General features: G+C 43.1%; 4 protein-coding genes and 1 long non-coding RNA gene across 10 annotated transcripts in view; 3 read left to right on the top strand and 2 right to left on the bottom strand.

The window, feature by feature from the left end:
* PSTPIP2 (proline-serine-threonine phosphatase interacting protein 2) overlaps positions 1-14,325 on the bottom strand; it is a 45,779-nt gene extending 31,454 nt beyond the window's left edge. For all 3 annotated transcript variants that reach the window (XR_012084586.2, XM_020806547.3, XM_078384162.1), the window contains exon 1: positions 14,166-14,325. Coding sequence is in view for 2 of the 3 variants with exons in the window: in XM_020806547.3 (XP_020662206.3) it covers positions 14,166-14,198 (33 nt within the window). In the remaining variant the exon portion in view is untranslated. The remainder of the gene's footprint in view (positions 1-14,165) is intronic.
* An 8,867-nt stretch (positions 14,326-23,192) lies between these two features.
* On the bottom strand, positions 23,193-37,207 carry ATP5F1A (ATP synthase F1 subunit alpha). The gene is made up of 12 exons (XM_072992978.2): positions 37,025-37,207; positions 34,852-34,930; positions 33,576-33,745; positions 31,202-31,375; positions 30,945-31,111; positions 30,077-30,225; positions 27,962-28,113; positions 27,625-27,849; positions 27,386-27,493; positions 26,496-26,640; positions 24,015-24,165; positions 23,193-23,502 (listed from the first exon to the last, which is right to left on the bottom strand). Exons 1-12 carry the CDS (start codon positions 37,082-37,084, stop codon positions 23,421-23,423), a joined length of 1,662 nt encoding a protein of 553 aa, XP_072849079.1. The 5' UTR covers positions 37,085-37,207; the 3' UTR covers positions 23,193-23,420.
* A 1,483-nt stretch (positions 37,208-38,690) lies between these two features.
* On the top strand, positions 38,691-56,061 carry HAUS1 (HAUS augmin like complex subunit 1). 2 transcript variants are annotated; one of them, XM_020806554.3, is made up of 9 exons: positions 38,691-38,827; positions 40,862-41,036; positions 43,358-43,493; positions 45,197-45,331; positions 47,149-47,272; positions 49,160-49,225; positions 51,938-52,009; positions 53,479-53,526; positions 55,829-56,061. In XM_020806554.3, exons 1-9 carry the CDS (start codon positions 38,807-38,809, stop codon positions 55,910-55,912), a joined length of 861 nt encoding a protein of 286 aa, XP_020662213.2. In that variant the 5' UTR covers positions 38,691-38,806; the 3' UTR covers positions 55,913-56,061. The 2 variants fall into 2 exon arrangements, with proteins under 2 accessions (XP_020662213.2, XP_072849078.1); XM_072992977.2 differs by lacking the exon at positions 45,197-45,331.
* A 2,861-nt stretch (positions 56,062-58,922) lies between these two features.
* Positions 58,923-119,840, top strand: ARK2N (arkadia (RNF111) N-terminal like PKA signaling regulator 2N). Of its 3 annotated transcripts, XM_078384161.1 has the most exons (7): positions 58,944-59,244; positions 81,688-81,784; positions 84,315-85,131; positions 109,448-109,630; positions 110,585-110,711; positions 112,603-112,694; positions 114,717-114,820. In XM_078384161.1, the coding sequence occupies exons 3-7, from the start codon at positions 84,408-84,410 to the stop codon at positions 114,740-114,742; spliced, it is 1,152 nt and encodes a 383-aa protein (XP_078240287.1). In that variant the 5' UTR covers positions 58,944-59,244; positions 81,688-81,784; positions 84,315-84,407; the 3' UTR covers positions 114,743-114,820. The 3 variants fall into 3 exon arrangements, with proteins under 3 accessions (XP_020662210.3, XP_078240287.1, XP_020662209.3); XM_020806550.3 differs by lacking the exon at positions 112,603-112,694 and having other exon boundaries at positions 58,960-59,244; positions 114,717-119,840; XM_020806551.3 differs by lacking the exons at positions 109,448-109,630; positions 110,585-110,711; positions 112,603-112,694; positions 114,717-114,820 and adding an exon at positions 90,121-97,645 and having other exon boundaries at positions 58,923-59,244.
* A 17,438-nt stretch (positions 119,841-137,278) lies between these two features.
* Positions 137,279-139,369, top strand: LOC140705015 (uncharacterized). Its single transcript, XR_013540984.1, has 2 exons — positions 137,279-137,365; positions 137,450-139,369. It is a non-coding gene; the product is annotated as an uncharacterized LOC140705015 (long non-coding RNA).
* Positions 139,370-143,631: the final 4,262 nt, after the last annotated feature.

Here is a 143,631-nt window from a genome sequence, read left to right as displayed (position 1 = left end):
TTTTTCTTCTCCAAAACGGCACCTTTCAGATCTTATGTAGAGTGTCCAGGTAAATTTGAAAACAGATTCTTTGTCTGATTTATGTCCCTTATCTGTTTTGCATACTGATTCTCCTGTGCAGAGAGGCACTGGCAAAGAACAGGATAGATAACATTGGCAGTGGAACAGGTAAAAGTACCTTTTATGTTGTGTGTGACATTGTTAGATCCTGTAATCGTGTTGCCAGAATAAATGTAGGGAAGAGCTGGCATCTGGATTTGTAGCAGGGTCTAGTCCACATGTTTGCGCCAGTGTTATGTGGTCCATTGTGTGTCAGTAATTTTAAAGCTGTTATCCTTATACAGGAGCTTCAAGGACTCAATAAGGAGATATGTTAAAACAAGAGAAAATTCCACTACCTTGCAATTCTATTGCAAAATACCTTTATGTTTTTGCAACAGAAGAGAATTTATCTCTTTCTTTTAAACCCATATTTACATGGGCTGCTCCAGCAAATGAAAAAACTTGACTAAGTAGTCCTGGTCATACCCATTACTAATGCAAGTAATATGGGGGCATCTGCAGCAGAGTGTTCCTGCTCAGGTTTATAGCCAATCATGCCTTCTTTTAAGTCACTCCATTCAATTCTCTCTCCCTTATGGTTTTCCTTTAATTTTATTTTACAGTAGGACCCCCTTATCAACAGGATCAATATCCACTTATTCACTTATCCACAGTCTGAAAATATTAAAAGAAAAATCCTAGAAATATATATTTCTAAAGGTGATGTTGCCCAAACAGACCACTAGACCCCCATTTCCGATGTGACTTGGGGGGTTTGCTTGCTTTTTGCTTTGCATTTTTTTGCATTTCCGGTATTGCAGTGGTTTTTTGTTTGTTTGTTTGTTTGTCTGTTTTGGTGATTTTCTTCTTCAGTCAGAACGGATTAATTGCATTTCAATGCATTCCTATGGGAAATGGCGCTTTGACTTACGACCATTTTGAGTTACGACCGGAGTTCCGGAACCAATTAAGTTTGTAAGTCGAGGCACCGCTGTATTTGTTATAATCTGCATTCTTCAGTCTTCCACGGACGTAGTGGTCCTATTTGTATTTCCAGTTGACACTACGCATGCTGTATCTTTCTTGGGTTGTGTTTTCCCCCAAAGCTTAGGAGAAATTCCCACTACCCCTAAAGAGTGCATATACTTTTTAAATCTTGAGAGTTTCCCCCAAAGTCTGGTGACACCTTTTTTTTTTTTTTTTTAGCTACACCAGGATCCCTAATCAGACAGAGATTCTAGTTCCCATCTGAGAACAAAACCCAAAACCTCCTCAAAAGGAAACCACAGAAGAAAGAGAAGAAGCCAATGACAGTTCACATTGAGACACCCCAACGGGGGTGATGTAAATCTCCCTGGCTGGAGGAAGTGAAAGTTGCAAGAGGCTGAGAACAGAAGGACCTCCAGCACTCCACTAGCATTTCCAGTGGCGCGCTGAGTACTTGGAGACTGACATTCCTTGTCTTTGGACTACAGCTGCCAGAATCTCTCCGTGAGCCTGAGTACAAGATAGCAGAGGCTCATGGTGCCCACACCTAAGCTAGACCAAAAGTGGCTGGGCAACAACGCATGCAATGTTCATCTGCACAGCCCTGGTGCACCACCAGAACTCTGGATGCTAGCACACTATTGTTGAAGAGGTTATGAGGCCAGTGCAACAAAGTCACAAGCACCGATTTGACAGTGTTTATGCCATCATGGATAACCCCTGACAGATCTCTTCTGTGATTTGTCAGAGTAAAGGTTTTAGCCATAGAGATGAACTCACAGAAGCGGCAAGGCTCTCTTGTCCTGCTAGAATCCCAAATTAAAAAAAAAAAAAAGGATGAGCAACTGACCAAAAGTAGGAACCAAGAGTTCTGAAAGCTCTCATGATAAGACTTCTTCCTCTTGGGTACATGACCCAACACCAGTCATGTCTGGGGTAGGGCTGGCTCTGCTATTAAACAAAACAGAGGAGAGGTCTCAGCTATATGGTCTGGAGTGCGAGAAAAGCATAGTCAATAATCAGTTATTCAATATACAGTGGTGCCCCGCATAGCGAGGTTAATCCGTTCCGGATTAACCTTCGCTATGGGAAAACATCATTAAGCGGAACGGGGAAACCCATTGGTTTAAACTTTGTTTAATGCGTTCCAAATGGGCCCAAAACTCACCGTTCTCCGATGTTTTCCCATGTTCTGGCGGCCATTTTGGGTGTCCCCGCGGCCATTTTGGTGTTCCGGTGGCCATTTTTGGTGTTCCGGCGGCCATTTTGGGTGTCCCAGTGGCCATTTTTGGTGTTCCGGTGGCCATTTTGGGTGTCTGGGGGCCATTTTGGAACCGCCAAACACCTGTTCCCCCATCTTAATGCGAGCATGCCCTCGCATTAGCGATGGGGAAATCCGCATCGCAATGCGGATTCATCGTTCAACGGTGCGCTCGTTATGCGAGGCACCACTGTATTATTGTGGTTTTTTTCCCTTAACATCCAGGAAACAAAAAGAGGCTTATGGGATTCTTCTCAAAAGAACTGAGCTGGCATCACAGCACAAAGCACTTTGGCTGGTAGGATGTGCCAATGACTGTGCCTCGGGCAGCCACATGTGTTGGGCCAAACCTAACCATCAAGAAGTCATGACTACTCCAACAAGTTCCTTTTTTAAAAAAAGAACAGTCCGAGCTCTGGTGTGACACATGGGCATGAACTTCCAACCTCCTTTGACTTCAACTCAGGGACGCCAACTTATATTACCTTGTTCACTGGGTTTTATCTAGAATTTCCCACCAGTTATCGCCCACCCGACTTCTCTGGCGTCAGAAAGGCCTACTCTCACCTCTCAGCGTTTGGCGCTGAATCCCACCCAGAGCATGAGATGCTGCTGATAGGAGAACCCTGGCTGGGGAGGATGGGAATTGCAGTCTCTCACATCTCAAGCTCAGGAAAGCCCACCTTAAAGGCTAGCACATCTATTGCTGGCTTTTCCCAAGTTACAGTGGCTTTCCTTGGCAGTACACTGAGCTGCCTGATCATGTGGTAAATGTATCTCGCTGAGGAATTCTCTCAAAAATTGCCCGGTTTCTTCAAACACTTAGGTAAGGTTATGGTGGCAACTTCATCCACAGTGCATTTAAAGCCACTCTTCGTTCCGGTTGAAGCGCCAACCGTCACACCCACAGTGAGAACCGGAGATATCTCTGCAGCGTTATCACCGACTTTAAAAGAGACAGAAAGTTTAACTGGAACTAGTTGAGTGTCCATTGGTTTTTCCAGTAGCCATGTAGGGAAGTGAGAGCTGGACCATAAAGAAGGCTGACTACCGCAGAATTGATGGTTTTGAATTGTGGTGCTGGAGGAGGCTCTTGAGAGTCCCCTGGACTGCAAGGAGATCCAACCTATCCATTCTGAAGGAAATCAAGCCTGAGTGCTCCCTGGAAGGACAGATCCTGAAGCTGAGGCTCCAATACTTTGGCCATCTCATGAGAAGAGAAGACTCCCTGGAAAAGACCCTGATGTTGGGAAAGTATGAAGGCAAGAGGAGAAGGGGATGACAGAGGATGAGATGGATGGACAGTGTCATCGAAGTGACCAACATGAATTTGACCCAACTCCGGGAGGCAGTGGAAGACAGGAGGACCTGGTGTGCTCTGGTCCATGGGGTCACGAAGGGTCGGACACGATTTAACGACTAAACAACAACAACAAAAGTTGAGTGTCAGGCATTTCCAACATCCACAAAAAAAGTTTCAAATGTATTTCACGGGCAGCAACATCAGTTGTTCCAAAGCGGACATTATTGAAATGAGCAAGATAAAGAACAGGTGAGAACTCCCATGGATTCCTGCAGAAGGTGAAAACCTCGAACATCCTTGGATCCAACTCCAAGAAGCTCTAGCTTGGACCGCCAGAGGTCAAGGCTGCCAGGAGTTTTAATCCAAAGGGTATCTGCCCCCCCCCTATGTTTGGCAGCATTTGGAAGGGTTGAATTAAAACAGAAGATGTCCATAGCTAATTGGGAACAGCCTAACTCAGTGGCAGAACACACCCCAAAGATGCTACAACAACCAGTTTTGAAGAGAACACCTTGGAGTTAACAAAGGAAGCCGGATGTTGGGAGTTCGATTCCCCACAGTGCCCCTCTGGAGAAAAGCCAGCCTGTGTGGCCTTGGGCAAGTTGCACAGTCCCAGGATGCTCCCAGCAGAAGGGCACGGTCAACTCCTTCTGAATCCTCTATACGTATCTAGAAAATCCTGAAAAGGGTTGTCATAATTCAGAACTAATTCAACGGCATGTGTGCCCACACACAAATGATGGACTAAGCAGATGAATGCCTTGACTCAACAAAAGTTGCTTCATGGCATTCATGATACATATATTACCTAGAGATGGGCCTTTTGTGTTTTATGGCAAGATAAAAACCAATTTTGGTTTCTCTGTTTTCCCTTTGATGCCCAAAAGACAGCCAAGAAAAATTAATGATTTGTTCTAACATGCTTAGGGGGCACAAAAGCGTCCCGCTTGAGGAGCCGATTAGTTCTCCGTTGCTCCGCCTCTGCTCTTGAATGGTAAACCCAACAACAATTGTAAACCGCCCGGAGAGTGCTTGTAGCACTATGGGGCGGTATATAAGTCCAATAAATAAATAAATAAATAAACAAAAGAACTTGAAAGAGTTGTCTTTCCCTCTCGTGTCAAATGAAACAACCAGTGAATGACATATAAGAAAATGCAACTGGCATTCCTCCCGAAAGAAGCCAAAATTAAAGGAATTTTTAAAAATTGTGGTGCAGATTCCTTTATATCCATCTCAGTCTTTGTGTAGTGCAAGGTTAGGGGAAAGGAGGCTCTCGGTCCCCATACAACCTCCTCCCAGTATTTCTGTGGCACCCATCTCAGAGCAACTTAAAAGAAAAAGAAATGGGTAACCCATTCCCAAAAGTACAGTTTTCTCCTCAATCCTATTTGCTCCTCCAGCAACCCTTGAAAACTTGCCATTTCAGGACAACAGCTCAATCTGACACCTCTACGGACCTGTGCAAAAATCGGTCCCACCACCTCTCAAACTCTGAGTCTGCCTCCCCCCAAAAAATGCTCACCCTCTCCCAGGTGAACCTTTGTGCTTTGTTATCGGATGTGAAAGAAGGATTTACCTCCACTTCTGAGCAAGGCAAGAAAGGAAAGATGCAGTGAAGAAGTGGAGGAATACAAGAGGACCGCATTGCCTCTGCTAATCCGAAAGTCCCAAAGCTTTGACCTTGGGAGCCCATTGCTGGAACGTCCTTGCTCTTCATAGTGAGTTGTTGACTCCATTCAACAGGAAGGGCAATGAAAACTTCCAGACTTTTGCCTGGCTGTCTTCTTCTAACTCTGGGCTTACTTTCCTCTCCCTCTTCCGTGGCTCACTTTTTCTGCCCGTTGGCCAGAAATGCTGTGGTTTGACCACCTCAGGAATGATGCTCATGCTTTGAGCAAGGGGGCAAGGTGGTGACGCAATGGAAGGAGCATGGGAAGAGCCATTTTTTGGGAGAGCCCCTCAACTTGGCTTGACCTTAATGGCCCTGGACAGGCAACTGAGTTTCAGACGGGTCCTGTAAATCAGTTTTCACAACACATGTCATCCACACCGGCATTGTGGCCAGGAGAAGCCACAATGCCGGTGTGGATGACATGTGTTGTGAAAACTGACCAAGAGGCCAGACCAAGAGGCCAGGAAGACCGGCACCAACATTTTCATTTGGGAAGATGTCCAGGTCACCATCTATGGCATAGCTATGAACGGAAATAACCCCAGAAAAGCACTCTACAAGATGATCAGTGGAAAATGAAGACCAGCAACGTCAAGAGTACAAGTCATCCACTCATGAGTCCTGAATGTGGCAGCAGGACACAGCAAGAGAAGCTGGAGGAAATGGAAAGAAACTCAAATTACAGATATATTTTTGAGAACCCAAAGCCCTCTGGCCCCTTCAATTCAGAGATGGGGAAGCTACTTTTTATTTTTGGATGGTACCTCCTAGAATGCAAGATCATGGGACATCAAAGTACTTTTCCTAGCTCTAGTTAGTGCAAGATTAAATAGATTCTCCTCAAAGACTAAAAAAATACATTTTAAAAAAATCTTGCCATCTCAGAGAAAGGAAGTTCCATTTTTTGGTTTGATTTTACATTTCTCATTTAGCTCATGAGAACAAGAGGAGGGAATATTTACATCCTTCTGAAATGGTTTCAGGGTAGCAAAGGAAAACTTCTGCCATATTCTGAACAGTTAATCTTGTCCCTCTTTCCACCAGCTTTCCAGTACTTGAAACAGAGCAGAATGGATGGATTATCTGTATCTTTTTTTTTTTTTTTTTTTGCAATCAACCCACCGTTCTCTATTTCCTATAACAGGACTAGCCTTACAAATTTTGTTTTGCATAAAATATGGAAAACCCAACCCGTCCAAAAGCACTTGTTGTCTCTTTGCACCAGAGGTGAGAATTTCCTAAGTGTAAAAAATCTTCCACTGGCTGGATAGCTCGGTAGTTTAGGTACAGTATCTGGCTTCAGAACCAGAGGCTGGGAGTTCAGTTCCCCACCGTTCATTCCAGAAGAGCCAGCCTAGGTAGCCTTGGGCAAGCTGCACAGTCCCAGGGCTCCCCCTAGAGGAAGGGGAGGGGAAAGCACTTCAGAGTACTCTCGACCTAGAAAACTCTGGAAAGGGTTGGAATCGACTCGACAGCAGACACAGACACATCATCAAATCCCTTACAGTGTGCAGAAATAGTTCGTCTCTTCCATCCCGAAACAAGAGCTTAGCAGGACTTCTGTACATCTTTACTATTTAGCTGGACATCATCCCTCTGAAACTCTTTTTAGAATTTCTGAATAGACTTGTAAGGAATTGCACCACGTGAGAGAAACCTTTGGCTCTTGGGCCTTTTTCTCTGTTTTTCACAGTGGCCTTTGAAAACCACAAGACCCCAAATGTAAGGCATTTTCAAGATTCATTATTAAAAATGCTCTTTTTTGCATCTGGCCTTCTGAGGCACAGCTGGGAGGCCTCGTCAACCTGTCTGTCAGAGTGTTTTCCCCCCATGTCAACCAAATCAAAGACTAGGGATCTACCAGGAGTTGTGGCCCAAGTCAATAACTTCTACGAGGTTCAACTGATCTACTGCTGGGGTACAGGGCAGGCCTTTCCAACGCTTAAATCTTTTCATTCTGTAGCCATTTCATCCTGCCAAACCCTCCATCTCATTTAAAAAAAAAAAACACTTCTCATCCCGTTCTTCCACTAAAAAGAGCAAGGTTTTGTGTCCAGAATCACGAACAGGCCTATAGGAACTTCCATGTGCAGCATTTATACAGTGGTGCCTCGCTTAGCGAGTGCTTCGCTATGCGATGAATTCGCATAGCGAGGGGGTCCGGGCCATCGCTGGAGCGTTCGCTCAGCGATGGCCCCTATGGCGATTTTTCGCTTTGCGATGATTGCTAAGCGATTCGCTTAGCGATCTTCGCAAAACGAAGCGGGGGAGAACAGCTGATCGGCGGTTCCAAAATGGCCGCCGGAAGGTCCGCGCCGCATTTTCGCGCCCTGCCCTCGCTTACCGAGGGCGCGAAAATGGCGGCGCTATGGAAGAAACATCGCTTAATGGTGAGTTTTCAAGCCATAGGAACACATTGAACGAAGTTCAATGCGTTTCTATGGCTTTTTTAGTCCCGTTTAGCGATGTTTTCGCATAGCGAAGGTTAATCCGGAACAGATTAACCTCGCTATGCGAGGCACCACTGTATTCTGTTTCAGAACCTCAAGGGCAGTCATTTCTATATATTAATGGTCTCCCTGTGTGGATAATAGACAAACGTTGGCCTATTCCTGATTCTACCTGTTCTGTGCCATCAAACCACCTCTGGCTTATTGGGGACCTTATGAATGAGCCACCTCCAGAAGGTCCCGTTCTCAACAGCCCTATCAGGTATTGCAAACTCAACCCTGCGGCTTCCTTTACGGAGCTGGTCCATCTCATATTTAGTGTTCCTCTTTTCCTGCTGCTGTCAACTTTCCCCGGCATTATTGTCTTTTCCAGAAGTCTTGTCTTCTCAAGGTGATAGATACACATCTCATCCCTGCCAAATACAATACAGGTCTTCTTTAAGCTTCTATCAGCCTTCTCTTCTTATTAAGCTGGCTGGATAGCTCAGGGGTTTAGGTCTCTGGCTGCAGTGCCAGAGGTCAAGTGTTCGATTCCCCCACTGTGCCTCCAGGGAGAAAGAGCCAGCCTGTGTCGCCTTGGGCAAGCTGCACAGCCCCAGGAGAGAATGTATAGAAGAGAAACGCATACTGTAGAAAGGAAACGGTAAGCCACTTCTGAGACTTCCCCATCGTGGAAAGGGTCACCATCAGTCACAACTGACTTGACAACGAATGATTCTTATTAACAGACCAGGAGGAAGTGGTGTGTTCCAAAGAAGAGCAAGTTAAAAAAGGGGGCGGGCTGCAAGTCTAAAAGGTGAAAGAGAGCTTCCTTCCAGCAAAGTTTTAACCAAAGAATGGGCATCGTTAGAGAAGAGGAAGGAAAAGAGAAGGAAGGAAACAGAAGAGCCAAAGAGCTCAGAAGTTTCAGAACAAAAGATAACACTGTGTTTCCCTGAAAATAAGACAGGGTGTTCTATTAATTTTTGCCCCAAAAAATCAATTAGGGGTTATTTTCAGGGGATGTTTTATTTTTATTTTTTTATGTACAACAATCTACGTTTATTCAAATACAGTCATGTCATTTTCTTCTGGTTGCTGCACAAGGGTGGAGGGCAGGGTTTCACTTAACTGGGGCTTATTTTTGGGGTAGGGCTTATATGACGAGCATCCTGAAAAATCAAACTAGGGCTTATTTTCAGGGTAGATTTCATTTTCAGAGAAACTGGGTAGCTCAGCATCAAATGGAACAGGATAGCTGTGATTGATTTTGCTGGAAGGCTTTGAGTAAAGGCAGCGACCCAGGGCCTTCTTTTCGATCTGAGCTGTAGTGCAAAGGAAGTCTTAGCTATTCCCCTTCCAAATACCAATTCCCCGACTTAAATATCACCCCCAACAATTTCTGATCAAATAATAACTTTAGCCAGAGCAAAGCAATTTAAGTAAGAAAACTAGCTAAGAAGGCAGAATGAATCTTTTCTTCTCTCTCTTTCTCTCTCTCTGTCACACACACACACACACACACACACACACACACACACACACACAGGAAGAAAATTCAAAACAGCCTTGATGGGCTTAACCACTTCTTAAGTGTTAGAGCAGTACGACAATGGAACCAATGACCTCAGGAGGTAGGGAGCTCTCCAATGCTGGAGGCCTTCAAGAGAAAATGGGAACACACTCCGTCCGATCTGCTTGGGTTTGGATTTCTGCTTGAGCAGGAGGTTGGATTGGATGGCCTTAGAGGCCCCTTCCAACTCAACTCAACTAAATCCAATCATGACTTCTCTGACCTTTACCGTAGGTCCATGCAAAGAAAGGGGAGCGAATGTAAGATTGTGCCTGAGGAAACAACTGCACAATAGATCACGCACTCATCCACTTTACCACACTCCCCAACTTCAAGAATACAAACTTCTTTTGCATATATCATCTCAGAAAACAGTACAAAAATCCTGCCAGATAAATGCCAGGGAGAGAAAGGATGTGTGAAAGCTAAGCGGCAAGTCCAATCTAAAGTAACATTTCACTCCTAGAAATAAATCTTAGCCTGAAAGGTACCACCTCAAGTGTCTGTTTTGCTTTGATAAGATACCTGAGTCAAGGACATTCCCTGTTCAAAGCGTCTGAAAAGTAGGTTCCACGCTATACAAAAACTTGTGTTTCAGAAATCTTTATTTTATATTTGTGCTGCCAGTGGCGGTCCGGATCGCTGGCTGAGCTGTTTGCAAAGAAGCTGCCCTGTTCGTCTCTCTCAGCACGTTGACAAAAGGGAAGGAAAATAAAGGCAGAACATAATAGCACTTCAAAGTCTTCCAGATTTATTTCAGGGCAAACCTTTTGTGATTTGAGTCCGCTGAGCTTACCGCCTTGACTAGGATCTGCTAATTAACCGTGGATCGTCCCACATTCAGATCAATGAACCATTATCTCTTAGCCTATTCCATAAATCTTCACTCGGACATGAATCTCGCCACTATGGAATAAATATAGAGGGGCACGGATCTATACCCCTGTAGATTTTGATTCACAAAAACTCTCATACTTCAATCTATAATTTGACTTTTTTCTTTCTTTCTTTTCTTTTCTTTGCCAATACAGTCCTTCAAACTGGAGCACGTCACTGCAGGGCCAGGAGATGGGAGTTCGATTCCTCACCACGCCTAAGCCACTTCTGAGTACTCAATACCTAGAAAACTCTGGAAAGGGTTTCTGTAAATCAGAAACTATTTGATAGCACACACACTGTTATTGATTGTTCTTACAATGCAAGAGGCATTTGGAAATCAAGGAGCCCAGGAAAAAGATAAGATTCAAAAAGCTGAAGGACAAAACCAACACCACCTTCTATATTTATAAAGGAGACAGACAACAGATCCATTCTCCTGGGTTTATCCTTTGAGGAACCAGCAGTAGAGTTTCCTGGTATATAAGAAAGAGCCACTGCATTCAAAAACAAACCACGTCAACAACAGCGGAAGGAAGAAAATCATAAAAGCAGCCAAAGCAGAAGTTATGGAAAAGCCCAGTTTGGTTACTTGAATATCTGCCTTATTCAATTTTAAAACTGGAGGGGTAGCCGTCATCCAATTTTGAGACACAAAGGAAAGACAAATCAATCAACCCTCTTCTTCCTTTGCAGGCGAGGGAAGGCAGGGTGTGAATCAAACATTTAATATTTTCCTACCCTTTGCAATCGTGCTATAACTCACATGTCCCTGCTCTTACACAAACCTAGATTTCTCAACCGCCAAAATTTCAATGGGTTATGAAATCCTAGATGCTTTGCCAGTATTTCACATTTTAGTCACTGTTTCAAGTTTTCTAACCTGTGATGTAGAGGGTCATCGCTGTGTTACAGACAGAGGAGGCAGAAGTGGAAAGAACAAAGCTTTGTATCACCTAAATCTATCCAGCTAGTTCAGACACAGAAGATGCGCGCTGGGAAATTCTCAGTGGCTCTCACTCCGTAAACACACACGAGGAAGTCCCACCAAGTACAACAAGAGTGGACAGGTATATATTGGAACCACAAAATGAAGCATCCACACCAGAATCAAAGAACATAAGAGACACTGCAGACTAAAACAACCAGATAAATCAGCAGTAGCTGAACGTGCCCTAAAACAAGCTGGACATGAAATTCTATTTCAAAATACTGAAATACTGGACAATACCAGCAACCATTACATTAGACTGCAGAGGGAAGCCACTGAAATCTACAAGCACCAGCAGAACTTCAAAAAAAAAAAAAAGAGAAAAGTTTGAAACTCAACAGAACTCGGCTTCCAGCTCTGAAAAATACAGTGTGCAAAAGGTCAACGAACTCTACCCAGCTCAAGGACAGGGGATCACGACACACAAAAGACCAGCTAATGACACCCATCAATCACAGTGACAGATAATCTCTCCTCCTTATCACAACAATACACCCACAACAAGACACACTAATCACCCACCTCCTGAAAAGGACAATAGCTGATCTCACAGCCATAAATACTGAGCTCCCAAACAAACTGCACCTGAGCACAGAGTGCTGTCTTCTGAAGATGCCGGCCGCAGAGACTGGCCAAACGTTAGGAAGAACAACCTTCAAAACACGGCCAAAGAGCCCAAAAAAACCCACAACGACCATTAGATCCCAGCCATGAAAGCCTTCGCAGATACATACAACAAGAGTGCCTTCTGAATAAAAGCATGTCGGATAGTCTTCTTGGCTGCTAGGATCAACCCCCTCAAAGGGTGCACAAGAAAGTCTTAAAAGCAGACATACAGTTTTGGCCAAGTTGCGATCTCTACACAAAAAACCCTCACATTTTATTAACAGAATGTGGAGCGCGTCTAGGACGGCCAAACCAGACGGGACTTAGGGCAACCCTCCAGGTATGAGAACCACAGAAATGTGATGTTTTAACCCAATCCATGTCAGTTCTATAGGATAGCTTGAACAGGATCCTTCAGATCCCTGCTAAACTCCAAATTTCTGTGGTTCGTGCACAGCCCATTCTAAGTGGTCTGGCTGATTTAAATAACAATTTAAAGTTTAAAAAAAAATTTAATTTAAATCATCCCCCCCAAAAAAATCCAGTGTTTAAATTTAAATCATGGTTTAAGTCCAATGCACCCTGTATATACAAAATAAATAAATAAGATGCTGAAAAGGGTGGGTTTTTAAAACTGAGCGATTAATAGCCGTTTTCGGAGCATGGAGTGGGGGTGGAGTAATGCTATTTTCCCCAATTAGGGAAAAAAACAGAGGTTCAGTTTGACTGAGAGCTATTTTCGCCCGTTTTAAGTCTAAAAACATTTGGCTTATTTTAGTTGTGGCTGGAAAGAACTGTGTGCATGCTTTGGAGAAGGGGTGGGGAATCACGAAGTCCTTTAGAGGCTTGTTGGTCTGCACAGCCCAAGGAGGCAACAGTTGGGGATGATGGGATTGGCAGTCAGATAGCACGTGCTCTGAAGCCCAGGTCTCAGGCCACCAATAAGCTGGGAAGATGTTCTAACATTCAGAACGAAGCTCAGAGGTCCAGATTGACAGCCAGGCTCATCAAGTACAGATGCTGGAAGGGGTAAACCAAACATCTGGCGAGCAAGTTGCGGTTGCTCACCAGGGCCAGAGTCGGCCACCCATCATGTCCTACGGGGGAGGGGATACCTCCAGCTTCATTCAACCTTTTCGAATGGCCCCTCTCCAATTTCGCCCGGATGATGGCTCTTGGGGAGAGCTGGAGTAAGGATCCCTAGAGCTACGGAAGTACAGTGGTGCCTCGCTAGACGGTTAAGCTGCATGAGTTTTTTCGCTAGACATTGACTTTTTGCGATCCCTATAGTGGTTCGCAAAACAGTGATTCCTATGGGGGAATTTCACTGGACAATGTTTGGTCCCTGCTTCGCAAACCGATTTTCGCTAGACGACGATTTTGACAGCTCCCTCCGCGCTCGCAAAACGGGTGTTTTCGGGACCTAAGCTTCGCAAGACAGCAATTTAAACAGCTGATGGGCGGTTCGCAAAGCGGCTTTCCTATGGCCGATCTTGGCTAGACAAGGACGATTCTTCCCCATTGGAACACATTAAACAGGTTTCAGTGCATTCCAATGGGGAATTGCTTTTCGCTAGACAATGATTCCGCTAAACAGCTATTTTAGTGGAACGGATTAACATCGTCTAGCAAGCAAGCCCTGCTCTCCGTCCACCACCAGGAGGGGAAGAGAAACGGGGAAGCCAAAAGAGTCCCAGGCAAGGCGGAAAGTTTGCCAAAGTTCAGCAGCGTCCAGACCGCAGCTTGGAAAAAAAATATTTCCTGGCTTGGACTACAACATCCAGAATCCCTCACCTGGAGGAAAGCCCTGCTCCAGGTGCCACCGCGCACAAACAGCAAGCTGGTCCTCTCAGGAAGCCTTTCGCGGCGGCACAGAAAAGATCTGGGGAGACTCCGCTTGCACAGAACAGACCCGCGTGAAAGGCACTGATTTCCCCCCCCCAAGCGCACCCCTACCCCGAGCGGTGGCCGTCGCCGCGTCGCCGGCTCCTGAGCTGGGGAGCTTGGGCTTTCCCGGCGCTTCCGCGCGCATCCTTCGAGCGACCGGAGCGCAGAGGGGGATCTCTAATCGACCTTCCCCGCCAGGAAGCAAGAGACGACTATCTAACTAACCCATCCTCCCCCTCCGCGCCGCAGGGCTTTGGGAAAGGGGCGGGGGGGCGTGCAGGTGTCGGGGGGGGGGCTCCCGATCCGGTTTAAGAGCTCACTCCTCTTCCCCACCGGGTTCCCTCCTCTTTTAACACCGGCGGGGAGGAATCGCTTTTCTCCAACTTCGCTTCGCTTCCACCTTCGTTCCTCCTTTCGTACCCCCCGCGGGTCCGCGCGTCTCGGGGCTCCCCGCCACCCCTTCCCTCCCTCCCTACTCCGGATTCTTCCCAGGCAGGGTTCAAATCCGGAGCCCACTCCTCTTCTCCCTTCTCACCCAGAAGTTGTCCTTGAAGAGGGTCTCCCGCATGGCGACGGTCGCTCTAGGAGGAGCACCCCCCACCTCCCCACCCCCGGGTGCCCGGGCGCGAAGTAAAAGACCGCGGAGGCGCCGCCGATCCGCTTCGCTTGGCTCGGCGGCGCCGCTCCGGTTCCTCAATTCTGCCCCGGCGGTCCTCCTGGGTCCTAAAGCCCGCCGAGCCAGAGCCAACCCCGGGACGCCAAAGCGGTGTTTTGTGCGTGCGTGTGTGTGTGTGCAACTAACAACCCGTTTGCAGTGAGATGCTTCATGTCTGTAGAAGAAACTCTTGGGAAGCCTGGATTTGGGGGCGGCAGCTCCTGGAAGCCGCCCCCCCGCCCCCGGACAGGGGAGGGTGGGACTTGTAGTCCCAAAGTGACGGACCGACGGAGAGACTCGCCCTTTTCCAAAAACGGCTCCAGCCCTTTTATGTCGGCCAAGGCATTGATTTTAAAGTCTTTGTTTTAAAACAGAATCAGGACAGAATGTAGAGGGAAACCGCCATCCATAAAATTGCTAAGCATGAGGGGCACCCCAGAGTAAGGGACTGAATAGAAGAAGCCTAGGTTTTTTTAAGCCATTACACCAAAGGTGACACGTTTGGTGTTGTGCACTGGCGTTTTCTTCACTACTACCAAGCCCATCTGCCACCACAAGGCTCCCAGGTGAAAACCACCTGTAGTTCATGTGCTCACTCCTTTCCCCTTTTGGGACTGACTGCCTTTTCAACCTGACCCTTCTCTTCTCCCTCCCCCCCCCATCTCTGCCCAGCCCTGGTGTCTGTTTTCTGTCTTCCAGAAGCATTTTTACAACAGGACTGTAAAAAAAAAACCCAAAAAAACATAGGCCTAATTACAGCACGTAACCCATAAACAGGTAAAATGGGACACTGGTAGAGTATTTCTCCTACATTTCATTCCATGTTTGCGTGTTTCAAGTTGTCTCTTAGTGTCTGACAAAGTGGATGTATCCCAGAATCATAGAAATTGGAAGGGGCCCCTGTAAGGCCATCCAGTCCAACCCCCTGTTCGAGGCAGGAATACCAATCGCAGGATTATCAGCCAGGTGGGTTGTCTAAGTTTCCCTTGAACCCCTCCAGGGTCAATGAACACTTACATTAAAATGGAATTGTTAGTCTTTAAAGTACCATTCTTTTCTTCTTTTCTTTTTCTATTTTTTGGTATTGTTTTGTTTCTTTGGATTTTGCTGGATACCCTTTTCCCAGGTTCTGCGGCCTCTGCTGCAGGGCTGCAAGGAAAGACTCAGCCCAGAGAGCAGAGCTGTAAACAGCGAGGGGCATCATCCTCTCTGATCCACTCTGCCCTGTGACATGGGCAGGAGACACACACACCCCACCAAGGAAGCAGGAGGGCCAGAATGCAGTCAACTCCCCCCACCAAAAAAAGAAAGGGAAAGTTTATACAACTTGCAAGGAAGGTTTGGGGCGAGGCCAGGATGTATGGCTGTTTTCTATCGAGTGTGTCCGCCCACCCACCCAAATTTCAGCATCCTTAAATTTTGGTGCCCTGGGGCAACGCTCCACTTGCTCCACCCCAGTTACAGCCCTGAAGGAGGGATGTTTAATAAATAAAAACAAGTAGGGAATTCTACCCCCGCACACACATTGGCAAAGACCCCCCCATCGGCTGCTACTTTGCTTGTAACACAGAAGCACCTGAGAGCTTTTTTGAGAACTCCACCATGACTCTTAAAAGTCTAAAACAGAAAATAAAAAAAAAGAGCAATTCTGGATGCCTAAGGAGTGCCAGGTTTTGTTTTGGCTTTTTTCTTTTCTCTTCTTTTCTTTTCTTTTTTGCATAGGTCTCAGACACTCCCAAATTCGAAACCAAAACTGGAACAGGACTCCTATCCATTTCCTTGTTTGTTTTATTCCAACTGCTAGCCATTTCCAAGCCCAGTTTGGTGGCCGGGGTGGGGGCGGCTAAGGGGCCAAATTCCCCCCCCCCGAGTTGTTCATACTTGTTCTAGCAATTAAAAAAGCAACAGGCAATAGGCTTCCAGAAAGAAAGTGGAAATAAAACTAATTAATCGTCACCTTTGTTGATAGATTTTTACTTCCAGCACTTTCTGCTGCAGCTCAGGTTTTTGGATTAAAAAAAAAAAACAGGAACTTCCCGTTGGAAACAGAAAAATCTTTGTGAGTCAGCAGGCTTAGGCCCATTTGTTGGGGCAGCAATTTTGTACCTCATTCATTTGGGAGCAAGCTCATGGGGCTGCATTGAATTTACTTTGAAATACAGTAACCAGGCACAGAAGCAGGTTTGAAACTATATGTCCTTGGGAAAATATTTCCTGCAAGTCTGTGTGGCAAGGAGCAAAAAGTGGTTAGGATTAGCATAAAGGATTGTGGTCTCTCTCTCTCTCTCTCTCTCTCTCTCTCTCTCTCTCTCTCTCGTGTGAAAGTTGCATGGCAGAAAGCTAACAGAAGATATTCTTCTGTGCTCAAAAGTCTATAAGACGTTTGCCTGCTTGCACAGCTGCAATTTTGCCTGACCCAAAAACGGTGGCAATTCTATACATTTCAGTACGTGTGTGGATGCCATCAAGCAGAGCCTTGCTGACATCAGAAAAGACTCCCAATTTTCAAGTTGTTTGCGTGTTTTTTCAAGAGCTCCCTCTAATCTAATGCATAAATTAATTTCCCCCTCACAGCAAGGAAATGTTGGAGGAAGGGCTGCTGGCTCCTGAATGAAAAGATATTTCTGGCAAGGAGGATTTAAAAAAGCAAATAATGGACTGTTCTTGTTATTTACGGTCCTGACCCACTTCCCAGGAGGAAGTATCACTCAGATCAGATTAAATAACAAAACAATAAAAGCAAGCAAATAGGAAACAGATTCAACCATAAAAAGGATTAGAATCTCTTTGGTCTTTAATGAAGATCAAGAATATCATCACAGTAAATGTTAAAACCGTTTTAACGTTGAAAAACATCGATGGTCACACTGTTCCTAAAAGAAACATAAACAGCAGCAAGTTGCAACTAAACAAAGGGAAATATATCCTGGAAAGAAAGGAGGAGCATTCGAGTTTCTGTTCTGTGTCCCAATCAAATGGGCCTCCACAGGTAATGATATTCTTTTAGATAGCCTGCCCACAAGTAAATATGTTGCCAAGTTTCGCAACATATTTACTTCTAAGGCTCACATCCTGTGTCCCGCATGAAAGCCAAATTTTCTGCTTTTCCAAAGCAGCGTCTTGTCTTCAGATAATGTCCTCCCTACCTGGAGAAGCGTCACTGTTTCCTGATGGCTCTGGGCCATCACCCTCAGACCAGATAACTGTACAGTATTGAATGGGGCCATGCATTGCTTTCTGGGTCCAGTTGAAGGTGAGTTCTTGAGATCGTAAATGCCAGTTAATGAGAGAAAAGGGGTGGACTACTCTGAGGAACTTGGAGCTAATTCTGCTCCATGAGTCCTTGAGTTTTTGCTGCTCGGCCAGAGGAATTTAAGCAAAATGTCAAAGTTCTGCAACAGAAAAAGCCAGGCGGGAGCTTGGACTATACCTCTTTTTTTGAACATGTAACTTGTTCCAAAGCAACATTCCTCATATGGGAAGCCTGAAGGTGCCCATTTCCCCTCCTCATGACAACATTCTCATGACAACATGCTTTCCTCTACCCCGTGAGTCCAGGATCAACCCTGAGTGCTCACTGGAAGGACAGATCCTGAAGCTGAGGCTCCAATACTTTGGCCATCTCATGAGAAGAGGAGACTCCCTGGAAGAGATCCAGATGTTGGGAAAGTGTGAAGGCAAGAGGAGAAGGGGACAACAGAGGATGAGATGGATGGACAGTGTCATCGAAGCGACCAGCATGAATCTGACCCAACTCCAGGAGGCAGTGGAAGACAGGAGGGCCTGGCATGCTCTGGTCCATGGGGTCACGAAGAGTCAGACACGACTTAATGACTAAACAACTGGTCCAGGAAGCTCAGATTATTAAGCATCCATCTCCTCCGTTGCCCTGAGAAAGTCCCAGCAGGTGTTCCCTCATGTCAGTTAGTGACTGCCAACACTCAATGGTGATTTGTTGGAATGAACTCTGCATGCTACGGGATGGGAAAGGATGAGCCATTCCACAGCAGCATCCATAGAAGCCAAGCTCGAAGGAAGCCGAGACATTGGCAAGGTTTTAAACAGCCCTTTTGAGAGATTTTAGTTTTCAGAATTCTCCAGTGAATGTGGCCATGGCCGGGGTGCCTGGAGAATTCTGGGAATTGTAGTGCTGTGTTTTGTTTGTGGAAATGGAAACTCCCCTCCCGACCCATCTCAGAGTAAACGGTCTCCTTCTCTACTTTGGATAAGGTGGCCCTAGCCAGCCCGGTGTATTTGGAACGAAGCAACAAGCAACGGGGAAGCCTCTTGATCGCGCTTTTTCTTCTGCAACTTCCTTGAGAAAAAAAAAAGGGGGGGGAGGAAGGAAGTGACAAGCTAATCTAATGTCTTGCTTTGTCACAACTAACTCTTGGTGTGGCTTGAAAACACAAATGGACACACACACACACACACACCCAAAAAACTTTTAATTCCAAAAGGGAATTTCCTTTTTAAAATGCCAGCTGTCACTGGTCCATGGCATTCTGCATCTGCTGGGGGGGGGGAACGACTTCATGAAAGGGGATGGGGGCTCAGCCCCACTGACTGCAAGGGATCTGGGGTAACGCACAACCTCCCTTCTTCTCCACAACATCACACTCTTTAGCAAGAACAGAGATTCCGCCTGCTCTCTTCCTCCTCCCTGGGCTGTGACAGGCTTACTAAAAATATAGTGGAACAATGAGGAAGGTCAACTGGAACAGTTTCCTGGGTTTGTTTCCATGTCAGAAGAAGAAGAAATAGGAGAAGTCTCTAATTTTCTCTCCCTCTCCGGCTTCTGAGAAAAGGTCAATGAACTGGAGAAGAAGGAACTAAAAGGGGGCTTGGCAGCTAGAAGCCCTTGAGAGTAATCTACCCTCTCCCCAGGAAAGCTTGGTGCCTCCCCAGGAGCACCCCACCAAAAGTCAAGCAAAGGGATGGCTTCTGCCTCTATAGCAAAAGAATGGATAGAATGGATCAGCCGATTATGGGAAAGGAAGGACGTTTGGGAATTGACTCATACGGAATTGCTCCCAGAGCTTGCAAAAGTTACTTTCTTGGACTAGCACTCCCACAATGCCCCAGCAGACGTGACCAGCCAGCACTGGTTCTTCAGGAAGGACTGCTATGGACTTCCAGTGGTGGGTTGAACCCTCTGCCTTGGGAGATTCTGATGTGTTTTGAGGAGATGATCTGGAATGGGGGCTCCGTAATTGGAGCCAGAGGTACTGGTCCCCCTGCACCCCCTGTTCCTTTTCCAGCTCCAGATCCTCAAACATTACCCTTTTTTGGACTATGACTCCCAGAACCCACCCTCTAGCAGTCCAAATATATATATAAACATTTCCTGGTTGTGCTTCCTCTCCAGATTTCTTACCTCCCTGGCCAGAGTTGTTTCCTTGAGCACTCTTTTCTCCACAGCAGTAAAAGTATTCCATATTAACGCCATCTGTTTTTCTGAGGCCCTGTTACAAAAATAAACCTCTTCTTTTGCCTTCTTGTGCACCGAAGGGTGAGGGCATGCTGTGTCAATGATGGAAGCAGATATAAGGACCAAACTGGAGTGAATTTGGGTGTCCCAGAGGGATTTGAAGTGGAAGGGAAGCAGTACTACAAGGAAGCACTGGAGCAAGACTGGAGGTGGGGAAAAGACTATTGTGAAGTATCAGGAAGTATCCTCTAGATATGGCAGATGTACTTTTCCCTAGTAGGTATCTCCTGAAATCCACAGATCTGCACAATACAGGATGTCAAAGAGCCACCAGAAACCTACAAGGAACGTGTACAACAATCTGCAAAAATAATGTCAAAGTAACGGCATCCTGGCCAGTGGCTTTCGGTCCATCCACGCGGACCACACTCCGTGTCACCAGTGGCTGGACAGTAACACCGCTTTCTGAAGGAGATCCCTGGTCACTCCTTCAGCGACCGGACAACCAGTGCCCATTAACAAGTACTTTCCACGATCACCTTCTACAGAATGGAGATGGCATCCGGTGATGTTGAAGGACTGTGAGACTCCTCCTGCATGTATGCAGGATAGTGGCCATTATTGCTACCTAAACCAGATAAGGGAAACGTGCAGTCCTCCAGATGCTCGTTGGATTACAGCTCCCATGTTCCACCACCATAGGCTATGGTGGGAGTTGTGGTTCATCTGCATTAAGAGGACCATGCGTTCCCCATCATTTCTCTAAATCATGTGATCTCAGGAGGATAGAAATTGTTCCACCCAGAGCAGACCGTAAGATGATTCTGTGCTCAGCTGCATTTTGGAATCCACACCTGGCTTATATGACATATATTGGCAAACATGGAGCAAAGGCAAAGCTATGGCACAAACGCCAATGTGCTAACGTTCTAAATGCACGAGCATGTTTAGGGAGTTCTTTACCCTGAAGTGGCATTGGAAAGCTTTTGTGACAGTGCCTTTGGGCCAGCAGGTGGCCCACAGTCCACGGATCAGCATAGTACGTAAATCTGATCTACGATTGTTGCATCTCAAACTTCGGCTGGCCAGCTCTGGCGTCTGCTGGTGCCACCTCACCGTGGACTTCAGGTCAGAGCAGGTTCTTCCAGGTAGTTATGCAAAGGGCCCTCTTCTTGTTGAAAGGCAGCCAAGAAATGTCTGGTTACGTAAGCCACAGCCCAAAGACGAAATGGTCACGTCCCTGGCTTGTCATGGAAAAGCAGAGTGCTACGGCTGGGAAGGAAACGTTGAGAGCTGGAAATCGAAACGTGTATTTTGGTTTCCTTGTAGAGTGAATGAACTCCGGGAGATTTCCATCTGATTCCTCTGATCTTGTGGCTCGTGATGCATCACTCGCCTGCAAGGTTCTTCAGACCGCCAGTCTTTAGAATGTCGTTTTGTGCGGATACAAAAAGACACCCCAAAAATGGCGTGGCTGCCTCCTCCTGGCAGATCCTTCTTGATTCTGACTTGCGACGGGAGGGAGAAGGGGCTGAGCGACCAGGATACACTTTTTCCCAGCTCCATCTGGACACAGATACCTTGACTCCAGAAATTCCTGTCCTGGTTAAGTCCCCATATTCCAGACCCCATGGCCATTTCCTACTCCTGGGATCCTCGGGGATCACATCGACTCCAGCAGCTCCCCAAATTAGGTCCACAGTCCACTACCAGTTTCAAGATGGGGGAAAAGATGTGTTAAATGGTGTTTGGTTGCCTGTGAATCACATATTTTGTTCAGGTGGCCAGGGGCCACAAAAACTACCTTGGGGTAGCCATGTGCAGCTGGAAAGTTACACTCCACCCAGTCCTGGGACACACACATACACACAGGGTGCTATGTACGTCAGGCAACCCGAGACGAAAGGTGTTAAGAAATGCATTAATCACGTGCAATATATTTCTGTTCCCCTGCTTCAGGCACTGCCCTCTTCTGGTCCACTGATGCCAGGGTTCTCCCTGAAACCTTATGCACATCACAAGATGCTTTGGAAGTCACACAACACTGATGTTCACTTCATATACAGAATTTAGCATCTTGCATACAATCCTGTGAAGCAATATCTTCTATATGAACCATTACTTGAACAACATTTTGAGTGTGTAAATAACCTTCACTTCCCATGCCAGCAGTCAAACTACACACCACTATTCACGTTAGACACACTTGACTCCACTTTGTGAAGAAAAAGCTTTCTTCACTGCCTGATAGGGGATGGGCACAAATAAGTTTTTTAAAAAATGAATTGGGAAGTTCGTAAAAAAAAATCAGTTTTGTTGGTTCGTCCAAACCAACAAATCAAAACGAATGGAATCAACCGGCTTTTGTAGTATTCAATAGACTTCCATGTGGTTAATTTCTTCCCACCCCTACCAGGCTGCCCCCTTTGCACAGACCCCCCTCCCTGGCCCTGCTTCCTCCTCCATGGTTGTTCTGGTGCCACACAGTGCTGGATCGCCAGCTTGCAGCCAGAACTATGATGGAGGCAGCAGCGCAGAACCAGAGAGGGAAGCGACAGGGGTGGTGGGAAGGGGGGGGGGAAGTCAGACAGGGGCAGGCTTGTGAGGCTGAAAAGTTTATCCATCCCTACCACAGTGTACAAACAACAATGGAGGATGCAGCAGCAGGACCAGGGAGGGTGTCGACTGGGGGGCTTCGTTTCTCTTCCATCCAGGCATGAACTTAAAACAAATGGGTTTATGGGTTCTTTTTCTTTTTGAAGTTTGAAAAGATGGTGGTTCATACCCATCTCCACTCCTGATCCAGGACATGTTTCTGATCTGAATTGGGGCCTAGGATGGCTGATTTTGCCTTGCCAACCCTTTCCCCTCCTTCCTGATTGCACACTAGTATGTGAACCATCTGAAAGCATGTCAGATATTCTTGCACAGACTAACATGGCTGCTTCCTTGAAAATTACGAAGACTGTTAAGAGTTTAAATTTAAGGGGAAATTTCAGAGGATTTCCTCAGACGATGCAAGAGAGAAATTCCACATATACACCCTTCCTCCCACCTGCCCTTCCTTAAAATCTAGGCTGTTGTGGAGAGTTAATACCTGGAAAAATCACTCTTCCTTCATATCAAGGACTCTTTCTTCATTATAAGAACACTGCACAATTTTAAGTGATGGATGTATATGACAATCTGTGATGGCAATCACAGATTGTCCCAGGTGTTCAAATGCCTATTTTTTCCCCCTCAGTATGGTACAAAGGCTTTTAGGGTACTGGTTTGTATAGCAAACTGGCAAAAACCCACACAAAGAAGCAAAATGTTTTAGGGCGACTTAGAGGCAACCCGTCTCTGCACAAGCCACTCACACTGTACTTCAGGATAAACAAGCTGGAGGTGTAGAATTAGAAAGCAAATCGCTCCCAGTCCTCTGTCATGGATTGTTGAAACATTACCAGAAAAGAAGGCACACTGAAGCCGCCTGGGTCTGAAGACTTTATTCATCATGTCGTTATACACACATCGATATTGTTGGTCAATTGGGCTCCATCACAGTGAGGACTACATCCACAAGACTTCTTTACCTGACATGGCTTATTCTCACTGTGAGAGCTGCACATCTTTCAAGTCTCTGGAAAAAACAAACCAGAGTACTACCAGCTGTCAGCGATAAAAAAAAAATACTCTGGTATATGGAACTGTTACAGAGTTTATCCTCCAAACGTGGACAGGAATTCTGTGACTATTTCTTTCAGCTTGGCTTCTGTTTGTTCAGAGATCTTCCCCTCAGTCCTGTCAAGGCAAAACCAACATGAATTTCATCCTCTACTTGCAGCAACCCGTAAAACACCGAGCCCCTCAACTCCACTCTTTTCGCTGCCTCTTCTTCCCTCATGTCAAAACTGGCACAAACTAATTGAATTTAATAATGGCATTTATAATCTTCACTGCAAAACCATATGCTTAACAAAGGCAACCTTTTGTAAAACTTCTCCAGCAAAACTAAGGATTTTTTTTTCTTCTTTAAAGAAACTACTTTAAAGAAACTACTTAAAAACTACACCAGGTTGTGCCAGCTGCCACACACCTGAGACCCACTCTTGTTTTTTTGGGAAGAAGGCTATTTTGGGCCTTAAGAAAGTCCAGGACCCTGAAAGAGGACTGAGTCTTCCCAGAGGCTTCAAGGTTCTCCATTCTAGATTGGGTCACAATCATTCAGAAATGCAACAGCCAAATGTGAGGCTGAACTTGGTTAAGATAGTCTCAGCTTCTTCCAAGCTGCTGTGAAGCAAATACATTTTTACCTGATTGTGGAGAGGAGGGCCTGGTGCTGGCTCAGAACGTGAGCAAGGAAAGTACTCTCAAATTTGGTGATCTTGCTGGGCTCCAACTTGTCCAGGTGGCCTCTGACCCCAGCATAGATGACAGCTACTTGCTCCTCAATAGCCATAGGAACTATGCAGGGAAGAAACAAGTCTGTGTCAGATCACTCAGCCTTCAATTTCCTGGTATGTCACAAGTGTCAAGAAACCTATTGTTACTCAAGTCCTATCCTGAAGACACAGCCTGTATAGGAGAGGGCATAAAAGGGGAACAAGCTAGAAGAAGCGGCAAGAAGATAAATCAGATGCAAGTCTGACTGCCATATAAAGCAGGAAATGCTAGCTGCCTAGAAAATGGGATGTTGGGAACAACTTCATGGCACTGACACAGCTTCTTTGAGCCCAAAACAATGGGCCAGTATGGAGATGGATACATGATGCATAGGCCACTGGAAAGTTGATAGCCTGTGAGCCTGCAATGTTCATTATACAGAGATATATGGTACCTAGAGTTATGTCACCCCTCTGAAAAGAATAGAGAACCCTTTCCACAGGTTTTGGCCACACTGTGTTATTGATTAATGAAGACTCATCCTGTGTTTAGCAACTGGGGAAGGTAAAGTAACAACACAGAAAGCAGGGAACTTTAGTATTGTCAATGAAACAAAAAAGCCACTGCACCCTGAGAGAAGAGGCTTTTCTCCCCTCAACCTTTTCCCTAAACCCTTGATTCCTGAATCTTTTTTTTTCTTTCCAAGGAAAAAAGACTTTCCATCTCCCTAAACCAACCTTCTCGTGGACCTAGTTATCTGAATCTATGGGACCAAGCTCTTCACACCTCTATGCTGGATTAAGTAGAGATAGTACTTTAATTACTGTTCTAATCATATTTTGATTTGCCAACTTTGCTGCCAAATAGTTGGGAACTTTTAGGTCTGCTTCTAAGAGTCAAGGCTGGAGGGAGTTTTAGGTGGTGCTAGAGAATATACTCCAAGTGGTTACTAATTTCACAGGCCCTTATTGTGTGTATGCCACAGAATTCTTTTAAAGAGTTTACTTAGTTTGTTCAGGATTACGTTATCCAAATGGCTGTAGCAGAATCACAGTCTCTGTGTGTGAAAATGCCTGTATGTAACAACTGGTTTGATTTTTGTGAATGTTATCATTCTCTTCACAAAATGTTGCTTTTCTGATCTGTACTTGAAAATGTTTCATCCTTACTGAACTAACCAAGTTCATTTCTCTTTGTTCCCTCTGCTAAACTTAAATAAATCTTCCCATTAATTATATCTGCTCTCCTACCCCATGTGATCAAAAGGACCCCATTTCCACTTATATCTATGTTAATTACAGTTAGAGCAGCGAAAACAAGAACGCTTTAGAACACAAGAGGATAAAGTTGTAATTTAACATAACTCTGCTCAGAAATCTCTGGGAGAGTAAGAGACTACCAGTATTTTAAAAATAGAAAAACCACATTTTCCTCACCACCATTACTACAGTATGTGCAGGCGGCGTACATACACTACACTTTTATGGCCATTCTTACTGAAGATATCCGCTTAGTGTACAAACCATCCAAGGCTATTCCACGGCCAGTTTGAACTTCCTTCTCTGAGAGGAGCTCAATCCCTTTGGTTATCAACGGTAAGACAGTTGCTTTGGCTTCAGGTGTATAATAAAAGGCAAGACCAAGTCCTACAGCCATGCAGGGAGGCCTAAGAAGCAATTTCTGAAGGGTGCTTTGGTGGCTTATACTAACGAACTGATACACTGATTTTTGTTACCAAACAATGTTGAAGTCACTCCAGGGGAAGAATACAGTGGTGCCTCGCTTAACAACATTAATTCGTTCCAGCGAAATCGCTGTAGAGCGAAAATGTTGTAAAGTGAAAATAAAAAACCCACTGAAACGCATTAAAACCTGGTTAATGCGTTCCAATGGGCTAAAAACTCACTGTCCAGCGAGCATACTCCATACAGTGGCCATTTTCGGTGCCTGTATAGCAAGGAATCCGTCCCTAAGCACAGTGGGGATTCATTTTGAGCACCCAGCGGCCATTTTGAAAACCCAGCGATCAGCTGTTTTGATCGTCATAATACAAAAAATCGGTTCCTGAAGCAGGGAACCAATCTTCACAAAGCAAAAAAACCCCATTTAAAACATCGTTTTGCGATCGCAAAAACATCGCTGTACAGCAGATTCGTCGTAATGCAGGGCAATCGTTAAGCGGGGCACGACTGTACTTACAAAAGCAAATCATTACTAAACGCCTTGTTTGCAAAGGCACAAGCTGTTTGGAACCAGCCAGAAGCAAGAATGACTGGAGGCAATGCTTCCTAAATTCTAGCTCCCAAAGTTCAGAAGGAAAGAAACAGACTGACTAGGTTCCCCTAGGGAACGTTGCAAAGGGAGTCACATTCTGAATGGCTAGTAATACATACTATGACAAAGATACTTACCATACTGCCCTTGTTTCAGCAGCTCAGTCAAACGCACACCACGATTCAGCAGCTGCTGAGTCGCAGCATCGAGATCTGACCCAAACTGGGCAAAAGCAGCCACTTCACGGTACTGAGCCAATTCCAGCTTCATGGTGCCAGCCACCTACAGAATGTGGAAGATAGGCTTACTGGCCTCTAAGCAAGTCACTCCATGTATTACATGCTGCTACTTTGAGTGCAGGTTACTACCTCCTGGATTATTAGGGCCATTTTTTCACATAACACTTGTTGCCAAGGGTGACAGTTGCAGACTACGCTGTCAAAGGTTGTTGTCGGAGTTATTAGCTTTCAAAATAAAAGTCTCACTTTGTCCAGAATGGGCAGCTTTATGGCCAGGATGCTCAAGCCTGAGTGCTACCGTGTGGAGCCAGAGATAAAACAGCACCTCAACTGGCCAAGAACATGCACATCAGGTAGTACCTGTAATACATACTCATTTCAGTAATTTGTTTCAGCACCAAAGTGATATTCCATTGTTCCACTCCTTGCTGCCTGGCTGCCTACTCACCCATCTACCCATTTTCCAGCAACCTCATTTGGTAACAATATGACTTGTTTTGGTTTTGTCAAGGTAAAACAAATGATCCCTACATCTATCCCCTCCAGTTTTGCAAGTTATAAAAAGCAAGAAAGCTTAGAAGCCTGTCAGAAATTAACAAAACTGTATGATACATAGATTAATGCTTTTACACTTCTAACTACCTAATTTATCTGAAGAACCAAGTTGCCTGAAATACATGGGGGTAGCAAAAGCAACAGCAGAATTCAAGGAACGATGACAACTGAACCTAATTTAAGCAAGTGCTAGGTGTGTGGAAAATCCTGATGAACTGTCATTTTCCATTTACCTGCTTCATGGCTCTTGTCTGGGCAGCAGAACCGACACGAGACACAGACAACCCGACATTGATGGCCGGGCGGATACCCTTGTAGAACAATTCCGTTTCCAAGAAAATCTACAAGGAAAAGATTGGAATGTTAAACATCTGTCTAACGTCTCTTTAGTTCCGTTATGCTCAATATCCTTTCTAGATTATACGAAAGCAATTCTTGCAGAGGTTCTCACTGATGTTCTCTGGAATCTTACCTGCCCATCAGTAATAGAGATGACATTAGTTGGAATATAGGCTGACACATCCCCAGCTTGAGTCTCAATGACAGGAAGGGCAGTCAGAGAGCCACCTCCAAAAGCATCATTCATTTTGGCTGCTCTTTCCAAAAGACGGGAGTGGAGGTAGAACACATCCCCTGGGTAGGCTTCTCTGCCAGGGGGGCGACGTAGCAGGAGAGACATCTGGCGGTAGGCGACAGCCTGTTACAGACAAAAGAGCCAGAGTATTACAATCTAGCCACTCATTCTTATGCATGCCCCCAAAATCGGTATTTGCGTCCCCAAAATTAAGATGCCAACAGTATGGTCAAACCTGCTTGGATAAGTCATCATAAATAATTAAGGCGTGTTTGCCATTGTCTCTGAAGTACTCTCCCATGGAACAGCCGGAATATGGAGCCAAATACTGAAGAGGGGCAGCATCTGAGGCTGTAGCAGAGACCACAATGGTGTACTTCATGGCATCTGGAAGGAAGAAACGTAGCATGTTGGCTTCGATTGCTTTTTTGTTCAGTGGAAATAGGACATATTCTAACTAACCGCATCACTATTACACTACTCCCCAACCCTCTTTTCTACCCCTCTGAACTTCTCAAAATACTAAAGCAAATGACTTTTTGGTGACTAGCAGGTAGTTCTCAAAAGTGTACAATTTACTTCATAGTTGCTTGGCCATCTTGTCTCTTAACACTAGATTCTCCCCATGTTTACAATGAAATTTCATTCAGAGGCACAACAGTACCAATACACTGCTTACTAGTCATGATATTTCTGGACTACAGATCCCATAATTCTGACTGTTCCATCTGACAGACTCACACCCACAGACTCCTAAATGGGTCTCACCTGGATCAAAGGCCTGCCTGCCTGCCTGCCAAGGTTTCAAGGCTTAGCCTGGCCCTAGCTTCCTATGCAGAACGGAAGCTTTCAGGTAACAGTGGGGCAGCTCTCTTCCTACAGAAACATAGGGTGCAAGCCAGCCTTATGCTAATTACAAAGCCTTTTCAACTAAGCCTTTTCTCCACATGAGCCTCATTTAGGTATCTGCACTTGTGGGTCTGCCAGGTGCAATTCCTAGAATGGAGAATTATGGGTTCTATAATCCAAAATCCCCATGCCTACTGCCTACATTAGCTATGCTCAGGGTTCTACTCTGATCTAGAAAGCAACACATTTGTAATCACTGGAAAATAAGGAATGCTTTCCCTAGGGTCACATCTGCTTCCACATCCTGCCTGCCTAACTCTTCCTACAAAAAGCATGCATTTTTTCAAACTAACTTACATTTTTGGGTATGTGTGTAGTAAACTGGCTCACACAGCCCCTAGAGTGCATAAAGGGCTGCTGCAGCAACAATTTGGGGGCATGTGTAGAGTACTGAGCCCCACAGGGCTACTGGAGGCCATATGTGGGCGCTGTGGTTAAGGGATGTGGGGGCACGGCAGGTTAAACTGCCGACGCCTGTGGGCTGCAAGGTCAGAAGACCAGCCGTCGTAATATCAAATCCACGCGATGGAGTGAGCTCCTGTCACTTGTCCCAACTCCTGCTAATCTAGCCATTCGAAAGCATATTTTTAAAAAATGTGAGTCGATAAATAGGTACCCCTCAGTGGGAAGGTCACAGCATTCCGTGTCTAGTCACGCTGGCCAAGAGACCACGGAACGGGCTTCGGACAAACATTGGCTCTATGGCTTGGAGACAGGGATGAGCACCGTGTCCTAGAGTTGGACATCACTGGACTAAATGTCAAGGGGAACCTTTACCTACAGGCTGCCCTTTGCCCACCCATGCTGTGGTCCCACACACTGAAAGCTGTGTAAATCTGGAAATTGGGCAATTTTTTAAAAAGTTTCTAATTTTCAGAAGACAAACTCATGAACATGAGATCTTAAGACTTAGTATGAAAGCAATGAAGGGGAAATGGGATTGGGGTGGTAGCATTTGAAATGACACAACAATTTGTGCCTGGACCCACCCAGCATAGCATAACAATAGCCATGTTTCCTAACGTACGTTTGTCAGTTATGAGATTCTCAGAAGTAACTAAAGAAACCAGAATTACCATTAAGCAATAGATTTTTTTAACTAGCCTTTCAGGGAAAGAGTGTGTTTCTCTTCATCATTCACAACTTAATATTTTATCTTTTTTAAAATTTGTATATCAATTCAGTTGAGTGGAACAATTATTTCACCTTCATTTACAATAGTTTCAAACATGTATCCTCAGCAAAAATGAATCCAATGGCTTTATAGGAAGATACACTGAATAAAAGGAATCCTTGCTCCAAATTAACATTACATCACTTGGAAGCGTTTCTCTTAAAAACCCACTTTTGAGTGCTGTAACAGGGACTTCTTTATGCTCTACATTTCCACAGGCAACACCGCCATGTAGGCAAGTTTAAGTGAACTCCATGCCGATGATACCTGCATCGGTAAGCCTCTTAACCAACTGCGCAACCGTGGATCTCTTCTGACCAATTGCAACATAAATACAGTAGAGTTTTTTCTTCTCATCAGTCCCATCATTAAATCGTTTCTGGTTGATGATTGTATCAATAGCAATTGAAGTTTTCCTGCAAAAAGAACAGAGGTGTAGTCAAAAATCCTTGAAGTTCAAACAGTTCATTTCAAACTGTGTTTTGCAGAAAACTCAAGAGATTAATCAGGGAAGAAATTTACATATGCCTTCTCCCAACTTCTACGGAGTACAAGAACTTTAAGTTAGATGCATAACAATTGTGAATAAACAGCTCAATGCGGAAGCGTTCTCTGCAGGAGGACATTGGAACATGACCCTCTAACATTAGAGCCAGGTGAATGTGTCAATTTTGTTGTCTTCCACGGTTAAATATTTTAAATCTAATCAAGAAGAAACAGTGAAATTCTCAATCGTCTGTGCGGTTCAAACATACTGATGAAAGCTATGTCCTATATGGGAAAAATCATGTTGAACCTATCTGCTATACATAGAAAAGTTAACAAGGGGCTTGTCAGAAAAAAAAACAGGTATCAATCCTAATTAAGGAACACAAACAAGGTTAACTACAGTGATTAAAAACCAAAGTTCAGAGCCTATAAGCTCAAAGTGTTGTTGTTAGACAGACCTCCCCCCCACATTCCCAATTGGCTGAATTTCTGAAGAAATTTTCAAACTCTGAACATTCCCAACAAAACACCTGCCAAGTCAAATTCTAATCCACCCCATGTTACTCTTGCATGTATTATCCACCTTAACAAGAAAACAATGGCAGTCAGAAGCAAGTCATTTGAGTAAATGGCACCAGTTCCTTACCCAGTCTGCCTGTCACCAATGATCAATTCACGCTGGCCACGGCCAATGGGTACCAAGCTATCTACAGCCTTGATGCCGGTCTGCATGGGCTCACGCACAGAGATTCTAGGAATGATCCCAGGGGCTTTCAGGCCAACCCTCCTGCGCAACTTGGAAGTGATGGGGCCCTTTAAAGCAAGACAATGTTGTCACTCTTCTTTGTTTACTCACCACAATTAAAGCACACACAAAGCAATAGGTATGATTTCTGCATCTACCTTTCCATCAATAGGATTGCCCAGCGCATCGACGACACGCCCCAGCAGCTCTTCACCCACTGGCACATCCACAATGGCACCAGTTCTCTTCACAATGTCCCCTTCCTTAATCAATCTGTCATTGCCGAATACGACGACACCAACGTTGTCAGGCTCCAAGTTCAGGGACATACCCTTAAAAATACAGAAAAAGTATTTGTAAAGGTTATGGCAACAAACACTCCAGTCAAGCAACATTCAAGGTAAATTCTACCCAAACAAAGTGATGCAAACAAGGTTTGCTGTGAAAATCTAGTTCCCTTAAATACCTTTTCTACGTTTTGATTAACAGTTCTTTGGAACATGCTGCCAGTTAGTTATGACAGTCTGGGACTGATAAAACAATGGTTCATTTCATTAGGACTGTGTCCAATATGAAAAATAAACTATAGGCTTTCAATGAGCAAATATCATTCAGAAAAGCTGATTTTAAACATTTCCAATCCAGAGTTTACTAACAAACCTGACAGAAAGAGGTTTTCAAATCAACAAGGATGTTTGGTATCAGTACTTAACAAAAACTGCTGTTGTTGTTTACTTGTTAAGTCATGTTTGACTCTTTGTGAGCCCATGGACCAGAGCATGCCAGGCCCTCCTGTCTTCCACAGCCTCCTTGAGTTGGGTCAAATTCATGTTGGTAACTTCGGTGACACTGTCCATCCATCTCGTCCTCTGTCGTCCCCTTCTCCTCTTGCCCTCACACTTTCCCAACATCAGGGTCTTTTCCAGGGAGTCTTCTCATGAGATGGCCAAAGTATTGGAGCCTCAGCTTCAGGATCTGTCCTTCCAGTGAGCACTCAGGATTGATTTCCTTCAAAATGGATAGGTTTGTTCTCCTTGCAGTCCAGAGGACTCTCAAGAGTCTCCTCCAACATCACAATTCAAAAGCATCACTTCTCCAGCGGTCAGCCTTCTTTATGGTCCAGCTCTCACTTCCATACATCGCTAATGGAAAAACCATAGCTTTGACTGTGCAGACCTTTTGTCGGCAAGGTGATGTCCCTGCTTTTTAAGATGCTGTCGAGGTTTGTCATCACTTTCCTCCCAAGAAGCAGGTATCTTATAATTTCATGGCTGCTGTCACCACCTGCAGTGCCCATGGAGTCCAAGAAAGTAAAATCTCTCACTGCCTCCATATCTTCCCTTTCTACTTGCCAGGAGGTGATGGGACCAGTGGCCATGATCTTAGGTTTTTTTCCCTTGATGTTGAGCTTGACCATTTTTTGCTCTCTCCTCTTTCACCCTCATTAAGAAGGTATTTAACTCCTCTTCACTTTCTGCCATCAGAGTGGTACCATCTGCATATCTGAGGTTGTTGATATTTCTTCAGGCAATCTGGAGATTCCTCCAGTACAGCCTTTCGCACAATGTATTCTGCATATAAGTTAAATAAGCAGGGGGACAATATACAGCCTTGTCGTACTCTTTTTCCAATTTTGAACCAATCAGTTGTTCCACATCCAGTTCTAACTCTTGCTTTCTGTCCCACATATAGATTTCTCAGAAGATACATAAGGTGGTCAGACACTCCCATTTCTTTAAGAACTTGCCATAGTTTGCTGTGGTCCACACAGTCAAAGGCTTTTACGTAGTAAATGACGCAGCAGTAGATGTTTTTCTGGAACTCTCTGGCTTTCTCCATAATCCAGCACAAGTTAGCAATTTGGTCTCTAGTTCCTTTGCCACTTCGGAATCCAGCTTGTACTTCTGGAAGTTCTCGGTCCACATATTGCTGAAGCCTGCCTTGTCGGATTTTGAGCGTAACCTTGCTAGCGTGTGAAATGAGTGCAATTGCACAGTCGTTGGAGCATTCTTTGGCACTGCCCTTCTTTGGGACTGGGATATCTTCCCATCTCCTGTTTGACCACATCCAGCTTACCAAGTTTCATAGATCTTACATTCCAGGTTCCTATGCCGTAATTTTCTTTGCAGCATCGGACTTTCCTTTCACTTCCAGGCACGTCCACAGCTGAGCGTCGTTTTGGCTTTGGCCCAACCACTTCATTAGCTCTGGAGCTACTTGTCCTCTGCTCTTCCTCAGTAGCATGTTGGACGCCTTCTAACCTGAGGATCCCATCTTCCAGCATATCTTTTAGCCTTTTATTTCTGTTCATGGGGTATTCTTGGCAAAGATACTGGAGTGGCTTGCCAGTTCCTGTTCCAGGTGGATTGCGTTTAGTCAGAACTCTCCACTGTGACCTGTCCATCTTGGGTGTCCCTGCACGGCATAGCCTATAGCTTCTCTGAATTACTAAAGCCCCTTTGCCACGAGAAGGCAGCAATCTGTGAAGGGGCTTAACACAAATACAGATGGCAAAAAAGGTGAGGAACTTACCTTGAGCCCAGAGGAGAACTCAACCATTTCCTCTGCCTGAACATTTCTCAGGCCATACACACGGGCAATACCATCGCCAATTGAGAGGACGCGGCCAGTTTCTTCTAGTTCAGCAGAGGTGTCAGCACCCAGAATACGTTCCTCAAGAATAGAAGATACTTCAGCTGTACCTGGAATTATATAAATCAGGCTAATAATGTTTCCCTTTGCCATCTAAATGAGGGCGGCACATCCAGGTTACATGGCAGTTCCCTCCCAGATCCATTCCAGCAGCCCTCTTTCCTTCCTGGGACAGAGTTCAGAGATTACACTGTTGAAAAGTGATATGCATGAGCATCTCCTGGAGAGGGAAAGAAGACAATGTTCTCCAGAGGTACACATAAATATCACTCTTTCCTCTCTATTAAGAGTAATCTATACAAGATTCTCTACAGAAGAGAACAGAAAGCCTTCCCCCCATCAATCTTAATATTGCTTTTTTGAATACAGTAAAACACGGATTCAGAGCACTTCCTTAAGGACTTATGGAGCTGCAGATTATATACTCAGATCTAAAGTTCTGCCATGTTGCTCACTGTACTACAAAATTCATCTGTCTTTCCTATAAGTAACAGGTGGTAGCAACCAAAAACACTAGAGAATGATTACAGACCTAACAAAAATGACAAAGACGAAAAGAGATAAATTCCAGTCTCAAAAGAGAGGTCCACAATAACAAATGCATCTGTTGCTGAATTTGCTGCTGTAGCATTCAAAGAACCACTGGTTCTCATTTGAAACAAAGCATGCACTCCTAAAATGCACATTTGTATTTCAAAAAAGGTTCTTTCATCTATGTGTTAGTTTTTAAAACTTACTCAGAATTCAAAGGCATTTTTTTTGAAACAACAAATATTTCATAATTTAACATTTTAAAAAGTGATGTACTCAAGTAGTGGCTAAACTACTGAAAAGCTGACTTTGATTTGATCCTGAAAGCTTTAAGACATTATATCAAGTTTCACTGCTACCAGAGACAAGAATCAGAAAAACAGATACCTGCTACTAATTGTTATCTGCCCAGAGTAGACTTGTGTCTAGATGGGTGGGGTATAAATTTAATAAATAAATAAATACATGAATGAATGGGTGGAAATATTTGAAAGACAAAAGGCCAAATAAGAATTCACACAAGAGGTCAGCAGAACAGCTGTAAAGCAAGCCCAATGAACATTGTTCTTTACGGCTACTATGGCTTCACTGTGGAAGAGAGGAGTTTCAATGACTTACAACCTACCCGTTTTCTGTAGGCTTGTTTTGGAGGCATGAAGATTCCTTGTTGCAACAAACGTTGCGCCCAAAGCATTCCTAGACACCTAACAGGAAGAAAAACATTCAGAGTTTACGCTCAACAGCCTCTCCCTCTGACAGAGATTAAATGTACTCCCTGATTGTGGTTATGAATTAAGAGTCAACTTCATTCATAATTAACAAATGGTTTCCCCTTATTTCAGCACAGCATTGTCGGTAAGCAGAATTTCATAGCAAATTCTGAACAGATGCTATTCCCCATCTTCCCACTGCATAATTTATTATGTGTGATGTTTCAACTAGGTGGCTCTCTGAAAGCAAAAATGACAAAACTGATTCATTCATATTTCTGGCACATCCTGAGAGGACAAGGCTCACTGGGAAAGATAAGAATGCTTAGAAAAGGTGAACTCATGAGGAAGAGGAGGGCTGAATACAAGATGGACTGACTCAATACAGTTTTCAAGAGCTGAGCAGGACTGTCAATGACGGGATCTTTGAAGGTCATTAATTCATAGGGTTGCCATATGTCAGAAATGACTTGACAGCATTTAACACAACTAGTAGACACAACTTTATATCACGTTCTGGGCATATTAAGTTGAATAAAAATTCCAATGGGATATGTAAAATTGTAGATTTAGAGTCATTGGCTAAAATCCTGTACCTAGACTAGCACAGCCAGAATGATGTCATTAGAATTGGCAGATTGGTGCTAATTAAGTTCTGCTATGATTTCGGACAACAAGCAATTTCAGTGAACTTCATGCAAATTGCACACGACTTCAAATCAAAACAGGAACTATTTAATTAGCAGCAATCGGCCATCACTACTGTCATTTATTCCAAGTCCACTGGCATGGCTGTGCAACCCAATACCAGCCAATAATGCATTGCTTAAATGTGGCTTTAATAATTATAGGATTTGTACTATTAAATTCTTTCTACAGAAGATTCAAGGACCAGAAGATGGTAAAAAAAAATCAACCACCCACTTCCCTCACTCTTTTAGGAGCACATTCCTGCAAAATCCTACGTGTATAAAGATTTACATTTCCTATCATTCAGAAGCCTTTGCTAAAAGACCGCTGTTGAATAAGTCATGTTCTGCACCAAGACTGCAGAAGTAGAACCTGCATCATCACTGCAACAGCTTTTTTTAAACAATTATGTTGCCCACTATTTTAAAGGGCATCTTGACAAAATTCTGCAAGTCCTGCCAAGTCTGTAGCAGGAGAAGGACAGTTGCCTCTTAGACGACTAACATACAGGACTCCATATCAAGCAGCCTATTTTATATTCTCAGCATTCCCATCAGAGCAATACTGCCCTATCAACACCTCTGAAAAGCGGCTATATTGAACACTAGACCTGACTTTTGACCGTGAAAACAGGCCAACCAAGCTGTGCGACAGGCTTTTCCCTCCATGCAAACTAAAAATGCGCCTAAACGTAGTTGAGAGGCAAAGCTTACAAAAGAGGAATAAATAAGAGCAAGGGAGAATGCCCTAGGGTTCCTCACGACCCGCTTTCAAGGTCACAAATTCTTACGTCTCCCACAATGGTCCTGGTCAGACAAGCCTCTTCTGGCCTTTTCTCCTCCTCCTCCTGCACGCTTTTGCAGATTTTACCATTCTCTGATGGCCAGGAGACGTTCAAGAGACGCGCACAGATCGACTGAACGAATGCCACGAAGGGAAGGCCTGTGCGTTATGCCTTCGACTAAAGCTATTCTGCAAGAGGGGTTTTTGGATAGAGGACGCTTTCTTTCTCCCCCCCCCCGAAAAACACGGGGTTGGCCGGGACGCTCTCCACAGCCCCACAGGCCCCCTTCCAAGGGACGCCGCCAGCCTCCTTTTCCCTGTCCAAAAAGAGGAAGGGGAGAGAATAACCAAACGCCTTCCTCGGGCATGACCTTGCCCGGCCAGGCCTGTCCCTCGAGGGGAAGGGGGCGAAGGAGACTTCGCCGCGGGCAAAGGACAAGGGCGCCGAGAAAGGGAGAAAGCCGCGAGGCAGGAGGAGGAGGAAGAGAGGGGCTGGGCTACAGGGCCCGCTCCCCGCAGCCCGGCCAGCCGTTGGCCCCAATGTCACCCTCCCGGCCCCAGCACCAAGATGGCGGCGCCGAGGAAAGTCTGCCCCCCCCGCTCGCCCCCGCTCACCAAGCCGGCCTGCCGGGGCAGGGAACGGGCGAGGGCGGCGGCTACGCGCACGGACAGCATGGCGGCGAGGCGCTGGAGGAGCCCGCAAGAAACGAGAGCCCGACGTCCCTTCTTGGCTTCCCGGCTTTCACTACCGCCGCCTCACGCCGAGACCGCATAGAAAATGGCCGACTCTGCTCCGCCCCTTTGGGGGCCGGAAGAGGCCAAAGCCACGCCCCCTTCTCCTCCCGCCGTCCTGAAGAGAGAAGGTCACGTCCGCCACGACCCGGAAGTACTTTCCGAAGCTTTTCTCCCCCCTCCTGCCTCAGAATAATTGGGTTTAGAATTATTATTATTATTTAATGTCGTCTGGTCTTTATCTTTTTGGTCAGGGACGTCCCTTTGTCCCTTCTTCCGCTTTTTTCTTAAAAAATCAGTTCGTTTTTGAATGTCGGTTGGCGACCTTGGAAATGGGCGGGGCACTCCACACTCCTAGGCCACGCCTCCCCCCAAGTTCGGAGATTTGGCCATTGAGGCGGAAGGAGGAAAAGGGGGCGTGGCTGGCATCTGGGCCCCGCCTCTGTCGTGGGCGGAGCCTGGGAGGGATCCACGTGGCCGGCGGCGCTGACAGCTGGCGGATCATTCATTCCACGAAGGCTTCGTCCGAAGGGGAAGCCGCTTGTTCTTGTTATCAAGGCGCTTGTTTCTAGCCGTAGGAACCGGTGACCCTCCAAAAAGAGCCCTCTTACAAATAGCTCTTGTCAGGTCTTGGAAAGTCAAGGCCGTGGGTTCGAGTGAATCCATCTCATGTTCTCTTTTCCTCGCTACCTTGCTACTTTCAACTCTTCCTATCCTTATTAACTTTTTTTCCCATCGTCATCTTGTTTTCTAACGAGAAGCCCAAAGAGCCATGGCCTGCCTCAGTTCAACCATTTGAGCTGGGTCTGATATTTATCTGGTGGTCCTCCAAGAACACAACAGGTCCTATGAATGGATCTCCCCTCTCCTTCCCTCCCCCCCAACCCGGTCAGCTGTATGTATATTCATTCCAGATAATACTCCTTGGGTCTAAGAAAGTGATTCGTAGGCCACGAAAGCCGACTATAGTAACACTGCTAACTCTTTCAGACGCTCCAGGACTTTCTGAGTTACCAGCGGGTATCCAGACCTTGCAAGATAGTGGCTCCAAGCGACCGGGAGGCTTGAATTTCTCCACTGTAGATAAATCTCGAATATTTAGTTATTTTTTTTAATTATACTTACTAAATGATATTATTCTTTATATGTGAGACAAGAGAGTGAAAGGAGGGTGCTTCGCCCGCCCGCCTGGATGACAGGATGCTCTGTGTGAGTGGCCCTGGCGCCACCTGCGATTCCTCTTGGGGTTTGTTATGGGAGGACAAAACCGGTATCATCTCGAGCTTTTCTCCGGGTCCCTTCCCCCGCCGGGGCTCCCTGCTGCAGATGGCGGGTAGGTCAGACTCGAGGACCTCGAGGGACCCCTCTCTCTCTGATTCCTTTCAGGAGTATCCCGTGGGGTTCCAAGGCAGGGCAAATTTTCCCCCCACACACACACACTATCCCCCTGCCTTCCCGAAGCAAACCCTGCCCTTGGGAGTCTCCTCCTCCTCCTTCCAGGGAGCGGAGGCTTTGACTCCTTGTGGAAGAAAGGACACCCCCTCCCCAGGACTACCCCTCCCAGGACCCCTTGCGCCGCCGTGACGCCATCGGCCCGCGCCCGAGGCGAGGACGGAGGAAGGGAGCGGGAAGTTTGCAAGAGAACAGCCCAGGACGGTCGCCGGGATGGAGGAGAAGCTGAACAAGGTGAGGCCGGTCGGAAGCCCTTCCTCGGCTCGTGCCGGCTGCTCTCGGCTAGAAAAAAGGGCTGGGTTTTTTTCTTTCTTCCTTTCTAATTTTTCCCGCTCCTCACTTTTCTTGTTCCCTCTTATTCCGTTTCCAAAGATAACCGTTGCATGGTTTCCCCCGAAAAACCTTTTCCCCCCACCCCCACCCCATCAGTAGCTTCAACCTGCCCCGAAGGTTACTGTGCTGGCGTTTTGCTTGCAAGAATAAGGACAGCCACAGCTTTGGTCAAGATCAGGGGTACAATAATAACAACAACAATAAAAGTACGTAATAAAGTTTTGGGATAGGATGATGATGATAAAGATGATAAAAGCAACAACAACAAGTGCTGGGGAATAATAATAATGATAATGATAATGATAATGATAGTAGTAGTAGTAGTAGTAGTAGTACTTGTGGGTTTTTCGGGCTCTTTGGCCGTGTTCTGAAGGTTGTTCTTCCTAACGTTTTGCCAGTCTCTGTGGCTGGCATCTTCAGAGGACAGGAGTAGCACTCTGTGATCTGGTTATTATTATAACAACAACAGCAACAACAATAATAAAGAGTAACAACAAGAACATCATCATCATCTTGGAACTGCCACAGCTGGAAGGGATCCTCTGGATCATCCAGTCCAGCCCCTCTCAAGGAAGCCCAGTGGGGAATCGAACTCCCAACCTCTGGCTCCGCAGCCTGTATTATCAGGAGATAGTATAGTATCTATTGCTTGCCCCCAGGGAAGGCCCTTAGCCGTTTAACGAGGCAGGCCCCTCTCTCTCCCCCCCCCCCCCCCGCAGCAGCTGAAAACATTTTTATTCCAACTAGCTTTCGGTCTTTCATTTTAATGTTTGTGCATGAGTCCGGTCTCTGGGTGTCTGTGAATTTCGTTGTATGGGTATACTGTGTATATACTTACAATGACAATAAATTATTATTATTATTATTATTATTATTATTATTATTATTATTATTATTATTATATAGTGCAAGTTTTAACATAGCGTGTTGCTCTATGCTTGTTGCCGATATCTCCTTTTCAATGGGTTTTTATAGGTCTTCATTTGTTTTTAAGGTCATGATGTTTGTATTTCCATGTTTAAAAAATTGTAATTACTTTTTTGTGTTGTTTTAAGTCCTGCCACTTTTAATGATCAGTTCCACTACTGGAAGACAGTATAAAGGGGAATAAATAAAGGCAAAGCGGGGACATTTTTTTTAATGCCTAAAGTCCCAAGTCCCTGACCATCTAAAACTCTGAACAGCCACTACAGTATTGTGAAGTAAGTTAAACACCTCCATTATTTGTCTCTCTGCAAGGCTGCTTTGAATCGTAAGACAGTTTCTGGTTGCAATTAATATGAGCTTTGCTTTAATCATAATTTGGAAATTTTATTTTTTGGACTAATGTCCAAAAAAAACACCTAACATTTCCAAGCTCTGATTTTATTTACAACCACAAAGCATAACTAAATGTTGAAACGTGCAGTGCTATAGCATATCTACTTATTATTCTTCACTAATTGCACTAATCCTGATCCAGTAACTAAGAGAGATAAGAGGTGATTATGTGCTGCCTAATTGCCTATTTTGTAATGTGCCTAAGAAAATGACTGTCATTTACTATCCAAATTAATTAATTTTATTTGCACCCTAACTCTCTCAATGGAGGGATGTAAGGCAGCTTTCAAAAATGTCCTTTCTTATTTAAGTTGTCAGATTAATATGCCATTAAATATATAATCAAATCGTTAAAGAGTCTTTTCTGATTAAATCACATTTACAGCAGTCATGCATAGGTTAACAGGTAGACATTTCTGGGTCATACTGGTTATTCTGGAGCATATACAAAGGGTATGGGTTTTGTCACCTTTTTTACTCTTGTTCTGTTCAGAATCCCACAATGCAAATTGCTGTAGTTGTATTATTTGATTTGTGGGAGCATTCATAGCATGGGAGGCAGAAATAAGTTGGGAGAAGTGTCATTCATATTTCCCCCCCACACCTCTGTGACAGGTTGCGCCATGGCTGAAAAAAACCTTTGGGGATCAGCCCATCCCCCCATATGAAGTGGATCCCCGTACCGTTGATATTTTGTATGAGCTGGCAGAATGCAACGAATGCAGAGATGGAGACGCCAGCCTCTTAATCGAGGACATGAAACAGAAAGCAGCAGAGTATGGATCAGATGGTGAGACTGGATTCATGGAGTCATATATCCCCCCCCCCGCATGAACGGTCCAACCACTCATGCACGCGCACCCTGTCCCACCCATCTGTGAGTGCCACCTGCAAGCGCTCCCTGCCCATCAGCGTGTGCGCATGAGTGCACATTGCCTACCCACAAGTGTGCCCTGCCCACCCGTGAGCATGGGGGGGTGCCACCCTGTGCATGGACCCCCACAACCGGTCTGCGGTTTGGAAAAGGTTGAGGACCACTGCTGTAGAGAATCAGTTCCAAGTCTTGACTGGTGGATGCCAAGATGTATCAAAGGCCATGGTCCCTGCCTCCTTGGGTAGTTCTAGTAAATACTGTACATTGTGGAAATACATAGATCTGAGGTATTTAATGTTTTTTAAAAAGCAACAGCTAAATTAATCATTTCACACGCTAGCAAGGTTACTCTCAAAATCCTACAAGGTAGGCTTCAGCAGTATGTGGACCAAGAACTCCCAGAAGTAAAAGTTGGATTTTGAAGGGGAAGAGGAACTAGAGACCAAATTGCTAACATGTGCTGGATTATGGAGAAAGCCAAAGAGTTCCCGAAAAACATCTACAGTGGTGCCTCACTTAACGAGTGCACCATTTAACGATGAATCCGCATAGCGACGCGTTTTTTGCGATCGCTAATGGGATCGCATTGCGATATTTAGATAGGCTAAACATCGAATTGTGGCCATCAGTAAGCGTTTCGCTTACCGATCTTCGCATTGCGATGTTTAGAAAACAGCTGATCGGCAGTTCCAAAATGGCCGCCGGGTGCATAAAATGGCCGCCTGCAGCGTTTTCGTGCCCTGCCCATGCGTACCGGGCAGCGAAAATGGCGGCCAGATGGGGGAATCTGCTTACCGGTGAGTTTTTCCCCAATAGGAACGCATTAAACAGAGTTTAATGTGTTCCTATGGGTTCTCCCCCCCCCCCCGCATAGCGATGAATCCAGATAGCGATGTTAATCCTGGAACAGATTAACGTCGCTATGCGGGGCACCACTGTATTTCTGTTTCACTGACTACGCAGAAGCCTTTAACTGTGTGGACAACAGCAAACTATTGCAAGTTCTTAAAGAAACGGGAGTGCCTGACCACCTTATCTATCTCCTGAGAAATCTATATGTAGGACAGGAAGCAACAGTTAGAACTGGATATGGAACAACTGATTATTACAAAATTGGGAAAGGAGTGCGACAAGGCTGTATATTCCCCTCCTGCTTATTTAACATATGCAGAATACATCATGTGAAAGGCCGGACTGGAGGAATCCCAAGCTGGAATTAAGATGGTTGGAAGAAATATCAATAACCTCAGATATGCAGATGATACCACTCTGATGGCAGAAAGTGAGGAGGAATTAAAGAACCTCGTAATGAGTGTGAAAGAGGAGAGTCCAAAAAATGGTCTGAAGCTCAACATCAAAAAAGCTAAGATCACGGCCACAGGTCCCATCACCTCCTGGCAAATATAAGGGGAACATATGGAGGCCGTGACAGATTTTACCTTCTTGGGCTCCATGATCACTGCAGATGGTGACAGCAACCATGAAATTAAAAGACGCCTGCTTCTTGGGAGGAAAGTGATGACAAACCTTGACAGCATCTTAAAAAGCAGAAACATCACCTTGCCGACAAATGTCCGCATAGTCAAAGCTATGGTTTTTCCATTAGCGATGTATGGAAGTGAGAGCTGGACGATAAAGAAGGCTGCCCGCTGAAGAAATGATGCTTTTGAATTGTGGTGCTGGAGGAGACTCTTGAGAGTCCCCTAGACTGCAAGGAGAACAAACCTATCCATTTTAAAGGAAATCAACCCTGAGTGCTCACTGGAAGGACAGATCTTGAAGCTGAGACACCAATACTTTGGCCATCTCATGAGAAGAGAAGACTCCTTGGAAAAGCCCCCAATGTTGGGAAAGTTTGAAGGCAAGAGGAGAAGGGGACGACAGAGGAGAAAATGGTTGAACAGTGTCACTGACGCTACCAAGATGAATTTGACCAAACTCCAGGAGGCAGTGGAAGACAGGAGGGCCTGGCATGCTCTGGTCCACGGGGTCATGAAGAGTCGGACACAACTTAACGACTAAACAACAACAACAAAATGAATCAGCAGATACTGATCCAGCAGATTGGATCATCCTGCTGTAAATGCATTGAATTTTAAATCTAAGTAACAAAAGCAAGAAATACTTTCCCTTCCAAAAATCTTTCATCTGTTTTTTCACTTGTTACAATCATTTTTCATCCCTGATTTGCTTATTCACTGTTGTGATCAATGTGAGTTTTTTGGTCTATTTTGCAGGTAGTTATCTGCAGGATCTGTTGACGGAGAGCCTGAATCTTTCTTTTAGCAGCCTGTCCAAAGTGAGCGTCACCTATCTGAATAACTTGGTGGACACAGCCATTGCCCTCGAAACAAAAGACACTTCTCTGGCAAGGTAAAGGCCCTGCCTTCTGTTTTCCATCTTATTGAGTGCTCTAGTTTTAATTTTCTGCCCCTTGCCTTGGAAAAAATGTACACTTCTAGAGAATGTGACATACAGCAACTCTCAGCCATCCCAACTATGGCCAGTGATAAAGGATTGTGAGGAGATGCTGTCTCACCACTTCTAGGGATTCCTGCTTATTCCAGATTTGTGTAAAGCAGTGGTTCCCAACCTTTTCTAAGTCACAACCCGCTTTTAAATAGTCAAGTGTGAGGGTTTGATCTTGGGATTAACGGTCTCCACAATGAAATCATGAGTTGTCTTCAATTTCAAACTAGGAGTTAGGTTTATTGGGGTGTTCAACAAAAAGTCCTTGTCAAGTAGGTTATTCCGTGATTTCTCTCCCTTCACCAGCGGGTCAGATAGGGGTGCCCATTCTTCATTTTTAAACAGTTTAGAGTCCTCAACATTTCCCCAAGGTCCAGTCCAGAGGGGAGCCTCATTTTCCCTCAACAATTCATCGGCTCTCTCATCCAGGAGTGTGTGTGTGGGGGGTCTCATCCTCGTCTGACTGGTTGTCTGGGGTCTCTCTGGTCTTTTGAAAGGGGTTCCAGGGTCCTGAAGAAAACCCCTCTTCTTGGCCTCCACCACTCCCCATTCTCTTCTTTCTCTCTCCTCTCGTTCAACTCTTTCCTTTTCCTCTCGCAACCTCCTTCTCCACTCTCTTGCTTCCGATTCACCCCACTATGAAGGCCTTTGAGGGATCCCCCTCTTTCTACGATAGTCAGCGTCTTCTCTCAGCACCTGCACACGCTCCCATTTTCCGGAACATGGGTCTTGCACCCAAACCATCTCCCAACTCTCTGGGTATCGGATCTTCCTTCCATTTTATTTCCGTCGAACCCGCCTCAATCTCCATCCTCCTGGTCCTTTGTATTCCCACCAATTCTGCCAAGGTTTGAACAGCTGCTTCTTTTTTACTGGGTTTGAGGAAGCAGGGGGCCTTGCACCCCAATTTACTGTAAACTCGCTCCCCTCTGCCAGGAGTAGAAACTGGATGTTTGCAGAACAGAAATAGACTTTTGCAACCTCTGGGCTGCACTTCCCCAACCCTTGCTTCAAGCAAGAGAATGTTTTGGGAAAGAGCCTTACAGATATTTGAAGACAGTTGCATTATCTCTTCTTCTTACTCTTCTTTCCTCTAGCTGAATGCACCTAGCTCTTTTAACCTTTCCCCATAGGGCTTAGTTTCCACTTCCTGTTCTTGATCAGCCTGTTCTTTTGGACACACTTAAGACCTTAAAATGCGGCACCCCAAATCATTCACCGAATACACCAAGATAAAAAGTCACAGGATTGTGCTGTTGAGTGTAAACTGCTTTGCCTTCTCCAGAATGCCTTTCCCAATTTTTTCTCTAAAAGGAGATCCTGGCAAAAGATCTCTGTTTTGCAGTAATTAAGAAGTTGCTCTACGTATGTGAATTCTGGGAAGTACGCACAAACCTATCTTAGATGTTCACATGGAGGAACTCATTCAAGGCTCTTGATATCTATCCGTGCGAAGGGGCCAAGGTTTTTTTTTTGCCATTTCTTTCCTTAGATACCTCGCGGACCAATAAGTCAATTTCCCTCTCTGCCCTCTAGTCAAAAACCTGCTGCCTCCTTTTGTTCTTTTTCTTTTCTAAAGCCTGATTGGTATGATTTGTTCTGTCCAGCTTCATTCCAGCCATCAACGACTTGACTTCGGATCTCTGTGCCACTGAGTCGAAAAACAGAGACATGGAGCTTGAGCTGAGCAACTTGAGAAGAAAGCTCACCTCCGCCCTGGTGCTGGAGAAACGCCTTCAGGAGTGAGTGCTGGATGCAGAAGCTGCCGGGGCGGGTTTCTTTTGTCTTCTGACTTCTCTGCCCCCGTGGGCCTGTTGTTGAGATGGGAAAGCGTTCATGAAACGCAGCAGTCTGAAGTGGCACGGTCTCTCTTGTTAGCAGAACTCCTGCACGCAAGGCAAAGTGATGCATTCTTATATGGCATTTTCTGCATTTACAACTTGCATGTTTCTGCATGATTGGTTACGGAGGGGAGGAGTATTTCTTGCTGTTCTAAAAAGCCTTCCAGGGGGTTCCTGCGACTGCTCCAATGTGAGAATGGGGACCCCATGGAATACCAGTGGGAGAGACTCTGGTCTGTCATGTCCTCGGGGCCCAATCCTGCCCAGATTGTTAGCAACGTAGGCCTACAGCCCACGGGTTGCACTGGCTTCTGCCAGTCTGTAGGGGACGGAAGCTGCAGCAGATGCAAAATGTGGAGGCCAGGTTTATATTGGAAGTACAGAGATATGATCACAGCTCCCTGATTCTGGCCTCCCTGCATTGGCTTCCTGTTTGCTTCCGTGCCATATTCGAAGTGCTGGTATTAACCTATAAATCCCTTAATGGTTTGGGACTGCGCTACCTGACAAGGTGTCTCTCCCTAAGGTTGTCCAGCCAGGTTTTGCATTTGAAGGTGGCCACCCCTAGAGAGGCCTGGAAAGTTACCACCAAGAACCAGGCCTTCTTAGTAATGGCTATGAAATGCATTACCTTTGGATATATGCCAGGCTCCCCCCCCCCCTTTTCTGGCCTTTAGGAGATGGGTACAAACCATATTGTTTGAAGAGAGGCCTTCAGAAACATCTTACCCCTATGACTTCCTTGTGGATCCATGGATTGGATTTTGATCCTGATTAGTCATCTAGGTTTATTTTATATTTTGCATTATTGCTGCTTTGGTCTGGATCTCATTATTTATGTGTGTCTGAGCTGAGGTGAGCAGTTGTGTTTTTAACTGCTGCTAAAAGGGTAGGTCTGGACACCAGATGGGTGGGGTATAAATGGAATGAATGAATTAAAGGGAGGGAGGGAGGGAGAGAGGGAGGAGAAAGCTTCCAAAATGTAATTACAGTGATGGCGTCACTCCTACTATGTATGTATGTATGTATGTATGTATGCATGCATGCATTCATTCATTCATTCATTCATTCATTCATTCATTCTACTTCTATCCCGCCTATCTGGTCTTACGACCACTCTAGGCGGCTAATATTTCTGACTTTATGTTGCATGAAGGTCCCACTTTTTCTCTAATGTATTTAAGGAGGCATATATAACTCTTGTTTATTCCGTCCTATCCTTCCAACATCCTAAGTAAGGTTGTGACTCGCTCAAGGTCACCCCAAGAGTCTCAAAGCCGAGTGGGTTTTTTGAAGCCAGATGTTCTGAGTCCGAAATCCAGCTTTCTGACCACTAGGCCCACCCACCTCATGCTGAGAGTACTTCAGAGAGGTTTGCAAGCCCCATCCTCATGGCAGTCAAAAGGTTTGGGCAAGAAGTGGCTGGATTCTTTTTTTTTCTTTTTTTTCCCCAAAAGGAGAGTTTTTCTTATTCCAGAAGCATGGACATTGCTTAGAGTCTGGAGTTTCAAAGGCCAGGGTATGGAAGATTTCTTGATTCCAGATCCTGTAGCCCAGTGATCTTGTCCTTTTCCCGCTTTTACACGAAGTTCTCGCCTTGTCCTTGGAAAGGCAGCCTACCATTGGGCTGTACGTAGCTTGATCTCTGCCCTCACTGATGTGGCGTACGTTTGCCGAGACATTTGCTATTACTGAAAAAAAAGAACTTCTTATTTTAGTGATCTTGTGAAAACGGAAGAACTCCTGGTAATGGAAAAAGCGAAAGCTGATAGCCGAACCCAGAACATGAAGTTCTTAAAGGACAAATCGGAGGATATCAAGTTCAGGATCAAGGCGGCCGAGGTGAGCTGTAGAAGCTTTCTGCTAGGGTTACCAAAGTGCTGCCTGATGATTAAAATCGAGACCTTTGCGTCGCTGACTTTTCCTGCTGCCTTACGGAGCAGTATCAACACGTTTGCTGCTTCACTGACTGGCAGAATGAAAATTAGCCATGTCTGAGAGGTTAGGCTGGGCCTTTTCACCTTGGTTTGGTGACCGAAACTGTAGAGCAGGGTGGTGAACGTTCGAATAACGACCCCCAGCATCCCATTCCATGTTGAAGGAGGCTGATGTGGGTTGTAAGGCAAACCAGAGAGATCTCCATTCTTTGTGTAGGTTCCCCCCCCCCAATACTCAAGATACTTGACCTTGGTGAGCCTTCTCAACGCCTCTCACGTACCTATGTGCCTCTGAACTGTAGATAATTTGCAAATAAGGGACACAGCTTCCAAAGCTGTTCTGCTGCTTCTTAGTACTACGTGTGTTGTTCTGTTCCATCTACAGGTGGTTGGAAGCCTGGGGAGAACACCATGGATCTGCTGGTGTTTTATGCCCTCCAGCCAGGTTAGATTGGATTTAAATCAGCTTGATTTAAATCATGATTTTAATCCCTAGTCAGTAAGCATTTTTAATAAAAACATGTAATTTAAATGTAAAAAAAATCAATTTAAATTAAAAAAAATCAATTTTTAATTAAAAAAATAAAATGCTTACTGACTAGGGATTAAATCATGATTGAAATCAATTAAAATCAAATCCACCCTGGCTGCAGCACACATCAGGCATCACCAGCATAGACAGTAGCGAAGGCTGATGGGAAGTTGGAGACCAAAGACGTCTGGAATTGCCCACTCGTGTTGCAACTGGGAGGAGACATTCATATATGGCCAACTACAAACTTTGTTAGAACATGACAAATTCTAGTGCTATGTTGTCCTACCAGAATAGCTCCTGAGAAACTATTCTGTGAAAGAGCAAAGGCAATGCCTGTTTTTTCCCCTCTATATGAGAAGCCCCACAGCTCTGTAGTGGACCAAATGCTTCTGCCTTTAGAAGGTACAGTGGTGCCTCGCTTAGCGATGTTAATCGGTGCAGCAAAAATTGATGCTAAGCGATTTTAAAAAGCCCATAGAAACGCATTAAAACGCGTTAAATGCGTCCCTGTGGGCTTAAAAACTAACCTTATGCGAAAATCCTCCATTGCGGCGGCCATTTTCAGTGCCTCTAAAGCGAGGCAAAACAGCGGGTGGCCTTTTTGTTTACCCGGCGGCCATTTTGGAACCGCCGATCAGCTGGCTGAAAATGGGGGCTTTGAGATGATCGCTTCCCTGCGATCATCGCAAAGCGAAATTTCCCCATAGGAGCCATTGCAAAGCAATCGCTCTTGCGATGGCAAAAAGTCCATCGCGAAGCGATTTCATCGCTATACGGAGCTATTGTTATGCGAGGCAACACTGTACTAGGTCCAGTCCTCAGCATCTTCAGTGAGGGGGATCTCGGGAAACAGCAGGCATTGGAAATATGAGAGCCTGCAAGTCAGTGTGGATAGTAGTGGACTAGAAAAGTCAGTTGTTAGCTTGGAAAAAAAATATTTAATGGACAACACAGCTCACAGAATCGCAATGACTATGATGGAGTCATAGTCCAAAAAAAAAAAAAGAGCAACTTTTTCCTATCTCGGCCTGTCGTTTTCTCTGGCTTTAAGGCAGCTTCATATGCCCATGAAGCACACTGGGATTCCTTGCATTTTATTTTTTTAGATGAGAAATGCAACCATGGTTTTTTGTATTTCTTCATCACTCTCCTCTACATAATCCTGTCATGTTTGCTGTCTGGTTTTTGAGGCTGAAGAGCCATCTCTGTTTTCTCCTGTCTCCGCCTGCCCTTCCCCCTGCTTTCCCTTCTCTGCAGGAGCAGCTTTCCGCAAGTGGGCTGGATGCTTCCCTGACTCACGAGTCTCTAGTGAAGCTTTCGGAGGTGGGCGTTCTGCCATGGATATTCATGCTGTTCTGAGATGACACACACGGGTTGGCATTTCACCTGGTGCGACTGGGAGGAAATGACATTTTCCCCAGATGGTACTTGGGTGTGGATTTGCTGCAGATGGTCAGATCCAAAAGCCTCTCTAATGAGCATTTCAGAAGATACTGAGAGACACAGACTGCCTCTCACAGGGCTTGATTGGAATACTGTGGGCAAGGAAGGGGAGAGATTGGCACAGAAACTGGGGAAAAAAAGCAGAACAAAGAGCAGTAATGTGAAAAAGAAAGTAGACTCTCTTTCAATTCTCTGGTTTTACATATGAGGACATAATAACAACTAACTGGTCCTTAGCAGGTCTGAAAATTAGGTACTGTATATATAACCTCAGGTGAACAACGACACAGGATAGATTACACCATGTCATGATTTATTTTGCAAAAATAAAGCCAAAGTGGAGAAGCCATGTGTTAAAAACTAAGTACAGCTTATGATTCTATAGCTCATACGTGGAGCCACCTTTAGCAGTAATAAGTTGAAGTATGACTTTATCCTAAGGGACGTGGTGGCGCTGCGGGTTAAACCGCAGAAGCCTCTGTGCTGCAGGGTCGGAAGACCAGCCGTCGTAAGATCAAATCCACACGATGGAGTGAGCGCCCGTCACTTGTCCCAGCTCCTGCCAACCTAGCAGTTCGAAAGCATGTAAATGCAAATAGATGAATAGGTACCACCACAGTGGGAAGGTCACAGCGTTCCGTGTCTAGTCGCACTGGCCACGTGACCACGGAAACTATTCAGACAAACGCTGGCTCTACGGCTTGGAGACGGGGATGAGCACCGCGCCCTAGAGTCAGACACGACTGGACTAAATGTCAAGGGGAACCTTTACCTTACCTTATAAGTTTATCAGTCTCATTTTGTTGTGGAGGAATTTTGGCCCACTCTTCTTTACAATGTCGCTTCAGTTTATGGAGGTTTGCCGGCATTTGTTTGTGCTACAGCATTTCAGTCAGTTTGAGGTTTGGACTTAGACTGGGCCATTGCAACACCTTGATTCTTTTCTAGCCATTCTGTTCTAGATTTGCTGGTGTACTTGGGATCATCGTCCTGTTGCATGACCCAATTTCAGCCAAGCTTTACCTGTCTGACAGATGGCCTCACATTTGACTCTAGAATACTTCAGTGTACAGAGGAGTTCATGGTTGACTCAATGATTGCAAGGTGCCCCAGGTCCTATGGCTGTAAAATAAGCCCAAATCATCACCACTCCACATTGTTCCAGAAGTCTTGTGGTTTGTCCAAATGCAATTTTGCAAACCTAAGCTGTGCTGCCATGTTCTTTTTAGAGAGAAGAGACTTTCTCCTGGCAACCCTTTGAAACAGACCATACTTGTTTAGTTTTTTTCCAAGTGTACTGTCATGAACTTGCATACTGAGGTCTGTAGAGATGTAACTCCTGGGTTGTTGTTTGTTTTTGCAACTTCTCTTTTGCAATTCTGCAGTCTGACCTTGGGGTGAATTTGCTTGGACATCCACTCCTGGGAAGATCAGGAACTGTCTTAAATGTTTTCCACTTGTGAATAATCTTCCTCGGTGTAGAACGATGGACTTTAAATTGTTTGGAAATGGCCTTAAAAACCCTTCCCAGATTGATGGGCAGCAACAATTGCTTCTCTACGATCATTGCTGATGTGCTTCCTCTTTGGCATTGTGTCAGCACACACCTGAATGCTCCAGACCAGCAAATTGCTAAAACTCTGGCATTTGGTTAGCAGCTCCTGGCTGATACTTAGCCTCTTAACTCCAAGGGAAGCAATAGGAATACTATATGCTTAGTTTTTCACACAAGACTTCTCCATTTTGGCTTTTGTTGTTGTTAAAGACATCATAACTGGGTGTAATATCTCATGTGTTGTTGTTCATCTGTGGTTTTATATACAGTACCTAATTTTCAGACCTGCTAAGGACCAGATGATTTTTATTATGTCCTGATATATAAAACCATAGAATTCAAAGAGGGTGTACTTTCTTTTTTACATGACTGTACACCTGCTTGTGTCTCAATGGTGTAGTAGTGTGGGACTCACCCCTAAGCCAATCAAACACAGAGATATGTGCATATCTTCTAAGAAGTGGTCATATAGGCCAGATGGGCGGGATATAAATCAAATAAATAAATAAAATAACATAAAGTGACTCCCATTGACTTCATCAAGAATTTACTTACATATTAGAAAGGGAGTGTAGGATTGTGGACTGAGGAGTGGCGTTCTACCAATCCAGAGCCCTAACCAGCCTGGAGCAGTGGCTTTGTAGTCTCCTTCAGACCTGAAAGCATCAAAGGGGGAGGGGGAGAAACGATTCTTCTCACCTGCCCCGGTGACTTACTCTGCTAAGACCTCTAGAGCAGCCTTGATTAGGGGAACGTGAGCGGTAGGAGAATGCTGGCAAAATTTAGGTAGGTATTTTACCATTTTGTATTTACTTTTACTTATACTGAGTCACTAGCTGAGACCCGGATGTTCCCATCATTCCTTCCTAAATATGGGAATGAAATGCATAGCAAATATTTGTAAATTGCTCTGTATGCCTCATATGGAAGACAGCCACCTAGATTGTACCTAAAACTACTTCTGTAGTATCTTTGTTTTTCTGATCAGAGGACTCTAAACTGAATATTACACATGACTTACTGCATTCTCTCTACAGAAACTGGCTGAAATAAAGAAGCAGGCTGTACCTTTGAAGAAGAAACTGGAATCTTACCTGGATCTTACACCTGTAATTTTCTTCCTTCCTCATCCCTTCTGTGTCATATCATGCTGCAACTTCTTGATGGGCTGAAGAAAGATCTACTGGGATGGAAAGGAAGAGAAGGGAAGACCACTGGGGTGGGGGAGTGTGGGAATATTCAAACAGGGAACGGAGTGGTAAGGCAGTGAGTTTTAAGAAAGTGTCCCTTTTCCCCATCTGATTATTGTTCTCTGTGCCTTTTCCCCCTCTGATTATTGTGGTTTCCTTTTTTTTTTTTTTTTAGTGAAATGTTGTTATGATTTTAAATTGTATTAGATCTGATGTGTTGTTACCCGCTCAGAGTAGTCGGTACGACTAGATTGGCGGGCTATACAGTGGTGCCTCACTTAACGACGTTAATTCGTTCCAGCGAAAACGTTGTAAAGTGAAATTAAAAAACCCATTGAAACGCATTGAAAACCATTCAATGGGTTCCAATGGACTAAAAACCCAACGTCCAGCGAAGACCCTCCATACGGCAGCCATTTTCGGTACCTGTATAGCGAGGAATCCATCCCTAAGCACAGCGGGGAGCCATTTTAAGCACCCGACGGCCATTCTGAAAACCCAACGATCAGATGTTTTGATTGTCGTTAAGCGAAGAATCAGTTCCCGAAGCAGGGAACCGATCACCAGGAAGCGAAAAAACCCTATTTAAAACATTGTTTTGCGATCGCAATTGCGATTGCAAAAAGATCGTCATGAAGCGGATTCGTCGTAATGCGGGGTAATTGTTAAGCGGGGCACAACTGTAAATGTAACAAATAAATAATAAACTAGGAATGGCATAAGGCTTTAATGAAGCATGGCATCTCTGGTGCATGTGAGAGCACAAGAAAGGTGTGGTGTGGAAGAGGGTTGCTTCTGAGGAGGGAGAAGCGGTGTGGGCTTTGCTTCTGAAAACTTGTTTTATGTTTGCACAGTGACATCAGAGTACTGTTGGGGGAGATCCATGCTTCAAGGAGCTTATGATTTTATTTTATTTATATCTTTTCTATGCCTCTTCTCTCCCCCCAAAGAGTTGGGGGAGGTGAAGGTGGGGCAAACAAGCAAGGTGGGGAATATGCATGTTGTCCATCTGTGTGTCCTTGAGCTGCCATCCGATCGGGGAAGGAGGACCGAGGGTTTGCCAAAGGCTTTATGGAGCAAACTGGTTTTGAGGAAAGATTTGGAGAGAGAGGAGGATGTGGCAGCAGTGGGACTTTTCAGACACACAAGGAGAAAAGGCAGAGTCATTTGAGGGAGCAGAAAATCTTTAGATGACTGCCAAATACAGCTGTGCTTCTTCCAAACCTATGTTCCAAATCTCCTGTGATGGATTTCATAGAAAGACTTTTGAAGGATGTTGCAGTGTGGGCTCAACCGATGAGTTCCCACATGTGTTGATGACAGAGATGTCTGCAGGCATTCAGGAGGTTTGGACAAAGCTTCATTTTGCCTCTGTGTCTCTTTTTCAGAGCCCTTCCCTTGCTCGAGTGAAGATTGAAGAAGCAAAGAGAGAACTGGTGTGTATTTTTGTTTGCAGTAATAAGTTATCTTAATTATACTGGTGAACAGGCATCTCTGTAGGCCCTCTTTTTCCTACATCATTTTGTGTAGGGAGCAGAGGTACTCCTCTGTGTGGTGCAAACAGCTTTCACCCGAAAGTCAACGCGAGATATTGTCACTTGAATATTAAAATCGCACCTTTTGCTCGTTTTCTCTTCTCAGTTCTTTGCAGCTCTCTAAAGCCAGGAAAAGTTCAAGGAAATATGTGTAGCCTGAAATTTTCTACCACTCCTCTCCTTCACTTCCCACCCTATCCATCCCCTGTACTGGCTTTAGAATATGACAGTGGTGTAGATCAGTTGTTCTTAACCTTGGGTAACCCAGGTGTTCTTGGACTGCAGATCCCAGAAGCCACAGCCAGCATAGCTGGTGGTGAAGGCTTCTGGGAATTGCAGTCCAAGAACACTTGGGTAACCCAAAGTTAAGAACCACTGGTGTAAATGGCCAGGACCTGGGTCTAGACAGTTTGCATTGCTCAAGGAGATGGGAGGAGATGTGCTGAAGTGGCCACGGGAACATGCCCTTCTTGTGCCAATAACATTTGCACTAGCAAAAAATGTACCGTATTTTTCCATGTATAAGACGACCCGATGTATAAAAAGACCCCCACTTTTCCAACCCCAAATAAGAAAAGTGGGGGTCATCTACTTTGTTCCTTCTTCGACACAAGGGAACTGAGTCATCCCACCCACCCACCCACCCAAAAATTCTACAATTGTAAATTTCAGGCATGGGCTGTGTGGGATAGAGGTTGTCCACCCAATGGGAATAACACAAACATCAGTCTTATGTGATCCCACACCTTAGAACCTGCCCAATTAATGGCATGGGGGTGGGACAAGTCTCGAGGTGCCCCATAAAGGCAAAGATTTGCTGCATTCCTAGCTTGTCCCACCCCCATGCTATCAACTCAGCAGGTTCTAAGGTGTGAGATTGCATAAAACTGAAGTTTGGGTCATTCTCATCCCCGAACTTGGGCAGGACAGCCTCTGTCCCACACAGCCCATGCCTGAAATTTGCAATTTTATTTTTTTGGGGTGGGTGAGATTAATCAGTCCCCTTGCATCGACGCAGAGGGCAATTTTGCTGTTTTCAGCACTCCTCAAATTTTTAAAAATTGTATTTTTAAAACAGTCACTATGGTTTCAGTAGAATAAAAAACAAACAACTGTTGTAAAGAATTCTTGGGGGGGAAACATGGTGTGCTCCCCCCCTCCAGGTCCAAGAATGGGTGTATGTAACCCTGGGACTTCTTATGATTATCCTCCCTTGTCAAGAAAAGCTTGAGGAAGGCATCTATGTTGGAAAAGTTCGTCAGAGAAGAAGTGTTCTATACCAGTGGTTCCCTGTACAGTGGTGCCTCGCTTGATGACGTTAATTCGTTCCAGCGAAATCGCTGTAGAGCAAAATCGTCGTCAAACGAAATTTTAAAAACCATTGAAACGCATTGAAAACCGTTCAATGCGTTCCAATGGGCTGAATACCTGCTTGTCCAGCGAAGATCCTCCATACGGCGGCCATTTTTGGTGCCTGTAAAGCGAGGAATCCATCCTAGAAAACAGCAGGGGGCCATTTTCTTCAGCCGGCGGCCATTTTGAAACATAAAGCAAAAATCGGTTCCCGAAGCAGGGAACCGATCATCGCACAGCGAAAAAACTCCATTTAAAACATTGTTTTGCGATCTCAAAAGTGTCAATGTAAAGCGGATTTGTCATAGAGCGGGGTAATCGTCCAGCCGGGCACGACTGTACTGGCCAGGGTTTCTGAGTGTGGCAATTGAAGAATACCTGAGTTACCCCAGGCTGGGAACTGCTGCTCTATCCAATTCAAACTACAGTGTGTTTGAGTACAGATACAGGATATGATGAGAGGAACCCGTCAGTGTCTGGCTGGCTGGGTATGATGCGCATGGAACTGTCCTCACTCGGGGCCTGAAACTGGGAAATACCGTAGGTTTCTTCTGCTTATTTGACCCCTGCAATGCAATATCTAGGCTGGAATTTCTGGGAAAGTTTTGAAGAAGCTCAAGGGAGCCCCGGTGTTGTCTTGGATAGCTTTTTTCCGATTTTGGTAAATGTCGCTTCCCCCAAAGGTACGAGAAGGGGGTTACATGCAGGCTCTAGCAAATGTTAAAAAGGTAAAGAGAATGTTTTGTGGGTTTCAACGGGTAGTGGGTGCCATCTCTCTGTTCCATATGGTGACTCTTCCTCTATCCCAAGCACCAAATAAAGTCACTTATTTTTCTCTTACTCCTTCTAGGAAGCACTTGAAGCAGAGTTTTCAACAAAGGTGGATATGACAGCACGGTCGGTAGTATTACCTACCAAACGACCGTTTACTTAACAAGCTTGGGGTAGAAAGAAAGGGATGGCTATGTGCATGTTGATTTTTCTGTATTGTCCTCACATTATATCGTGTTTTCTTCCTTTGCTTTCACTTCTCCAACAAATGCAATTGTTATTAAAATAAATTGTACACGTTTTTGTTTTGTATATAGTGGCTTCTTCTTTTCGTGACACTGATTTTGCTTGTTTTTTTCTCAATCAAGAATATTTACAAAAATATTGTTGCAACATCACTTGACAGTTGTCCTCAAGGCAATGCTGTACAGTACTTATTTATTTTATTTAGATAGACAAAAACATCAATCACTCATAATTTGATCAACTTTAGGAGAACTCTAAATTTTTATAGCCCAAAATACCATTTAAGAACATTAAAGGTGGTCTTTAGCCAACCTATTCCTGGCTCTTACTAGTAGTGAGAATTATTTTGCTCCAGCATTAGCACCCAGCACCCTTTGGTGACTTCCAGAGCAATGTTTTCCAACCTGGGGGTTGTGACCCCCCCAATGGGGGGCCACCAAGTGTTTTGGGGAGGCCACAAGTCACCTCCTATGTATTGTAAACCCTTAATATTTTCTTCCTTTCAGAGTGGGATATTAAAGTTAGCATGTCTTGGGCACATATGAGAAACAGGCCCTTTGGGGAGAAAGAAGCCTCTGCTTTCTGAGAAGGGGTGGCTTTACTCCATTAAAAATGCCTTTTTATGCAAACGTGATGGTGGTGGGGTGTTACGAGTCACTTCGCTTTTATAAAAGGGGGTCACCACTCAAAAAGGAGGGGAACCAACTCTTCTAGAGACTGTGCATCCTAGTCCTAAACTCTGTACCAGATCTCTCACTCGGTAGCCAGGAGCCCATCACTTCAACATCAGATCAAATCCCAAAGCATTAAAATGGCAAAAACTTTCATCAAATCTCTCAGGAGCTCTCTGGGCCTATTTGATCCACATGTCTCTTGATCCAGTGGTTCACAAACTTTTAAAGGAAGTTCGTGAACCACTGAACTTCCTTTAAATGTCAGGCTGACTTGGCACATCTAGGCTTGCTTGTTGAGTCTTCTGCATCCCAGACTCCTCGGCTCTGGTCGTTTCCTCTCTCTCTCTCGGTTTGCCTTTGGCCTCCTGACTCAATGGCTTGTTCCATCCCTTCTAGCTCCTAATTCACGCGCGACTGCTGTTTGCAACCCTGAGGGACGCCCTGAGAAATTTTAAATGGCAGTCCCCACTTGCCCACTGTGACTCGGGGCTCTTGATGTAGCAAAGGAGTCATAAAAGACTCTGCTAGCATTCCCAACCCTGTTTTTAGGACCCTGGCCATTTCCAGATGTTTGCATGTCAGAGTTTTTATTCCTTCTAGAGAAGAATTAGCCCAGGATGCTTCCCTCAAAGTATTCCAACAGACACGTTCCTCTGGAGATTTCAGTGTGAAGCCTTGGTTTGTATGGATGCTGTCTCCATCCATCCATCCCACTACTGAGAACCTGGGGGGGGGGGGAAGCTTTTGAATAAAAGCTTCTTAGTAATATGTAACTTCATTGGAAAACATAACAGCTGGACTGGGGTGTCATTAGTGACTCTGAGAAGGAAAGATGTTGGCAAGTCTTTGAGTCCAAGTCCCAAGTCCGGGTCCGTATGAAAAGCAAGCTTGGCTCCGGTTCTTTCCACCTACGTATCTTTTTCAAATCATGCATGGAAAATGCTGAGTGTTCAGTCTGGGATGATGCCCGATTGTCCCCAGCTCCTTTCAAAGTAATTGTGCTTGCTTGAGAAGCTCATGCCTCTTAATGCCAACTCCTCTTGTTGCAGAGAAAAACTGCCAAGAGTCTTGTGGCCCTTGAAAGACCGTTTTACTGGCCATAATATTTGGAGCACTGTAGCCTTGTTCTTCATACGCATTTTGTGTTATGAAAATGCAAGAGAGTTTCAGCCTTTGTGTGTGTGTGTGTGTGTGTGTGTGTGTGTGTGTGCGCGCGCGCGCGCGTGTGCGTGTGCGTGTGTGCGTGTGTGTATATATATATATATATATATATATTCCCCTTGGCTTGCAATAGCGGAAACCTTTCAGCGCTTGATTGGAGGGAATGATCCCACCCTGAGTCTGCAACTGGTATCTTTAAGGGATTGTGCAAAGCCTGATGAAAAATATGTATTAAAAAACGTGGGAAGTTCAAGGGCTCTGAAGTTACATATGCACAGGTATCAACACCTGGACGGCAGACTTAGTAAAGGGCATGTAGGTGAGTTGGTCACTTCCCCCCCCCCATGAATGAAGTTGGCTCACCATTCTGTTTACATGAGAAACAGATGCAAAAGCAAGGAAATTATTAACTAGCACATTTTATTTTTATTGCCCCTAATGTCTTCTTTTATCCATGTGCTCCCTTTTGGAGAGATGTCAATCGCAGAACTTTGGAAGAAGTCCCTTTTTTTGGGGGGGGGGGAGAGACTACAAACCCCACAACCCCCAGCCAGCACACTCCAAGGATTATGGGAGTTGTAGTCCAGAAATAGGGCACATCCCCAATTGCTGCTAGGTGGCCAGCCCGTCCTTAAGACATCATCTTTCTTACTACAACTTTGCTGCCTTCCCCCTTCCCCTCCCCCCTCCGCCTCGCGCGCCTTTCAGCGCACGAGGACTAACGTTACTTTGGCGCTCGCGCATGCGCCCGTCGCCTCCTCTCTTTTTTGACAGTTACGACCGTTGGTTACACAAGCTCGGCCCGTCCCGCCCTCTCTGAGGGAAGCCAACTTGAGGGGGGGGAGGAGGGGTTGCGTCACGATCTGGGGCTTCTTCGTTTTCCCGCCTTTTTTCCGGCTTCTCCCCCCCCCCCGCCTTTCCTGCATAAAGGAGCTACGCCCCCCGGGAGCCGCTAGACGGCGCTGCGAAGACGCTCTAGCCCCCTTCGCCCCCTCCTCTCTGTCTCGGTCAACCGTTCTTTCCGGGCCCCTCTCTTCTTCTTCCTTCTCTCTCTCCCTCTTCCCCCCTCCTTTCCTTCCTATTCCGTCCAGCCAGCCAGCGGGCGCCTCAGAGGCTCCCGGAAATGACGTCGAGGGAGCTGGAGCCTCGCTCGGCGGCCTCCCCTCCCTGCGGTGACATTTCCACCCTCCGTCCGGCTCCTTCTTTCCCTCCCTCCCTCCCTCCTTCCTGCCGGGCTGAGGCGACGGCGGTAGCGGCGGCGGAGGCGGCGGGAAGAGAAGCCCCGGCCCTGGCCCCTCATGGTCCACCTGGCTTGTTCCGCGGGGCCTGAGGCCGGGAAGGGCAGCCGCCCCCGACGTCTGGGTGTCTGTGGGGGGAAGAAGCTCCGGCTGTGGAGGCGCCGGCCGTGCCTGAGGTGAGGAGTACCTTCCTTTCCATTCGGGTGGCTTCAGACCTTCTGGGGGAACCCACGGGGCCCTTCCTTGGAAGGGGAAGCCGAGGCCGCGAGTCTCGAGAGTCCCTCGCTCTGGTGTGTAAAAGGAAGGAGGGTCATTTAACCTTCTGAGGGGCCGCCCCCGCCCCCCACTCCCCGTCCTGCGAATCTCTAAGGAGGGGGGGGCACCTCCAAAAGAGGGACCCTTCCCAACTTTCTCTCCTCTTCTCTCTCCCCCCCCCCGTGCTTATGGGGGCATGAGCCATTTGGGGGAGGGGGAGAGGGGGAGGAATAAGCTGTGCTTTCGCCTGTGGGGGGTGGGGCGGGTTGGAGAGAGGATAGTGGATCACCGACAAGGCCTCGAGGGAGGGCAGGATCCCAAACCTCTTCTTTTTTTTTTCCTCCTCCTCCCTCGCTCGTTTTCTTCCTCCTGAAGAAGGGAGGCGGGCTAAGAATAATCTTGCCCTGGATGGTGAAAATGGGGAGAGAGATCAAGGGGGGGGGGGAAGGGAAACGTGTGTGGGGGGGGGGCCCTGTTTGAAGAGCTGCACCTGAGGTGCCGTAAAACCCAACCATGAGTCTGCTGGTGCCTCTGCCTCCCTCGGCTGGCTCGGTCTGGATGTTTACGCGATACCCTAAAATAGGCAAACGTCACGGGAAGCCCTTCACTGCCTGCTCTTCTTCTTCTTTCTGTGCAGTGATGATGATTTAGTTTTAAAGGGAGAGAGAGAAAAAAAGGGGACATGTGGCTCTCCTCTTGATTCAGCATTTTCGGGGCCCTGACTTTCTCTCCCGTGCCATGTAGCTTTCTGTTGTTTTTTGTTTGTTTGCTACCGTCAAGGACACACAGCCCCCCCCCCCCCCCTTTACACACACACCATTCCTAAGTGTGTTGTCTTAGAAGTAAGTTCCAGTGGTTTCGGTAGGAGTAGATCTGTTTTGAGTTTAGAGCCTTGGGTGTCGCCATGGGTGCTGGAAGGAAACAGACCAAAGTTAGTGAATGTGAGAGATGAAAAGAAGTTACTGTATGGCCCAGGGATCGCTGCCCTGTTGGCGAATTTGGTATCTTACACAGGATGGATAAGCAAGAAGCAGGGTTTTTTCTTTCTTTCTTTTTTTCTTCTGGCTGCTAAAGTTTAATATGCAAATGTTAATGTTTCCTTGGAATTAAATTGCCTTAGTTACTGTTTGTTTGTCTAGCAAGAAAAGAGCATTAGAGTTCTCTCTAGGCCATTGCATGGTGAAATGCTGTTACAGACTTAAGTCACAGGAGGCAAAAAAAAAAGTTTTCCTTAGTGAAAGGAACATCTATGTTAGTCCATTCTAAGATAACTGCTTTTATTGAAGATTCTGGATTGTTGATAATTACCTTGCCGTAGTGGTAATGGAATATGTATTGACTCCCCCCCCCCTTCTGTAAAGTGGTAGACTCATTGTGTCCTCCCCGACTCTCACTTCACTAACTGTTGTTAGTGAGGATGGAAACAAGCTTAGAGATGTAACTGAAATTCAACTGTCTGACCTTAAGGATTCTTTTCAGCTGGTTTAAAGACAATGAATGATAAATATAGCTGCTTTGAATTTCTGTGATCTGACACACAGCTTTAGCAAAGCTTAATTTTAGCCCTGTGGAATGTTGAGTAAGAATAGTGATTGCTGTAAGACACTTAATCAGGGATATCCATAATGTTGAAGGACATATTTTTGAATGCTCAGAGCAATGCATGGAAGTTATTGGTGAGATCATAATGCAGCATCAATAACTTGCAAAGGACTCTCAATAGCCAGATGACCAGCACAAGTTCAATTTTGTGGAATGAAATCAAATTAATAGAGAAGTTTACTGTTTTGCATGTGACGACGTCCTAGGTGTCTACAGACATGTTGCTTTTAAAAAACAAGAGCATGCAATCTGTGAAAGTATATGTATTATTTTGGTGTTGTGTTTATAGAATCTAGTTCATTTGGAAATTAAATATATTTGGTGAATATTGCATTATCTAGCTGATAGAAAAGTTTCAAGATTAATGTTTGTTTTAGGTGACCTGCTCATTTAGCTATAATAAAATGACCATATCCTTGCTTACTTTTGTCAGGTGGAATCCTGTTGGCTTCTGTTGAAAACTAAAAGTCAGTCTTTATATCTCCTATGCAGTGCTTTGGGTGCATGTTGTAATCCCCATCCACGGTCCCTTGTATTGAGTACTTTAAATGCCACTCTAGAAAGTGCCTTGACCTTCCAGGAACAGGTTTGGGGGGGTAGTGCAAGAGATTATGAGAACAAGAGGCTAGAGGGGCTCTTTAAGGCAGGTTGAATATTCACATTCAACTCTTTGGATCCTCACCCGTTACTGAACAGAGTTGGAATTCTGGAATTCCAAAGGCAGGTGAAGCACCTCCTGGCCTATATTTACATTTAGTATTTTCTGTATTTCTAGGACAGGCAGTCACAGAATTGCCAGCCTTCCTGTATGGCAGGAGCATGACAACAAGCTTCAAACACTACCAGGCCTTGCTATCCTGTACAGTTTGAACCACATTGGTTCAGTTAAAGTACTGCTGGGGACTTCTTTGGCTTGCATCCGTAGGTGTGAATTTTTAAGCTGGTGAAGAAAAAGTGAAGACTATTGTGTTGGTTATGTGAAATTTAAAGTTATCCATAGTACTGGAGCACTGGAATATATAGTTTATGTGGACATATTTTACATTTTTGCCTCAGTAACTAGCCGAAATTTATAGTTCTGTGGTCTTCAGTCAAATGATAATTGTTGGAAAGTACAGTATTACCAAATTGTTGGTAGAGGGTGTTTGGTTATTAACACTTTAAAAATGCTGTAAAGGTCTGGAAGAACTTAGAAAAAACTTCACAGTATATACTTATTCTAGAAAGCACATGAAAGGTAAACAACGATGCTTCTTAAATGGTTTTGAAACCTGACAGTTTCTCTGCTTAAATTATTTAAACCTTTACCACTGTAATTCTGGGCCATCTCATTTTGCGCTGGCTATTAAGATAAAGTAGAGGGGAACAAAGAAGGTATAGTTTTAACTGTTACAGAAAGGTGCAGTGGATTCAAATGGCAAGAACTAGCATCTGGTAAAATGTAATTTTGCTTCAGTCTACTTCCCCTTTCTGTGGATTAAAGACAAAGAATAGTGCTAGTTAAGAAGAACCTTTTAAATACAACTCCTAGTTGCTTTTTCTTGATATTGTGAGTAATGTGAGAATGCTTAAAATTGAAGAAACCAAGTACAGTATACAATAGAAGGTCTCATAGTGGCTGTTGTGAGTAACATAACTTGGATGAAACAGATGCCCTGGATCCGTTTCAGTCGGGCTTCAGGCCGCACCACGGTACAGAGACGGCATTGGTCGCCCTATACGATGACCTGTTGAGGGAGACTGACAGGGGTAAAATTTCCCTGTTGGTCTTCCTTGACATCTCGGCAGCCTTTGATACCGTCGACCATGGTATCCTCCTGGGGAGGCTCTCCGATTGGGAATTGGAGGCTTGGCGCTTGCCTGGCTCTGTTCCTTCTTGGAGGACTGCCCCCAGAGAGTACAGCTTGGGAAGAGTGTTTCGGCCCCATGGAGTCTCAATTGTCGGGTTCCACAGGGGTCGATTATCTCCCCAATGCTCTTTAATATCTATATGAGGCCACTGGGTGGGGTCATCAGGGGGTGTCGGGCATCGTGCCATCAATATTACACCCAGCTCTACATCTCCTTTTTACCAACTGCAGGTGATGCCGTCCTGTCCCTCCAGCGCTGCCTGGGGACTGTACTGCAATGGATGCAGGAAAATGGGCTGAGGCTGAACCCGGACAAGACTGAGGTTCAGAGGGTGGGTGCCCCCGTGGTTGGCGGCTTGGGTGACTCTCTTGTTTGGGAGGGGTGACCTTGGCCATTAAGAGTGGGGTTCGCAGCTTGTGGATTCATCTGGATCCGACGCTCACCATGGAAACGCAGGTGGCGTCGGTAGTCTGCACCGCTATTTTCCATCTCTGGTGGATAGCCTGGCTGCGACCCAATCTCGATACGGGGACGCTCACTACCTTGGTGCATGCGCTCGTAATCTCAAGATTAGACCACTGTAACTTGCTCTACGTGGGCCTGCCTTTGAGGTTGATGCGGAAACTCCAAGTGGTGCAGAATGCGGCAGCCAGACTCCTTAGTGGAGCGAGAAAATACCAGTATACTTCTCCTATTCTGGCCGCATTGCATTGGCTGCCCATTCGGTTCCACATTGACTTCAAAGTTTTAATGCTTACTTACAAGGCCCTAAACGGTTTAGGGCCTCGATATTTGGCGGAACGCCTACTCCCACCATGGTCTACCTGGATCACCTGAGCGAGCCAGGAGGTGAGGCTGAGGAGCTTGACGCCGAGGGAGGCCCGGAAGGAAAAAACACGAAATCGAGCCTTCTCGGCAGTAGCTCCTCGCCTCTGGAATAATCTCCCTCCAGAGATCCGCGCGGCCCCTACACTGGGTATCTTTAAAAATCAATTAAAAACATGGATGTTTATTCAGGCCTTCCCTCCAGGCAATACTTGATTTTTCTTCTTTCTTTATTCTTCTTTCTTCATGTTTTTCACTTTATTTTTCCTGCCTCATAAATTGATATGGAATTTATTTATGTAATAATTTTTGTGTTATTTTTATTTGCTGTTTTATGTTGTATTGGAAGCCGCCTAGAGTGGTCGCAAGACCAGATAGGCGGGATATAAATAAAATAAATAAAACAATAAATAATAAAATAAAATAAAAATACTTGGGCTTCTTTCTCTTAAATATATTTATCTACATGGTTAACATATTTAAGAGAAAGAAGCCCAAATAAATTATGTTGCTCACAACAGGTGCTATGAGACCTTCTATCATATACTGTATGTTTATCTACATGGTTAATACAATTCTCAGTGTGATATAGTGGATAGAGTGATGGACTAGGACTCTGGAGAACACAGTTCAAATCCCCACTTTGCCATGGGAGCTGAATGGATTGTGTGTGGAACTGGTATAACCACTCCTTAAATATCTTACTTACCTTGAAAGTCCCTTTAGGGTTGCTATACATTGGATCTGATTTAACAGCACAGAACACACCCACCCAAGGTTAACAGTATGAGAATGTTGTGAACTGCTGTGAGAAGCTGCTTCAGAGTGGTTTTCTATCATTTGGAAGACTAAAGTGTAGTTTTAATAATTTTAATTAATGCAGCTCCTTTTTTATTAGTACCTGTCATGTGAGTTAAAGAGTAAAAGAATAAGGAAAAGAGCATTAAGAAAAAAATCTATATAGTCTGGCTGTAGGACTATTGGGTAGCTATGCTAGCTAGTGCTTAGTGGCCCTTTAAAATGTATGATGGCCAAAGCTGGTATCTTGCAGATGGAAAACGAGCAGTTTAACTGAGGACACCAGGCATCAGTCAGAGCATCAGGAAGTCCATTGACTTGGCAAGACGCATACATATGTGCTTTTGCTAGGCAGATTTGTTTATTTTAGAAGACAGATGTGTGTCGTATGTGTGAGGAGGAGCCATAGCTCTGAACATTAATTTGTCTGTAATTCCATAGCGTTGCTGCCTTTTGGAAGAAGGCTTGGCGATCCTAATTTGGAGCTTAAGTTATACCACATATTTGTGCATGGATTGGATGTATGGAAGTTGAGTACGCTGAGGTGTTGTCAGTGGATCATCAACTAATAGACTGTACTTTTTGTGGAGGAGGGAGGAATCTTGCTTGCGTTCTGCCTTGCTATGTCAACTCTACTTTGCTGTCTCTATACCATATAATACTATTTTCTCTCTCCATTAATGTGAGGGACATATGGTACATACAGTCTGATTCAGTTTTCCCTTGATGTAACCTAGATTAATCCATCACAGCATAGAGCAGGGGTCTCCAAACTTTTCAGCGGGAGGGCCACATCATATAAAAGGTAAAGGTAAAGGTAAAATGCTCCACATTTTTGAGGGTTGAAGGAAGATGCATCCACGTGCCCATCCACACTCCTGCCCACCCACATGTTAGCACACCCACACGTCCACACGCGAAGCAGTATGAAAAGGCAAGCCAGATGTGGCCAATGAGCTGTAGTTTAGAGACCTCTGGCATAGGAGGAATGCAATGTGTGAGGAAACTGGTCTGTGTTTGAAAAATACTCACATGAGATATAAATTGACATGTGAAAGGATGGCAAAGCTTCTCTCAGTCTGATCAAACCTTGATATTTTTTCAGTAGCCATGAAGGTGATGCAAATAAAGAACGAAAGAAGCAGAATTTGCCTGTAATGGTATTTAGAAAATGAGGCAGATTAGACAAAATTTCACAATGCAAAAGAATTGTTAGTACTTTTTCTCAAAACAAGAGCTTTCTGTGTCTGACACAGGAAGAAACTGAGCTCAGAATATTTAAATATCTTTGTGATACTATGATGTTGATTTTTTCTGTTTCCATCTTACACCTTTAGAAAATGACCAAAACCAAGTGATGTTAGAATTTAAGAGATTGCAGCTCAATTTGTAGCAAAATTAAAAACATTTAAGAGTAGATCAATCTAGTAGATTTGTAATCATTGAGTAATTTATGTGCTTAAATTTAATATTCACAAACAGTATAAAAAGTAAACCAAATTGCATATCATGCACTTATACAGTGTATGTGGAAAGTTTCAAGTGGATCTAAAGGAATTGTAAAGGCTACTAAAGATAAGTGTTACATATTTAACACTTAGATTACTGTAATGTGCTCTGTGTGGGGCTGCCTTTGAATATGCTTCAGAAACTTCAGCTGGTACAAAATTCAGCAGCCATATTATTGACTAGGGCCAATTATAGGGTGCAAATAACGTCCCTTTTATAACAATTGCACAGACTACCAGTCCATTTCCAGGCCCAATTCAAGGTGCTGTTCATTATCTATAAAGCCCTATACAGGTTGGGTCCAGGCTATTTGAAGGACCCTTTCTCCCCATATGAACCTTCTCGGTATTTAAGATCATTAGAGGAGGCCCTCCTCTCAGTCCCATTGCCAGTGCAGGGACGGCTGATGGCCTACCAGCACCAGAGAGGGCCTTCTCTGTGGCAGCTCCCAGGTGATGGGGATGCTCTCCCTCCCTCGGGAGATCAGGCTAGGCCCCTCCCTTTTATCCTTCCACCAACAGCTGAAGACCTGTCTTTTCAGACAGACTTTGAAAAAGCATGATTGAATCCTGGAATGCCTTTTTAGAGTTTTAAGGTTTACTTGCTTTTAGTTATTCAATTGTATTTTAATTAGCATATAATTTAATATTTTTTTTTTTACATTTAACTTATTATGTTTTTAATCTTGTTCCTTTTAATATTGTGAGCTGCCTTGGGTCCGCTTATTGGGAGAAAGATGGCCTATAATTAAAACAAACAAATATTTTCCCCAGTTTTCCCTGAATTTCTGAATGTCATTCACTAATGCTCATAAAAAAAGCAGCTTTCCATGTTTTGTTCTAGTGGACAAAGCCAACATGGTAAGTGGAGGAATATTTGACACAGAGGGAAAGAGTGAACAGAAGATTTCTGCAGCTTCTACTTATTCACTTCTGTCCTGTTTCCCCTCCCCCCCCAACTAAGTCTCTCCCTCTCCTCTCTCTGTCTGTAATAAATGTAGGATTAGGAAATTTTATGTTTATTAAAAAAGTTCTGACTCTACTGTAAGAACTTAATAAACACGGGTTGATCTTTGTATGGTTTTCAAAACCCAAGTATCCTGAACCTATGCCTTTTAAGCCCTTGAGTTTAGTGGGACTTACTTTAAAATAATTCTGTATAGAGTTTTTTTTTAATCTTGAGGAAGAGTCCAGTTTATGAAGTTCCTAGTAGAGGTTTTTAAATCAGTTTTCATCTTGTTATATTTATAACATGTTTACAAAAGTGGAATAACAAACCTGTTTTTGAAGTCGCTGTTTATTCCTTCTAACACAGTTCTTTTTCTTAAAAAGGTCTCAGTGCAGAAGTATTATTTTGAATGGAACTCTCGCTATAGAGCTGTGAGAGAAAGTTTTTAATACAAAGAAGGTAGCAGTAAACATTTAGCATAACAAGTATGCTTGTAACATTATGGACATTTTTCAGGTATTGATAAAGCAATGGGCAAACAAATGGCTAGTGTGTATTTGAAGTTTATTGAGTAAGATAATGCTCCTTACATAGGGGTAGAGTAATACTTCATAAATTATGTTAGTTTTGTTACGAAGTTAAAGTATAAAAATACAGATGTGATTGAGAGGAGTGCAACTAATAAATTATTTGTTGCATAATACATTTTCCCAGTTCAGACAGAATATGTAGATAGAACACTGTGATTAACTAAAGATTTCTAGATATTCCTTTTTGTTGTATTCAGTAATTTTGTTCCTCAACATGCATCTTAAAGGATTTGTATGGTTTTTCTTTCTGAGAGGAAGTGGTCATGTTGGGTGAATACTTATGGGTGTTTATCTATGGCCGCCCAGAGTGGTCAGTTGATCAGATGGGTGGGATCTAAATACAATAAACCTCCCTCCCTCCCTCCCTCCCTCTCTCTCTCTCTCTGTGTTCCCAGAATAACGTGATAAGGATTGAAATGATTATACAATACTAATTTATCAGCCATATATATACACCATGAACTCAATGGAAATGTTTCTTTAAAAACAAGGCACTGAAATTGTAATTGGTTCAATTGGTTAGTTATCTCTTTGCCTGCTAGGTAAACTCCAGGGAACTTATTAATATAATTCAGTACATAGGGCTTTTACTTCGACAGTTGTAGTGGTTGCTTGCCCAAGGCATACAGAAATAAAGTACTGTATATGAATTAGTTTTATACCATTTGTTGTCCACCCATGCTCCAGGATACTCAGGATGTGTGGGGTAATTCCACATCATAAGAATCTCAGTTTGGTATTATTGCATTATATATACAGTATTCTGTGTCATGCTGACCTTGAGTGAAAAGTTAAATATAAAGTTAATGGCTTGCCACCAACGAATTTCATTGTTAGCGATTCAGCAAATGTCTTCCTAATCCACATCTGATGCACAGGCCCTGAATGGAAGTTCTAGAACCAAGCTATTTCAGCTATCCTCCCATAACAATTTCTCTAGCTGAGTCTTGTTTGTAGTCACCATTTTCACAGATGCAGCTTGTTTCCTCTGTTAATGAGGAAGGAGAAATTGCATAATTGTTAGCTGTCTGCTTACAAAAGGTCAGAGTTGGTACAATACATTTATTAAAAAAAACTCCAGGTACTGTGATTTTCCTCATAAAAAGGGTGTCATAATCTATCCACATATTATAGCTCAAAAGTCAGTTCTAAGTTAATACATATTTTAGATTACTGTGACTGACATGCTCAAGTAATTTTGATAGTGCTCAGGTCTCCAAGACCCATCTTTCAGTTACTAATGAACCCTCTTTAATTTGCATAAGAAGCAGATTTATAAATATAGCAATAACGTATTTATGATACTTAACAAGGAAGTTTTATCAGCTTGCCTGTGGTGCTATTCCATATTAGATATTGCTAATGGGTAGTAGAAAGCAGACTTTAAAAAAAAAACTTCCTTGAAGGCATTCCTTAGGAAACAAACCCCTCCCAAACGCCCTCTGTTCCACTCAGGTAGTGCTCTTTCATATTTTTGAACTACAACACCTCGAGTTCTCCAGGAATTCCCTTGATAGAATTCTGGGCTTGGTCAGGTAGCCTCCACTGTCACATGACTGATCAGCAAGGGCAGGCCCTCCTGGATGTGAAAGACTCTGGGAGCTGTAGTCTTGCTGCCCACTAGGCTTTATAGATTAGGCCTCTCAAAGGGTGGTTTTTATTTAAATCATGATTTATATCAATTTTTTAAAACTCATTTATTTTTATCCTCCCTGGCTTCCCAAAGAACTATGACTCCCAGGAAACCCTATGGCTTCCGGGCACCACCACCACCATGTTTCCTTTTTTTAAAGTAGAACATGGCTGGGTAAGGCAGCACTAGAGGCAAATAATCAGAAAACTGGTCTAGAGACTCGTATTTCTGGGGCTGCACCTCCCATATTTGTGCCTGGGGAATTCCTGGCAAATTCTCAGGATTGCAGCCCTATAATACAAAAGACCACACCCCTATTTTTCATTGCACTTGTTCATTCATGTATCCATTCATGAATTAGTTAGTTTTCTGTCCATTAGAACTTCCAAATCAGTGTACAATTGCCATCTTTATAAGTGTTGTATGACTTCTGTCAGAAGACATAACTGCATTGGTGGAATGGGGCTACGATTGGGAAAGAGTCACTTTTTGACTCTTAATACTTTTTGTGGAGCTGCTGTCTCTATGCAGTTAACAATCTTTGATCCTAAATACAAGTGAGTCCTCTGCTGAACTCCAACCTACAGAGGGGTATCCCCCTCTCTGAGGTATCTGGTGGCACTACGGTATGTCAAGGTAGTAAAGAGGCTTATTGAAGTGAGCCTTCTTATTCCAAGGCTCACTGACTTTTCAATTTCATTCACCAACTCTTTTTCACCAAATGACAATTTCATTTGCCAAATGACAGTATGGTCATTGAATTCTGAGCTCAGATGCCAACTCAACCAATCCTGAAATTAAGTTATAGAAAGAATACAGGCACTCTGACACCTGTATTCTAGTCTTCTCATAGAAGCAGAAGTGAAGTATCTAAGTCGGAAGTGAAAGGCATTCTCAGGGGGCGTGGATTCCACCATGATGTTAGTGCTCCAGAAGTAGTGTTGTGAGATACAGCCCACAGAAGAGTACAAGTATGTTCTCCCACACCTGACTAAAACTAAATGAAAGTTACTGGTCATAGACCTTTCTCTGCATGAATAACCTCAGGAGACACTTTTCTGTCTGTGCATCCTGTGGGTGAATTGTCTATGGTTAGCAAACATTTATTTATTAGTTTTTAAAGCCTCAAATAGTAGTTTAGTTAGGTATGTTCTAGAGCAGTGGTCCCCAACCTTGGGCCTCCAGATGTTCTTGGACTTCAACTCCCAGAAACCCTGGCCAGCAGAGTTGGTGGCGAAGGCTTCTGGGAGTTGTAGTTCAATAACATCTGGAGGCCCAACATTGAGGACCATTGTTCTAGAGCCTCTAAATATATGGTTAGTTGCTAACAACATACAATTGTTGTAATAAAACAGATACATTGAAGTCTGATTTGATTTGTATCAGGGTAGCTCAATAAAATGAATAGCTTTATTTTTGTTTTATCAAATATTTCTGCATTTGATAAAACATTTCTTTTGTTTTATGAAATACTTAGGGTATATTTGCTTTTTATCCTGTAATGGAGATCGCTTTGTGGAGCTACCCCATCATAGATGTACAACTGTCATAGATTGTTTGGTCTATTCGATTTACAACTTTCAGAGAGAGAGAAAAAATCTGCTTAGTGCATTCAGGAAAAAAGAAGCTTTTTCTTCACAGATACCTTTGGGGAGTGGATCCTTTTGTATACTTTTCATTTTGCCACTTGAATTAACACCTTCGTAGGATCAAGAGAACAGGTGGTTCAGGACCAGTGAGACGAGGCTAAGAGGTCTATTACTAGAATTCTCACAGAGACAGTCTGATTTGATGTCATACTCTCTTCTATAAATTTGAGCAAAAGGTAGTCAGGTGTTTTAATTACTGGCATCTGGAAAGGTTTCCAGGGACAGTGCACCCAGGGATAGATCTATAGTGTTCATAGCCCCAGAAAATGAACTGAAGAAACATCTCAGAAAGAGAGCCATAGAAGAGGAATGAAAAAAGGGAATGGTATATATTCTGTTGTCTTTTTTTCAACCCAAAAAAGGGATTGAGGTTTTAAGGCTATTCTTCAATATAAAAAGATTTCTAATATAGACCTTTTCATGTGAAAGGCATATCCTTGATCATAGATTCGAGAGGTTGAATATATTTGATATTTGCATAGCTTAAGAAAGTTACGCTTGAAAGTATTTTGCTTCAACTAGGGATACTATTAATGTAAGAAGGTAATGATGTCATTTTTCACTCATCTGCCAAGATGTTCACAGAGATGCCAGTGATTTTGTTTGCTCTCCTGAAAAAGATCAGTGGTCATATAGTCTCTTATCTTGGTGTGCTGATCCAAGTACCATTTGTGGAGCAAAATGTTTTTAAAGAAACAAAATGCTCTTTATTATGTTATTGTTAATTGCTGTAGAGCAAGAATTGGATACAACCAGCAAAGAGCTGAAGGAGTGTGTTTAAGAAAACAATTTAATATTGAGTGCTGCTTCCTCAGAGAGGGGAACAGTGTATCAATTTTGATGTAATGCTGAAGTCAATCCTAGAAGAATGCTTAAGATAAAATAATGTGTTGGCCATTTTCCAAATATTATAAACAGATCCCTGAGTACCAAAAGTGTAAAACAGGGTAATTGAATGAAGGAGCCTTGACTGTACTTGCTCTCTAGATGCAGATACCAAAGTACCCTATTTCCCTGAAAATAAGACCTAACCTGAAAATAAAACCTAGTATGATTTTTCAGGATGCTTGTAATATAAGCCCTACCCTTTGGGGCTAGGGCTTATATTACGAGCATCCTGAAAAATCATACTAGGGCTTATTCTCAGGTTAGGTCTTATTTTGGGGAAAACAGGATAGTTTAACACAGTTCAGTGCATCCACCTCTGTTAACTGCAGGAATCCAAAATGTCTTCTCTTTGAGGTTATTTAAAGGAGACAGGTTGAATTTGGCTTTCTGTTTTCATGCAAGACTTCTCTTTTGATGACCATTTATAAAGAGCTTAGGGCTGAGCTATCAGAGAAGAGCTGTAACTTTATAAGCTCCAACCATGAAAGTGAGAGTAGTACTGTATTTAGTTTAATTTAAAGGCTCCTGAAAATAGTTTGTAACTGGAATCAACTTCATGGATTAACTTTCAAAATTCCTTATGTAATTGCTTTTTACAGAAATATACACCATGATTCAAAGATTGGCCAGAATCCTATGGCCAGTTTGTGCTTATGTAAATTCTAGCAGCAAATCACTACTCAGTGAGGTGTTGGTTATCTTCCTGGGTATGTAGGCTACAGATTCTTGAACTAAAGATATATCTGGGCTACTTCACCACCACAGTTTTAGAAGCCATCAATATTATTATCACTGGCATCGAAGAATAGTGACTGCTTCTGCTTCAGTAGACGGGTGTAAATGAGAAGCCAAAAAGAATGAGCACGTTCATTTACTAGCTATCCATGTAACCATCAGTATGTCCTAACCGAGTAATGCACAAATACATGAAATATTTGAGTTAGTTGTGTATCGCTGTTAATACTTTGATTTTTTTTGGAAGTTTATTTTTTGGTAAAAAATTATTTCAATGAAAATTCCCTGTCTGAAGTCATAAAATCATGAAGATATATCAATTCCTTACTTCTACTTAAAAAAAGTCCTGGCTTCTTTATTATTTGTAGCATATATAAACATTTACTGATTTTACATTGTACAACTAGATACATGTTCGGTCTTCAGAATTGTCATGACACTAATCCAACACAAAGATTAATAATTCGGTGTTACTACTGATTGAGACTTAACAGCATGCTGATAAAATCTTGAGAGCTCATGCAGAAATATATACAAAGGATTAGTATCAGGTATTACCCTCCAGGTGAAGGTTTCTGCAACCTTGCTATTGCTTCAGCAGGTTAAATGGAATGTAGACAGGCTATTGAAAGTGTCTGGTTCTGAATGGAGCTAATGGAAATCCTGAGAAAATCGCTAGCATTCTGATGGTGATACTGGCTGTAGGGAGGCAGTCAAAAACACCTAAGTATCATTTTGGTTTTACGTAGTATCCCACTCACCCACTTCAGCAGGGACCTGAATGGTTTATCCATTCAGACACCAATGCTAGAAAGGAAAAATACATGATTGCAGTGTTAATTTTGAAGAATTGTTTATATCTTGGGACATAAGTAATACAGGAAATGCTTCATTTCATAGCAGCCATAATAAAAGGCAAATAAATAGATACACATGTCAGCACATGTTTGCACATGTCAGGCTATGCTGCCTTTCCAGTCTTAAACTTGGACATCTCTATTGCTGAGGTATTCCTGGTGTGTAGTAGCTGGAGTGTTTAAGCTGAGTGAACAAGATCTGGATTGATTGATTCATTCATCTGATATAGGAAGGTTTAAGTTGGTCCCTTTGAGTGAGATTCAGTAATAACAGTGCCTTCTGCACTAAAGGGCTTGCTATAAATCCTTCCTGAACTCTTCTTCCTGCCCAGCCAGCTATTTGAAATGAAGGAAAGAATACATTTCTGTTGTAAAAATGATGTACAGCAACTTCATGAGGGCAGTTCCTCCCTCTCTTTTACTAATCCTTTCTCGTGTCTGTTGTCCTCAGCCTGGGGTAGGTTGCCATGAGGACATGCCACCATAAGAACCTTGTTAGATCAAACTGTCTAGCATTCTTTTTCAAATAAGGCCAGCTGCTGTGAAGCCTGCAAGCAGGGCACGTAGCCAGTGGCCGTTCGTGCTATGTGGGCGCCAGCCTTTCAGAGTATGTCTCTAAATGCTCAGTTCCACTTAGCTGTTATGGGCGGCACCGTTCATGGATCCTTTCTTCTTTAAAGAATTCCTCAAACTCCTATTTTCATAGAATAATGGAGTTGGAAGAGGCCTGTAAATCCATCAAGTCCAATCCCTTCCTTAATAAAGGAATCCAGATCAGCGTATATCTGACAGATTGTTTAATTTTCTCTTGAATGCCCCTAGCATTTGAGCACTCACCAGCTCCCAAGATAATAGGTTCTATTGTCATACTGCTCTAACAGGATGTTTTCCTTGCTAATTATTATTTTTAAATCATATTGTCCTTCGGACAATCCCTGATGTTTCTTTTCTTTTCCGCTGCACTTGGTTTCTATTTTTGTAAAGTTTTTATTATTTACGCTGTTGTATGTATGTATACTTTTATTACCTGATGTTAGCCGCCTAGAGTGGTCCTGAGTTGGCTAGATAGGCGGGATATTAAATAAATAAATAAATAAATAAATAAATAAATAAATAAATAAATAAATAAATAAATAAATAAATAAATAAATATATATATATATATATATATATATATATATATATATATATATATATTCATTTAAATCATGATTTGAATTTAAAATCTATATTTAAAATTTTAATTGTTAAAAAAATCTGATGCTTTTATTTAAATCATGATAAAAACCAGTTCCTCCCTAAGACCTTGTGATCCTCCTATATTTTTTAGGCTTCACAAGTTCTTGCATTGAAACATAATCTTAGGCATGGTTTCGCTTCCATTGGTTTCTCCTCCCAGCTCAAGCACACATTGACCTATAATGATCCTTGACCCTTTGGCTGCCACAACAGTTCAGGGACCCTGCTGTACTGTAATGGATCATCCCACCCAATTTTTCGATGGGGAAAATTATGGATATTTCCTGCATCATGATCATGTCAGATTGGTAAAGTTCCACAGGTTGGTGAAATTCCACAGACGTATATCTTTAATAAACAAACACATTACATCAGTTGACAAGTGTTACGAGCAATCCACCTGGCCGTATCACACATTCAGACCATTATAACACACTGCCATATGTATATAGATCTGGACAATCTTAACAGAAAGGCCAGATCAGTCCAGAAGGACATATGAGTTGATAAGAGGTCATATTTTTGCACTCTCTGCATACCAGAGCAACAGCCCTTTACTGTGTAGAGGAACATGTTCACCTTGTGTGTGCACAACACATTAAGGAAATTCAACACCATAGTGGACTTCCTCAGCTGTCAGATTTGGGAAAATGGGAGGACTTCATCCAGATTCAGTTTAGGATTAGTCCCTGCTTGGTGGACCTCTTCGTATCTCTTATGAGCAAGGTTCCTGCTAAGCTGTGTACCTGCGTATGTGACTCTGCCCCCCTCCATGCACCCACAGTGATTGTTTTCAGCCTCTTTGGTTCCAGTTGCAAAGGAACTCTGTGCGTGAGGAGCAGAGCTGAAAATTAGAGGGAACGTTGCTTACCAGTGTGAAAATGCTACAGTAGTTCAGCTGCCGTCCCAAAGCTGAAGTGCATAAGGGTCTGAGCTATGCTGTCTACGGTGCCTCCCTTCCCACCCCTTTAATCTCCAGAGACCTCAGGAAATGTGCCTCCAGCAAGCCTCCCTAATCCTAGTGGCTCCCCAGTGGCTCAACAAGTCCTGGTTTTCCAAGCTTGTGGCTCTCACTTTCTGTAATCACTCATCCCTTCCCTAGTATCCTCACCATCTCTCCCAAGAACCTCTCCTTCATCCAGATTTGGGTTAGCTCTACTTAGATGCCTAGAATCTGAAAGCTTCCTCTGTACTCGACTAAGGCACCCAATAAGCCCATCCATGTCTTGATGTCTTCCCGTAGATGAGCCAACTTCAAAATGTACCTTCTGAAACCCAGGCACATCCCAACTCATTCCTCTAGAGTTGCTTCTACCTCTGTGGTCAGCTGCAAACTGCAGGCTTCCAAAGCAGCAGCCTGAGCCATGCCGTCTACATTTACTAGACATCACACGATGGATACATCTTGCTTTGTTTCAAATGGGCTTTTAGGTATAAGGTCCTTCAGTGTCACCTACTGGCTGTCAGACTGTGGAGCTTGGGTAGATCCTATTTAGCAGTGTCTCCTTCACTCTCCTTCACAGGGAAGGGAATGTAGGGAAATCTGTACCGCAAAGGAGGCATTGCGATCATGCTAGTTGATAGTGTATTTTATTTTGTGTTCTCTGCTCTCTCTGTTTGCTTCTCCACTGGACACGCAAGCTGTACTCTTATAAAGTCTTCTCTTTGCTCTATCTTTGTTCTTGAATTGACTAGGTCGGAACTGAGGCAGAGCCTTGGGGTCCAGTCTATTAAAAGCGCAGTTAAAGTCATGGGATGCCTGCCTTTCCTGAGCAGCAATCGCAGTTAACCCATTCAGACACCAATGAAAATGGACTTCCATAACATTGCAGCTTGTTAATAGTTCCATAATTTCATACTGAGATCAGCAAGGAAAATAAATAATGTATAACTTTATATCCATTTGGCATAGCTCTTCCAGTGCACTAGAGAAAAGCAACAGCTTGGATGTTGGCTGTCTTTCCAGTGTCTTCAGTGGGGAAAGTCAGTGTAGCGAATTAATTTAACCTCTCTCATAGAGGTGTTCAGTAGTGCTGAGTTTGGGCAATGCAGGATAATAATAAATGTAACAGGCAGATTTTGAACATGTAAAACAATTCTTTGGAGTTTTCTTGTATATAGTTATTTTTGTTTCATAGGATTAACATCAGGGATTGATATGTCTTTGCTTGGCAAATGTTCACCGTACAGTATTTTGATATGTTAGGCATTTATTTTAATCTCTCTTGACTAGCTTGACAACAACTAGGGCCAAGAACCTTTTTAACAGCATGCATAGCTTAAATTCTAACATTTTACTACCTTTTTGAACATCTGTTGACTGTTGTAGCTTCCAGAAATTTGCAGGATTTTCTACAGACAGTAATAAAGATTCCTTCCTCCTTTTAATGCTGGTTTGGGTACATTGTCCACTGAACACTAAACAGAAACAGTCTGCTGTCTTAACCCTTATTTGTTTATGCAAAGCTAGCTGATGCAGTGTTCTAATTTCATCCTTTCAGCTCTTGTTTCACTCATCATCCTAGTGGGACATTGTAGAGCCTGCTGCCTCTAGGATGGAAGCTGGGGCTAATTTGTTAATTGTCTGGTGAAGTGCCAAAGTAATTTCCCAGTGCCTTGGGTAAAACGGGGAACCAGCTGTGACAAAGCATTCTCCCCCTCACCTATAAACCTGTATCGTGTATATAAGTGCAAAGGCTTAGGAAAGAGTGGCTTATTATTAAGAAATAAACAACTGGAGAGGTGAGCAGCTAAATGCAAGGTAAAATCCCTCTCCTGTTTTGAATTGATTACTTTCTTTTTTTGATGCTTTTCTTCGAAGTTTTCATGAGTTACTCTAGCTTTTTGCTTTCAAGAGCAACCCCCACATTTCCTAACTGACGATTCCATTCATCAATTAACAATTTGGCCCTTGAACTCTATATTTAATTAGTATGTTAAACAAAGCTTAATTGCCAAAACAGAAAGCAAGTTTTTCATAATATGCTATCAGCAGAATAATCCTGCACTTTTTTATTGTAGAAGTGATATAAAACTGGACGAGAGTGCTTCACTGAATTTCTATCATTGAAAATTACAAAGGTATTGGAGAGCAGGGATACCAGTCTGAGTGTGGCAGACATACTGATCATACTGATTTCCTGCATGCCACTATTTTGTAAAAACCAGGGTGGATTTGATTTAAATCAATTTGATTTTAAAAAAAACATTGATTTTTTATCCGCCCTGTTTTTAAAAAATGGTGTAAGCATATACTGTATGGCACATCCAGCTTGGCCACAAATGTTATAGTCAGATCATAAATACACACAGCTCCATGTGAACTATCTATTAATGATTCTTAGCCCAACTCCTAGAAATTAATTGACTCAAGGAAAAGTTCAACCTCTTTGAAGAATGATAACACAGTAAGCACATTGTAATGCCAAATTTGATTTCAGCGTTATGATTTTAGAAAGAGACTCATAATTCCTAACTTATGGAGAAAACAGTACTTCAGCTTACTGTTTATCGTGATAAAATATTTATGTGCAAGAGTGGTGTTTTTTCATCCCAGGAATGGAGGGTTGGGGAGAAATTTACCTAAGAATTCTAGGAATTGTAGTCTAAAAGAACAAATATGAAAGCATCTATTACCATCCTGGACTTGATCATCATTTCCTTCTTTGATGTTAAGTAATATGGGTGTGATTCGTCGCCAGAATAGGAGAGACCTTTTTGATAGATAAAGCTGCAAAATTCTTGCAGTATTTCACTTCTGCTTTGTTGCTTAAGTTAGTACTCCTGTTGGCTTATCTGTAATGCTCAAAACATGTCATTAGTTTTGTCCTCAAGTTTTAGTGACGTTTCAAGAGTGTTATCTCTGAGTGTGGGTTATCTGTAAAAAATTATAGTACTGTGATTGACCTTTTCTACTCAGGAATGGTATAAAAGTCCTCTGAAAATATGCCACTACACTAGTTATAGCCTGGTGCATCATGATAAATAACATTTACATCTGCTTTAGGATAATAGTGAAAACCCGTGTTTGCAATGCAGCCTTGCACATTGGTTCATGAACATTAATAGTGCATATATTTTTATTAGATGCCAATGCATGCCTGTACGGTACCATTTCAGTGTGGAACTGAGGCCTAACTTCCATTTGTCATGCTGACACTGCAATGCAACAGAATACATGTTCTTCTCTCTCTACCCTACAGCTATCAGCACCACAAAAAATGGCTCTATGCAGGTTCTCAGCCCATAAGAGTCAATTCAAGGGGCACTGGGCTTTGTTGTTGTGTTAGTAGACATGTAATTACTGCCCCAAGTCTGCAGTTTGTAAATTCTTTGTTACATGATTGTAACTGGGAACAGATCTGATTATTACTGTTACAGTGATTCATTCTGTAAATCATATATTGTACATGTCGGAAATAAAGGAATAGGAAATAATAAGTGCATAGTGTATGATATGAGCACCTAAAGTCATTCTGGCTTGGCATTTCCCACCCACTTCTCAATGTAGAATTATAGAAACAGTGCAATTCTTTTTTTAAAAATCATTTTATTTACCTGTATATCTAAAATACAAACTTAAAAACATTAACAATCTAACAGATAATTAAGAAAACAAATTAAAAAAACTAAACATCCTTCCTTCACCTGTGGATCAGAGATTTCACTGTCGTCTGGTCATTGAAATATCTTCAAGGTGATTCCGGTAAGCACTGGTTTGCTATTGACTAAATTTTCCCCTTAAGTTCCTGTCTTTTTATGGGCCCAATTATATATCAGCTTTCAGCTTTGCTTTACAGAATCCCTTGGTTGATCCTGTAGTGCCTCTGAAAGCATGACTAGTTCTGCAATGCCCATTAGCTTCTTTAATAGCTCAACCATCGTTGGTGTCTCTTCATTCTTCCATTTTTGGGCCCAGAGTAACCTAGCTGCTGTGAATTTATACAGTAGACTATATTTTATTTTCTTGTCAATAATTTCTGCCATTATATTTAATAATAACATTTCAGGTTTAAAATTTATTTTTTGTTGAACAATCTCTGTTACAATTTCCCAAACCTGTATACAATTTTTTTTTGCACATATAAGTCCCTGGATTTTTTTTACAAAAAGAAACAGTGCAATTCTCATGAGCATAGATGACAACTTAGTTACTAAGTCATAACAATCTGTCTTCGCATTGATATGTTGTTCTCACTCATCTTGATTGACTAAGTAGTTATTTACCACACTGCAGCAGCAACAGTAACAATAACATGCAAAAAATATAACTTGCCAGTCTCCAAAAACACATGAGAACATCAGGTAGAGAAATTGTTAGAAAATGACGACGTCAAGATCTTGTGGGATTTCTGAATCCAAACTGATAGACACCTTGAACATCACACACCAGAAGTAGTAGTAATAGGATGAAGAAATGACTGGATAATTAACATTGCAATTCCAGGAGATGCCAGAGTTAACAATAAAGAATTGGAAAAACTAACAAAATACAGAGATCTGGCAATTGAAATATTTCACTTGTGGATGAAACACCTCAGTTGTCCCCGTCATCATCGAAGTTTTGGGAACAATACCTAGAAATTTCATACAGTATTATAAGCAGATGCAGATTTCAGAAGTAACATCAGAGCTGGAAAAAACAGGGCAGTATTAGGAACAGCATATATGCTACATCAATATTTAACAAATACTTAGGTTTTTGGTTAAAATCTGTTACATAATACCAGTCAGTGCTTTTATAATTTTGATTGACTGCCTGGTATTTTTGAATAAAAATAATAATAAGAATAAATGAGAAAGTACTATGCTTCCTTCAGCTCTGTCTCTTCTCTGTGTCATTGTATTCTCACTGAGACATTAATTTGAAACTGTTAGAGTTTAGGAATTGCTGGTTCCTACTGCACAGTTCATGCATGCTATCTGTACAAAAAATGCAAACATAAGCTAAGTCTTATTATGTGAGTCTTGCTGTACACATGAATTTTAGTCTGTGTGGTGTAGAGTTCCTGAACTCCATTGGGGGGTGGGGTGCTTGGTGATTCAGAATGTCAAAAAGATTAAAAAGCGAGAGGAGATATTCCCCAGCTTTTTGGAGCCATGCTGCTTTTTTATTTTTTTATTTTTGAGAAACTGGCACTTCTCCCACCTCTCTTTTACCATCACCCAACCTACGTATTTGTTACGTATCTCTTGTCAAAGTTCAAGCTTAAACAAAGGTCACAAGCATATTGCCTTATGTGGCTGTGTGACACTAATTGCACTGGATTACCACATTCGTACATGAATGTATCAAATAAAAGCTTACTCAGTCAGATTAAAACTCCAGGACTTCTTCTGAGTTATAGGGAATTTTTAATTAGTTGTTGAAATTGAGAGATCTTAAATATCATTTTCCATCTTAACATTCATTAGCTTAGTTGCTAATAACACAAACAATTCATAACTTAATTGCTTTATCAAGCACACTCACTGATGTGAGAGATCCAGAATTACATGTTAGTTTTGTAAGTGATACCAGAAGAATAATCTGTCATGCAGGTTGCCTCTTTAGCAGTGGAAATATAAAATAAACCCCACCACCTCCCAGAGTGTACAGTCATCCTCTGTGCCACACAGAGCTTTACTTGTTTGTGGCCAAAGAGAACAAATGCAGTACTAATTTGGAAACCTCTTTTGTATGTCCTTTTAAAACACTGTGTAGGTAAAAATGGATGTGTGAAACAGAACTTACGGTAGGCTACAGTTATGTTCATTCTTACCTTGGACAAATACTATGCCCATTGAATACTGCATAACTAACTATATCTAAACACACATGCAGAGGATTAAGCAAAAGCCCCTTGCAAACGTTTTGTGGCTGTTTGCTCATAGGGCAGCAGAGATAGCTGAAGTAGCATTTCCTTCAAGGGGTTAAAGAATGTGGCCAAGCCAAACAAAAAAATATGTGGGGTGTTCCTGATGTTAACATACAGATGGATGTTATAACTGCTAAATGAAGATGATCTGTGCCTAATCCAAGTAATCTACTGTTTCCTATGTGACAAAAATTTAGGCAGTATTGAAAATACTGGTTCCTACTTTGGACATATATTAAATCTTCTGTCACCTTTGACAATTTAGTTACAGAATAGATTGATATCTGGAGGTTTGTATAGTTCTCATAATTTGGTGCTTTTTGCTACTTTGTATTTTTCATCTGTTTTCTTTACATTTGAATCCTTTATGTGTGTTTTCTTAGTGAATTGGTTGAGGAAATGCAGCCAGAATGACACCTTTGGACACTCGAGGCTTCTATCTGCAGAACAGGTACAAGCAGTGACAGCAGTAGTTGAAGGGTGAGTTTACATGTTATGCTTCTCACATAACATCTCTTCCTTTGCGATCGTCTCAACATGAACAATCACTCTTGTCAGTTACATAAATAATTATCACATAAGAGGAAATGATTCACACGAAACCGCTATTTGGGAACAAGACTTGAGCTTGTGAGCTTAATCTGTCCTACACTGTCCTAAATTTACAAATTTTACTATCTGTTTCTAATGTTCACAGTTGCTCTCAGTTGTTCAGTTTTATTGAATATGCTATATATGCTGTAAGCAAAGATTTCTTGTTGAGGATGATTGCGGTATGGATGAGAAAACCGCACTCTTGAATGCATTTGAACACTATGCAGGGCTTAACAGGTTCACTCAGAAGCTCTTCTGAAATCTTCACCATATGATTCTAATAAACTTTTATTCTGGAACCTATAAAATAACTGTTTAGAGTTCCAGACACAGACAACATGAATACAAATATGTAAATTTTGTCAGGTAAGAAGCCCCTGTGGTTGGAACATTCTGTATAACATCATCATCATCCAGAAATCAGAAGAAGTGTTTTTCCGCTAGCATTACCAAAAGCAACCTCCCCCACAATTTCCTTAAGAGGTCTTAAGAAAGGTTTGTGTGGGGCAAAGAGATGTCCTCAAGGCTTTTCTGTCTCCAACTCCTGTGTTTCCCATTCCCTGCTGCTGGCAAACAGATCACAGAGTGGAAAACATTTTTTTGTGTGTGTTAATTGTTGTAGAATGTTAATAAATACAGGTATAGAAAGCCATGAGCAGGGAGGGATACAGAGCAATACTATCCTTCTGATAGAATATGAAAACTAGGGCTGAGTCCTTCTGTGGTCTAAATTTATAAGCTCTGACTACCTTAAACTCATTCTGACAGATTCTCTGAAGAGAAAACACACACACACACACACACACACACACACAGAGAGAGAGAGAGAGAGAGAGAGAGAGAGTCAGAGTCAGAGTCAGAGTCAGAGTCATGAATGTGGGCAACCAATATAAAAGTTGTTGTATAGGTAATAGATTGCAGTAGAATAGTATACCAAGTGCTAACTTAAGTACTTACACTTTTCCTGATACGTTAAATTAGCACTCTTTCAAGTTATTTTAAAGAGTTTGAATGGTATTCTAATTATGTAACTGAATTTAATTCTACATTAATATTCACCATTTTCTTGTATTTTAATTTGTTGTGGTTTTCATTTGTCCTTGAAGCTGCTTTGGGTCCCAATTGTAATAGAGAGCCTGCATATAAATGAAATCAATAATTGTATTTTGATGCCACTAGGCTCATCTCTATACCATTCTGCTTGTGACAGACCCTGATTCATTTTCCTACCTCTACTCTTGTCTGGAGCTGGCTTCCTAGTAACAGGATGGAGGAGTTGAGACTAATTTTCATAGTCCTTGGAAACTGTGGCTTTCATCTCTTTTTTAAGGAAATGGGAATATGTCTATTGGTTCATTCTTGCAGAGTGAACTGGGAACCATGCCAGGAAGGTTTTTTTTCTCCCCTTACTGATGTTGCTGGAGAGGAGCTTGGATCAGCTCCCAGACTTCTCTCAGTTGAGGTAGTGCCTCAAGTAGCCAAGTAGGTGGCCATTACTACCCACAATTTTGTACTTCTGGGCATCAAGAGGAAAATATTCTACCCAGTTTTGCTTCTGAATTCTGAAGATTACCAAATTCATTAGCAATAGATCTGGACTGAAATTCAGTCCTGTCTGAGTAGTTAATCTGTGGTTCTGTTACAAAATGTCTCTGCATAACAGTTGTTGGGGAATATTGCAAAGTTCACAAGAGGCATGTGGTTGAATACTGTGGGAACAGAACTTTAGGCTTGGTAGGCCTTTGGTCTGATCAGCGCAGCCCTTTGTGTTCTTATTAGAGATGGGGGTATTCGTATATGAATATGAATATCCCCATTAATGAGGGTCCAGACGCATGGGGCCAGACAGTCCACTCACTGATCCGCCATGGACATGGACGGCACGATTCTACCAGTGGCTCTGCAACGCGTGATCTGCTTGCCATTCCTGGCAGGAGGCGGGAGGACAAGCCTCGCTGCAAGGTCGAAGAGTGGCGAACAGATTGTGCGCTGCAGAGCCATTGGTAGAATCGTGCCTTCCGCGTCTGCAGTGGATAAGTGAGTGGACCTACTGGCCCCATGGGGCTGGACCCTTGTTAACACCACCTGTGCAGGGATATTTACGAATACGAATACCTCCATCTCTAGTTTTTATGCTCATTAGTTTGTCCTTTAATATGAAGTAAATCTAATCTAATTGTGTAAGAGATTAATTTCTTCGCTGTTCAACAGCTCCACCTCCTCTCAAAGCTGGTTCTGGGAGTTCAAGCCCTAACTGAATCACCTGTATTAAAAGAGCCCCCATATTTACTCAGTTCTGCATTGTAATGGGAAGGGTTCTTCTTATTTTATGAAGAGTAATTCAGACAGGTGATTTTACTGCTTGAATGTGTTGTCACTGCCAACCTGTTCATTTTCTCTGTGTGTTCTTCTGCAGATCGTTTTCCATCTTAAGCCCTTAGACTAGCTTGCACTATCTACTAGACTTGTGCTCCATGCTTTGAGACCAGGAGAGACTTAAAACTCTGAAATGAAGATGGAGGCAGTAGACAAAGCAGAAGAACTCATTGACCCAGAAGTCCCACCAAAACTCTCAGAAAAACAAGAGGAAACTCTGGGTGAAGAAGGATCTATAGAACTAGACATGCCTACTCAGAAGGAAAGTGGAGCTGTTGTGGAGGATTCAGCAGTGCTTGCCTCAATGCCATGCTTGTTGATGGAACTGAGACGAGACTCATCAGAATCTCAGCTAGCGTCAACAGAGAGTGACAAGCCAACAGCTGCTCGTGTGTATGAGAGTGACTCTTCCAACCACTGCATGCTGTCCCCTTCTTCCAGTGGGCATTTGGCTGATTCAGACACTCTGTCTTCTCCCGAAGAGAATGAGCCCAGCCAAGCTGAAGCAATTATAGAGGGAGACTCTTCTGCAGTCTCAGGGTCTACTGTTGGGAGAAAGGTTAGGCGCTCCAGGTCAGAAAGTGAAACCTCAACGATGGCTGCTAAGAAAAACCGGCAGTCTAGTGATAAGCAGAATGGTCGTGTCACTAAGGTCAAAGGTCATCGGAGCCAAAAGCACAAAGAGAGGATTCGATTATTGAGGCAGAAACGGGAGGCAGCTGCCCGCAAGAAGTACAACCTGCTGCAGGACAGCAGTACCAGTGATAGTGACCTAACCTGTGACTCAAGCACGAGTTCATCAGATGATGATGAAGAAGTTTCAGGAAGCAGCAAGACAATCACTGCAGAGATACCAGGTAGAGGATGTTTTTTAAACTGAACTGGTAAAGCTCCTGCCATCATTTCTCAGCTGTCATGCTAAATTTAGAGGAGCGATACTTGAGAAAAAAAATTAATAATAAACTAGGAGAACTGAAGCTCTGTCTAAATAAGCTAGAGCTGCTGTGTGTTAGAAACACATTGCATTTTAAAAGTGGGTTATGCGGGTTCTCTGCTCTTACTCGCACAGTATCAAATTTTTAAAATTTGGTAATGGTGAGTGAAGTCCAGTTTGTCTCCTTTGCCTTCTGCCGTTCCCCTCCTTTGTCCAGTAACATCAGTGTGGCTTAGATGGTAATATTTAAAACAGCTTACTTTGGATTGTCCTTTTAAAATATAACTGTTCCTCTTTCTGCCTCTGAAACACCATGGGGCATTTTCCTGCTGTTTACAAGAAGGCTCCATTCTCTCTGATACTGCATTTAATGCTGCACTTTCCAGCTCTCTTTTCATTGCATGATAAGCTGGTTTGGGCTTGCTGCAAGTCACAACTTGGCAAGCTGTCTACAGCAGAGCCTGTATGAGGAAAATTTTGTGCACAGGTTGCTAATTACTAACCCCACATTGGCCCTCAGTTTCAGAAGCAAGTGAGTTAATTTCTTCTGTTTTGTGGATTGCACAGTTTCTAATCTTTTTGTTTTTACTGCATCCATATTGACTGATTGAGAGGCGAAATATTTTGGCTATTATTTCTACAACGTATCAGAAAATGCATTTTGAGAAGTTTTCAGTCTATTAAGGCCTGCCTTATTTCTTTAGCCCAAACAGCATGATCAGGAATATGTATCAACTACTCAACTTGGCATATGATACGTAAAGTAATTGCATTTTATAGCAACCTTAAAATAAAAATACTATTTAAAAAGCTTTTGGTTTGCCAATCTTTTATGGGGGAAGCATACATTTGCTACTTTGCACAAAAGGAAAACAAGTCTTGTATTTAAAATATTTAAATATAATCTTTCTGTATTTTGTGAGAAGACTTAAAAGTAAATGATAATGCTGAGTTCACAGCTTGACCTTTTCAAGCATTTTCCCTGTTAGTGGTAACTTATTAAGTTCAGCGGTTCCACCTTTGCACAGCACTTTGGGTTTCTAGTTCTGTGTATGTATTTAGACTGCCAGGTGTTACAGCTGTCCAGGCATCATTTCAGTTTGATTTCCAGGAACATTCTGAGTAAATTAGCTGAAATGAATAGAAGTTATTCAGTAAATGTGCTTGGTGGGCTACTAATGGCCAGATTCTTTCTGGCTATCAGTTTTTAAACCATGCCATCTTGAGTCTCATTCTTGGGAGAAAGGCAGGATGTAAATCTAATCAATAATTACTAATGCAAAACTGTGCAGGGTAGTTTTGGAACATTTATACAGTTTGAGAAAGAATGAACATAGAGGTAGAACTGTGACGATCCAAGGCTCTACACAGCATGTCATTTGCTAGGCTGTACCATTTCAGTCTGCAGGGTGTGTGCTGCTGCACATTAAACAGATGATCAGGTTACTGGCATGCAGTGTAAAAGTTTTTAGGTAGGTCTTCTTTATTCTAGTTTTGCACTTGGATTACCCACTGTCTAAAATGGTTCTGGTCCATAACATAGTAGGGCTTCTGATGAATATGTGGCAGATTATCTCATTCCCTTGACTTGTTGACTATATGGAGCAGTGCTAAGGACACTGGCTAGGTATAGTGCACTACAAGGTGCTATGCACAACAGAAAATGTGAGCTTGTGAAAGGATCTCTGTTACAACCCATTCTGTAAGGCAGGGTCTCTACTGTCCAAGCCATTTTTTGGTAAGGAATAAATAGAAGAGTTGAGCCTTCATGGTCAAATATGTGTATACAGACAAGCTATATTGCATTTACCTCTTCTAAATGTTGTGCAAATCTACATAATCAAAGCCCATGGCTTCTGTTACAGAGCTTTATGCTAGTGTTTTCCTGTAGGTGGCTTATTTGATTGGCATTTAATACGAAGTGAAGCAATTAGACCTAGACTGGTGTGGATTTTTACCATTTAATATCCGTTCCTTTGCCTTGCTTGCTTATTTATACAAATTAAACGTCTGCTACAGGTGTTTTCTTGAAAGGCTAGCTGTTAATTTAAATGCAGGTGTCATATGGAGTAAATTTATGCTTTGACCCAGAGAGAGAAGGTAGATCCACAGAGACATGTCTCTGCACTTCTAGCATTCCACCTGCATGGCACAGGCAAAGAAAACCCTGGCACTTCTGGTTGGTTGTCAAGCAGAAAGGGAGGAAGAAGCACCAGTGCTTGTATTTGCATCTGCCAGGAGCTCCAGATTCCAAGTAGAGACAGAGAGGAACCGCACATGACTACCACTTCTCACCAGTTCTGAGTTGGAGGGGTGCCATAGATAAGTTGCTGTGGATTTCTGATCTCATACTGCCCCTGAAAGATGATGCATGACATCAAGGACAAGGCTTCATGCTTTTGGTCAAAGAAATGTCCCAGCAATGACAAATTCACGACTGGCCACCAAGGCCACCCCAGCTCTGTATGTTAAAGTCATCTACTGGGACTACGTACAGTGGTGCCTCGCTTAACCAGTGCACCGTATAGCGATGTTTCCGTATAGCGATCCCGAAAAAGGGATCGCTATACGGAAACATACCCGATCTTCGCAATGGGGAAAACCCGCATTGCGAAGATCGGGTATTGCGGCGGCCATTTTGGAGCTGCCGAACAGCTGATCGGCGGTTCCAAAATGGCCGCCGGAAGCCCGGAAATGGCTGCCGGCAGCCGTTTTCGCGCCCTGCCCTCGCTTAGCGAAGGCGCGAAAATGGCTGCCGGCACCTGGAATCCTCGCTGAACGGGTAAGTAATGAAGGTATTGGAACGCATTAAACGAAGTTTAATGCGTTCCAATACCTTTCCCCTACCCGTTTAGCGATGATTCCGTATAGCGAGGGTTAATCCGGAACGGATTAACCTCGCTATACGGGGCACCACTGTACTCTCTAAGAAAAAGAGGAATAGATAGTAAGTGGCAGGTTTATTCTCTAGTTTGCAAAGAGAAGATACAATAGAAAAAAAGTTCATCTTTGTAGGAATTAATTTCATTTTTATTGTATTTTTGCTGGTGAAGAAAAATGTACAGAGGTAAATTGACACTAGTGACTTTTACTTTCTAAAAGTATACAGTATTTCCAAAAAGGAAACCTAAGTAGATTCTAAGTATGTGCAGTGTTTGCTTTTTGCAGACAACTTGCTTTATATTAGAATAGTCATGTCATACTTATTTATTTATTATTATTGTTTGTTCATTAAATTTATCAACCACACTGATTAGTAATAAACAACTATATTAATTTTTTGAAAGCTGATGGGAGTAATAGTGTTCCTTTCACTGCTTTGGATTTGCCAGTTATGGCACAGTGGAAGGATCAGGGCAAAGTGAAGCTAGGTAATAGAGTGCATAAGAATTCAGAAGACCATGAGTAATTCTGGTAAATTAACTAGCATATTTAGAACCCAGACCAGCAGGGCTCATGGGTGCACATTGGTTGAACTGTTTTGTTGCCTGTTGATGAGAAGGATCAGAAGGCTGATTTTCCAAAATACTTGAAATGCTTATCTGCAGTTGCTTCACTAGTGGAGTAAGCCATAACAGATTAGCACCTCTCTTCTGTGTTTCAAACAATAGAACACTGACTCCTCTTTTTATGACAATCTTGGGTCTAAATCCAGTTGTTCGTCCTACCTGGTATAGACTTCTGGTCAGTGGCAACTCAGTAAGCAAGTATCTGCATAGATTTCATTGATTTAATAGGTCTATTCTAGCTGGGACTTTGAATTTGATAAGCATTTCAGAGGACTTGATTTCTTACCAGTCCTCTGATTTTCCTCTAGTCCTAGTATAGAAAAGGTTCTTTCTCTTGGTAGAGAAGGTAGTGGGATACTGAGATGTTCAGTCCCTCTGTACAGTACGTCCTGTCAGTTTGCAGTAAAATGCAATAGGCATCTATGTGACACATTAAATTGAAATAAAAAAGTTAGGTATCACATTTACAGAGAAAAAGCTGGAACTATACTGTACATGCAGTCTGAAAGGCTAAATCTAACGGTGTTTTGGATGATAATTTGCCATAGGCTTCTAGAAACCATGTTTAAAGTTCTTTTCTTCTCTCCATAGGTTTATTCTAATTGTGTGTAGTAGTAAAATTTCCTTGTGATAATATTTTCACTCATAAGGTCTGGTTGCTGAAGTATGAGATTTTATTTTATTTTATTTTGAAATTGTGAAATCAAAGGACTGGTTTTTATTTGGCATAACCAGCAGTTTGTGTTCTGTTTCTGTTTAGTCAAGATTCTTCCAACAAAATGCAGATTCGTAGAGTTAAAATCCATGGAAGTTTAGCAAAGACTTATAGGCATGGAATATAAGGGGATGCACATGTTCTAAAGTGGTACTGTAGATGTCTTATGAAAAAATGTAGAAATTCTGCCTGCAATACCTGGTCAACACCATACCTTGCTTTATGTGGTCCTAGAGGTATCTGACTTTTGGAAATAGCACACTGGACTAGGTGAACCTGAGTCTGATCAGGAAAGGCCACACTCGTGTTCCTATATGTTGTTGTCTTGAGTAAAGTATGCTTAAAAATAGCTTCATTCATGTTTATATTTTAAAACAAAAATTGGATTAATTTCTTCTGCTTTGGCTCTTGTTCAACAATAAAAACATCAGAGCTATCTGTAGTAAAGTGACAGACTCCTCCCCCGCCCAAAATCATCAAAGTCAATCAGTTCTAGTAATCATGTAGGGGTGTGTGGGTTACTAATGAACTTTTAATTGGGTGAAGTTTCATGCTACTTCTGTGCAATTGTATCCAAGTGACCAGTAAGAACAAGTATATAGCCTTTTCCTGCTCGCATGCCTAAATGTTTGGATGTGATTGTGTTTCCTTCCATGATATCTTATGCAATGGCCTAATGTCTTTAAAGCTGGCTTCAGTCGTGCTGGGGGATCTGGAGGAGCGACCGGGGAAATTCCAGGATTGCTTGACAGGGGCAACGTATGGGATAGGAACTGCATAGGCAGCGTCCTGGAAGAGGCCATGAACTGCTTTGCCGAGATGCAGAGGCAGACAGAGGAGAAGTTTCGCATGTGGATAGAAAAGCTCACCCGTCTTGACACGGATGAAGAAAGCAAGCAGCAGCTGGATCCCAGAGAACCTAAAGTACCGCTAGCTGGCCAAAGAACCTCCCCAGCTACTCAGGCAGGGGTATTTGTACAGGTGCCTGATAGCCAAGTACTTTCACAGCAGTCCTTTCATTCTTATGCGAGCTACGAAAACGCTGGTGCAGCCTTAGAGTTTCCAGCAAATTTTAATAACAATTTCCCATCTAACTTTCCTGAAAATGGAAATATTGCAGAAGCCAAGTTGAATCAATCACAGACTTAACAAGGTTCTCACATGTTTGGGTTTGACTTGGATCGTAACACAAAAAGTTGACCATTGTTTTCCATGTGGATGTTTGTTTTTCTCATTTTTTAAAGGCTTTTTAATAGTCTGTATTTGTTTGGTTTGTGTTTTTGAAAAAGAAAATAGATGTGCTTAGTTTGTTGTTAAAGTGCTTCTCTTCTCCAACTTGCCATCAGCAAAGCTTGACAAGATACAATTTAAGAATTATCTTTTGTGTGTCTTAACTGTGAGAGCAATGGATGTATTCCTCCGGATGATCCTTTTGCATGCCAAAAGTGTTTATATATGGAAATACAAATTAAGAATTGAAAGAATCCTTATGTACCCATCCGAATATGTCCTGTGTATATTTTCTTAAACAAATGCTAGTATCAACATTAATAGAATAACATATTACTTGCCATTTTTTTCTGTTGTTCCTTGAGTTGAAAAGAAGCTGGTCAGTATCATCTCCCTTTTTAAGCATATATTTTTGTGATAGGTTTTTGTGTTTGTAATTTTACTCTTAGAGAAACCATAGGTTTTGTTAAGCTGCTAGAACTTAAAGGCCTCACTAGACCCTGAAGGTCTCAGGAATTTGAGAGGAGCAATAGGTATGTTACCCCAGTATAATACCAATTTTAGAGACTGCAAAATTTTGATTAAGAATGGTTGTGAAAGAACTTACTGTACATATGTTATTGCTTTAAAGCAGAGGTTGGTAGTCCATTTTTAAAATTTATTGTTATTTTGCTACTCAAACGCTCTGTGGGATGCACCAGCCCTAGAAATACAAAAATCAAAACAGGTGGTAGTTGAGCATGTACAGTACTTCTGGTATCATTTGGCGCGAGGGTTGGAGTCTGGAACTGTTTAGTTAAAAGAAGGCGGCTAAATAAAAAATTAAAAAAATTGACATGCAAGACGAGGGCACTTGAGGGACCCAGGGGGAATGGGAGGGGGAAAAACAACCCTTTGAGATTACACTTTGACCACAACTGCTTTAAAGACTTGAGCTTCCTGTCCAGACACACAGAGAGTGCATGTGTGTCGTACATGTCCACATGGTTTTTTTGATGCTGCAGTTCCAAGTCCATTTGACATAACAAGTTTTATTGTGAGGATTATGTTCTGAATTGGCATAAATGAATGATGAAGGTATGTTGGTTGTAACCCATAGAACTTCTTCAGATAGATTGTGCAAGGCCTGCATGTGATATCATGGCTTTTGGTCCGTCCCCCCCCCCCCCCGCCCCACTCAGCAGTCAGCAACTGCATGATCACTTTTGAAGCTCACTTTTAGTACCAAGTCTGTCCTCAGAATCCTGTGGCTGGACTACCAAAGGAGCTGCTCGTAACAACAGTTTGAAGACTTGGGTCATTCAAAATGCTCCAGTCCTTCTGCAAAAAGAAGGTCATTGGAAACACACAACAGCCAGAGTGGATTTGATATAAATCATAATTTTAATTTTAAAAATCAGATTCTTTTATGATTTAAATAAAAAAAGATGTTTAAAATTTAAATCATGATTTAAATCAATTTCATTTTTTTTAAAAAAATCATTGATTTTTTTTTTTATCCAGCTTGCACAGGACTACTACTGTGCATTTTATAGTGGATCCTGGTGGAGCTCATACTATGGTCATAATGGTGTTGAGTGCTCCAAAGCTAGAGGCATTCAAGAGAAAATTTTACAACCCTCTGTCAGATCTGCTTTGATTTGGATTCCTGCACTGAAGGGGGTTGGACTCGATGGTTTTATAGGTTTCTTCCAACTCCCTTATTCTATGATTATTATGAAACACAAAGTAGGCAGTAGCCTGAAAAGTGGTCTGAAATACCTAAGGCCTATTTCCCACCTTGACATATAAGAGATTTTTTTAAAAAAAACTGAGGTCAGAACTGGAGGGTACACAGAAATATTAAGGCTATAATTCCCCCAAATAGAAAGTAGCATGGGAATGAGGTGTTTGCACATGCATGTTCGAAGTTCCAGCTCTTGCTGCTTCCTATTTTTCTGGATCATGGCCATTTTCAACTGGTTCCAAGAAAAAAAATTCTTGACCTACCTTGCAGGCTGTTACTAACTTTTACTTTCAGCCTCTCTGGTTGGAAATGCCCATGCATTTGTTCATTTGCAATTATGTTTAGGTTTGAGTTAAGCTCTACAATTGGGAAAGTTAGTTGTAGAATAATTGTGCTTGCAAAGTACTGTAGTTGGTTAGATACAGGTTCCCCCCTCCAATGAAAGGAACAAATAAAATTAACTATCTCTACTTGAGTTTTCCAATGGAAATTGTTTGCTTTTCTTAGAAAACGTACATACAGGTTAGCAACATCCTGTACATTGTATTAAAGACACAGAAAAAAAGAGGGATCTAAATAACAAATTAGAATTAATATGAACAGAAATTAAGCAGCTATTTCAAGCAGCTGGTATGATCAATCCTAAACACATTAACTTGAAAATAATCCCCTAGAAATGGTGTTCAGGGCTGCAGCCTAAAAGGGCAGTTGCAGAAGTTAGCTGAGATTTAAAGAATGGTCTTATTGCTTCTGTATGCACCAAGAATCTGCTTCTTAATTTAACTGCACAACTTTGCAACTACTTCTGATGTGACATGATGCCCTATACAAAAACAAGCCCTCAAAAATCCCAATGGGTTTACCCAATAGCCTTGTGGTGCCTAAAGTAATTATTAAAATTTAATCCTGTCTATTGTGGTTGAAATAAGAACCTTTAATTTCTCTTGGATGCCACAGTGTGTATATATATATATATATATTGAGTCTTTCCTTTCCTTAATATAATCTCAGATTTTATGAGAGTTCTATAATTTGTAAATCCTGCCCAATCTGCTTTTAAAAAGCTGTGTTTTCAGGGTAACCGTTTAAAAGGCTATGCAGGATGTAATTTTATGTAAAACAAATACAAATGGTTTTTAAAGCAATGTTGGTGTTAATCTTCTGATGTATAATTTTGATATGGTGTTCTGATGTGAATTTGATATCTTCCTAATTTGAAAATCATGTGAATTTACTAACTCAGTTTAAAACAGTAGGGTAAACTTTGTTGTTTGCCTTGAATAAAATATTATGAATTTGCCCTAATTTACTTTAAAAGTTAAGAATTTATTGTGATTATTTTGTTGTAGTTAATATATACCACATTCTTGTACTGAATGTGAAATCTAAGCACTTAGAGAAATCTAAGCACTTAGAAATATATTCAGAACTGCATGCTTACTGTACAGGTTTTCCCAGGCATGCAGAGGCTGCTTATATAGTGGATCATCACTTAAACATGCACTGAAACTTATTTTTAAAATGGGTTATATGGGTGTATTGGATCCTAGAACACCTGAATCAGTTTACACTGTAGACAGTTCACAATGTCTGCTATTTTTGACTGTATTCTAAACTTATTTATACTAGCCAAATAGTTGTAAAAATTTCCTAGTTTTTGTATTCTATCACATTCCCTAGAACTTGTTGCATAATACTAGAATTAAAAGATATTTTACTGAAAATTCTCAAGGCGATAGTGTAGACCAATGTTTAGAGTTCTGTTCATGCATTACAGTACCTGCAGAAAAGATAGTGAGTCTGTTTACCACAAAATCTTAGAGCTTCTCTAGTGTGCTCCCATATTATTGTTAATGCAGAAGTAGTACTCGTAGTTAAAATTTTTATTGTACAAAGATAGTCTCTCATCAGATAGGCATTGCCTTTAGTTTGGCAATAAATGAGAGTTAGTAAAAAGACGATGCTAACTCTTGTATTACTCACGTTTTAAATGCTCAGCTAAGCGTAGCCCTCCAGAAGCTGTTGAAGCAGTCTCAGATAGCATATTCAACTGCAGGCTGACAACATCTGGAAGGCCCAACTTTGCCTACCTATAATTTAAGAGATTAGGATCCAGCTGTGGAGAAGTTCTTTCTATTTTTCCTTGCACATTAACTATCGGTAAGGAGACTGTCATCACTAATTTCCACCCTGGTTTAAGACAGTTTACTGGATTCACATTCCAGTACAGCAGGGAATCTGGGTGGTGTTAGCCATAAAGCCACCATTTTCCTTAATCATGGCAAGAATAGGGCATTTACTAGTGGAAACAAAAGGGTGGGAGTAAGAAGAGCCACAGCTTGCACTTGATCCCATAGTCATAGTTAAGAGGTAGCCAGCTGCATGCATTAGTACCCAAAATTTGACTGATAAGGTATCTTATCCACCACCCAGAAAGCTTTGTTTGAAGCTGTTGTAGGTTTAACCCTACTATCACCAGCTATCTTATTTGTTCTGTTTATTTTTATCTGAAGATTCTGTGAACATCAACAACAAAAAATCACTGGTGATGAGATAAATGGAATAGTCCTGGTGATCTGTTAGAAACAAAGGAGTAACTTGTAAATTTCACACCCGAATGATTTGTGAAGTCTTACAGGTCCAGACATACTGATTTTGGGGAGAGATATTTTTTGTCAATGTTCAGAATGCTAATGTATGATGAAACAGATCCATTACCCAGGAAGGCTGTTGCACTGATCAAGCGGTGTATAGATACAATTTTTAAAAGGCATAATTGCAATTTGTAGTGTTGGAAATGTGTTGTGTTAGTTTTATTTTTGCCAGAATATCGCCACCATCTGCAGCAGAGACAATCAGCTCACTCAACTCCCGTTAACTCTTCCCCTGTACTTACTTGTAGTCCCTTCTGTTACTTTTGTAGGAGCTGCTTGAGCCTATGTCTGGCAGTTTCAGAAAATCTAGGCCACGTGATAGAAGCCTACATAGGAGCTGTTTTTCCAAATAATGGGTCCTTTTTGAGAACTAGAAGAATGCTACTATGGGAAGGAGGGCATATTCTGCCCTTCTCCTGTGTTTTCTCTTAACATCTTAACGTTATCAGGCAGCTGTATCCTGTAACAGCTCCTGTACAATGAACTTATGAGAGGTTGTGCCCTAACTCTGCATTCCTGTACAAACTTACTTGCGCATAAACTTCCCTAAATTTATTTCTGAATACCTGAACATAAGAATTTCCTTCATGTTGAAAGTCGAGAACAAGACTGGGCAGCAGTTCCTTGATGACTGGAAGAACATCAAAACTTAAACCCTGCATTTATGAAACCAGTCCATTGGAATTAAGGTGTGAATACTCAAGATTGTTATGCATTGGCATCTGAAAGCTTAGTGTTAGAAAGATGAGCCTTTAAATACTGTCTCTCATGCTTGATATGCAAGGCAAGAGCTCAAGTAAGCTTCTTCAAGGAATGCTATAAAACAGCAGTCAAGGAACACTCCACGCAGTCCATTAATGGGTTCCTTCCCTGTCCTAGTGGTGGAAGGAACAGAACAAAGGGATACTGGGAAGCTAAAAGTCCAGTTACTAAAAGTGGTAAATAGTTCAGCTAAGAAATGGAAAGCCCAGAGGAAGAATTCTCCTAATTTCAAGCCAAGCCTTTGTACCTTTCAAAGTGAGATACCCAACCTTGTTATTATCCAACCATGCCACCCCTTTAGGTTATGCATAAAGGGAAGTGAGCTGGCTAATTTCCAAATGCCAGTAGGAAACACCTACTGCCATCCTTCACCCCTGGTAGAGCATATTGGAAGTACTGGGTCAAGGTCTGCTCATCATGCTCATCTGTGAGCCTCACCAAGTGATTCCCATCTTCGTCTTCGACTTTTCTTGGACTCTCACTGCTATAGATGCAAGGGTGAATCACCCCATGTTCTGATTTGAATACTATTGGTTACATAAAATGATTAAAATGCTGTCCTGAAAATATGTCTGACAAAATAATGTTGCATTTGTGCCATTGCAGTGGTTGTCATTGTGACTTTTGCTATAGGAGAAATGCCTCCGAACAGAGATCAAATTATTGAGTTGAACCCATTTGTTCTGATTCACAAATGTGAATATTTTACTGCTATAGCACAGTCTGGTTTCTCCCTTGTTAATTCACTATGCTTGCATCTCTGTATCTTTTTCTTCTTCTTTAGCACTATATGCAGATCTAGGAGAGCACCATGTTTATAAACATCTTTATAATGGGGGTTTAGACGTGGAGGAGGAGAAGCGTGTTGAAATCTGAATTCTTGTTTATTAAAACCTCCAGATACATTTTCCCTGTCTCCTACCACTGTTTAAAAAAAATCAGGAGACATCCTCAGGTTATTTGTTTCTCCCAGCATCAGCTCTGAAAGGGGAATTGAGAGTTACCCTCCCAGTAGTTAAAATATTAGAAACAGTATATTTGCATCAAGCCTAATAGCAAGACACATGCAGGTATCATGTTGTCTCTGAAGGCTCAGTTTTCCCCCCCTCTTAGTTTTTCAGACCTTGATGGAACAAAACAATAAATTATGTTTCATTTCTTCATTTAACCAGAGGAATGAGCTCAAAAATCATTAGTATTTCTTGATTTGTATAGCAGTTTCTCTGTGTTTGTTTCCTGCCCTTATAGTATTGTTGAGTAAGCAAAGTGGCTGCTCCCATTCTGTGAACTGCAGTACAAGAGGACCCGAGTTGATGCCTTGTTCAAGTTCTTCTGTCAATCTCTGGCATCTCATCTCAGTTTCATGTCCCATGTACTATAAGTGTTCTGGTTGTCTGGACAAAAATTATTTTTCTGTCAGTTTCACTGAACGGCATTAAATGATTAGTAGCTAGTAAACTTTTGGATTTTGTTTCTGTTTTCCAGTGATTTCACAAATGAGATAATTACTCTGAACTGGATCTCATTACATATACGTATCAACCTACTCTTGTTTAGTGTTCAATATCTGTCACAGAGCAAGTGCAAACTATCTGTTTTACGTGTAACTTCATCCCCCAGCCTAGAAAAAGCCATGAAAAACAAAGGGCAGCATATAGAGAAAGGTTAATTTCTTCTGTGATCCTTTTCACAGTATGATTTTGAAGAGAACATGCCTATTCTGTTATTTAACTGTATCTATGAATAATGTGTATTCTTTGCCAAACTGTATAAACTGAGAAATGTAACTACGACAACTTAGAATTAAAATAGATATTAATAAAATCCTCATTGCAATTCAATGTAAAGGAATACTTTTTTGGGTGAAGTTTATTTTAAAATCCAGCTGATCTGCTTACTGATGCTACTGATGCAGTCAGATTCTCCTTCCAAATACAGTGTATGTGTGATTGGGTTCATCATAAGTCAAGAGCAGTTCCTCTCTTTTTTGGTGGGAAATGACGACTGAGTCTCTTTTTGAACGTTAACACATCAATTTAACATTTTGTGAATCTACAACAACTAACAGTTCTAAACAGATAAGGCCTGGTAACTGTTCAATTTGTGAGGACGATAACTCTGTCCGTAAGTTGACGAGAATCATTGAGAGGCTGGTCCAAAACGTTCCCGATCTGTGGGCTTCCTAAATGGAGCACTCCGGTCTACACATATTGTGCCACAGCAAGAGTGTCTTGCCCAATCTCCCTCTGGAGGTGGATGGTTGAAGGGTCTGGTCGAATTACCTTCTTCGAGTCACCCTGTCCTTGCGGGAAAACTATGGCCATTCTAGGGCTTCAGCTGATGTCCTCTTAGCTTTTGCCGGATCAGGTAGCAGTCCTCCTACCTTCAGATTTGGGAAGTCCTCTAAAAACCCACACATTCTATCATATTTTTCTTCTTTTTCCCCTTCTCTCTTCCTCTTGTATCCTCCCACTTTTTCCCCTTATCTCCTCCTCCCACACGGGTAAAATTACTTCCCTTCCCTCTTCTCCCTCTCTCTCTTCCACAAGACATATTTCAACCTTCTCTTTTTCCCTTGATTCCCCTTTCTTTCCTTCCATTACTTTCAACTCCTTACTTTCTTTTGTCTCCCCTACTTCTATAACTTTCTCCTGCTCCGACGTCTCTAGTGGAGGGGACGGCTCACTCTGTTTCTTTCTCCTTAAGATCTACTGCTCCTTCACAATATGCATTTCTCTCTTCACTCTATGCCATTCTGCCTGGATTCTTTTACCATTCCCACCTAGCTGCCACATAATTTTCTCAGTACGTCTAGATTATCCCCTGCTCAGCCACCAGGACAGTTCACGCTATTTTCTTACTGCACCTTTCCAGTCCTACTTCCTGAGCCATATTCTCCAGTGGTCACTGGAGTACAGTGTTCATCACTGAATATTGGTTCTGGGGTTTGATGGAAGCTGACTCCGACCAGCACCTGAATGGCCTGTTCTGAAGCCGCTGACGTAAATGGGCGTAGAGTAAAAGGGCTTGTGGTCCTTTCTGACTTATCCAGTGTAGTTTTGTCACTGAATGTGTGGGTGTTGTTTCTTTCCCCCTCCTTCCTTCCTTCCTTTTTTTCTGTTAAAGATTTCAGTAAGCAACTGTAGAGAAAAAATAGGTATAAAATGTGTTCTGAAAACCAACGTATATGCACTCAAGTTCATAATGGAAGTTGAAAGGATCTTAATTGGGCACATGCTGAGATATCTTACTGGTAGGAACAATAAAAGCATTCCCCTTTGGCACTGTTGTTTTACAGCTGGCAGGAGAGATTTTTAATTGCTCTGTCATCACTGATTGCCTTTCTAGGGTCTGCATTAATGATAAGCTGGACCTGGAATAAACTGGCACAGTATATCCCTCCCCCCAAAAAAGGGGTGTTCTTCCTATCAGAACATGAAATAGGTAGTGAGTCAGCCACCTGATTCTTCTTCCCAAGGAGTTGGGGGCTCAAAATAAGCCATTTTGCCCCCATATATTTTCTTCTTTCCTTTTCCAAAATGCATTGAGTATTCTCTGGTTTTCAGTGACCAGAGCATCCTCAGTCCTCATTAGTCTGGTTGCTCCTTCTTGTGAATGGCAGAGGTTTATGTATTTTGCCACTATACAAACCTTGTGATTCCCCCAAGCATGCTGATTTTTCTCTCTTGCTTCTCATTGCCTCCAACATGGTTGGCAAAGGGACACTGATTTCATCCTCAAGACAGGGTGTTGCGGGCAAACTTTGAGCAGCCCATAGCAAGCAATAGCAGCCATCTATGGAGGTCCTTGTTAGAATGAAGAAGCTAGTTTATGTGTACAAAGCATTTTGTTGTCACAGTAATTACTGCCTGGTTTCCCAGCCTCTCTGAAATTTAGTGCCCTTCCTCGTTCTTCCTGACTAGTTCAGTTGTTCATGGCATGTTCCTTGAACAAGGATTCTTCACTCCTGCTCAGTAAGATTATCTAGATGTGCATATACTGTGCAATCTAGTTGTGCAGCTTAATAGATATCAGTGTCGCTAATCTTTGCTTGCAAGCTTTTTCTGTCCTCAGAGTTGTTTCTAGCCTGTATCTGCAGGTGCCCTTCTCCTCATCAGATGTTCTGTTAATCTGAAAGGAGAGGCTGATGGCATCTTTGCCTTCTTAATTACCATAGGAGAAGTTCACATACTTTTATTTAATATGAAAAAATGTATTGTGGGTAAGAGGGACTCTGCAGTGGGAAGTGTCAAAGACCTGGCCATGCGACTGAATCTGTTTGCTGGGAGGCCCTAATCCACTCCCCTGAGTTTCTCTGGAAGTGACATAGTATTCCTCAGGACACCATGGTTCATTAGTTTCCCAATTTTTGTTTTGTTGTAAAATGTTTGAGTGGGTTGGTCATGCTTAGTTCTTCATGATCCCGTGTGACGGTTTCTCTGCCTGTACAAAACCAATCGGAATATTCTAGAGCTCAAAGTAAAAAGATCACTAGGACTGCTTCCCCCCCCCCCCCCCCGGGTGCATTTTCGTACATCTAACAGATATCTCTCAGTTCCCTTTAGCCGCTGCTGAGGAAACGTTTCGGAACGTGTTCCCAGAGCCTTTTTATATAATTTTAGTCTTCCTTTTCCATTGTTGTCATGTTCCATTGTCATTTCTTCATCCTTTGTTAGCCCCTTTAAAAAAGGAAAATAGTATTTGTTGTAGCAAATGTCCTTTGTGTTTTGTGAGGCTTTCCCACCTTTTTAGGGACCCAACGGGCCCTTTTAAAAATTGCATCGTATGTGGCAACAAAATCCCCCTCACTAGCAGGCATTCTAAGTTGCTTGTATTGCCTTGTGAGAGGCACTGCTGAAAATTTCCAAAGACTGCCAATAATCCCACCTCAGATTTCATCTTTGGGAAAGATGTTTGGTTCTCTCTCTCAGCAAACCTTCTAGATCATAAACAGAATCGGTTTCTAAACAGCGTACTATGGAGACTCTCCAACCAGATCTGGTTACCAAGGATGATCAGAGACCAAGAGAAGTGATTCAACCCTGATGCTTGCAGTTGAAGTTGAGGGCACACTGTCAACACTGAGATGCTAAAGAGACACCACCCAGAGTCAACCTGCATCCAAAAATATCACCACATCACTGCATACACATTTCAAAGCAGAGAGGTTCCAAATATGTACTCTCCCACTATCCAGAACTGGAAAAACACCCAAATACTTTGAAATCTGTAAGATATGAGCAAATGGTCGTTAGGGATGACTACCACTGCTCTGATTTAGATGCACAGACTCCCCATCCATTGTAGTTACAACCCCCCCCCCAATCTGACATGGGGGATGGCAGCCCTGCTTCACCATCAAAGGACTTCTGCAGATTGCTCAGATTTGATGTTGAGAATGGGTAGGTCCAGTTCAGCCTCTGTCTCCTAGCAGATTTTGATCTTTGTGGAACCTAGAAAAATCAAATTTAGAACGACATCAGAGATTACCTCATATCAGCACAGTACTGGATTCTGGATCTGCAAGAGCAGATGAACAAACCAAATGTCAGGGTCATAGCTTTCATGGCTGAAGGAGTTCTTCATCTCATGGCATCTCCGATGGCTGCGTTTCCACATGTTCATCTAAAAATCAGAAATTTGGTGGCCTGGTACTGGCCTCCTTCAATATACTAATGGAAAGCAACTCAAAGCTGCTGACCATGACTTCTGAGCTAACACAACAAGTCTTACGATGGACCAACGAATCCAGTTGGAATGTGGGAAGGTCATTCAGACATTTCAGGCCAAAAATTCAAGTCACAACAGATGCGAGCTTGACAGGATGGGGAGCACATTGCGAGTACCAACAAATACGTGCCCCGTGGTCCAAGAAGAAAAGATGCCTGCACACAAACAAAAAAGAACCGCTAACAGTATTGAAGTCCTTCAAGGTGTACGAGAAAATTGTATCGGGCAAAATTATACAAGTTGCCACTGACAACACAACAGAGAACTCTGAACAAACGGGAGAACACACTCCCCATCTCTGTTGCTCCTAGCTGTTGGACTTCGGGAATGGTGCCTCCTATGACATATATTCTCAATGGCCACCCATGTAGCAGAGGAGGAAAATCAGCTGGCAAACAACCTGAGTCAGTGGGAGGCACAAGATCACAAATAGGAACTAGACATCAACATCTTTTAACAGCATGTGCAGCAGATGATATCAACCAAGCATACACCTTATTGCCACTTAGTGCAACAAAATATGTCAGAAGTATTGCTCCAGGTCAAGATGAGGGAGATTGAGATGTTTATATCATTTATCAAGGAAACTCCTCTACCTTTTCCTAGCAATTCATCTGTTGCACAGGGTGATAGTTAACACTTCGCCAGGACAAGTCCAATGCAGTCCTACTTGCCCCTGTGATGGCCTCACCAGCCTTGGTTCACATCATTAAAACTGATGGCAACGGAGATCTACCAACTGCCCCACTTCCTCATTCAGAACAAGGAGATAATTCACCATCCATACTTAGTCAGACCGAAGCTGACAGTGTGGAGAGAAAAAATTGTTCACGAGTCCAGGAATCCATCCATCAGGTGTAGTTGTAAATATAAATGGTCAAGGGATTCTTCCTTTGCTCATTCAATGGAGAAATATAACTTCCAACCCTTGTTGCACACAGTGTTGTGTTTTATCCTGCATCTAAAAGAGAATGATTTATTTCATTCTTCTCTCAAAGTCTGCTTGTTGGTTATAGTAGTAGCAAGGCAGGTTCCTGGCTCCAATGCATCACAGTACTTCAGAAATCCAGCTCTCAGGAACTTCCTATGAGGTCTGCCAAATGCCTTTCCAAATGTGAGAACTCCACCCCCACAATGGTCACCCTATCTAGTATTCAACAAACATATGAAATGACCCTTCGAGCCAATGGCTACAGCAGGTGAGGGACTTCTCGCCTACAAAACAGCATTCCTGATGATTAAGACCTCAGCAAGAAGGGCAAGCAAGTTATGCGCCCTCCAACATGACACACACCCCTTTCCTGCAGTTTCACAAGGACAATGGCACTATTTTTCTTGATATGACTTTCCTCCCAAAGGTGGTAGCAGATTTTCACTTCAGTCAGCCGCTGGTTCTCCCAGCTTTTTTCCCCATCATCTACTATTTAATTGGAGAAGGTGGTTCATACCTTGGATATACATAGAACTTTGGCTTTCTACACTTCTAGAACCAAGTACAGTACTTTTGTAAGTCTAACATGCTGTTTGTGAGCTATTGAGAGTGCTAAGATGGGTGAGCGTATCGCCTCCCAAAGATTATCAAAGTGGGTTGTCAACACAGTCAGGCTGTGGTTCTCTTGAGAGGTCATTCCACCAGGGCTGTGGCATGATCCATGGCCTTTGTCAGGTAACAGACATTTGCAAAGCAACAACGTGGTCTCAACCTTTGATGTTCATCAGACACTATAGCTTGGATGTCAGGGCTAAACTCAATGCTTCATTTGGGAGAGCAGTCTTCTGTCTTCGTGTGACATCCCACCAGCTGGTAGGTGAGCTTGCCAGTCACCCACTGTTTCTCAGAGACCATGATGACGAACAGGTTACCTATAACTATGGTTCTTCAAGTGGTCATCTGTGAATTCTCACAACCCACCCATCCTCCCATCAGTCTGCCATGCTACTGTTCAAGTATGTGCAGTGGCAGATTTGGGGACCTGAGAGATAACCATTAGGCTCATGGACACACACAGTGGGGGTGAGGGTGGTCCTAATGTTCTTTTTACTTTGAGCTCTAGAATATTTTGACAAGTTTCGCACAGGTGTGGAAACACCCACAAGTATGAATTCACGGATGACTACTTGAAGAACCACAGTTACAGGTAAGTAACACTGTTCTTATTTAGAAGTTGCCTGTTCAGCAGCAGTCTGCCACTGAATACTTTATTCTTTTGGACAAGAATCCGTTGGTGAATTTCACTTCCCTACCTGTTGCCGACTCTGCTATCCGTGATCTGTTTGCTTTGCCAGATCAACAAGGTTCCCTCTGGGTTAAGCTTAATTCAAGAAGGAATTTTCCCTTACTATGTCTCGAGAATAGTGATGAAATGCAGTAATAAATATGTGACAAACTGGGGATGTTCGATTTGTATCAGTTTTTGTATTCTTGTTTATAAAGCAAACCTAGCAGACAGTTTGACTTTGCTTTTTAACTGACAATGTTCAGCATGTAAACTATAATTGTCTGTTTGATATATGCTAAATTTAAGCTAAGTTATAAGGTGTGCTGTTTGGAAGTGTGGAAGATACAAGAGTTGGAGCTACAGATAGCAAGTTTATGCTTGTATTTCCTACTGATGAAGACTTTCACCCAAGTTATTCTATGGGTAGGTGATAAAGCATATCACTCTCTGCATGTATATATATATTTATTATATATATTTTTGCATGTTTATACATGTAGGAGTGGTACAATTTTGACTTTAACTCTTGTTGCCTAAGTACAATTTGGTTTATCTAAGCCTGTCTGATTCTGCCTTTGATAAAATTACTGGTAATTAAAACAGTTCTTTCCTGCAACCTTCCAAAAGGCATTATGAGCAGCCTATTAATTGGTTAGATAATAAACAGTCAATATTGTACTTGACCCTCGTATCTTCTGCACTCAAACCATTTTTTAATTGACCATGTAATGTCAGTTGATATCAAGATGCACTGAACTCTGATGACATTGATGTAGGGAGAAAAAAAAATCCTTAAAATATTAATTAGCCATGGTAACATTCATTCTCTCCTTTTCCTATAAAGTCACTCTCACTATACTGGTATTTTCAACAGTAAATACTAAAATGAGGTGAGATATCTCCCTTTACAGTCATCAGGGTTTAATGTTTTGTCCTTGTTCCCCATGTATATAGTAGCATTTAACCATTTGCTTATCTTTTAAAGTTGGTTCTGTCTTAATTTCTGGAATGCTAACATTGTTTCAGGAAGCAGTTTTTATTTGCTGCAGGTTTCACGTGAATTGTCTGTATGTTTCTTTAGTGTAGATTGCCACTGTGGTATTTGATATTCAAGCGTCATTTGTTTGCTGTTTAAGAACCATATTATTGAGTTATCTATTATGTTTGTTTTTGGAAATCTAAAATGTCCAACATCCTGTTGGAAGCAATGAACATGTGCTAAAACCTTGCCACTGTCTCAGCTTCATAGCTAAACAGAGCTTCCATGTTCAGAGGTTGTAGGTCTTTAGGTAGCAGCCGCCAGGTGAGGCTAGAAGAACAGTGGGTGAAACTGTTCCCTTTATGCTCTGTTCTGGGAGTATCTGGTTGGCCAGTTGTAGAAATGGGCTTAATAAGGCCCTCTGATTCTTAAGACTTAACCACATTTCCTATAACATGATACATGCTTATACTGTACATCAGACTGGAGCTTAAAATGTATGGAGGGTATTTTAAATGCACCCACTATAGAAGCTCAGAAGGACTGCTTTTATACTGGCATACTTTAACATACAGAGAGAGAGAGAGAGAGAGAGAGGGAGAGAGAGAGAGAGTACTGTGTGCTGGCAAGCAGGAATTCTTCAAAATATTACACACATTTTTTTTTTGAGCTTCAGGTTGTGAGATCTTTTTCTGGAGATTCCGGGAAAATTGTAACCTTCTGTGACATCAGCATTGCAGCCCTTTCTTAAATGCTCACTGGCTACTTCGAAGTTTTGATTTTCAATCTCATGTAAACAGGACAAAGGAGAACCCGTTATCTTGACAGCATGGTTACCTTCTTCCTTCAGTGTTTGATCTTATGTCTGAGATGCCTAAGCCTGAATCTAGTTGGTAGTCCCAGCTAGAGCAGACCTATTGAATCAGCTCATTGAAATATACGTTTTGACTTCCCATTCAGCAGTTGGTTCAGTATAGTGAGAGCAGTTGGTTCAATAGGTTTATTCTAACTGAGACTAATAGTAATCATGTGCTGTGAAGTCAATTCTGACTTGGTTTTTTAGGTAGGGAGTACTCAGAGAGTACTCATTCCATTCTTCTGGGAGCGCCCTGGGAATGTGCAACTTGTCAAAGGCTAGCTCTTCTGAGATGCGTGGTGGGGAATTGAACTCCCAACTAGCAATTGGCTAATTTAGAAAATGTCATTTTAGGATAGAATTATTTGTGGTGGTGATGGTGGTTGCGTCACTTGCAGGGTTCAAGGGCTGCATCATTAATATGTAAAGTTTAGCAGTAGGAGATCCCAGTAAGTGGTCAGAATCCTATTATTTATATCTGGGAAAGGCAAATAGCATACTGATACGTGGCCACTGATTAATGAGTACACGTCTGAATTCTTTGTTGAATGCCAGGTCACGTGAGTAACACATAATAAGAAATACAAGCACTAACTCCGGAACTATGAACAATTTGCCACTGAGATTTATACCATTTTGCTTAGGCCAACATATATAAGTAATAGTGTTCTAGCCCAAAGCTTAGATGAGTTTGAAGGGGGATAAGACAAATACATGGAGGAGAAAAAAAGTTTTTTAAATGCTCATTAGTAGTGGCAGCTGTGCGGCACCTCTATATTTAGAGGTCACGTTACACTGGAGGACAACAACAGAGAAAACCTTGGCTTTGTGATCTGATTGTAGGCTTTCTGGAGGTCTCTGGTCCTTCACTGAAGGAAGAACGCTGGGCTTAGATTGAGCTTTGGTCAGATCCAGTGTTTCTGCTGCTTTTGTGCTTTAATAATGGAAAGACCCATTGAACTAGTTTGTGTCCAGGGGAGCTTTGGATTTGAGTTGGGAACAGCCTTCCCTCCCCTCATGCAAAAAGATACTGGAGATGGAGAGGAATTGTGGAGGTGTTGGGAGAGCTGGGAGCAACTACCTCCTGTTTAAGCAGAAAACCCACAAACTCCAAGAGCACTGACGTTTTAAAGATTAGGGTTTTAACAATGTATGCCTACATGGAATTGTCGGATGTTGCCTCAAGATCAGATGTAACAGAAAAAACATGGGGCAGCAATCAGAAACACTCGCATCTTCCACTTCCTAATTTGTGGTAACCATGGTTAGTTGCGATGCCTCTGTTGTCAGATGATGGTTACTCCTAACCAAGTTTTACCTCCAGAATGGAGCTAGGAACTCCATTGTGAAAGTTATAGTTTCTGGTCACTTTGAAGTTAAACCATTATTAACCGCTCCCATAATTTTCTCAATCTGGACATCAAATAGTTCCAGAAGCCAGGAGGTATTGGAGCATAGGGGAGAGTGAGCATGGAATGGATTTCTTACAGCCATACCATAGTTTGCCCTTGTCACCAGAATTAAGCCACTGATCTTTCAGTTTACACACTGGTTTTTCAGCTGTCCCCCCCCCCCACTCCCCTCTTTGTTTTCTTAAAAAAATAGGCATTTGTTACCTAAACAGCTTTATTGAGAACAGTTACATGTTCATTACATCTGGAACTCCCCCTCCCTTGCATAGCAACAAAAACATCTCACTTTAATTTGAAAAAAACAATTGGATACAAATTATTTTGTTTGGTATACAGTATTAAATGTGAGTGGAAGGTGAGGATTGTCCTCAGTTGCTCCCAACATTGAAAGTTGCCAAAGAAAACATTTAAAGCTCTTGCTCTGAATTATATTTTTCCCAATTGAAAAAAAAAACCCACTTCAAACCGGGGTGGGTGAATTTCTAAACAAAAGCAAGCACCAAGCCATGATCTTTTGCAAGATCTGACGCAGCATTTAGAAATCTGCAGTGCTTGCCCTGTGCAATGTGTTTGGTGACATAAGCAGAATCGTGAGGCTCACACAGCTTTGCTTTTGAGGGGAAATGTGACATTGAAATTTGTGAAATTAGGGCAATTCGGAGGTCACGTGGGCATCCCAAGTTGATTTCAGTGGCGTGAGCAGATCTGCCAGCTGAGCAAAGGACAGCATTTTTGCAATAAGTCACTCTAAGAAAATATATATTTTTAAAACCCCAAACAGTCTTCTTTCTTTGGGAGCATCATCTTCTCCTTGGCAAGGATCATTGGATCAGCCAGATATTTGAGAGAGGCTTAAATTAGAATGATGGTTTCAGAACTCTGTCCTGTAAAAATTGAACAAATAATTCATGTTGCCAGTCCAGAGCACTTATTCACAGAACAGCCTGCCTGATTCCCAGTTTTGTCCATGGACTGTCAAGCATCCATTGTCATTACTGTTTCTTCTGAGACTTTGTTCCTGGTCTGGTTAGATTGCTCAATCATGTCAATATAGAGATCTAGCAGAACAGTCTTGGCTGTTGGGCTTCCAGATCAGCTGGCAAAGTGCAGCCTGGCACTCCCATGTAAACCTCCAAGGCCCTTCTTGCAGCCCCTAGATGTTGCCCCTTCCCTTGCTGGGAATGTTTTTCAAAGACCACCATTGTTGTTCCTGGAAGCCTCCAGGAGCAGTAGGTTTACATTAAGGGTGCAAGACCTTCTGGCAACATGAAGATCCATCTTTTCATGATTTTTTTTGGCTGGTGTGACTCTTAGTGAGCCTTGGAAACTGAGAATTCATCTCCAGACCCTTCCAAGTTGCCCACTTTGCTCTCGGTGAGTCAATTTTCACCTAGAGCAACTAAAAGATATACCTGGATCAGTGAAGGGCAAACAAGCACTTTGGAGGTCAGGTAGCCAGTCCTTTTATGCATATTTCCCCAAAACCTCTGTTGCCAGTATAATGTAAATGGCATAACCTTGCAGCAAACTGCTGCAAGTTACAAAGTTACAAAGTCAGTGCAGACATTATCTGTTTTGCACCCAGTCACTCAGCTTAACATGTAGCCATAATGTGTACACTGAATTTGTGCTTGCAGCAGTTTGTCCTGAAAAGTGAAGCCGTTTGAGTTATCCCATCCATAGCATTTTGGCCACTAACTATACGTATCTTAGACTATAAACAATGACATGTGCCTTTCATTTTAATTTTTTAAAAAGTGGTATCAAACATCCCCGAACTAAGGGTGAAGAGGATGCATGTCCTTCTTGCCCAATTCTGTAGTAGAACATAGGTGTTTGCATGGAATCCTTGGTGTCTCCAGATAGAAGAATCTCAGCAGGACCCCCTTCCCCAGGTCTTGCAGAGCTGCTGTCAGTCAAATTAGAGAATAGAAGTGACATGGGTCAATAGTAAACAGGTGCGATATAAGGCAATTTTATATGTTTCTGTAAAGGCACTTCCACACCTTCCACTCTCCCCCCACCTCTGCCCATAGTTGGGACTTCAGTTTGCAGATTATGCAAAAGCTTAAAATTGCAAATGTTTGCTAAATGAACTAGACAGTCAGATGTCTGCCTGGTTTGTTGTACAAAGTAGCCCAATGACAGAGTTAGGTCTCTCCAGCTTTGTGCTTGGCTTCCGACAGGAAATAATATATTTCTTTTGTTAGCCATGATACTGTATTCACCTAATGCAATAACAGATCATGCTTCTGTTGTATATCATTGAGCAAATAAACAAAAAGCTTCCGGTTGCCTCACTGCTTTGGTTCGTTTGATTTTTTTTCCAAATGCCAACGCTAGGAGCCTAGATCAGTGCTGCCTTGATAGGGGCAACATTTCTGTGTGTTTGTGTTCACTGAGGTGGCTGTCATATATAATAGCTGTGGGTTTTCTTTTCTTCCCAGATGGACCTCCAGTGGTGACTCATTACAATATCTCAGACACAAACTCCGACCCAGAAGTGGTGAACGTGGACAATCTCTTGGCAGCTGCAGTGGTTCAAGAGCACAACAGTTCGGTCGTGAAGCAAGACACTGGGCCCACATGGAGGACGAGAGGGCTGCGGGAGGAGCTGAACGCTGAGACAGGTGGGGAGACAGAACTGTGTCGGACGTTTTTAATCAGATTTTATTCGGTCATTCCTTTCTATACTTCCATACCTCATCTGTATAAACTAGAAACTCCATGGTCCCCAGCTAGTTCCTACATTTGCCCTCTGCCATCACTCCTTGTGCATGATAGCCTGCCTGCAGCAATTAGAAAGGTAGCTTTAGAATTATATGTATATTTGGAATTCTTTTTTTTTACATTTTTTATATTTTCAGACCTTGGATCAGTGTATCAGTGGATATTGATGGATTCTACTGTAAATCATTTTTAATTGATTTTTATCCACCCTGATTATCTTTTGTTAATTGATTACTGTTTTAGACAGAAGCTACAGTTGCTGAATTTTATTTGTAATCCCCTGTACTGTACATACAAAGCAAAAATATATCAGAGAATCAGTCTTTCACGTGTGTCTGTTAGTAACATCGCTAGTACAGCCATGGCCTTGTTCATGTCACACTCTGCCATCATAAAATAAAAATATATCACAAAGTCATGCATGGGCAAAGCTGGTACTGAATTGGCATACTTTCATAGGGTCCCTTCCAGCTTTGCAGTTCTAAGATTCAGAGATTTTGCAGGTTACGGTCCTTCTGTTGCAGCATTTGTGTTTTTCCCCATAGAATATAAAACTTTTCTTTGCAGAACTTGCTTTTTGCTATGTCAGCTTGTCTACTCGGCATGCAGCAGCCCCTGCTGTGATTATCAGAAATGGAACGTGGTACAGTTGGGAAAGATTCCCCAGACCACCCTCCTTAAGTTGCTCTTTGTGTACCTTAGTATGTGCCACAACTGGCGCTTAAAAAAAAAAGTGAGATCCTTGATCCATCTGGGCAAGGGGAGTGAGGTGCACCTTCCCGGTGCAGACTGCCAAGGATGGTGGAACGGCTGAGTTTCACGACATGTTTGCCTTGGGCTTTTCTGTTTTGCAGATCACTTGGATGCTGGATTCCTGCCAAGTGACAAAACCCCTGCCAGCAACACCCAGGTCAATGAAGAAATTAATATTGCCTCCTCAGATAGCGAAGTGGAGATTGTGGGCGTTCAGGAACATGCAAGGTGCGCGTTGTGTCCTCCGTTTTTAACACTGCATCTGACTAAATACACTGGGATGCCTTTTATAAAGCAGTAAATATGGATTAATTAGGATCCAAAGTTTTTGTTGGTTGTGAACAGGGAGCTTTTTCTCTCTCTCTTTCTCTGTCACCCACTGTTAACATCAGTATCATCTCCCAATTTATCATGAAAATGGTGTTTGTGTGTGTGTGTGTGTATATTCACCTTTCTCAAAGTGGCTAAGAACAGTAAATAATTAGAAATATTTTAAAACAGGATTAAACAAATATAGTATTAAAACTAATACAGGTGTACCTCGGTTTATGAATTTAATGTGTTCTCTGGGACATTTCGTATTGCAAAAAAATTGCAAACTGAGATGCGGTTTCCCATAGGAACGCATGCACGGGGGCGGCACTATAACCCTCCCAGGCTCAATGCATCCTGGGGAAACTTACTTTGTATTATGAAAAAAAATTCGAAAACCAAAACATTATTTTCAATGGATTTTCTTTTGTAAACTGAAAATTACGTTAACCGAGGCGTTCGTAAACAGAGGTACACCTGTAGATAAAAACAGTATGAAAAGCACATTAAAAACAAGGAAAGTACAAACAATCCTGTTGTAAGAACCCCCTTCTCAGACTGCCAGTCACTCAGGGTAAGCCTGTCTGAAGAGAAAACTTTTTGTCCGCTTGCAGAAGGACAGCAAAGATGGGGCCAATCTGGCCTCCAGTGGGAGGGAGTTCCAAAGTTTGAGAACAGAGAAAAGGCTCTCTCCTGTGTCCCCCACCAAACACACCTGTGAAGATGGTGGGACTGAGAGAAAGACCTCCCCTCAATATCGTACCACCTAAGCAGGCTCATAAAGGGAGATGTGGTCTTTGAGATAGCTTGGACTCGTTGTTTAGGGCTTTATAAGTTAAAAGCAGCACTTTGAATTGTGTCTGGGCAGCCAGCCCCAATTTATTTTATTTATTTATTTATAGTATTTATTTATTGCATTTATACCCCGCCTGTCTAATTGAACGACCACTCTAGGCGGCTACCAACATATATAACAACATATAAAATATAACAAAATTTTCAAACATCAATCGACAAGTTATTCAAGATGAAAAAAGGGAGAAAAGAAAAAATATAAAAAGAAAAAGAAAAAAGGAATCAAGTATTAACTGGAGGGAAGGCCTGCATAAACATCCACGTTTTCAGTTGGTTTTTAAAGGTGCCCAGCAAAGGGTCCGCACGAATCACCGGAGGAAAGTTATTCCAGAGGCGAGGAGCTACCACCGAGAAGGCCCGGTTTCTTGTTTTTTTCCTTCCGGGCCTCCCTCGGCGTCAGGCTCCTCAGCCTCACCTCCTGGCTCGTGCGGGTGATATGGGTAGATTGACTATCTGGCTACAGCATTTTGGATCCACTGAAGTTTCTGAACGCTTCCCAAAGGCAGCCCCACACAAAGCATGTTAGGGTCATCTAGCCAGGATGCAACCAAGGCTTTTGTCGTTGTGACCACATCAGACAATCTCCAGGAACAGGCACAGCTCGTGCACTAGTTTTATGTGTGCAGATGCACTCCTGGCCACTGCTGAAATCTGGATGTCCAAGCTCAGGGATGAATCTAGGAGCATACCTAAGCTGCTCACCTGAGTTTTCATGGGGAGTACATGGAAATTTAATTCGTGCATAATGCTAAGTTATTTATAGTGCTTTTAAAAAAAATCAGCGTCTCACTTTAGATTAGTTGAATATTTAGAGTGCATTCTCAGCCCCACTTCTGTTTCCTCAACCTGCTGCAAGTTTCTTTTCCAAACAAAAATGAAGCAGAGAAGTCCTAAGAGAAAGCCATGAGAAAACCAAATCTTAAGGAGATCTTTTTTTAAAACAAACAAACAGGGATGAAGTATGTCAGACAGAAGGAGACGGCAGCCTAGGGAGAGGTGAGATGAAGGCAGAGAAGACTGAGGTGACCGATGGAGAGGCAGACGGTGAGAACAGGGAACTGTGTGAACCAAGGTGCTGAGAAAAACGATCCCTTAGTTTCCAGTTGAAAGCCAAACCTGTAGAATTAATGGATGCTTCCTGTGACTTTGAACTCTCAAGAGTGATGCCAGAGGACACACCATGGCATGCTGCTTTTTAACATCTGGCCTTAGCCAGATATATAGCCAGAGGCCTGCTGTTAAGAGGCAGCATGCCATGGTGATACAGCCCTGCTTTGAGGCTGTTCTTTTCAAGGAGAAGAGACTCAACAAGGTGCCTATTCACAGAATGGCTAGCTAGAAGAAATTAATATAGGCTCATCAGATAGCAGAGATACCCTGCTGTATCTTCTGGCTGTTGATAGTTGATGCAGCCCTGGTTCTCCTTTTAGGGCAGAGGTATCCTGTAACAGAGGGAGCCGTGGTGGCGCTGCGGGTTAAACTGCAGAAGCCTCTATGCTGCAAGGTCAGAAGACCAGCTGTGGTAAGATCGAATCCATGTGACGGAGGGAGCTCCCATCGCTTTGTCCCAGCTCCTGCCAACCTAGCCATTCAAAAGCATGCAAATGCGAGTAGATAAATAGGTACCACCTCAGTGGGAAGGTAACGGCGTTCCATGTCTAGTCGCGCTGACCACATGACCACGGAAGATTGTCTTCAGACAAACGCTAGCTCTATGGATTGGAAACAGGGATGAGCACTGCCCCCTAGAGTCAGACTTGACTGGACTAAATGTCAAGGGAAACCTTTACTTTATCCTGTAACAAGTCTCAAATTTGCCTTTCAATGCCAAAGATATTCCTGGAAATTTGGAAAAGGCACATCTCAAATTTGTTAGCTGGTCTCTCCAAATTACATGAAAAGGGGAAAAACAGATATTTAGGAATATCCTTCCAACATTGAAAACAGGAACCTGAAACATGATCCCCGGGGACTCATTGAACGCAGCAGTGAAGCATGAGTCTTGTCCAGCAGGGCTCAGTAGGCCTCTGTTTTCTCCGAACCTCCTCCTCCTTGTAAGGATAGCTTGAACACGGCAGGAATTGAAAAGTCTGTTCATGCCCTTCCAAGTTCTCTGTTTTTACTTGTGCCTCTAGTGTATGTGATTTCATAGAATCATAGAATAATAAAGTTGGAAGGGGTCTATAAGGCCACTGAATCCAAACCCCTTCTCAATGCAGGAATACATTATTTTAAGATAATTAATGCAATCATCATCATCAAAGCATCTTGCTTGTGGATGAAGCACACTTCAGTGGTCCCCATAGTCATTGGGGCTTTGGGAACTATCAATTTTTTTTCACACAGTATTATAAGCAATTGCAGATCTCAGGAATAACACCATCAGAGCTACGAGAAACAGCAGTATTAGGAACAGCTATATACTACACCGATTTTTAAAAATAATTTTGATTGACTGTGCCTGGTGTTTTTCAATAATAATTGCGTGCCAGTCTCCGACAGGAGGACAGGCTTCCCTGCCCCACCTCCTTGGCTAATCACCCACTCAGAAGAGGAGGTGGGACAGGTGAATCCGTGCTCCTGCCAGGGACTGGCCAAACAGCTGAAGAAGAAGAGAGGAGTGCATGCCGGCTGGTGAGTGGTTTGTTGCAGAAAGGTGGTGGGGGGGATTGTGTGGCATCTGTGATGCCGTGTGTACAGACTGGCGCGAACCTACGAACCAATCTTCGTGCCCATCTCTAGTAGCCCATACATCATAGTTCATAACTTAGGTTCCTGTCTATCCCTCCTTTTAATGCAAAATATACCCTGTGAATAACCCCTTGTGAAAGCTGTTAGTCAGTGGAGCTGCTTCTCTCTCTCTCTCTCTCTCTCTCTCTCTCTCTCTCTCTCTCTCTCTCTCTCTGTGTGTGTGTGTGTGTGTGTGTGTGTGTGTGTGAGAGAGAGAGAGAGAGAGAGAGAGAGAGAGAGAGAGAGAGAACCCTTCCCCATGTTCTCATAGGGAAGACGTTACTGGTATATTCATGCTGGTTTTTTCTCTCCCCCCCCCCCTTTGCTTTGCCATAGATGCGTCCACCCTCGAGGAGGAGTGATTCAAAGTGTGTCTTCCCGGAAACATGGCTCAGGTCTGCAGTGCACCCGGCCATCAGAACCATGGACAGGTGTGGCCCCTGCACAGAATTGGTCTTCTCCACCCGAAGTGGTGGACCTCACCCTTGATGAGGACAGCCGGCGCAAATATCTACTGTAATGCAGATCCACTGTGTTTTTAGCCGCCTAGCCCTCTCCCTTAGGTGGCGCTCGAGCCCCCCGGGTATCACCTTGATGTCCAAAGCATCTATTTCTGGCATGCTGGATTTCAGACTCCTCCGAGAGAATGCCCTTTTCTCCCCATCCCCGTTAGAACTGCCGTGTTGTTTCAGAAGCTTCCTTGAAATGCTTACCTTCCTTAGTCAAAGGGAATGTCCCTCTTATGGAAAACGTAGCTGCACTGAACTTCCATGACAGCTTACACCTTTAAAAAAATGTGTGTGATTATTTTAGAGCATTCGTTGACCAGAAGCCGTGGCATCTTTCCACTCATACCTTTAGAGAGCCGTACATGTTTCTTTATTCACCACTAAAAAAAAAAAGAAGTTGCTGGTACATGTAGGTTTTTGTTGGCTTTCTCCTTTGTGACGTAAGCATTAAAAAAACCACCCACCACTGGCCTGATTTGTTCATGGCTCTTGAGTGTCCCCATCATGATGCTGATAGGACTGCAGGAGCTTAAAAAGGGTTGAGTTGTGACCGAGGGGCATTTATAACGTGAAGTGGTTTGGTTGTGAAACCGGAAGACTTGATCACGAAATCTCTGTAACGTGCACTGAGCAGCTTTTATTTCGAATTCAAAACATCATTGGTAGCTTCCGTACAAGTCAGAGCTGAGTGTTTCTAATAACGCATTTTATTTTTCTCTAGACTGTTGTACCATGACCAGCATTTTGGGCTAGCTTTGGTACAGGGCTTCTTCTTGGTGGTCTGTGTGAATCACAGATTTAGATTTCCTCTGTGCCTGTGTGGAGAGACGTTTGGAACATTCTAGAGCCGGAAAGAGTTCAGTAGACCACACACTGTACTGCGCATGCTCCGACCCCCCCCCCACGTAGCTGAGAGAAAGGCCTTGAGTGAGGAGGGGGCAGGGGGAAATGAGTTCTTCCAGAACACGTATAGCCTCTTCCATTTCCATATGTTCAGAGTAAGCCTTGCACCTTCTCGTCTTAGGGTGGTTCTCTGCTCAGAGGAGGGAGAAAGAGCACGTGTGTGGCTTCAGCAAACGTTATCATCCTTAAGGGGAAGACAGAGGGCTCTACAGCCGCCCTGAGTAGACTTTGTCTAGGGGGGTGGGGTAAAAGTCCAATAATATAAAAGGAAGAGAAAAGAAAGTATGCAAAAAATGTATGGGCAAAAGTAGAACATATCTTTTTGCCTCACTTCTACAAAGATTCCCAGCCTTGCTTTTGCCCTTATTGATTTGAATACTCATGAAGGGGGCCGGAACATGTTTAGATCACCTCTCGTGACTAATCAGAAGAAGAAGAAAAGTCATTTAAGTTTCATTGTAAGCACCTTCAGAGAGAATTTAATTTAACTCTCTTGATCCTAACCTGAGAAATTGCCTTTAATTTTACCAATCTTCCAAAGTCTTGAACTGTTTGGCAAAGCCCTGCTGGATTTTACTTGCTCATAGGTTTAAGCCTTGCTCAGAACCCCCTCCTGAGCCAGAGTCCACCAATGCCTTTTACGAGACCTGGCACGTCCACAAGATGAGAGTGTGTCTAGGGATGTGCACTTGTGAAATAAGAATGGGGGACCCCCAAAGGGTTGTGGGTTTGGGAGTTACAGATTCTTGAGTGACTTTCCAATAGAGAGCCTTGGAAACCCAATAGTTTTGGCTTTCCAAAAGAGCTTCCCAAAAGAGAAATAATGTTGGGCTTCCTCTGTCGGCTTATCTCAATTTGACACGTATGTAAAGTCTTTCCTCTCCGTCTTTTGCCTTGACAACAGCCATTCCTCAAGCCCTGGTCTTCCTGCTCCCTTTCCTTGCCTCCCGGGGGCTTTTTTTTTAGTGCCAGAAGCCCAAATGGGAGATTCAAAATGAAATAACCCAATTGAGCCAGACCTTTTCAGGTTTCCAGAAGGACCAGACACGAAAAATCCAAAGATTTTCCCTGTGCACATCCCTAATAGTGGCTGTCTATGTCCTACATCATTTGTTCTCATGTGACAAATGACAGAGGCGTTTACTCTGCACCTAATGGGACTTTGGAGTCACTGGGAAAGGAAGATCTCAATTTCTGTCTGATGAGTGTTATTTGTCAAGTTCATCACACATCAAGACTAAGCAGTTTCATTTGACTTTTGATAGACATCATCTCCAAAGTTAGTGTCCTTTGTTCCTCAGACTCTTGAATCTCATGATAATTGACCAGCGCTGTTGTGCGTTGGTTTGGATTATGGGATGTAGAATGTGGTCTTCTGTTATGTGTGGGCAATAGCTGTTGGTGGACCAAACTCTTGCATGTGGTGAGATTCTCATCATGTGCCTTGGTTTTTTACTAGGTGGAAGAATATTTTCTCTGTGGAAGACCAGGAGACCCTAAAGTTGGGGAAGAACGTTCATGTAGGCTTAGCCTTGTGAAGGATCAAAAGAGAAATGGATTTGCTTCCACACAGAAGAGCGGAAAGGTGTTAGATCACCAGGCTTCTTACTACAAACAGAAGCATGCATTAACCTGGGATTTCCCAGAGGAAGCCTATGAGTTGTTTACTGAAAACTAAACCAAGAGATTGCACTTTGGGAGCAATTCAGTAAATATTGTCCCTGGGTTAGTGAGAGGCTATTAAATGAACATGCACTAAGTGGTCCCTGACAGAAATCAGATCAGTTAAACTCTTTATTAAGTGTGCAACACCTGGTTGCATTATATGCAAGTAAGCAGCATTTACTTTTCCACTTACAACCCTCTGCCCCCCCCCCTTGGGTGGACTGTCAGTAAAAAGGTCTTCTGTAAACCTCAGCTGGTCATTGGAAGGGCAGTTGGCTTCAGAAGACTGGAAGAATGTAATCACTTAACAGAGCAAATGATTAACAGTTTTCTACAGGGCAGAAGACATTGATCGGAGTCCTGCTGGTGTCCCATCTAAGGTTTGTGTAACTTGCCATGGCAAATGGCAGCTGGTTGATGAGGATGCCTTTATTTCAGTTGCACAATCAGACATGTGGCTGAGCGTGCAACCGGAATATGCCCTGGCACCTTGATTGTTGGCTGTGGCGAGTTACACGAAACTTGCATGAATGGTGAGCCTTGTTTCAGACCGTTGGTGGAGAAATCACCTGTTTGATTGCTCAGCTCTGTTTTAAAACATTAAATAAATGCTGGCATAGAGAGGATAAAGCCTATTGGGAAGAAGATAAGGCTAGAATGCTTCCCCTAACATGGTGCTTTTCGATCGGGCAGGATGTTTTTCTTTTATTTAGGGAAAATATTTAATGGCGTGATTTTCCCCCTACTTTCATTTAATACCCTGAGAAGAACAGCCTCATATGATAAAGTTTTTAAAATGAGACTTGGGTCGGTTTGCTGCGATCCGAAAGGCACAGGTGTGACCTGGCCCCTGACAGTGTCTTCTCCCCCCCCCCCCCCGAGGTTGTTAAGGCCATCCTTGGTGACTGCCGATCAGGAGCCCCTTGATCCAAAGGCCATCCAAAGGTTCTTTTTCTTTTTTCACTTGCGGCTGCTTCTGCCCATGCGCGGTCCCATTATGCCATGGGGAACCTAATCAGTCACTTTCCTCTTCTTTCACCCACATGCCAGGGAGGGCGGGCGGGCAACCACCGGGTGTGAAGACTGAGACAATCCATCTTTCCCATGTTTCCAGTATGCACAAATGTATGGCAGCCTCCTGGGGCTGGATGGTGGAAAAGCAGTCCAGGTGGAGGGGTGTGTGTGTGTGTGTGTGAAAGGCAGGAGCAGGTTCTCCAGGTGGCCTCTGACGAAGAGAAGCTGCATTTATACCCCCCCTTTTTAAAAAAAAACACCAGAGTTTTATTTCAATGCATACAGATTGGAGTTTAGGCCCAATGTCTGATGCTTAACGGTGGCCAGTACCCAGAACCACCAGAGGAACTCACTGGTGATCCTTTCTTTTAACGAGAAAGAGAGATGTGTATATATGCTGTGACTTCTATGTACATATGTACAACAACATATATATATTATTATATATAAAAAAGACTGCATCCTAACCAAACTTCATCTGATTGTGCACTGTGTAGTTTTCAAGGAATCATGATTTATTTATTTTTAGCTTCGTAACCAGTTCTTTTTGTTTTTAAATTAAAAACACTACATGCTTTTTGGTTTTGTTGTTGTTCTCTTAAAGAATCTTTCAAAGTAATGTTCTTGAACGAGAGAAGGGGGATAAAAGGAAAAAAAATTAAACCATGATCACTGGATAGCTAATGTATTAAGCATTTCTTCTTCGTTTTTCCTTTTCTTTCTTCCCCCCCTTTTTTTTCCAGTCAGAGAGCTGAGACTCGTCTGCTCTTTTCTGATAAGTGAAATAATAGCCATCCTATGGCTAAGAACTAATGCACTTGATAGTTTTAATCCAGGTTTGCAAGACCTCACATTATTCAACCTGGCTTGAATAATTGCACTCCATCTGGGTCTTTGATCGATCTGCAATTGACAGCCACCATAAACGAATCCAATCATTTCCCAATCCCACTAAAAGTCTGGTAAACGGCCGCGCGCCAGGCTGCTGGACTGCTTCTTTTTCATTTTAGGCCTGCTTTCATCGTATTTGCTTTTGTCAGAGGTCAAACTTGGAATCTTCCATGGTGAAGACAGCAAACGATTGCTTAAGACTTTATTGTTTTCTGTTGTGTAATTATTGAGTTTAGAAAAGGCAAGAAGCACACAAAAAATGTTCTTTTTAACACTCATCCTCATGTCCATCTAGTATTTAATGGTCTTTGGAGAAAATAATAATAATAATTAATAATAATAAAACAGAGTGTTATAAAAATATATATATATTTTTGGTGCAAGACGAGACTTTCTGGGGTTTTTTTGAAACAAGTCTGTAGCATAAAGTTTAAACTATTTTAAGACAAAAATAAAATAGAGTGGATTATTTAAACAAGATCTTACGTTGTAGCATGTGGGGCCTCGGGGGGGGTATGTGTGTTTGTGTATCTGCTATGTTTACATGCTAATATTTGGGGGGAAATTTTAAAAGATGATGCTCATGGATTTCTCCCACCAGAATTCCCTCACATTTGAACTGCTCACTACCACATCCTGCTTTCAGTGTTAAGAAATTGGAGGGAAGAGGGGCCGTTATCCCATGATTTGTGCAGACCCTCTGGAAGAGGTGGGCCTTACGAATCATCCCCTGCCTCTGTGCAGACTACCCCCCCAAAAAAACTCATTACAGCTTGCGCTTCAGAGATGTCTCTACCATAAGCAGGTAGTAATACCTTGTGGGAGATGCTTCCAAACAGTCATCATAGGCATCCTTCAGTCACGAGAGACTATGGTACCATGCTCTGTATGGAAGGAGGACTTCGGTAAAATAATATGGAGGATAGGCTGTTACCCAAGCAGCAAATCCCCCCTCTCCACGTCACTGAAATAGTCCAATGGAAAAAGCCAATACATCTGGTTTCAGCGATGTCACAGGAGTTGCCAGAACGACACGAACTGCCTCCGGGACTCCGGCTCCGGATTTTACCTTGAGATTTACTCCATCAGTGGATATAGCCACAAGGCAGTGGAGGTTTGAATTCAGAGTTTTCCTTCTCCTAGATGGGCTGCCTTCCCAAGCTAACAAGTCCCACCTCCCCAGGCTGCTCGCTCGACGCATGGGTGATGGCGGCGCCTCCTCCTCTTCACGGCATGGGGGTTTGGGATCAGAGTTTTCCTTCTCATAGATGGGCTGCCTTCCCAGGCTAACAAGTCCCATCTACCCGGGCTCCTCCAACACCACAATTCAAAAGCATCCATTCTTCGGCTGTCAGCCTTCTTTATGGTCCAGCTCTCACTTCCATACATCGGTACTGGAAAAACCATATCTTTGACTATGCGGACCTTTGTCAGTAAAGTGATGTCTCTGCTTTTTAAGATGCTGTCGAGGTTTGTCATCGCTTTCCTCTCAAGAAGCAGGCGTCTTGTAATTTCGTGGCTGCTGTCACCATCTGCAGTGATCATGGAGCAATAATAGAATTTGGAGATGGATGCTTGACAAGGAAAGCTGTGTCGGCTCCATGTGTTCGGTAGTGGTTCTCGACCCTTCTGGAAATTTGGAGGGGTGTAGCTTGCTCTACTGCCATAATATTTTTCATCCCTTATAACAGTCATGCAAGCATTGAAGGAGACCTTCTTTCACCGATCGCTTGGCAGTCAAGGTGGTTGTCTGCCGTCGGGGAGGGCGATAGCAGCGTACATTTCCTATAACAGGGCTTTCCCCAAATGTGGGCTAAACCTGTGTGACCTTATCTGTAAGGATCTCTCAGAGGGATCCCAAAGGTGCTCTATAAAAATAACTGTAAAATCCTTGTTTGGGGGTACAACAACCTGTGCAAATGCCATGGGAGATGAGGTACTTTACTGGGCATTGCCCATGGCTGGGTTTCTGTGTTCATAAGGACGCAAACTGACCCAAATCCTCCCCTCCTGCAGTTCCTCTTGCATTACTAATGCTGCCTCTGGAATGTGAGATGCTCTTCAGAACCAGTCTTTGGGAAGCATGGGGTGGGATTTGAACCCTGATTCCTATATTGCAGATGGAAGGACAGAGGCTAAGAAGGCATTGGCTTATCAGAGGCCTTCTTGCCTAAGGCTTGGCTGAACACAGCCTTTATCAATTAACTAAAATATGTTAATCCTATGTTTAGAGGTCACAGCACAGGGTATAAACAGGGAAATCACTTAAATGTAAAAGAGTTCAGTGGGATAAAATAATAGATGGGGATCTGCAGCTGGAAGGTCATGGTCTGTGGATGCCCCAAAAAGGGGCAAAATTTGAGCCTCTTGAGGGTTCGTTCATGGCCGAGAAGACTTTGTCCTGGAAGTCCCAACTCCAGGGGTGACATTTCTCCACCATGGTGCCTCATCTGACAACTCATGCAAAAGTGTTCATTAGGAAAAAAAAAAACTTTGCAAAGTTGTGATCTGCCCGAGCAGTGGCTTGTACAACCTGCTTTGGCCCCCGGTGGTGGTGAAGATTTGGATCCAGGCCTGCCAAACTCAAGGGCAGAACTTTGTCCACTGGCCCATCACTATACAGTGAGCACATTCTCTCCAACTGTCATTCTTTATACGGCCAAAAAAAAACCCAGCACCATCCACACACAAAAGGGAAGGGAAATTAGATTTCAGAAGATCTAAAAGGCTGAAGAAATGCATAACAGCATTTAGTGGGAAACTTTGGCCAGGGGGTCAAAGGGAGGCAAACAGCCTGGTGAGAAATGGCTACTGTCACCAGTGACATCATGTATTTGCTGAAGGAAATGGGGGAGAGTGGAATATTCAATAGACAGTGATCAATGCAAGGTATCTGGGGTCTGCAAGCTAAACACGAGCCCGCAGGGCGATGTGGCAGCAAAGCAAGCTAACACAATACTCGGCTTCATTAACAGAGATATATTATCCAAAACAGGAGAAGTAATAATGCCACTCTATCTTGTGTTAGTCATACCTTAGCCAGAACACTTTCCCCCTGTTTGGGCACCACGTTTTAAGAAGGATATTGAGAAGGCAGAACATGTCCAGAGGCGGGTGGCCAAGGTGGCAATAAAGCTGGAAATCAAGCCCTGCAGTCCCTTCCAACCCTAGTAGTGTATGAATCTAGAGAAAAGGATTGGGTGCCATCACACCATTGAGGCTACTATTCTACCTTGCAAGTAGCCTAGTGGCCGGTAACCTCCCCACAGAGCAGTGGTTCCCAGCCTGTTGGGATCCCCAGATGTTCTTGGACTACAACTCCCAGAAATCCTGGCCAGCGCTGCTAGTGGTGAAAGCTTCTGGGAGTTTTAGTCTAGGAACATCTGGGAGCCCAAGGTTGGGAACCAGTGCCTTAGGGAGGTGGAGGAGACTCTGGCCCTATGTTGGGTTCAGAAGATAATACAATGATCTGACTTGGGAGGAGAAGACGGACAGGACTTGAAAGGTCAGAGAAGCAACTTTCTTATGTTAGAGGAGCCCATTACCTAGAGTTGTGGGGGGGGAACTGCACCAAGGCTAAGAGTAACAGTTTTCATAATGGAGAACATCCAGGAACCAAGACAATCTTGGGGAACCCTCCCCCCAAAAAAACACCCAGTATTCCTTATTCGTCTGTAGACCCTGCAAATTCATTTTTGGAATTTCAGAACTTCTGTTTACGCCAAATAAAATGTATTCGTCTTTGTCTCTTCCTTGTACAGTACCTTCTCAAGGAGAACCTGGTGAATTTGAAGGTGATCACACTGTTCCGAATCTTGTACCAACACACACAAATAGGAACAACTGGGGGGGGGGCTGATTTTGACCCTTATAGCTGAGTCGACACTACCAGGAGCACCTCACTTTGGGCTTCAGGCAGGATTCCCCCAAGCCCCACCGGTTCCATGACATTTTGGGTGGCTTTGAGTCATCTCCCCTCCAAATACAAACCAGACCCAACCTTGCTTAGCTTTTCCATAGATGAGACTGGAGTCATCATAGCACAATGTGAAGTTGGACTCTGCACCCAGTGGGCTCTGGGGATATTGCCTTGGAGTCGCATCTTTGCTATAAGATCAGTCGTTTTTCAGAATTATCCCATCTCTTAATGAACTAACTTGATACACTTTTTTAAAAAACCAAGACCCAGCTGCAAATTAAGATATCTCTGTTTCGTTTCCCTCACATTGCCCATTGTCTTTTTCAGTGTTTTGAGGGTCATGCAACCCTTCCTGATCCTCAGCTCACCTGAGGGTCACCTGAGCGCTCTGTGTGTGCGTGTGTGCATGTGTGCATGTGCGTGTGTGGTGTTTTGATCCTTCCTGCCCAGACCACAACAGGTGTGTTGCTGTGCCATAGCCCACTGATTTAGCTTCTCAAGTGACCGGCTAGCTCAGCCTCCCAGCTGTTAAGCGGCTTGTTTTTGAGTTTAAAGAATATTGTGCCCTTTTGTGTTGTAATCCAGCGGAGTTTTTCTTGCACCAAAGGACGTCTGGGGTGTGTGTTTTTAAAGGGACCGTTGTCTCGTGGGCTCCAACGCCGTTGGCAGCCCCTGGCCTTGATTCGTTGGAGCGCTTGCTGTTTAAACAGATACAGACAGACAGAAGGAAGGAATTGTCTTTTTAACGGATTATCCCGGCCTCCAAATCGGATTTAGAAAGTCACTGAGGGTCACTAGAAATTGACATAATTCCCCCCTTTTGCTGCCCTAATTTCCACATAAATTCAGGTCAGTTACGGAACCGTAAGAGGTCTCTTTTGTCTCAGCTGAGGCTAAGTTGACTCCGTGACCGCTTTTGCCACAAAAGTGGAAAAAATCTGTGGCCTTGTAACCCGTATCCTGAGCGGAATACTATCATTGGCACTTAATGATACAGATGAATCCCCTTTGTAAAGTTATTTAGCAACTGTTGGCTTCCAACAGTTTGTGTAGTACAGTATGTTGGGTAGTGTATTGGACTCGAGAGACCTGGGTTTGAATCCCCACTCAGCCACGGAAATTCACTGGTGGGGGCCCTCCCTCCTTAAATATCTCCACATTTTGGAAATTTTAGTAGGGTTGCCCTAAGTCAGAACTGGCTCGATGGCAGATAATACCCAAAATGTCTGTCACCTGCTCTCGTTCAAGCACTCCTGAAAGGTAGAACATGGTTTTTCTGAATATTCAGACGTGTCATGAAAATGTGGAGTTTTCTTTCCAGCAGAGTGGATTTGATTTACGTCCAATTGATTTAAATCATGACTGAACCCTGATTTAAACTTTTTTTTTAAAAAAAAATGATTTTTGACGATTTAAATTTTAAAAACTATTTTTAATTAAAATATGATTTAAATCAATTTGGTTTTTGAAAAAACAAATCACTGATTTTTATCCACTCTGCTTTCCAGTACTCTGCACCCTATTGTGTCACTTCTCTCCACATACAGAGATCTCTTCATATTTATTTTCCTCTCAGAAAGTGCAAGTGTGATCGTCCCTCGTATATGCAGCAAGTGGTGGTGGGCGAGGATAGATCTGCATGTTATTTGAGGCAAATAATAGTGACAAAATTTAAGCTCTGAGCCTTATAGACAAATTGGAAACAAATCACCAGTTCTGGTGAGACCAGATCTAACCATTCTCGTGGATTCAAAACATGAAATTGCTGGTCTTCTCATGGAAATCCCGGATGGGTTTCTAACACTGACCGATATACCACTGAACTAGAAAACCACTATCCCCGGTTGAGTAGATCTTCGAAATTAATGGACAGCCAGCTGAACATCTTGTGGCAGGTGGATTGTTGGAAAGTGTTATTAACAATAAGATGATGAAAGACATAAAAGGAGAAGTTGTGATGAAGAAGGATCGACCTGGCTTCTGAAAGGGTAAGTCCTGTCTTATTAAATTCATGGTTTGAGAGTGGATACATTTTTAACCAATAACCATTGTTTGCCTGAACTTTCAAAAGTTTTTTTTCACCCTACAAAAAGTCCCTTTTAAAAAAAAACCCCACTGCAAAATTAGCTCTCATGGGGTCAAAAGGATAGATCCTTTTATGGATCAGTAAACAATAGGTTGAGGAGCATACAGGACGGCTGAAATCCTGTTTCTTAGCATAGTAAGTTGCACTCGAGTAGGCCCACTGAACCAGTGGGAATTTGGTGAGTCGAATCCCCCCATTAAGTTTCATTGATCCAGAGTATGCCTGTTTGAATCAATGGAAGAGCTGACTCACCAAATTTCCACTGATTCAGTGGGCCTACTCTAGTGCAACTTACTATGCTAAGCAACAGGATTCTGGCCACTATCACGTTATAATACCATATTATAGAGTGGTTCGGCCCTACTTAAAATGCTTTACATGATTCTGGAATTCAAAAATAAATATTATAGAGCTGGAAAAGGTGCAGAAATATGCAAGCATAATAATGATTAAGGAACTGGACTGATGGCATGAGAAATGGTACATACTGTGGCACTGGTTCATACAAGTGGTGATGATGGCTTCAAATAATAACTTAAATAAATAAATAAATAAATAAATAAATAAATAAATAAATAAATAACTTCAAAGTGTTCATGCTTACATATAAAGCCCTAAATGGTTTAGGACCCCGATACTTGGCGGAACGCTTACTCCCAACTAGTTCTACCTGTGTCACCCGCGCGAGTCAGGAGGTGAGGCTGAGGAGACTGACGCCGAGGGAGGCCCAGAAAGAAAGAACTAGAAACCGGGCTTTCTCGGCGGTGGCTCCTCGTCTCTGGAATAATCTACCTCCGGAGATTCACGCTGCACCCTCGCTGGGTACTTTTAAGAACCAACTAAAAACATGGATGTATAGGCAGGCCTTCCCTTCCAGTTAATTCCTGTCCTCTTTCCTTTTTTATTCTTTTTCTCTTTATTTGATTTATTTTGTATTTTTCCCATCTTGCAGAATCATTTAATTAATTAATTTGTTATAAATTTTTCTTGAACTTGTTATGCTTTATGTTGTAATCCGCCTAGAGTGGTTGAAATGACTAGAGAGGCGGGATATAAATACAATACAATAAATAAAATAAATAAAAAATGGCTAGCACAAATCCATGAAGGATACGACTGTCAACAGCGAATAGCTGGGCTGGGTATCAGCTACCCCTTGTCCCATAGCGGTTGCTTGTGCATATTAATCTCCCACTTTCAGGCATGCCTGAAGCATCTGTTGTTTGCCTATTGTGAATATATGAGGCTCCAGAACTGGACAGACTTTGGAGGTCATCCAGCCTCCTCCTCCTCATGCGTTTAAAGCCACATGTTTCGTTTGCTCGACAGAGACCGATTTTCTCTGAACCAGAGCTCATGATTTATCTATTCCTTATTTTAGATCCTGCATTTTCTCTGCAGAGTTGAAGGCTGTGCATGTAGGGTCCTCTCTTTCTTTGTTTCTCTTTCCCTCTTTCCCTCTTCGTCTCACAATCCCCTTGAGAGGTAGGTCACAGAGTGGCTGCATAACCCTTATGCTGGGAGGTATAAGGCCACAGAATCCCTAGGTACGAGGGAAGGAGGCAATGTGGTGTAATGATCGGGAGCACTGGGCTGGACTTAAGAGGCCAGGGTTCAAACCCTGGCTCCCGTTGTTAAGCTCACCCCAGCCTCGGGAACCTCAGCCCAGTCACTTTCAGTCCAACCCGCCTGGCAGGGCTGTTCTGAGCATACAATGGGAATGAAGAGTTCTGGATATCAGATGTCATTTTTACTTGAGAACTGCATCAGTAAACCTCTTCAGCTTTGTTGGTCTTGCATGCTGTCAAGTCGTCGTCATCATCATCACCTTAGAACTGCAGAGCTGGAAGGGACCCTTGGGGTCATTGAGTCCAGCCCCTCTCAAGGTGGCTCAGCAGGGAATCGAACTCCCAACCTCTGGCTCCGCAGCCAGATCGCTGAACCACTGAGCTATCCAAGCCCCCCCCCCCAGACTGTCCTGTTCTCAGCAACTGTGCCTAGTTCTTGTAAACCCCCAGCTGTGGTCCTCCTTTAGGGAGTCAATCCATCTTGTATTGGGTCCCCCTCTTTTCCTGCTGCCTTCCATCCACCTTTCCCAGCATGACTGTCTTTTCCAGAGAACCCTGTCTTCTCAGGATGTGCCCCAAATAGGACAGCTTCAGCTTCAACATTTTGGCCTCCAGAGAAAGTTCAGGCTTGAATTGAACCCACTTGTTTGTCTTTCTGGCGGCCCAGGGTATCTGCAAATCTCTCCTCCAGCAACACCTTCCAAACAAATCTTTTCTCTCTCCCTCCTGTCAGCTTCTTGGAGGCAACTTCTTAACATCGTGAGGAGGTTTGGGTTTGTCAGAGAAGCTGAGAGTGATGCCCCGGCTCCCATTAGGTAAAGGTAAAGGTTCCCCTTGACAATTTTTGTCCAGTTGTGTCCGACTCTAGGGGGCGGTGCTCATCCCCGTTTCCAGGCCATAGAGCCAGTGTTTTTGTCCGAAGACAGTTTTCCGTGGTCACATGGCCAGTGCAACTTAGACACAGAACGCTGTTACCTTCCCACCGAGGTGGTCCCTATTTATCCACTCACATTTGCATGCTTTCGAACTGCTAGGTTGGCGGGAGCTGGGACAAGCGACGGGCGCTCACTCCGTTGTGTGGATTCAATCTTACAACAGCTGGTCTTCTGACCTTGCAGCACAGAGGCTTCTGTGTTTTAACCTGCAGCACCACCACGTCCCTCTGCTCCCATTAGGAACCTGGATTTCTAACAAGAGTCGCCTAAGGTGGAGTGTTGACAGCCGAGGCACCAGATTAAGGCTCATTTACCCTCCTCGGGAGTAACATCTGGGTCATCCAAAGGTAACGGAAAGTTTCAAGGGTGGTGGGTGCAGAGAAGCCATCGCTGAAAGTGATGTTGGCAAAGGATCTTTGGCAGATGATGGCAGCTGACATGCAAGCTGACTTTTGTTAGCGCTTGCACCGATGGTAAGCCACGGCTTGCTTGTTCACTGCCTGTGACAACTCCAGCTAGGAGAGTGTGGGTTTTTCAGGCTGACTTAAGTTTGCTCTTGGGTTGAAGAAATTAAAAACTTATAAATTCATCTAAACATTTATGAAGTGGAGTGAGGAAGGAGGGCGCCACCTTGTGGGCATTGCATGTGCCTGAAGAAGACAAGAAGCGGTCCAGTCTGGATTTAAAGCAGTATTTCTTCTGGCTTAATAGGACCGTAAATCTCCACAGTATCACCCAGGATCCATGCTCTGTGTTAAAGCTGGCAGAGTATTTGTTGCTGCCACCTTTTTTTACAAAAAAAAAATTCCCATCCCGTTTCTTTTACTCTGCAGCAGCAAAAACTCTGCAGAAACTTTTGGCATGGCAAAGCCTAAACAGATGTATTTTGCAGATGAGTTTTCAAGACTTCTTACCATTCTAGCCCACAGAAACATTTGCCACATAAATCTCTCAAGGCCACAAATCTCATTTCTTACGCCGTTTTCATGCCGTAAGAAACAAGCTCTACCCTATACGAACCGACCAGGAAGTGTGCTTAGCACGTGCTCTTAAGGTTTTGCAAGACATGAGCCGCAAGAGATTTGGACAGGATGAAATGAAGAGGTGTCGATGATGCCAAAGGTTCTAATGGAAATTGGCATGTCTAGCGATTAGAATCGAAATAGCAATGGGTGGCGGTGGTTGATGTGCAGTGGGATCCCTGTATCTGTAGGGGATTGGTTCCAAAGGTGCAAATAAAAATAACAAAAAAGTATGTACACCTATTTTTAATTTTGCAAAATGCAAGCCGTATATCAAAGAGCTACTGAGAAGCAACAGACTAATATATGTTGTGGTCGTCTGATGACAGTTGCACAGTATATATGACGGATGACAATGAGTGACTCTTTGCATTTTGAGAAATAAAGAGTAAATTTTTAAAAAATAATAGGTGCAAACTCTTTTTGATACAAACTCATAGTTTTCTCGTTGGAGACAGGAGCATGCTTTTCAATGCCCGAACAGAGACACAGTGAGTAACAGGCTTTTCCGAATGCCTCTTATCTCTTCCTCCTTTTTCCACCAGGATCCTGGCACAAGCTGGACTCTCTGGCAGTGAAGCCCGATTCTTGCTGGGTTTTTTTTTGTGGCAGTGGGTGAATCAAATCTTCTAACCCATTAAGCCGAGCTGATGGTCGTCGTGCTTCTTGGCCGATGTCCAGTTGGCTCTGGACGCAGTGGAGAGAGCCATGAGCTCAGCACTTCAGCCGGCCTTCTCTTCAAGCATGGAAGAGGTCCCTGGGTTGGGCGTCCTGGCACTGCTCTACAAAAAAAGCGATTCGTTCACTTCACTTTCTATTGATAGTCCTGGGCCAAGCATCATCTCTTGCCAAGGAGAAGCTCACTAGGTGGCGCCAGAGTTAGCCATACTCTTTGAAATGCCATCCCAAACAGAAGTATCCAGGACAGGGAATAAGGTTTTAAAGAAATCACAAGAAAACGATAGTGCCAGAACGATGCAGTGGATAGCATGACGGACTACGACTCAGGAGACCTTTATACAGATCCCAGACTGGGATGTGGAAATTCACTGGGGCAAGGGCAATGGCAAAACCACTTCTTAAACAGGTCCTGTAACTTGAAAGCCCTGTTAGAATTGCCGTGAGTCTGAGGCGACTTGATGGCATACAAATAATAATAATAAAAAAGTAGTTCTACGACCCATCAAAGTTCTGTGTAGAGTCCCAGATTTGCTGGCGCGCTTAAAAAAAAAGTTGCAAACAAGGCAAGCTTTTGAGGTATTTTTTAATGTGTTTAAAATATTGTTACCCAGATGTGCTCCTGACAAGGAGCCAAGGTGACTTGCATCAGTAAAAGACAATATTTAAAAACTAAACAAATGCCACACTAAAGGGGTAAACAAAAATCAACACCAAAAATACAATTCAAACGAACAAGGTGCAACAATTCATTAAAAAAACCACTCTCTGATGGACAGTCACTCAGGGAAATCTTGCCTGAAGAGAAATGTCTTTGCCTGCTTGCAGAAGGACAACCAAGACGGGGCCAGGCAGGCCTCCAGTGGGAGGGAGTTCCAGAGTCTGGGAGCAGCGACAGAGAAGGCCCTCTCCTGTGTCCCCATTAAAAATACCTGTGAGGGTGGTGGGACTGAAAGAAAGGCCTCCATTGATGATCTTAAAGCCAAGGCATGCTTATAGAGGGAGATGCAGTCTGTTGGATAGCTTGGACCCAAGCCGTTTAGGGCTTTATAGATTAAAACCAGCGCTTTGAATTGTGCCCAGTGAAGCTGCTGTCACAGGGGAGTTATGCAGTCCCCGTGACCAGTCCCAGTTAGCAACCCGGCAGCAGAATTTTGGAAGTTTAGACGCATCGCTAATTGTTTTTGAATGCAGACTGCTAGCACGTGGAGACGGAGTGTGAGGGTTCAACTCGGGACAGAGGTGTCAAAGAGTCAGCCTGCCGTCTCTCCTGCCTGAGCAGACAAAAACAGAACAAAACAACCAACTGCCCCCTTTTTTTAGCAGATCACAGCTTGGAAAGAGTGTGTTAGATTCCATGTGCTCACGTTAAAATAATCATTGTTGTGTTAAGAAGGAGGAAAGCATCTCGTTTTTCAGAAAGCCACATTTTGAAAGTAATGTGAATGTGTTAAAATTTTACTTCTGAACTTTTATCCTTTAGATCAGTGGTCCCCAACCTTGAGCCTCCAGATGTTCTTGGACTTCAGCTCCCAGAAATCCTGGCTGACAGACGTGGTGGTGAAGGCTTCTGGGAGTGGCAGTCCAAGAACATCTGGAGGCCCAAGGTTGGAGACCACTGCTTTAGATGCATTGGTTGGCTTGTTGTCTAATTTCAAGTGAAAGCAGCCATTTTAGTGTTGACACATTAAGTTGATGCATTATTTACCAACTCTGCTCTGGACATCTTCCCTATCCTTAGAAAGCAGTGTTGCTTAAAGAAGGTGATTCTTTTTAAGGGAGTTGGTTGTGGCGAATGGTGGCATTCGAGGGGAACGGCTATCCTATATCTCATTGGGTGAGCATGGACAAGGGTCCCTTCATCACCAGAAAGACCCTTGACCCCAAATGCTTGAGCCACTGTAAGTCTTTCTCTATCACTGTAAGATAAGCATAAGACGGTGCTCTGTTTAGCAGCTCACCTGCTCCTGGACATCCTTCAAGGGTAGCTCCACGGAGAAAGCATTGCAGTAATCAAGACAAAAATCAAAACCAAGCCCTCCAAGAGTCACTCACGATAATAGGTTTCAGTTGGTGGGAAAATCCATTCTTCCGTCCTACCTCCATGTGAACATTGCAGCTAAACTCAAACAGAACACGGGATCTGAGATGTGGCCGTTGATATTGTCATGCCAGCTAATCAAAAAGTGCTAGGTCAGTTACAACCCGGGAACAAGTCTGATTGCAGTGGTGAAAGTACTGGATTGAGCCTTGGGAAGTTCATAAGATATGAAATTCCCACTGAGCCATGACATACTGACTTTCATCTCTCAGACTGACCTACCCCACCATAGGGGGAGAACCAGATATGCCAGCTTCAGCTTGGTGGAAGGAAGGTGGTACAGTAACCCCACCATATCCACAGGGGATCCAAGACCACCACTCCATGGGGGATTAGTTCCAAGCCCAGATGCTGAATAACATGGATTAGAGCAAACCCTATTTTAATAGTGAGACTAATAAAATAAAAATAATACACATAGCATAGTCTCTGACTCCCTCTAGTGGCCAGTTCTGGTAACTTCATATTGAGAAACCTATTTTGAGGATACTGTATTTCTTTTAATACACTGGTACCTTGATTTACGAACTTAATCCATATTGGAACGGCCTTTGTATGTTGAAAAGTTCGTAAGTCAAGGCAAGATTTCCCACAGGAATGCACTGAAAACTATTTAATCCATTCAGGCTGCTTTTCGTTCATTATGTTGAGGCGCTGTTCGTAAGTAGAGGCATTAGTTCCCATAGGAACTAATGCAAAGCCAGTTAATCCGTACTCTACCACTAGGGGGAGAAATTTTTTATTTTTTCTTCTTCTTTTGACCTAAGATGAACTTAGGTAAAAAAAGAGCAGGAAAGGTTTTTTTTTCATTCGCAAGTCGAGGCTCCGTTTACAAATCAAAGCAACGTTTTGCAAACGGAGCTGTTTGTAACTCGAAACATTAGCAAGTGGAGATGTTTGTAAGTCAAGGTACCACTGTATTTGTAATGTTTTCAGACTGTGGATAAGTGAATCAGCGTGCTACTCCAGTCCTCTGAAGATGCCAGCCACAGAGACTGGCGAAACGTTAGGAAGAACAACCCTCAGAACACGGCCAAAGAGTCCGAAAAACTCACAACAACCACTAGATCCTGGCCGTGAAAACCTCTGCGAATAAATACAATCCTTTATTACCATGTGACAGTAGAAAGTTTACATCTCTAAATCCCTCATTGTACCCATATCCTTTGTGGTTGGTTAAAAAAAGTATCCATATAACGTTTAATAAGGTTAGAGGCATTGAGTATGAATGCCTGGAAAATATCCAATTCATGTAATTACATTTTTGCTGCCTCAAAATTCCACGACAGTTTTCAACAAAAATGGATTTCTCCTTGCTTTCTGTCCAAAAAGTTTGCTTAGTACCATTTCAAATGTTGTTGTTTTTTGTTCCTACCACAAAGTCTGACATCCATTAATAACAACTGAAAGTTCCATGTGCGACTGGAGGGTTTATGGAGCGAAAATTCCCACTTTCCTCTTTTTCTTGAGGAAATCAGATGTTTATTTATTTATTTATTTATTTACAATATTTTTTAGCCGCACCAATGCCATGTTCATGCATTGGGAAGCCAGGAAGCTAATGAGATCAAACACAGATGGAAAATGTTGAGTGTACCACAATAATAGCGTCATAGAACCAGAAATTAATTGAGTTGGAAGTAGCCTATAAGGTCGCTGAGTCGAAACCCACCCACCCCCGGCTCAATGTAGGAATCCAAATCAAAGCAGGCCTGACAGAGGGTTGCCCAATTGTCTCTTGAATGCCTCCAGCGTTGGAGCGCTCGCCACCTCCCCAGATCATGGGTTCTGTTGTCATACTGTTTTTTGAGAAGTTTTTCTTGACATTCAGCCTAAATCCTTTGTTGTAGCTGGAGCCCCTGGTTGCGTGTCCTGCCCTCTAAGATGATCGGGAACAGATCTTGCCCTTCCTCTGTCTGGCAGCCTTTCAAATATTTGAAGAGTGTGATCCTATCTTCCCTCGGTCCTCTTTTCTCAAAGCAAATCATGCCCAGTTCTTTTAGCAATTTTTTTTTGGGGGGGGGCCAGCTTCCCTCAAAGAAAGCGGAGCCATTTTTATTCACATTTTGCTTACTTGGTAGAAAAAACAGATCACCGCTTTGGAGAGCCAGTGTCATGGAGCGGTTCGGCTCCCAGGTGGGCCTTACCTGTAAACTCTCAGGTGGACCAGAAAGGGAACTTTCTCTCACAGAGGGACCTCCAAAACACACCAGGCTGGGTTGCGAAGAAAGGCCTCTCTGAAGCTTGATGTTCTTTGAATTTATTATTTTGGGAATAATTTGGGAGCAGTCAAAGTTCTGGTCATTTTTAATAATTTCTTAACATTCTGAAAACCGATGTAACAGATAATTATTGGTAATATATAATTAATTTGGTAATGTTACTAATTTCGAGTTAAAACACTTTGTTGTCTTGTGACATCCAACTCATGGTGACCCTCATAGGACTTTCAAGATATGGGAGATGTTGAAGTAGAGTTTTCTGGGGGAACTTCGCCTGTCTGTGAAGTTCCACAGCTAAGTAAGGATTTGAACCCAGGTCTCTGGGAGCCTAATCCAACACTCTGTTCCTATACTGCACAAGGTCTCAGCCCATTAAGTTTGAAAATAATGCCAACATGAACAAATGCACTTTAACATCGTTATTCTTAAGCTTCACTTGGGCTTCTTCCCAGCGACAAGCTGCTCCGATGGGAATGCTTGGGCAGAGCAGATAGGCTGCTTCAAAATTTACCTGTCCAACTTGTGGGGTGAGATGGCTACTTTTTCACTCTCCTCCTTCATGAGGGGTGGAAATAAGCTGCCCACCAAACAGGGACACAACCTTATTCTTGCAAGACACCTGTGCAAAAACAAACAAACAAACAAACAAAAAACAAAAAAAACCAAACCCAACCCAACAACAAACAAAACACCACCTCTTGCTAGTTCCCAAATATCCGTTGACTGTCAGTGAGCAGAATGTGGTGTTTAACACTGAAATCCTTGCATGGTTTGGCCTCTGTGCGACCGAAGTCTCTCCACTCAACCCATCAGCCTTCCCTATGTTGTGGGATGCTTTATGCGTGCATTGTTTGGGAGGGAAAGCAAGAACTCTCTCTCCATCAAGACCTAAAAGAAACTTCTGATACCATCCAGGTACTCAAAAGTCCAGTGCCACCTAGTGACAAAACTATATTATGACACTATCCAGGTGCTCCAGCCTTGCGAATCCAGGGAACTGGGGACCAGGTAAGAAGCATCTTGACTCTGCGTTCGGGATGCGCCATTGCTTTGCTTGTCTGTTTTCAGACTCCAAATTCTAGAATTCCCCAAGATTTCCCTAAGCAGAATTCTGGAGTTCCAACCCACTAATCCAACAAACCACACAGGGAGTGACCCCAGATCGCTTTACACCTACTGTAAACCTGTGGAGAAAGTTCTCCCCTTAATGGAGCTTCCAATAGGAAATAAATTAGTTCTGGCCCATACCCCATTCCCCACTGCTGATTTATTTAACTGGAAACAAGAACTTCCACCATATCGAGAAGCCCTTCAGAAGTACCTGGACTTGATCCAACGGATCATTACTACTCACCACCATTCTGAGCAGCCTCCTAAGCGAAGATGGGAAACACCAGGCTCTTGCTGAGACCTACGCCTGGTATACTACTCATAGGGTTCAACAAATAGCCGATGGCAATGGAAGAGTTGATTGGCCTGAAGCAGCAGCCCTCATCACTCGAATTATTGATCCCAATCCTAATAAACTTACTGGGGCCTGCCTACTGAAAGCAGCAAGAAATGCTGTAATTCATGGCCTCGAACTAGGAGTGCCAAAGGCTGTGAAACCTTCAGAGACTATATGAGATTCTTTAAAAAAAAACCCTACGGAATGCCCAAATGAATTCCTGATGAGGCTCAAGGATGGTTTTCGCTGGTACGCCCACCTTGATCTGGATTTGGAATCAACAGCCAGCTGTGCTACAGGTGCAGGTCCAAAAGGACCCAGCCGTGTGTGACTGCAGCCACTGAACTGCCTGTGTCCTGCAGCTGGTCTGGTCAGACAGCTATGCATCAGCTGTAGCACAGCTACAGAAAAGCACTTTGCACATGTCTCCCTGCTGTCTGTCTACTCATTGTCTAAGATACAAGGGTGCTTCTGAGGAGAGAGACCTGCTCAATAAAATGCTACATACAACAACTCTGAGTCAAGTTTCTTTATTAGACAAGGTAGCTCGGGGCCATGCTCCTAGGGAAGGATATTGCAGGAAAAAGGGAGGGACACAAACCCGATTTTCATTGATGATGATGGGAAGGGTGGGAAGGAATGCATGGTTTGCCAACCATGGGCTGTGTGAATGGGATGACTCATGAGGCTAAGGGAGATGAGAAGACACTGGCATGGATCAGGCTGGTGCCCTAATCATCAGTCAGGAGGTAGGGAGTGGGGCAAGATATCACTGGGATGGATACAAGCTGGCCCCACCGATCATGAGCCAAGAGGCGAGGGTGGGAGGGATTCAAATTACCCCGCCCAAATCATGAACCAGGAGGTAAGGGGTAGGTGGATTGACAGTGGTAGGGATTCAAGCTGGCCCTCCAGTCATAAACCACAAATTTTGTATTGTAGAAGGGACCCAAGCTGCCCAATCATGAGTAAAAACAGAAGGGAGAGTCCAAGTGCAAACTGAACATTACCCAACCAGGAAGGAGAGCAGGAAGATGGACAGTGAAAGGGCCAGGCCTTGAACTGTGCAGAGTTTTGTAGAATTGTGTTGAGTTGTGTCAGATGGACAACAGACTATAGGATCCCTGGAAAGCACAGCCTAAGAATTCTTGCCTGAAGTATAACTTCACACAACTTGAGTCACTATCCTTGCCACTAATCATGAGCTAGGGCAGGGGGAAGAGGGAGTAATGTGAGGCCATCCTATAGATCAATAAACAGAGGTTTTCTTTGGCTGCCTCCTGTGGTTCTCTCAGACAGTGGGGAAAGCAGATGTCTCTGAGGGCACTCTGACTGCACCAGATGCACTAGGAGGGGCTTAGCCTTCTATGGCACAAACTGGCATTGCAATGGGTTTCATGGCAGCTGCAGAAAGAACTTGCATTTGGGGGAAATATCACACTGTACCTTTAACAGGCATCTTCCTCTGAATTGTGAGAGTCTGGTTCAGCCCGCCTAAGGCCAGCCTAGCTAGCTGGGATTAGGCCCTAAGTCAGGTAAAAAGAAAGGAAGATTTATTTTAGTGCTAACATTTTCTGAATTTGGACCAGGGTTCTGTGACATAAATAGTGCTTTGAATGGCATTTAGTTCTCCAACAACTTCTAATATTCCATTCTTGACTCTTGACCTAAAAAGGAGTAGGTGAATAGCTCCATGCCATTAACTAAGATGGTTAATGGATGCTCATTTGGAGATGCTACTTATCATGTAAGAAAAACAAAAACAAAACAGCCTGACAGCAGCCCATGAAGTATTTATGAGCCACAGGACAAGATTTTTATTACTCTTACAAGCAGCCTTAAGTTGGTCTTAAGAGGGTGAGAGACATTTAAATAACTATAGACATACTGCTGAGGACATAATGAGTGAAGGTGTCACATGACCTCTGAGGTCACATGATTGCTGGTACAACAATGCTCTAAGTTCATAACAGTTGGCCTTTGCCCACTTGCTGTTTTCCTGCCTCAACAGCCATTGGGAGCAGAGTGAGTTAGAGAGACCTTCGCTTATCAGAATTACTTCTCCTTTCCTCCTTGGTTGTGGCACTTGTAAATCCTCTGTTCTTTTAGAGATCGGAGATAAGCCAGCTTGATTGGATACAGCTGTAGAACAGCCCAGGCAGTCAATGACTGCTTCCGCCGGAGGTGACTGAGAGCAGGAGGGAAAACTTCAGTTAAGGAGGGAAGAAAGGTGCGAGAGAGCGACGGGTGGCTTCACAGAGCTTGTTTAAAGGTAAGATTGTAGAAAATTTAGGGAGGGAGGCAGGGTGTATGTGTGAGAGAGACTGACTTTTATAAAACCATGAAAAAAGGACATGACTGCAAGGGAGAGACGGCTCAAAGGTGCGAGAGAGGGACGGGTGGAAATGGACAAGAGAGGAAATGGACATACTGAACTGAAGCAACTGATTTTTGAACTTTGAGGAAGGGTTTGTGTGTGTGTGAAAGAGAGGGAGACACACACACAGAAAGACTTGACTTTTCCATAGAACCATGAAAAAAGGAACCTTGCAAAATTTAATCTCCACTGCATTTAGCTCTACAATTTCTGCGGAGAACAGCAAGTATTTCAAGATTCTGTTTGGACTCTAAATTGAACCGGGCAGAACTGGAATATTTAGCAGAGTCTCACTAACAGCAAACACCTAGTAAAAGACAACCGACACACCTGGGACTAGATTTCTGAAGTGTGTAGCAATCCTGTTTCTCTGTTTCTCATGCCCAAAGCAAGCAAAAGTGTCATAGCTTATTCCCAAATCTGAATCCCAGTCTCTCTGCTCCTGGCCCTGCTTTGACTGCAACACCAAACAAAAGGTCTTACAAACAAAAAACTGTGACTTTCTTTATTGAGTCAATACATCTCATGTGCTGGAAAACAGTTCTCCTGGATTGGGGGGGTGAGTCCTGCAGAAATCGAATCCACACCCCATCTCAGTTTCCAGCTGTTGAGAGGCTGTTGAGGCTATTTACTGCTTTGAAAGAATATTTTCCTTCTGTAAATCAACCACCTGCTATGATAGGAAAAAAAATTGAGAATGATTTTTCAGAAGTTTGCCTTTGGTTTCTGCATTCCTTGATGTCTATCTTCCAAGTTAATATTGCGGCCATTGAAAGGGAAGAAGCATCAGTGTTAGAGGTTATGAGCCTTCTTCACTCAACCTTGGAAGTTTTGAAAGGAAGACTAAAGGAGACATTTGTTTCACTAAAAGTCAGGGAGATGTTGAGAAGACTTAAGGAACGTGGTCGAGAAGAAGAGTGTAATAGTTTTATGGCAGATGTTGGATTGGTGTATGAAGCATGCATTAGTTAGTTAGAAAAGTTGATGAAACCTTTTGATGAATTTCATTGCTTTGGTTGGATGTACTTAACTAAAATCAAAGACAGAACATTTGATGACCTTTTGACATGCATATCGTACCTGAAAGAGAAGGGTATTATTGTGAATGATGTGCAGTTGTTTGACCAACACTGCAGTCTTGAATCATTTGTGCAAGACAAGAATGAACAGTTTTTTGGAAGACTCTTGCATGAACAGTAGAGTTTCTTTTTCCAAAGTTGCCCAAATGCAAGTTGCTTTTCAGAGTTACTTAAAATTTGTGCATTATTCGTCTGTATTCCTGGACACAATGGCAATGTGGAAAGAGTGTTCTCCTTGATTAATGCTTAATGGACAAAGGAAAGGAAAAGACTCTTAGCTCACTCTGTAAAAGGCATCATTCTCACAAAGTACAATTTGAAGAATATTACTTGTGAGCAGTTTTATGCATATGTGATTGCTAATGAAGATCTTCTGCAAAAAGTTGGCTCCTCTGAGAAATATGTTGTGTAATTAATAAAAATTATAAGGTAATAATTGTACAATTAGCTGTTTAAATAATGTTCTTTGGTATTTTGTAAAAAAGCCTCCATTGAATTTATTTTTATTTTTTAACATGGCTGTTTCTTGGTCAGTTCACTAAGAGACGTTTATTGGCAGCAATTGTAATAAAATTGTATTGATTGCGGGTTTAATCTGGAACGATTCAAATCAAACATTCAATATGTCCTCCTTTTTGTCTTTCTATGTCCTCCTTTTGGTACCAATGTATCTGGCAACCCTAATTCAGGTTCATAGTTTGTAGAGATGTGCTCTGTATCAACAGACAGGATTGCTTCCTGTTCTGTCTATAGCTCTGGAAACTACATTAAGGCGTTGGCCTGGGTAATGTAGGTTTAAGGTGGTGAGGTCTGGCAGGGCAGTTGATGTGGTACTTTTGAGAGGTTGCTGTTGTTTTTAATGGAGATAAATGGGTTTGTTAGGGGTCAGCCAGATGTAGGCTGGATTTCAATGACAGACTTCCCACACAGAGGGGAAAGAGCAGCATTTGTGGGGATCCTTTTCTGGGTGCCCCCTTTCTGATGGAGCCGCGGGTGTAGTTGTTGGAAATGAAACAGAAATGTTTCATTTCTGAAACATTTGCCCACTCTCCATGGTGAATCTGTGTATTTCATCCCTAGCATTCATTGGTTTGTATTTGGTTAATTTCCTTCCTTAGTAACCATAATTACAAAAAAAGTTTTTGTTTATGTTGTTCAGAAATGAATAACAGAACTCTTTACATATTGTTTCCAAATCTGAAGGGTTCCAAAGATTATTGTGTCTGAAATATTTACCCATTTAATGTGTTAATATGCCAGGATCTATTGGCTTGTTCAGCTTAATAGTTCTCTTTCTGGGTTGATTTCTCTTGTATTTATTTCCATATTCATAGTGTTAATTACTTGCTCAAAATTGATAGTGGTTTCTAAATGTTAATACATATCACATAATTATCTTCTAGGTAAAACAACATATCTTATGGTTAGGCACTGACCAGCTAAGGGATCAAAACTCAATTTAGATTTATTATTATTTTTTTTACCTTCCCTTCTCATACAGGCCAAGACACTGACCAGGTAGGCGATCAAACCTAATTTTGTTTTTTTTGTTTTTTTCATTTTAACAGCCTTGCCTCCTTATACAGCCCAAGACACCAACCATGTAAGGATCAAACCTAATTTTGATTTATTTTTTCCATTTTAACCATCTTGCCTCCTTATACAGCCCAAGACGCCGACCAGGTAAGATCAAACCTAATTTTGGTTTATTTTTTCCATTTTAATCACCTTGCCTCCTTATACAGCCCAAGACGCCGACCAGGTAAGATCAAACCTAATTTTGGTTTATTTTTTCCATTTTAACAGCCTTGCCTCCTTATACAGCCCAAGACACCGACCAGGTAAGAGAACAAACCTAATTTTGGTTTTATTTTTTCCATTTTAACCACCTTGCCTCCTTATACAGCCCAAGACACCGACCAGGTAAGAGATCAAACCTAATTTTGGTTTATTTTTTTCCCGTTTAACCATCTTGCCTCCTTATACAGCCCAAGACGCTGACCAGGTAAGAGATCAAACCTAATTTTGGTTTATTTTTTCCATTTTAACCACCTTGCCTCCTTATACAGCCCAAGACGCCGACCAGGTAAGATCAAACCTAATTTTGGTTTATTTTTTCCATTTTAATCACCTTGCCTCCTTATACAGCCAGTGGAGATGATGGCATTCCATTTGAACTATTTAAAATCTTGAAAGATGATGCTGTTAAGCTGCTACACTCAATATGCCAGCAAGTTTGGAAAACTCAGCAGTGGCCAGAGGATTGGAAAAGATTGGTCTACATCCCAATCCTAAAGAAGGGCAGTGTCAAAGGATGCTGCAACTACCGTATACAGTGGACCCTTGACTTACAGACGGCTTGACTTACAGACTTTTTGAGTTACAGACTTCTCTGGCTACAAAATTTAGATTTGACTTGCAGACTGAGATTTGACTTACAGACCAGAAAAAAACCAAAATGGAACAAAAATGGCCTGTTACGGGATTAATCGGTTTTCAATGCACTGTAGGTCAATGGAGACTTGACTTACAGACTTTTTGACTTGAGAACCGCCTTCCAATATGGATTAAGTTCTCAAGTCAAGACCCCACTGTAATTACACTCATTTCAAAAGGTTATGCTCAAAATCCTCCAAGGTATGCGAAAGGCTGGATTGGATGAATCCCAAGCCTGAATTAAGATTGCTAGAAGAAATATCAACAACCTCAGATATGCAGATGATACCACTCTGATGGCAGAAAGGGAGGAGGAATTAAAGAACTTCTTAATGAGGGTGAAAGAGGAGCGTGCAATAAACGGTCTGAAGCTCAACATTAAAAAAAACTAAGATCATGGCCACTGGTCCCATCATCTCTTGGCAAATAGAAGGGGAAGATATGGAGGCCATGACAGATTTTACTTTCTTGGGCTCCATGATCACTGCAGATGGTGACAGCAGCCACGAAATTAAAAGACGCCTGTTTCTTGGGAGGAAAGCCATGAGAAACCTCAACAGCATCTTAAAAAGCAGAGACCTCACCTTGCTGAAAAAGGTCCACATAGTCAAAGCTATGGTTTTTCCAGTAGAGACGTATGGAAGTGAGAGCTGGACCATAAAGAAGGCTGACCGCTGAAGAATTGAGGCTTCTGAATTGTGGTGCTGGAGGAGACTCTTGAGAGTCCCCTGGACTGCAAGGAGAACAAACCTAACCATTTTGAAGGAAATCAACCCTGAGTGCTCACTGGAAAAGACCCTGATGTTGGGAAAGTGCGAAGGCAAGAGGAGAAGGGGATGACAGAGGACGGGATGGTTGGACAGTGTCATTGAAGCGACCAACATGAATTTGACCCAACTCCGGGAGGCAGTGGAAGACAGGACGACCTGGCATGCTCTGGTCCTTGGGGTCACGAAGAGTGTCAGACACGACTTAAGGACTAAACAACAAAATAGCTTGTGGGAAGGAAAGGTAAGTAAATATTTGGGAGGAACACAAGGTCCTATCCAGACCTGCTGTCTCCCATATATACTTCACACATTTTGTCTCTGTCTCACTCCTTAGCCAGATCTTCACCTCCCCACTCAGTCCCTACATCTGAATTCACCCACTATCACATTGACCTGCCCTCCCCACACCTCCCTCCCTCCAGCAACAGACAGACCATGTCTCTTCTCCTACCCACAGTCCCCCATCATTGCTCTTTATATGCACATATCCAGATATACTATTACTTTTTCCAAAAAAAGGAGTCACCTCTAGACCCAACCTACTCCCCTCTCATACATACTCACTCCACCTTCTTCCCAGCCATATGGCTCCCCTACAGGAGATCCTCCCCTCCCAATCCCACACCATGCCACATGACAACTCCTCTGCCCTACATGGACAAAAAGCATCCCACTATGCACCCCCCCTCATCCCTTCCATGCCCCACAGTCCTAACCAATCCCTCATGCCATTTATAATATGCCCCCAACAACCCACCCCTCAACAGAGGGGTTAAAATCAGTTAAGTGTGTTCCCAGTTAACTCCAACATTTGAGTCCATCTCTGTATTTCTGGAGCTGGTGGGCAATGTATACCTCTGCCAGCGTGATTTCATATGCTGGCTTGGAACTATTTTTCCCATGTCTCCTGATCTGACTTAGGCAGGTAGAGGCAGCAATTGGCGCTTCCCATAAGGCTGTAGTGGGGCTGGATGTTGGTGCAATTATAAGTTCCTTCTGCCCCCAGCCAGCCCTTTTTCCTTTTGACTTAACTCGCCCGCCCTGGGTCCAGTGTGGCTGAGGTGGTCGCTTCGGGGCCAGATAGGAATTTTGGGTCCGTCTCACCTGATTGGCATATAAAAGGTGGGTGGACGTATTTTTGCCTGTCCCACACTGTTTACCCATGGGATTCTGAGGGCTATTCTAGGTTTGAGTCACGTTTAAATAGGTCAAACTGTCAGGTAGTGTGGAAGAGAAGGTGAGTTTTAGTGACCTCCCAAAAAGCACAAGGGTTCCTACTGCGCCCAGCATCACAGCAACCAGGATCTAGCGTTTCACTTGCTGGGATGAGGGCTGAATAAGGTATAGTCCCATCCATTGCATGTCTTAGTCCTAGACAATTGGATGGATGGCAGATAGGGAGGTTTTTCTTCCCAGTCTGTGGCCAGCTAGGTACGGGCTGTTCAGGGGACAGCTCTGACCAGGGGCTTGGGACTCACCCGCTTAGAATTGGAGAGGGGGTAAGAGATACCCTAGAGCCTGCCCCAGGGATCCACATGACATCCAGGCCCCTTTGCAGGAGGAGAGTAATTGGAAGTTAAAAGCAATAAAGTATGGCCCTAGTTAACTCCAACACCTGTGTGTGTCTCT

This window comes from Pogona vitticeps, chromosome 2 (genome assembly GCF_051106095.1).
Source record: "Pogona vitticeps strain Pit_001003342236 chromosome 2, PviZW2.1, whole genome shotgun sequence".
Taxonomy (NCBI): domain Eukaryota; kingdom Metazoa; phylum Chordata; class Lepidosauria; order Squamata; family Agamidae; genus Pogona; species Pogona vitticeps.
This window is presented reverse-complemented; position numbering and strand designations above follow the sequence as displayed.

Excerpts from the sequence above, each read along its gene's own strand:
- ATP5F1A (XM_072992978.2), bottom strand. The coding sequence starts at position 37,084 with ATGCTGTCCGTGCGCGTAGCCGCCGCCCTCGCCCGTTCCCTGCCCCGG. Across the intron at positions 31,112-31,201 it reads GCAATCCTATTGATGGAAAG|GGCCCCATCACTTCCAAGTT; the intron begins GTAGATGCAGAA and ends CTTGCTTTAAAG. Across the intron at positions 23,503-24,014 it reads GCCCTCCTCTCCACAATCAG|GACTGAGGGGAAGATCTCTG; the intron begins GTAAAAATGTAT and ends TTGCCTTGACAG.
- HAUS1 (XM_020806554.3), top strand. The coding sequence starts at position 38,807 with ATGGAGGAGAAGCTGAACAAG. Across the intron at positions 38,828-40,861 it reads TGGAGGAGAAGCTGAACAAG|GTTGCGCCATGGCTGAAAAA; the intron begins GTGAGGCCGGTC and ends CCTCTGTGACAG. Across the intron at positions 45,332-47,148 it reads CTGGAGAAACGCCTTCAGGA|TGATCTTGTGAAAACGGAAG; the intron begins GTGAGTGCTGGA and ends TTCTTATTTTAG.
- ARK2N (XM_020806550.3), top strand. The coding sequence starts at position 84,408 with ATGAAGATGGAGGCAGTAGACAAAGCAGAAGAACTCATTGACCCAGAA. Across the intron at positions 85,132-109,447 it reads AATCACTGCAGAGATACCAG|ATGGACCTCCAGTGGTGACT; the intron begins GTAGAGGATGTT and ends TTTTCTTCCCAG. Across the intron at positions 109,631-110,584 it reads GGAGCTGAACGCTGAGACAG|ATCACTTGGATGCTGGATTC; the intron begins GTGGGGAGACAG and ends TCTGTTTTGCAG.